Source organism: Cololabis saira, chromosome 12, assembly GCF_033807715.1.
Source record: "Cololabis saira isolate AMF1-May2022 chromosome 12, fColSai1.1, whole genome shotgun sequence".
Classification (NCBI taxonomy): domain Eukaryota; kingdom Metazoa; phylum Chordata; class Actinopteri; order Beloniformes; family Belonidae; genus Cololabis; species Cololabis saira.
Window position 1 is genome coordinate 28,567,108 of NC_084598.1, and position 144,179 is coordinate 28,711,286.

The window sequence follows — 144,179 nt, forward strand, 5'->3', positions numbered from 1 at the left end:
CCATATACTGAAATGAGTAACATAAAATGATTTTTGAGAAAATGTAACAGATACTACAAACTCAGAAGGAAGAAACAACAGCTGCATTTCATCTGACAGGGACCCACAACATTTCAAGAGGATTTCGAGTCACGTGCCGAGTTGCCTGGCAATTACAAATGCAATGTTTGACAAGGAAAGCGGCTGTAAGTCCAGTCATGTACAGGTTTATGGAGGCTATAAAAAGCAAAACATATCTAGATGCTTTAACTATAGTAGGCTGAGCATGTAATGTATGCTTATTAAATTGATAGATGGGCATCATTTATCTAATGCTTTTGCAGTGTTGTTGACCATTCAGAGTACTTTTGGAGTTACAAATGCCCATTCACGCAGACCCTTTTACTCTCTGCAATGATTTTGTAGACAACGCACTTTCAATTGGATTTAATTGGAATATTATTGGGTCCTAATTGGTCTGAATTGTTTGATTTCTTTGTAAAGTGGGTTGAAATGACTTTTGTCTATTGCAGGGGTCAGCAACCCAAAATGTTGAAAGAGCCGTATTGGACCAAAAACACAAAAAACAAATATGTCTGGAGCCGCAAAAAATGAAAAGTCTTGTATGTATAAGCCTTAGAATGAAGGAAAATGGCGAAAGGCGAAATCAAAATGTTGAGAAAAAAGTCGAAATGTTGAGGAAATACTCAGAATTTCGTGAAAATTCCTCGAATTGTCGAGAAAAAAGTCAAAATGTCGAGAAATAAGTCAAAATTTCGAGAGAAAAGTCGAAATGTCGAGATTAATGTTGAAGTACAATCTTGAGAAAAAAGTCGAAATGTTGAGCAAAAAGTCGAAATGTCGAGAAAAAAGTCAAAATTTTGAGAAAAAAGTGGAAATGTCGAGATTAAAAAGGAAAGGAAAAAGGAAGAAAAAAAAGAGAAAAAAAGGAAAAAAGAAAAGGGAAAAGGAAAAGAGAAAAAAATTTAAAAAAAATGAAGAAAAAACAGATAAAAAGAGAAATAAAAGAAAAAGAAAAAAAGAAGAAAGGGAAAACATTTTTAAAAAAGAAGAAAAAAAGGAAAAAAAAAGGTCAAACATTTTTGAAAAATTCTCCCGGAGCCACTAGGGCGGCGCTAAAGAGCCGCATGCGGGTCTGGAGCCGCGAGTTGCCGACCCCTGGTCTATTGGCTCTATACAACAAACTTTTTCTTCAACTGTTAAATCTGAGAAAAGCAAAGAATAGAGATTTTTCTGTCCTTTTTTCTTTTTTTTTTTAGAGTGGAAATCCCTGACAGTAACTTACAGGCAAACTGCAGGCTGGCTCTCCTGCTGAGGATCGCTCCTACAGTGTTGTAGGCCATACACTGGTACATCCCTGCGTCTTGGTCGCGGTCCAGACTGCTTATAATGAGGTTGCCCCCAGACAGACGCCGCCGACGATCCAAGCCCAGATTTATGACAGTCCCATTCAGTGACCATCTGTGAGAGCAAAGACACCATCAGTCGCAGGAGAAACATGCGGTCCATTTCTGTCTAGCGACCAAGGTGGTGGGGCAGGAGACAAGCAGCGAACACAACTCACTCTGCTAACTCACGTCGAGGGGGAGTAATATATGGCAGGTACCATGATTTGTGCTGGTGTCAAGAAAGTGACAGAACTGTGCTTTGAAACGCTGAGCAAAATTTGTGATTATGACATTTTACTTTTCCGCAAATGCATCAGCAGATCTATCGTCTTAACTCATGCATAGGGTCATGGACAAGACGATGTGCATAAACGCGAGCACATCAGCAAAAAGTAACTACTTACGAGCGTCTGAATGGCTTCTGCCGTGACATGGTTGACTGGTTTCATGCTGCTGCCTGTCATATCTCACATCTGTTTCAAGACTGGTGCAATTAAATTTGTTTTAATCCCTGCTTTTTATGCTTTTCCTTTTCAGTTTTTGGCAAATGATCTGCATTTCAGAAGAATCTTTCATATCTCTAACCTGATGTACCTCATGGTTTTGTAACACATCTCTCTTGAAATTGAGTGAACTCCAGCCTGAATGTGTAATAGCTCTTTCCACAACCTTTTTAATCTGCTAAAACGCTGTCATTACATCAAGTGCTACAAAAGTGCCTCAAAACAGATACGAAATTCACATCTATTTTATAAGTCTGGTCATTTGTTTGTTGTATTAAAGGCACAGTAAGGAATTTCTGGATGATATGTCTGTTGAAATATGGAACAAAAACATCAACAAAACACATTTTCGTTCCATCTTTCTGGTGCTGCCTGAGAAAACATAACTGCTATAGAACTGCTTACACTATCTTTAATATAACCCTTATAAACTGTGAACATTATGCACATTTATATGAATAGCGCCATTGATGGTGCCAGCTTGCTGCAGTAGTTGTTTCGATTGTTATCAGGGTTTGCAGCAAGATCTTCTATAAATCTGTGGTGGAGAGTGCATTCACATCTGCATTTATTTGTTGGGGGAGCGACATCAGAGCCCCTGACTTAAAGACACTGAACAAACTGATAAAGAAGAGTGTCTCTGTTCTGGAGCCTCTGGACCTGAAAGGAGAGTACTTCATAAAAAGAGGAAGATCGTGAACAACCCTGAGCATCCTCTTCACAGCCCTGTGATTGTGCTTCGTGTCTTGTATTGTGTCTTCAGTCAGAGGCTTCTTCAAATCAGATCTGCTGCAACACAGACCGCGACAGGAAATCCTCCCTGCCAACAGTTATAAACCTCTACAATGAATCTTTGAGGAGACTTAAATCGTGGCTACTGCAACAAACAATTTCCCTTCGGAGATGAATAAAGTATTTTTGACTTGACTTGAATTGAATACGCGCTGACCAGCTGGCTGTTGATTGAAATGACACATGTTTCAAGCAAGCAGGGCATTAGGTTCAATCCACCCAGTCCTATGTTTTTTTTGTTAAAATACCAGTGACATGTGATCTACATATGATTACATACATATTATCACTATACTATACTATACTATTCAAAAAACACAAAAAAATACTTTCTCTCCACTATTCCTTTACATAGAAAAAATGTGTCAAAAAAAATACCAAACTTAACTCATGGCAACTATATTTTCAGCTCATTCTTACATATTCAAATATAACTTGAAATGCATTTTCTCAGCCTTTTTATATTCTTTATTTAGCTCTGACACTACCTGCTGCTGCAGCTATCTCAGTCTCCCCACAGGGATCATTAAATTTTAATCTTACAGTATCATACACAAAGCCATTCCCTGCTATTTAAGGGGTGTAGAAGATAACAGTTTTCAAAGCCATCATCAGTCTAACCTTAATCACCTCTTCTCTGTCACATTGCATTTGCATAATGTGACATTATTCCACCTTTGACTTTTCATTAGGGCCAAACATTAGCACTTAGCAAGAGGTAACAGTGGGGTTGATGTAACAATGGATGCCTTTTAAGCATTTTTTCCACCCTCTATTACATTCTTCCCACACTTTGCAGTCGTGGGAAAAAATAATATTTGCACGGTGACTTTAGATTGCACCATCAAATAAATGAGGCATCTGAAAAGGACTTATAAAACCACAAGGTCAAAGCACTGATTTTACCAACTAAATTGCAACAAAAAAAAAAATGCTTCTGCTTTATTATCTGACACAGGAGCACAATATTTTTATTTTTTCAATGGTATTCAAAAACTGAGCGCTGATATATTCGAAGGACAGACCTCTTTAAAAACGTTCCCTCATTTTCCTCAAAGCATAGAAAAACCAATTTCTTCCCATCAGCCACATTCTTTTATTCTGGTTTCCTTAAGTGGATATGAAAGACGTGGAGGCCATAGTGGCAGACTTTCTGAAAGGTTTCAAGTCTGACCTTAAAACTAATTTCTGGAAAAATATATCCCACCCATTAAATGATGATGAGTGTTTGTGACACATTCACTACACTTAAACTGATTTATGTATAGGCATTAACTCTATTTCTTTCTAAGGCGCTACAATGAACACTTCAAGGGATGGGAGGAATGGTCAGACATGCCTGAGGGTTGCTGTGTCCGTTCACTTGCATTCAGCTCTGTGACCGTCACAATTATAACCTCTACTTGACCTGCCCTCAAATGCTTTGGTTGCTATGAACTTAGATCAGGGCAGGTGACTGACGACAGCTACAAAAATTTGACTGCTTTAATCTCATGAAGACATGTTCTCGAGTCATCTGGCCACAGAGAAACGCGAGTTTAAATAATATATATATATATTCCTGAGGTTCCAAACCACAGGATTCAAATCTCAGGCCAAGTAATCGTTCCACATGTCTCTTTGCATTTGCGGCCGGCTGCAGAGAAAGTGTACTCTTCTTTCGGAGAGCAGGATTTCTTTTCTTTGAGTTATTATGCAGCTACTGTGTGCATAGCATGAAAGTCTTGTATCTTTGTAAGTGACAAAAATGGCAGAAGGAAGAAAAAAAGGGAAAAAGAGAAGACGGGCTGAAGGAGCAGGGTGAGCGCATTTACACTTCAAGAGAGAAGCCAGAGAGGTGCTGAGGGCATGCAGAGCCCTGCACAGCCGGTCTGACAAGACATCATGTTAAGCAGGCTCATCTTACCTTTAATCAGGACATGGAAATACCTGCTTTTAGGATGAGAATGTGAAAAATTGGGAAATAATGAGCATACACACTCCACACCGCTATCATGCACCTCATGTGTCCAAGCTGTGCTCCATCTATTCCCAGGCAGAACGGCAACGACATTTGCAAACCATGCCGGTTTGTGCTAACTGATGTTTAGCAACCTGCGTTTTTTTCCTGGTGTTTTATAAGACAAGATGATCATTAAGATGCAACACACACATCTCTGAGATACTATCTGGTGGTGAGACCAGAGACAGATTGGTGGAGTGGTAGTCAATATGAGTTAGTAAAGCCATAATGACACCACTGCTTGGACTGTCTACAATGCATTTCAATCTAATTAGCAGAAAATAAATGGAAAATAAAGCACCTTCCTTCCTAGAAAACTATAATTCTGCAATTAAAAATTATTTTATTTTCTTTTTTTCCCCCTGGGTGCTCAATGATTGAAATCAGCTTTGCATGAGTGGGTGGCAGACAGCAAATAGAATGATCAGGAACATTTTTTTTTTTTTTAAGATTGAGAGTGTGAGGCTGGCTTTTTTTTAAAAACACACACACACACACACACACAAACACACACATATATATATATATATATATATATATATACATATATATATATATATATATATATATATATATATATACAGTATATATATATATATATATATATATATATATATATATATATATATATATATATATATATATATATATATATATATATATACAGTATATATATATATATATATATATATATATATATATATATATATATATGTATCCTCACAAGTATTTTTTTCAGACTAGCTGAAAGAATACATCTCACATACACATATTGGAGGTTATTTTACGGCATTTTATTCATTTGACCTTTTATTTATACTGCTTTCATATAATACCTGGTTTGCACAACTAAACATAAGTTTACATAAAGACATGTTAAGCTTGAAGCAGCTTATTAAAGCGGGCGTCAGTTGGTAACAATCATGGTAATAATATCTACCAGTGAATGAATTTCTTTTTGACATTGTTAAATTAGATATGTTTGAACACACAATTTCAGGAAAAGCAAACACTAATTATTGTAATGAAAAAGATGAAAGACTGGCAGCCTGTCCAAGAACAGCTGGGATGGGCTCCAGAAGACCCCCATGACCCTGAACTGGAAGAAGCGTTTAAGACCCAATAATGGATGTGCGGTAAACGATGGCCTGGAGACTATTTCAAATTGTACAAAAATAAGAAAACTTGTGCTGCATTTACTTGTAGTGTAATTTCTGAAAATAACTTTCAAGCGGACTGATGCAATCCCCAAGCAACCTGTTGTTACGCTGTCTTCAACGATACCTATACTTTTTTCTCTTTTTGAGAAATCAAAATATCATCTCATACAAAATGGACATCAGGCATGTATCCATTTAGGAGGTGTGCCATTAGCAGGTGGCTCTACACAGTAGATAACTTTAATTAACAGTTGGCCACTGAGTGCAAATACAGCTTTTATGAGGTGAACACAAACAAAAACAGTCTTACCGCGGGCATATAAGAGAACTAAATAAAGTGAGATCCTCACTGACTATTAGTTCTTTCTAAGGGTTGCTCAGACTAAGCACGACTATAGTGACTGTAACAAAGAGAACAGTTTTGAATGAAAGAAGTTCCTTGAAACTGTACAGGAACTGCTGATTATGTGGCTGAAACCCAGTTTTCATACACATAATAAACTACAAAGCGTTTGCAATGCTTTTAACCAAATATGCTACTGTACCTGTACTGAGGGGACGGCATTCCTTTAGAGTCACAGGTAAGAGTGGCTTCTTCTTCTATGGAGTCGACAGGGATGAACAAGTCACCTGGCTCCATCCTCCACCGTGGACCATGGTATGATCCACTGTCCAAACAATCTACCACAGAAACAGGAACAGTCTCAGCGCTAATAAGAAAAAGTCAGTTTGACTCAGAAAGGCCTTAATTATTCCTCTAAAGTCTGAAAATAGCATACAGTATTATACAGAGGCGTTGAAAACACAAGACTGAACAGTGAGAAACATGGGAAATGACTCACTTTTTATATAATTTTGAGGTAATGCAAAAGATTCTTTCAAACAATGTAACTGACTACAATCGGCAGGTGAGATTGCAATTAAATGCAAGAAATACACACACATATATATATATATATGTATTTTTTTTTCCAGATTAAAATAGATGCTGTGTTATTTCTTAATCATTCATTATTTAAAAAAAACTGTTGTAGAGTGATACGGAGAACACAGCGACCTCTTTGGATGAATTCATTTGCTAAAAATATGATATTTGTCAAAGTTATAATAACAGATTACACAATGTGCTTGAGATGAGAACACACAAACAATTATAATTTCCTGTGTCTTCAATGAACAGACATCAAACATTAACAGTGTTGGAGTAAACATACGAGAACCTTTTGAGTTAATAGCCTTTTAGCAGCAATGACTTTAGGAGAACCATTTAGTGACTTTAGATCAGAAATGCTTTAGCGAAGATGCATTTGTACTAGATCTGATGTGAGCGACTTTTTTAGAGATCATTCCACAACATCTGGGTGAGGTTAAGTTCTGGCAGCAAAGCAAGCCCAAATCATGATGCTACCTACACTATCATACTTCGCACCACACATAGTACTCAGTATTCTCCCTGAACAAGGCAGCTTTTCCTTCCAAGAAACTTTTTCCCATTAACCTTTTTTTTCTGTTATGTTCTACCAAGGCCAGTCTGCATGTTCATTGGCTTAAGTATGGTGGACTGAGATGTTTGCCAGCTCCAGTGATGTCTGCAAGCCTTTATCTGTTACTTATGGTTTGTTCTTTACCTTTTTGGGATGTGCCTTTGGTGTCATCTTGTCAGGACTCCCAGTTTTAGGAAGACTAGCAACAGTACTAAACGGTCTCCGTTTCTGAAGTTATGCACGCCTAAACACTGAGAGATTATTTTACAGCCCTTTACAGTCTTATGCAAATCAACTACTCTTGATCATTGTTTTCAGAAACCTCGTTTTGACGATACATAACTTACATCAGCAGATGCATCTGCAGACCAGACTTTAACTATTTGAGTGCCTTTGATCAATTGAAACTATCTCTAAACCCCACACGCAAACTAATTTCATTAATTCAGGTGTGTAATCTTCTGGCTTCGATTGAATTAGATTCCATTTCAGTAATTAGTCTTAGCGTTCACCTATGTCTTATCCCACCAGCACTTTCAACATTTAATGCGATCAATAAAGTCACAAGAAATTATAAATGCTTGTGTGTTATCATCTTAAACACACTGCTTTATCTGTTGAAGCTTAGATGAAGATCAGATATCATTTTAAGGAACATTAATGTGGAAAACCAGTTAATTCCAAGGGATTCCCATTCCAGTTCCTTCCCACTCTATATTGCATGTAAACAAGTATTTTGAGGAGTAATTATCATTTTTTTCTTAGTGAATACAAACATTATGAACATATTTTACATATAAATGTCTTTGATGGAGGGGAAAGCTTTTGCTCTGTGCTTTGTCACTAAGAAGATTAAAGAATATCTTTCCATCAGGTCATAATCACAGTGGAGCATGGAAGAAGATTGAGAGTATTGTGTTTGAGGTGTGAATGGACGTCAATACTGAGGAGTGCTCCTTTAAACCGGGCCTCCTATCATCTCTGACATCTCCTCACCTAGCATCCTACATTTGTGAATGTCCAGACGTGAAAAAAAAATCATTACTCATATAAAAAGGTGCTTTACCTGTCAGACAGTCGATGATTGATAAGAGGAGAAGCTGTTTCCATGGCAGCGTCATCTTTGGCAGCCAGGGGTAAATGAGACTTTCATTCAATAAGCCTTAAAATGGCACTTGCGCTCTCGGAGAGAGAGAGGAGAGTGACCTGTTGAAACGAGAATTTTGCCCTTAAGTACCGAAAATCCCCACAGATTTATATGTTATGCCTTTTAATATCCTTTCAGGGGAAGATCAAGTAAGTGATCTTCTGAAGATGCGGGGTTAGGGAATAGAATTTTGACAAAAACTAAGTCTCGTGCCAGATCTGCAAAACTTTTCAACTCCATTCTCACACTTCCAATCAATGAAATCCCAGTCAATGTCACTTTTGTGCCCTCAGAGATTTCTGAGGCCGATACCAGAGCCATATGGGGGGAGGGGGGGGGCATCCACGCCAAACTATAAGGGAAGCAACCAACACCTAAGCCCATCCTTCACTTGGACGAATTCACTCTCTGGCTGACGAATTCACTCTCTGGCTGCCTGAGGAGACTTGGACCTGGGAATTGGGTGCCATCCAATCAATTAGATTCACCCACAGCAGCATGTGTCTCCCCACATGCTGGTGTGAATCAAGACAGCCTGATGAGGAAGCCATTCCTCTCAGGTCCATAATCAAGGACAGGTTTGTCTGCTTGTAGCATGTGTTACAAATTGCGATGCACTGAGCAAGTAATGACCCAATAATGAAATGTCAAACATACGCACAACGGAGAACTGGCAGTAACGCCGCTTTGAAGCAGAAAGGGCAGCATGTGAGGACGATATGCAGAACTGTGTCCTCTCGTCTGCACCTGCATGAATAAGCTGATCTGCACATGCGGAAAAAGCACACCAAATTTTCTCAAGAGGTGTTTAAGATAAGGCCAGAGACAGATAATAACATCCATCTGCTGAATGTCACACAACCCACACACACCTACACACTAAACTTGCTTTCTAACCATGTATAACACATACAGTATTAGAACCAGCCTACACACACGCACATGTACACACACACACACACACACACACACACACACACACACACACACACACACACACACACACACACTCACTCACTCACTCACTCACTCACTCACTCACTCACTCACTCACTCACTCACTCACTCACTCACTCACTCACTCACTCACTCACTCACTCACTCACTCACTCACTCACTCACTCACTCACTCACTCACTCACTCACATTCTCTATTTAGAAGACATAAGCCGTGATATGCGGCTCATTTGTGGCCTAATCCTGAGGCGAGTCTGGTTCAGAAAACTACTTATGGAGAGCCTAATTGTTTGTCAGCTGCCTGGGTGTCAAATCAAACATGTGGGGTCTCAGCCAGGATTTTCTTCTCTACCTTTCATGTTTGCTCAGTCTTTTTTCTTTCCCCCAAAGTCTGCAAAATTGGATTGGTACGCCTCATCTCTAAAGAGTCCTGCACGCCATACCTCAGTGATAGGCCCACACTGTGTAAACCGCTGGCACCCCAGACCCGAGGACACGGGTGCGGAGGGCGCACTCCTGTTGACTTTAAGTGTCACGGTTTGAATTTGCAGTGGAGTTTGTCAGCCACAGCACGTTGTATCTGATGATGCCAGGTTTTCCTTTGCTTTCCATTTCATCTAATCACCGACTTAAAAAAAAAAATGTCTGTGTTACATCTGTATACAGAATATAAACATATAAGGCGGTGCTTACGGGCAGCAGCCTCAGCACCTGTCTACCCATGTCCTATGTTGTAATTTGTTGTGTCTGTTTCTTGGTTTCTTGGACGGGCTGTACTGGAACAAATTTCGCTGTGTCGGCCGCTGACTCAATGACAATAAAATTAATCTGAATCTGAATAAACATATAGCAATATAGGAGCGAACAAGCACACAGGTGCCCAACCATCCACATGGACACACCCACAGACACACACGCACGCACGCACGCACGCACGCACGCACGCACGCACGCACGCACACACACACACACTCCTGGGTAATAGTAGTGGAAGGTGGAGAGGAAGCTTTGCAGGGTGAATCACTTTCACTTTCAATCAAGGAGGTACCTTCGCGAACCAACACCAGGTTAACTGAAACAACATAATAATGTATAAACACTGTTTCTAGCACCTCCATCACACTCTGCCTGTATCCAAGTAACACGCTGCTTGAACAAATAGCCCAACTGGAAGAGTGGGAGTGCACTTTGATTGAAGGCCTGAGCTGCACTCATCAGGGATATTCAAGCTGACATTGTGGCACACAAGTATGCAATTACCTGAAGAATGTTGCAAGGTAGTGTGTTTGTGTGTGTGTGTGTGTGTGTGTGTGTGTGTGTGTGTGTGTGTATGAGTGTGTCAGCACCTTTACTGGATACTTCTTAATGTTCACTGAGGGTGTTTTATGTCTATAGAGATACGTACATGATAGTTTTCTTCCTCAAACAGAGCTCACAGACATGATGTACCACCTGAGGATGATTCCCCACTAGAATGCATCGGTTATGTCCAGTGGGTTAATGTATTTCACACTGATGTGAAGTCAGGCTGCAGTGTGGCATCACACCAAGTACAGCAGGAGGCATAGGAGCGGTCAGAGGCTAAAAGACCAGCATGTGGCTATAACTGCATCCATTCATTACTTTGACAAAAAAAAGCATGGTTGAGGCAGAAAATACATACTATTTCTTAAAATTTCTTCCTCCTCCAAAAATGACAGAGCTCAGTGTGGAAGAATTGGCTGCGGTTAGTAGGGCACATAACGTTGATCCAGTCTAAAACAAATTATTATTAACTACATGGCCTTTCATTAATGGGCCACTTCTAAACAGCAAGCCACCGGCATGTGAGGCTGTCAAGAAGAGTGGACAAATATTTCACCATTTCAACGTGAGAGTGGAAAACTGCAAAGCGCCCATGCTGAATTGTCAATAATATTGGTTATTTTGTCTTACCTCCTATTCTGAAATATCTTGAGGCCAGTGGGAGTCAAATTCAGCCCTCACAGAGAAAACGACAGACTGATCCTCCATGGAAACCTCGTTAGGAAAATTTCGGTCACAATTGCAAGGTCGTTCATACAGGTGAAATTGATCCGGTGGCCGGTCACGGAGAACGGGGAACGCAGCAGGCACAAACACGCGCGTTTCATATCGCTGCTCTCTCCCCAAATTCACCCCCCACTCCCTACAATATAAAGAAAACACACACACACACACACACGCACAGGCACAGACACACACACAACACCCACGTTGTTTGCGGAGCTGAATCACATATAAAACATCCCCTGTCAGGATGCGCGACTCCTGCCTCTGTTTACGCTTCTCACATCCAACACGAGTCGGTCTGAAACCGGGCTCGGAGAGAGAATCTTGCAGAGAGATGATTTATTATGCGCATCAAGTCTGCTCTCCCTGCGAAGAAGGAGGGGGAGAAGGAGGAGGAGGAGGAGTGGGCTGTAGCAGAGAGAGGCAGCAGCGCTGGGATGGGAAGGTGGGAGGGATGGATGGAGGGAGGAAAGCAGGCGCACCTGGCGGGGAACTGCGCCCCTCTGCGTCAAAGCGCAACACTGCGCCGCGTCTGCTCGGGGAAACACCTGCCATCCCCATCATCCCTGTAAACTGTTCTTACCAAAACATGTCACATAAGATAAAGACAAGAGGGAGGCTGCGCTTTTGTTGGGCTGGTCGTGACCAATGTCCCGTTTATTTTTTATTTTTATTTATTTATTTTTACTCTATTTTTATATTTTCAATCACAACAAGGGGGGTATACTACGACGGAGTATTAGGGCCAAACTAAGACAAAAAAAATTGGAAATTACGAGAATAAAGTCATAATATAATGAGAATAAAGTCGTAAAATTACGAGAATAAAGTCGTAATGTTGCGAGAATAAAGTCGTAATAGAATAAAGTCGTAATATTATGAGAATAAAGTCGTAATATTACGAGAATAAAGTCGTAAAATTACGAGAATAAAGTCGTAACATTACGAGAATAAAGTCGTAATATTATGAGAATATAATTTATGAGAATTCTAACAGGAAGAGCTTCTTCTCCCTGTGTTAAAATGAGGAATATTGAGCATCTTGTGAAGTTATATTTATACATTTATAATATATTACGACTTTATTCTCGTAATATTATGACTTTATTCTCGTAATTTTACGACTTTATTCTCGTAATATTATGACTTTATTCTCGTAATTTTACGACTTTATTCTCGTAATATTATGACTTTATTCTCGTAATTTTACGACTTTATTCTCATTACATTATGACTTTATTCTCGTAATTTCCTTTTTTTGTTTTTTTGTTTGGCCCTAATACTCCGTCGTAGTATACTGTACATACATAGAACACAAAACCCCCACAAAAATTAAGTCAGTCAAAGTCCATATCACCAAGACATATTTCATAGTGCTATAATCATGCCAAATATTCTAACCAAAAATTCTACTCATTGCACTAATTGAAAATACCAGATAGTACTACCATATCAATGACTCTGAAATAATAATTAAATAGTTAAATAGTCTTCCTACCATACTTCATGATGAAGGGGACTTGTCAAAAAAAAAAAGTAGGACACACTTCATGTTATTATTTTCCTATCCTAAGTTGGGGCTGGTCCGTTAAAGAACCAAAATGATCCAATATACTCTCAAAACAAAACGGAAACAAAACCAAAAACCTAACAAAACAAACAGACATAAACGGTGGGAAAACAACAAACAAGACAACAAAACAACACAAACCATTGCACTCAGATCTTATCATTGTCACTATGCCTTACATTGACCTACGAGATTCTTAAATGTCAAATTCTATATGAGATTACCATATTTTTAAAAAGTCTGAGGATCTGCCTTTACTCTTGTAATAAATATCGTCAAGTGTAAGGTAGCTTGAGAGTTCATTCCACCAGTGGACTAATACTGGGGGTTTAGATTCTTTCCAATTTAAAGTTATACATTTCCTGGCTGCCAACATAGCAAGATCTATATATCTGCATTGATATTTGTTCCACTTGTCTGACATACTAGTTCCCAAAAGGCATAAACGAGGTGACAGAGAGACAAATACAAGTAAACATTGAGATATCAACTTGGTAACAGAATTCCAAAAAAAGGAAAGTGCATCACATGACCAAAACATATGAAATGTCCCGTTTATGATTGAGAATGAATTATGCTGGTACTTGAGCAGCTATTAACTCACAAATCACTACTAGAAATGGCAAACTGCAAGCACTTCCCTGATTGGGATGAGATGAATCGTTTACAGCAGGACATACTCTCTGAATATTTGTTTAAAAATAACACGTACTGACCCGTGTGGCAGCATGAAATAAAAGAGGTCAAATAGTCTCAGGTGAAGAATTTCAATCACAGAGCTTAAAGGGCTCTTTTGAAGCTAATGAGATTTAAATGAATCAGTTTAATTCACACTTAGCAACAGCAGCTGAGGCCCAGGTGCATGGCACTTACAAGTTATGGCCAAAACATCATTTCTCTGCTTTCAAGTTCAAACCATAAGTAGTAGTAGGGCATTTTTGAGACATATAAAACCAGTCCATCCGTTCATCTATGCCAGTCCTCTTTAGGGTCACAGGAATATGCTGGAGCCTATCCCAGCTCTCTTTTGGTGAAAGGCAGGGGGTAGACTTACATCCTGGACAGGTTTCCAGTCCATCTCAGGGCACAGCTAAATATCAAAGATATGAATTTAAAGTCCCCAAAAATCCTCACATCTACCACAGCCTCTTACTATTTTCCACTTCTCTTTTTATGCATTTCAAGGGAAAAGAAACAGTGAAAGGTCATGTCTCTTTCTGCCAAGCAATTACCTGGATGGTTGTAGCAACAGCATGTTGCAAGATTCGAAATGGAATCTAGTGATGCTATTTCCCAGCTAAAATTTATATGTGGGCCTCAAATGAGCTGAAAAGGGGGCTGCAAAGTGAGTCCCCAGTGGGTTTGACTGCAGTTTACATGGTGGCTCCACCTGTGTTTGCCCATATGGACCAAGTGGGGCCAAACTGGTCAATGCTACTAACAAGCAATCCATACAATTTCTTCTTTTCTTAGTCCATACCCATCTATTTCAGCTGTATCGCTCATGAGCCAAACATGTTTGGCTTACATCGACTTTCATTCCATTCGGGGCTCATAATACTGAAACCAGGTTGGGACCTATTCCAGTACTGGAGGGACCACCGTAGACATGTTGACGGGCTGCTGTTATTCTGTGTTTAATATTGAATAGTAACATGCATCACAGTTAAAACCTTAGTCAAACTTTAATTAATACTGAAAGAAATGTTTATTTTGAGAAAGGTCAGACCTTGGCTAACTAGACAAAAGTTGCATGGAGCTAACAAGCACTAGATGTAACATTTTTATCTGGAAGTCATTGCTTGTGTCATGAATGGAAGTTAAAAGAAAAGACACATTGGCAAATTGCTTTCTAGCTGAAAGGTTATTAAAGTAATATCTACCACACATCGGCCAGTTAATTATGGACCTACGTACAGGAACTCACTGGAGTCTTGTTGTCACTATAAGCAATGCAGAAACAGCATTTTTACACTTTGCTTTTTGTGCAGATTTAGCACGGGAGATAAGTGTTAATTAGTGAGCTTTGAAGATGTCAGTTCAGTTTTTTTGCTTGACAAAGCTAAAAGGCTGCTGGCGCTATATTCAGACAGATGTGTTTGAAGTTTGGCAAACTTTTTTTTACAATTTTCTTTCTTAGGTTCGAATTTTTAGGAAACAATTTGACCTAAAATGCATCAGGATGTTTGCCATCCATGTCTGTTGTGACACCGTTGCAAAGCACTAACAGCTAAATCTAAACTGAATGGTGAATCAGTCTTTCACATCATCTTCGAGGATTTTTTTTAAAAAGCTTTTCCTCTGAGATGTTAGTGGTTGTCTTCATATAAACTGCCTGCTTTAGGAATGTTAGCATTTCTTCTGGAGCAAGGTGAGGACTTACTAATAATCCGCTTGCTTGTGTTTGTTGTCTTGTTGTTTGGCCCACTTTCTACTGAGGTTCAGCTCACAGATGGATGTCCTGACATTTTGTTTAAGAATTTACTGGTGTAATTCAAAATTCATCCGTCAACCAGCGATAACAAGCCGTCCTAACCCAAATGCACCATGACAGGTGCACACCATGCTTCGCAGATCAGATGAGGTTCTTATGCTTGGATGCAGTTTTTTCCTTGCTCTAAATTGAAAATCTTGTATTTGAATGAAAAAAAACTATTATTTTGGTCTCATCTGTCCACTAAGCATTTTACAACAGACACCTGGCTTGTCTAGGTGGTATTCAAAAAAACTGCAGAAAAATTGGCAAAGATCTTTTTGGAGAACTATGGCTTTGTCCTTCTCCTATCTGACGGTTCATTTAACCTCGCCCCGATGTGAAGGAAACATAGACGTTCTTGGAAGTTACTCTGAATGCCTTTATAAGCTGTTAGACAACACACAACACATTTACACAGTGACATTTGTTGAGTTTTATCTGTGTGGAGAGATAATTGCCTAGATAATCCTTCTTCAGCCTAAACAGTCAGCCCGTTGAGCATGGCCAACTTAAAGACACCCTCAACTTTAATAACAGTTGTTTTTTTAAAGTTGTCTCACTGGCAGCAGCCAACTCGAAAATACCTTTCAGCTTCAATTCAGTTAGCACTAACCACAGAGGTTTATATCAGTTATGTAATATTGGATCATTTCCCAGAATAAACAGATAAACAACGACGATATTGTGTTTAATTTGTTTAACTGCGTGTCCTCTAATGACTTCTATTAAACTCAAATGACGTCTGAGATCATGATTGTTTAGATAAACTCAAAATTAGCTTAAACGGCTCATAAATGTCCAAGTAACGCAGTAAAAGGAACATAAAAAAAGCTGCCAGTGTTCTCACTTAAAAAAAGAAATGTCACCACCGGGTAGCTGAGAGTTTTTTCTGAATTGTACTGACCATAAAATGCAGCCATTTTCACTGATATTTTGCCATATTAGATCAGGAAGAAGGCAGGTGTAGCTAATAAGAAATGGCTGAATTGCTTATTTTGCGTGACAGCTCACTGGAGTGATTTATTACACAAACATCCGTTAATGTTATTAGTTCCACCTGTGCATGTCCTGTTATCTGATTGAATGTGTTAATATAAAGTACAGATTAATGCATCTCAATATAAGTGCCATATACAACCTCAGAGACTCACTGGAAGAGGATTTGTGAATCTGTTTTGCTCCTTTGGTCTGCTGGGTACACTTTGTGTCGTGCGTTGGTCCTTCATGGTGGAGGGCTATCTGCTCTCATTCCTGCCCAGAGATTCTTTTAATTCTTCCTGTGTGGAAGTTTTTCAAATTTATTTCGTTTTTATTTCCATGGAAACCATGGTAGTGTAGTGAAAAAGTTGAATTAAAGCTCTTTGAGCCAAATTTGATATTGGGCTGCTGTAATAAAACTGGGGTGTCTTATTCAGAGCAAACGTAAAATATTTACCACCTGAAATAAGATCTCGGCTTTTCTAGCATCTTTATATTGTTATTTTTATTATTTTGGCTTCATGCTTGACTTTTCTTCACACGTTAAAGCAAACCTAAGAACTTTACTATCATATAATTTTGTTTTCCAAAAACAAACAAAACTCAGGGTTTGCACTTGATTTTTCTATTTTCTTTTTTAACTTTTTTTCTTCAGTTATGGTTTTTTCAATACGTAATTTTACATCGATTTTTATTTCACAGTGAAAGTTCTTCATAAAACAGAGTAATTCTAAGTTTTAAAAAGAATATTTTCTTGGTGTATCCTTTATGATCTGAAGGCTTCTTCAGTTTGAGCTGATTTTGGGGGAAATTCCAGTATAGAAGCTGTTGACGGCCGCTCATTCTCAGGAGTCATTCCTGTCACGTGAGTGAGTCTTTGGGTTTTGTTTTTCTTGGGGGATCTTTGTTTTCCTTTTTGCATGGGAGATGTGTGGTTGTGAATCGGGAAAAAGTCAAGTCTGTATTGCAGGCGCTGGATAGGTGAACCCTAAAGCTTCCGACTGTCCAATTTCAATTTAGACAGAGGAGGAAGAACAAATGGCATCTGTGAGATGCCGTTCAAATCGTCTGTTTCCTCTGTCTAGAATGTGTACATTACTGTCCTCCAAAGAGAGTCCCTCATCCTTGCAGGCAGACTACTGAGGCTGCGCCTGGCTCTTCTGTACTGTGGGATGTGTTTGTAGAATTATTGATCAGTTGTGGCTATACACAGGTCTGTGTGGAGTGCATATAGAGAATGCCATTTAGTTTCTGTCTGGGTGTTTTTTCTTGTGCTTTTGTCTGAGGTATTGTTTTGCTCGAAGAGTATAGGGATGTTGTGTTTGGAGAGGATCCTCTCAAGATCCCGAGGCACTCTTACAACATACAGAATGGAAATGTTGGTTTCTTTTTGTCCTGTTCGTTTCCTGCTCGATGCCATGGTATTTTTTTTACCCCCCAGATTCCTTAGATGACTTGAAAAGGATCGAGTTTGGTTATTGACAGATTTTGAATCCTTTCTTGATGTGTTCTCCATCCTCAAAACCTTATTCAAGTTCACCTTTAAAGACAAATCACTGTTCTTAGAGGCAAAAGCAGCAGCTGTTTTTAACACGCAAGGCCGAAGAGAGCCATTAGCAGCTGAGACGACGTGTACCCAACAAAAAAAAAAGTGTTATCTGTGAAAACACAGAGCTGCAGAGTGGGGGTGTTAAATGACTCAAAAACCTGTGAATGTTGACTCTACCTTGTGTGTAATAAGGAATTTGTGGAGGCAGTGAGGGTACGGCTTCAGAGTTAAATGGAGCAGGTAAACTGTAGGTGGTTTAAAAATGATCAAGAAATGTGTTTTTCACTTGAGTTTATGTCAAGCTGTACTCTGTGCAAACATGAAAAATGCAGATCTCTGGGAATGTTGTGATACTTCCAAAAACTGCTAAGCAGAGCCCAGAGTCACACAAGTTCTTCGCCCCCTAAAAGAGGAAGGAAGTCTGACTAAATTAATACGCAAGTGGCAGAACTCAATTACGCCATTCATTCATGCCTCCTACATTAGGAGACAAATGCAGAGGATGAGTCATTTGGCAGATCAACATCATATTAACTGATCTGCAGCAACACTTTTCCTTTACGTGATTGATTTTGCACAGCTCAACCCAAAGAAACTCTAACCCTGATGCATATATTGCCTGTAAATTTCAGAGCTGAATAGAGCTGCACTGATTTAAGGAGTTTTCATGTTTTTACCTTGTCTAATTGCACTGCGGCACCAGTTAATTCCCATCTTCATCACGTGTCTGACCAAAGCAGCTTGTGAGGTCGTACCTTGGGGTGAGTTCATTACGCTCACCTGTCTGTGTTTCTATGGAAATCAGTGGGGCAGTAATTCTTTCCCTGTCTTCAAATAAAAATGCTCCTGTTTTGCAAAATAAAAAAACAACCAAAAAAAACAAAACATGGTTTTCATAGAGATATTTTCTTTCCTGCTCCACATCTCTGCTGTGTACCAGTGATTACTGCTAATTATCTCTGCTACAGTCTAATCAACAATGAGGTCATTCAAGTAGTACATTTTGATGACAAACATAAAGCCTACAATAATTCATAGTCTGTGATGTTTGCTTTAATTTTCATTAGTACCACATTAGAAAATTATTCAGATCCTCCTTAGCAATCATTGGCAACAATAATTTTCCTTTTCAATCACCAGCCTGTTTAGATGAAAAAAACAAAACAAACAAAAAACAAAAAACCCACCTTATTATGTGTGAAAATAGCATGAAATTGCGCCCAAAGTGGCGTGGTATTTCTAAACATTGCGATAATATCAAATTTCTGACCAATTTGCTCCTAAAGACGTTCCCCTTAATGTTTTTTTGCCCTCAAATCCAAACTGGGGGCTTAAGTATTGAAAGAGGGTGTGTTCAGATGATAAAATCCTCAGAGAAAATAATTTGACTGTAATTCATGACTGCGTTCAGTTGAAAGGAAGTGGGTTGCAATAGGACTTGAGCTGCAGACGCCTGGTGTTTCACAGTTTTTGATAAGCATCCGCTGACAGCTTTGGTTCGTTGTAAAAAGATGTATGTTCCGAGACTGGAGCGAAAACTGCTTTCTCTTCCTGTTCCAATCCTCTTCTCCCCTTTCTAGTCACATTCACCCAGTCTTTCAGATAAACAACCCTTCATTACTTTGTCTCTCCGTTTTCCTGTCTATATCTTTCCCTCAGACTTTTCCCTCAGACATAAACCCTGAACTGCTCTTTAAATCATGTCGCCCTTCCTCTCAAACGCACACACACTAACAGGTCAATATATGTGCTTAGCCTCAATGATGCTTAACTGTATTAGTTGCAATACTCCCTCTGTCTTATAGGAACTACATTAAACCTACATTGATCATCCTCACTTCCAGCCCAGGTTTCTTTAACATGGCCCCGACATCGTTAATAATGTTCCATACAGCAGCCATTTGACATTGCCTTTAATTATGCCTGTAATTTATTCATGCTCTTGATCCTAGGAGCTTGTTGTGAAAAGCTTCCTCAAGGAATACATTATCCTGCTCCTCTTGAGGCCTATGGATTACCCATCTTAATAGCAGAGCCCTAAAGGTATTACTTCCTTCTTTGTGTGCGTCTATGTGTGTGTGTTTGTACGATGGCAACCAGCATTGTACCTTGAATGCACATGTTAAGGAATTGCACCCAAAAGTCATTAGGTCTTATTTCTCTACCGTTCAGAGAGCTTACTGTACGTTCTCTTGTATTACTACAGCCGTGCCTAATTTTGAGGGAGCATAAAGAAAAGAGCAAACGGTTGCAAGAAGTGCGCTTATCACACAATGCAGCGACCCCCATGTTTAACCTAGTTTTGCAGAGGAAAACATCGCCGCTTAATTTGCTCACTCTGCAGGTTGGTTAACCGACAGTGAAACACAGCAATTTCCCAAAACGTGCGGGAGGAAATCTCAAATGTGCACGCTTCTAATGGGATTTAAGATGTTAATTATGATGTTTCTTGAACGCAGAGCATTGCTCAAATCCTGCCTGCACACCTGACAGAAATTCTTCAGGCATGCTTTTGAAGACCGAGAACTGCAGGCTTTTTGTATGAAACAAACACACAGAGGCACAAGCTCAAACACACGCTTGCACGCACAGGAAAAAAAAGGAAGGTGATTTATCATCTGTAAATGAAATATATTTTTTAGATCTGTCAGTTTGTTGAGACCGGGGGAAGCACGATATAACCTTCTTTATTATATCATGAGGAATTTTTAAAGGCATTACTTCAAATATGTGCATCATGTTCACCTCTGGACCTTGTCTTTTTTTGTTTGTTTGTTTTTGTTATGCATTTATATGTAAAAGCTGTTATCTACCTGGTTGGCAATCCAAAGCAACCCGAGTGCTGGCTGCACTTCATTTAAATATATTATACGGGCGCGCATGGGAGTTATTTCTCTTTTCTTCTCTCATATCAGCGTTCACATTTTGTTTCTTCCTCTCTTTTCTGAACATTTCTCTGAGCCCTGATTCATTTGTTGATCAGCTTTGCATTGGAGACTAATGGGCCAACATGCCGTTAATTGCATACTGAAGCTTGATGGCTGTGGAGGATCAAGTATTTATTGTCTACTAGGGGGCCTTGCTTGGGGCTACTGAAGGGAAAGATCCACTTTTAGATCCTCCTTTAGGTCAATAAGAAATCCATTTGTCTATAGTAAAGGGCTGCAACTAAACCAGTGAGGTCTGATCTACAGGGAGTCAGTATAATCAACAGGGCAATCCAACACAACAATCCGCGCATCTGCAGTATGGAAATACTTGCATCCAAGGCTATTTAACAGAGATGGGGATTATAATTTGAGGGGGGGAAACAATTTAAAACATCTTTGTGTCCGCACAACACTCAAAAAATGTACCATTTCCATATGTGGAGTGAAGTTGTGGAACAGTTTGGGTGCGGAGCTCAAGCAATGTCCAGGCATGAGCCAGTTTAAACAGCGGTACAAAAATATGGTTTTCACAGGGTACAGGGAGGATGAAGGGATTCGACAATCACCAGGTGTTGCACAGATCATTTAGTTACTTGTTTACTCACATTATTTATTTTCTGGTTGTAAATGTGTACATATGTAATGTAAATATGTAATATGATACTGAAATCAACTGAGGATAGTAATTTCTGAGAAGGGAGAAGGGGTAGGATTAAATAAGCATATGCTTATTTCTACTTCTTTTTGGACATGGCAACATTGTTTTGTTTATTTATCTATATTTTTTTGTTGTTTTGACTATTTTGACTTATGTGTTGTTTTATGTTTTCCCATGTTCGGAATAAAGCTTTCATTCATTCATTCATTCATTCATTCATTCATTCATTCATTCATTCATTCATTCATTCATTCATTCATTCATTCATTCATTCATTCATATTTACATTATGCATGGGATGGAATTCTTAAATCTGTCTAGGATAATCCAAAATGTTGGATTATGCCAACCATTTTCAACCACCTTTGCTGTATGTTTCTGACACAATTGTTCAATCTGAAGTGAAAAACTTTGAAAAGGCTTGACAAGAACCATTCGGTTACTCTGATTGCCCAACTCAGTCTCCCTTCAGAGTTATCCACACTAATAAAATATTGTAGTGACAAGCAGCACAAGGGAGCTTATTCAATTTTTAGCTCAGTGCGCTGTTATAGGCGTGGATTTTAAGTCACTTACATGACTGAGATTTCCACTTATTTTTTTGCCTCTTACTTGGTCACTCCACCATTTTTTCTTCTGTCGTTACTTACTTGAGTCTCTTAAGCAACTCTGCTATGATGTCCACTGTGGCTCTGTGAACCAATATATTATTTTGAATGTGGGAGCATTCAGCTGATGTGTTGACTAACCGCACAAATTAATTCTTTTGATTTCTATGCCTAACCATTCGAATTTGTTGCCTAACCCTAACCATTTGTTTTTAAAATTCAACCCGGGTTTAAAAATCTATTTTTCAACCTTATTAAAATTTTAAGATGTTTTTTTTATGTGTACCAACAAAATATAACAGCTTGCTTTTGCTTCTTACCTAATTATAATGTCTGATGCAATTACAGCCATGAGTACTTGTGTTGTGTTTTCTCTATATATCTCTATCTCTGTCTCTGTCTCTGTCTCATTTGCAAGTCCTGGTCTTGCGAGACTCTCAATCAACCACAGCAAACAGCCCAACCAGTCATCCTGGACCCCCAACTACCCCTTCTAGCTGCAACCGAGCACAGATGGGTTCTGCTTCTCATCTAAAAAAGACCACATGAGTTTTGCAAATTAGCATCCCCTAACATTGTTAAGCTGTTCGGACTTTACATTATGAGCTGCCGAGATGAGAGCAAGGTTTAGCTAACATTGGCATGTTGTTAGCAGGTGATTTCCATTGACATTTCAGAAATTGCTGAAAGCGATAAAAGCTGAATACATTACCATTCTGATATTTCCACTTGCATGCAACTTTACTTTTTTTTTTTTTTTTTACAATTAGCTCTTCTTGAAAAACACTCTCTGATTCAAATGTGTACGGATGGATAGCCCCAATGTAAGAAGCACTGAGCAGGCAGTGGAGGACAGGGCCGGGCAGTGCCGTAATGCCAGACTTTAAAATCAATTATTTTACAGAAGACTCCCTTTCATTTTTCCTGCAAAAGTCAAACAAAATAAAGATACATTTTGCAAAGCTCACAAAGGTCACCTTTTCTGCAGAATGCAATAAGTGCTGGGTCATCCTGATGGTTATTCAGTGAATATAGTATTTAGCATCTATTCTGTGGAGTGTTTTTAAGTTGGCATTAGTGATGGTCTTCTTGTGACCACTGATGTGCTCTACTGAAGCAGCTCTCCTGTGTGCGGAAAATGTTTATTGAGGAGCGCCATGTACATCGTTATACAATTTTACAGTGTGACTGCATATCACAATAAAAATCCACTTTAATACAGCACTATTATTGCATGCATACAGAATTATTCATCCACTGGGGGTAATTTGGGGTTTATCACCTTGCCTGAAGAAATTTCATGACATGGCGCAAGGACTTGAACAATCAAAAACCTGACTAGGAGGTGGCTGCTGTATACATACATACATACTGTACATACATACACACACACACACACACACACACACACACACACACACACACACACACACACACACACACACACACACACATACAGCACGGTGGACCAATGATACTGTTGCACAGATCTGAAATAATGTTTTTTGCATCGAGTTTCCAAGTCAACATAAGGCAAGGTAATGCTGCCAGAAAATCACTTTAGCATTACATTACCCCTGCAGTAATTTGGGATTTAATGTGTTACTCGAGGGCCTTCTAACTGTGTTTGTGGTGTGTGAAAGCAGAAACTTTGTAATTGGTAGCGTGCAAATTTAACAGCTTAAACTTCTCAACCGGTGCCAGGAACCAACTCAGCCGAGCATCGTATAGTAGTTTGTTGACGGTCGTTATGTCCGCCTCTGAGACGCCCATGGAATTTTTGCACTGACAACATCACGTCTTGATATCTTTACAGCCCTGGCAAAAGGTCCCTAAATCCTAAACTCACAGTGCAGACGGAGCTAGACTGCAGATAGCCCTCTGCTCCTACAGTCAGCAGAGGACACTGAGAAAGGAGCAGGTGGCCACAGAAATTACTGCCCACATCCTCATACCAATATGAGCCGACATTTCCAATACGCTTGATTTGTGTGTAAATCCTGCTAATGGACACACATAAAGAGATCCACGAATCAAAATTGCTGTGATGCTTCCATTTCAGTAAGGATAGTGGAGGTGTTAAAGCGCAGTGAAGGGTGGGAAGTGGTGATTGGTAAATGGAGCTACTTGCCATGCATTATAAATTTTCAGTCGGGATGTCTGTCCCGATCTCATATAGACTTTATTTAGTATCATGGATGACACATACAGATTTAAAGCACGCCTTAAGGCAACGGAACGTTTTCATATCCATTGGGTCTGACGAGCCGTATGCATGGCATGTTTATACTCACATGTATACACGCCAAGTGTTTAAGTTGTGTGGCAGTTCCATTTGTTCAAGCAGCCATAAATATTTAAAACTGAAACTGTTGCAGGAGGATGAGAGTACAAAAGTACTCTCAGCTGAATATTCATTACCTATAAATATTTTAGTTCTCATTTCAGCAGCTCTCCATTGACTCATCTTATGTGTTGCTTCGGTTGGTGGGGTTCAGGTTCAGAGCTCTATGGAGCATCTTTAGACAAATTTAGATCGCCATTGTTGTTGCTATATAGATAACGCTAGATTTAATTGACATTAATTCATAGCTCATGTGTTTTTTTGTAATGATGCTCTGCACTTTATGTTTTGTTTCAGTATTAGGTTCTCTGACGACAACCATCAATAAAGCAACCACATGAGCAGCCTCCCTCACTTGAAACGGCAGGTTTATTTTATTTAATTCAAATCTGCATAAATTGACAGAAGCCGCCAAGATTTCTGGTTTTCGTGGCTTTTTTGTTTCTGGAGAGGTGTAAATAGGAAAATTAGAGTGGTATTATTTATTCAATTATCTGAAAAAATCAAGTTACATGCTCTACTGTGTATTGAAGTTTTCTGTAAAACCTTGATAGGCTCATTGTTCATCAAAAAAAAAGAAGCTATTAGGAGCTGAAACGTTTCTCCAGCATCACTGAGCTTGGTTTGAGCTAAAATGTTGCCCGACTCTCCAGTGTGTCTCCTCAAATGAAATGTTTGCCTTGTTCATGAGAAAACGAGGCAGTTGGGAGTTGTGTTTGCTTTCATTTTGAGAGCATTACAGGCTTATACGTATGTGAACCCCGTGCTGTAATGGAGCTAACAACGGGGATATAACCCAAGTGGATTAACTTCAATACTTTTTTAAAACAAGGCTGATTGTCCTTCAGCCAACATATAATGCCTCCAGCATTTTCTTTTTCCGTCCAGGCATTGTGTTCTCAAATGTTCAATGAAAAGATCTATCGTGGGTGATTAGATTTCAGATATGTGTCGGTCCATGGTGCAGACTGCTGTATGGATTTTCAATAGTTTCCTTCTAATGATTGCTTTTATTTTGTGCCGGTCAATGACAATACCCACCCCTGCATTTAGCATGCATTAAAAGTTACAAGAAAATCATCGTGAGTATACGATTTTTTTTAAATGACCTCAGCTGAGTATAAAAGATATGCTTTAGCTGCAGTTTGACTCAAAAAAAAAGAAGAAAGTTCCTTATGCAAGCTCAAGAAAATGGAAGAACAATTAGCCTCAAACAGCTGGTTAGAGGCGACTACGCTGCAGTTCTCAAGTATTAACTTTCACACTTTCTGGTGACAAATGATCCAGAAATGCAGCAAAAAAAGCAACATTTTAACATTATGGCCTCCATGAACAGCGGCGATCTGCTTGGCTCTCAGATTTTTACAGATGATCATTAGCTGGTTAAGGGTGGACACATCTGTCTTCAGATGTCTTTGCCTAACTTAGCCCCTGGATGTCGGACTCATGAATTATTCAAATAACTTGATTTCCATAAGGAATCAATTAATGTTCTTGCTGGCATGTGAGTGCACAGAAAAGACAATACACTAAAACTTCATCAAGCTCTAACTGGTGCACAGCAAAGTGACTGGGGGTTTGGATTGTGTCATGCTATTATCTTGTGTTACTATCATGCACTGCTTTCATTTCTTGCAGTACAGCTTTTGTAAGTTTCTGTTCATGTTCACATCCATCCATCCATCAATCTGTCCATTACCTGTACCTGCTTCTTCCTATCCAGTGTCATGCAGATCTGCTGGACCCTATCCCTGAAAATCAGGAATACAGTACATTCCACACAGATCATCGCAGGTCCTTTCTTGTATATAAAACACCAACAATTTGCAATTCCTGCGATAAATTAAAGATATTAAACATGCTGACTGACTTTATTTAGATTGTAGAGACAGTTTTTGTCACGTAAGTGTTACAAAAACCTAAACCTCATCCACCCATCCAACACCGAGTCACAATAACTGACAAACACATTGCGCTAAAGGTCATAACACACAACCAACTATTATTCTTCCTGTCTTTGGGAAACGCAACCACTAAAAATTAAGAGTGCTAGGAAAAAGGTGAGTGAGCCTTTGGAGTTAAGAGCTGCTTGAACCTCTTTTTGTAGCAAAGACTTTGTAGCAAAAACAAGCACTTTCAGTACCTTTCCAGTCGATCTGCAAAATGTTGAGGAGAACCTTTCGACCAATGCCTCTTCACAGAACTACTTCAGCTCCAACAATTTTGTTAGATCCTTGAGTGAACCGTTTCATTTGTTGGTTATTCCATGGCATCTCCATAAGGTCAAAGTCTGAACTCTGACTGAGCCGCTCCAAAAGGAGAATTTGTATTAGCTTTGATGCTTGTGGTCATTGTCCTGCTGCATCACCCAACTTCTACAAAGTTTCAGCTGACTGACAGTCACACTGACATTATCCTGTAGTAGGTTATTTTACTGAGTTCATTTCCCCGTAATAACGGCATCCCTTTCATGCCCAAAGCAGATCAGCTACTTTTGAACTTCTTCATAGAGCGCCTTGAACAAAGCACAGTTTTATCAATTTAGATAGCTCTAATCTACACCTCATTAATTGGACTCAAGGTATGCTAACGTCGGACTCCAAATAGCTTTAATTGATGTAATAAGTCCATGAGTTTACTAGCTTTTTTTCTCCGGCCCTGTGAATGTTTAATGGGTGTATTCAGTAAAGATACAATAAATGCATACTACACATTGCATTTGTCTGTTATTGAGACTTTGATGAAGGTCAAATCACATTTTATTGGCAAATTAATGCAGAAAACTAGCTACTTCACACTTTTTTTGCCACTGTATATTTCATGTTAAGTATTTAGAGGAGTAATTTAAGTATATGTTCAGTCTTGCAGCAGTTTTCTTTAGAACCACGCAACACTGAACATATCAGGGGTAACGGCTCTCATAAATTTAGTGTGCTTTTAATTTCCCGGAGACTTATGCTGACCACTACTTGCCCAACCCTGTCCCTTACTAAGGACTTTATCTTCACACTATATTAAGAAGAGTGAGTCACTGCCAAAAAAGGCACAATGTGAGAGTAACAAGCGCAGAACAACATAATAAAGCATAAAAGCAACTCTTCATCCTATGCTCCCAATGTGCACTTGTATTAAAGTCATTTAACATTTTAGTTCCAATTTTTCCCTTGGGCACCAATAGTCTGTAATACTGTTAAGTGGTGATGATGTAACTCTTCATATTCCACTGCAACACTAATATTCCACACATTGTCACAATCATGCATACCCCTGGGTCTTGAGTCAATAACTGAAGGCAGCTGGCGTTGATTGCACTTATCAGTCAACATTCATTCCCAGTCGGCCTCCTTTTAGCACCTATTGCAAGGCTTTTATCTTCTTGAGCTGCAAACACTGCGTTACATAATTTGTCGCTAGTACAACAGAAACTTGAGTGAAGCTTCTTGATGTTCCAAGAGTTTTATGCGCATTAGGAAGCGTTATTAAAGTACGGGTGCAGTGAAAGAACGCTTTACATTCGGTACTTTTGCATGTCTTCTTCATTAACAGCATTTCTCGGCACTCCACGTCTTAGTTGTGGCTGTGATCTGCAGGTCTGACATCTGAGGATTTGGTTGAATCAGACTCTAGCCATGAAAACACCACACCTCTAAAAAAAAAGAAAAAAGGAATTACTTATGTAGAGGATTTTCCATGCACAATAGTTCGTTCTGGGTCACCGATGTTCATGGAAGCACTGCAGTTATAGAGTTATGACAGCTTTGCAAAAGCCAAAAGGTGGAGTTTGAAGAAGACAGGAACACTGAAGGGAACATTTTGGAGGCCTGGGGGAGAAACCTCTACAGACTTCCATTCTGAGATTTTCACTTAATCAAATAATTAAATTGAAATATACATTTGTATTGTCTTTAGTCTTTACTTCACCCAGTATATTGCAGTTAAAAAAAATAACTCTGGACATTGTATATCATGTGACACAACTGATTACACACATGCAACGTGAAAGAGATGTATTTTCAATTAAAAAGCTACCAAAAAGGCTTCTTTGTTTCATTACTAGTCATTTTAAGGCATTTCTGAATTACAGTGCAGAAGAATGCTGTCCAGTGGTTACCCATGCTCCTTTTTTCATCAGCGCTTGATATATTTGATAATGTGATTACGACCTCTCAGCCCCCGGGAACCTTGAGCCTTTAAAGATTTCAAACACTTCTCTCGACTGCTGCTGCAGTTTTCAAGAGCGAGTTGAGGACTTGTTTGGAGGAGCTGCAGAATACTTTCCTTGAGGGGAGAGAGGCTGCAGAGAAAGAAAAAACATATTTTATAACCGACAGATATCGCCAAAGAAAGTTCCCCCATTGATAAATTCTCTTGAGACAATTATTTTCAGTGACATATACACTTCCTTGAAATGTTTAAAATGCAAATGATGTATAATCTATGTAAAGATGCCCAAAAGTGAAAGCCTTTAGTCTGGTGATGGACCTTTCCAGGATCTATCCTGTCTTCCCCCCTGATGAGAGCTGGGAGAGGGTCCAGCAACTCCAGACAAAATTCGTGGTTCATTTTGTTGACATATTAAGTTAGTGATTTTATGAAAGTGGAATTTACATATGCTTTGACATTACCAGAAAAAAACATCAGAAAATGCCAGCAACAGTCAGGAAAATGAGCCACGCTGCTATGAGTGAGAACTGAAAAACAAATAACAAAAAAAGAAAAAGTCCCTCTGATCACGACCTTTAGAACACAGATGGGAGTAAAAGTCTGGTGCTGAAGAATTCAGAATATTAGAAAAACAAGAAAATGGCCTTTAAAAGATCGATACATGACATTTAACCCGTAATAAAGCAGAAATCAACTTCCTGCTGTTTGAAAGTAAAGTCCTGTCATGATGTTTGTACCTCTGGGAATAGTCCCTCAGCCACTGCGTGTCTTCAAAGCTTATTTCTTTCTGTCATGTAATTCGTTTTATATTTAATTCAAGTATACAATATTTTATGACAGAGTGGCTGAAATATGGCATGATAAAGGAAAAGAATCTCAGGAACTAAATCTGTAATATTTGACACCAGTAAATGAAATATAGCCACCACACCAGTATAGAAAGTATAACTTTTCTTCAATAAATTAAACATTTTAGGTATTCAAAAACAAAGGAAACACTACCATGGACTACTCGATGGAGACAAATCAGTAGAGTCCTGTTTGGACATAAATCTGAACTTCCCACTTCAGATACATCAACTTGAATTTTTAAACCTGTCATAAAAAAAAAAAACATCAAGAAACAGTGTTTGCAATTTTTTATCCTAATATATTTGATGGATTTGAAGTTAAAGCCTGGTCACATCATTTCAAATCTCTCTAGGCTTCCTAAAAGTAATGCTGTGAAAAATGCCATCTCCTCATTGTGCTCCTGCCTCCCCGGGGTGCACTGCAATATCAGATATCACTAGGTGGCATTGTTACACCACAGGAGGAAGGACTCCCAATGAACTATACATCTATTGCCATAGCAACAACATTTTCTTCACTTCTTCCACTGCGGAATAGTTTGCATGTTTCCTACGTAGTTCAAAATTCAAGACATAGGTCAGCGTGAACTACCACCAGGACTTTACATATTGATGGGAATGGATTCAACACATGAATAAATAGATTTCTGTTTATGGGAAAAGTTTGTCTTTACAACTGCTTACACTCATACAAGCAGAGGCTCAAACTTGGTGAGGAATGGGCAGATCTCACTTGTGATCAGTGATGTGCTTCGAGCTAGAGAGAAGCGTTACGCCAGGTCAAGATTATAGGTCAGTGCAGCACAATAGGCTCATAATGGAAGAAAATGTGTGAACTTTGTAGGCACCCTGGCGTCTCTCACAATAAAAAGGTTATGTCAGTGTTCAGGAACTCTAATTCACTAGTTGCTGGTGGTAATTGCAATGCATGCTTACTTCCTATCTTCCTATTGCTCTGCAATTATAATTAAACCTTGTGGGAACAAAAAACTTGGCAGTAAAGACTTTTTATAACACACACACACACACACACACACACACACACACACACGCACACACGCACGCACACACGCACACACGCACACACGCACACACGCACACACACACACACGCACACACGCACACACGCACACACGCACACACGCACACACGCACACACACACACACACACACACACACACACACACACACACACACACACACACACACACACACACACACACACACACACACACACACACACACATATATGTATGTATAAATGCCATATACACCTACTCATTCTAAATGGGCCCAAGCATTTGACTGGTAGAGCATACATTGTGTTGTTTATTATTTTTTTAATTCATTGTATCTGCATGTGAGACAGGAAATGAAACATTTTATTAGGGTAAAACGCCAGGAGTGGTTGCCCATATGTGCTGAAAATAAACTAAAATATAAAGTTCCACTAATAGTCAAACTGTTGGGTGCATTTATTTATCTAATTTGCTTTATTTATGATTTTTTTCCATTTTTTTTTTTACCTTTTACCTTTCTTAAAATAATCCAAATTTGACGTGTCTCTGCTGAATCTTTCCCTGGTGATAAAATGAGTTACTGCTGCTTCACGTGTCTCTCTTTTGAGGTAATTTAATGAACGACTATATAAACCATCTGTCCAGCCATTATTCATATCCACTTCAATCCCTTTCAGTGTGGCGGGGGGTCTGCTGGAGCCCATCCTGGCCTTCATTAGGTAAAAGGCAGGGTGTACCCTGGACAGATCACCAGTCCACCGTGGGGCTCGCGCTGGTTCACACATGTGAGTCACATCTGATGGTTTGGCGGTGCTTTCATCATACCATAAAACGATGAATTAAATGTGCATAAGAAAGCTGGTGTTTTGACACAGCATTGACACCACCTTTCTGTGAAAATTGATGGTAATTTGGCTGTGACAGTGGTAGTTATCAGTTCTTTGCGCAGGCAAAACAGTGCTTTAGAATAAATGGAGCAATATTATGAGCCCTGCTCGGATGGGTTGTTTCTGCCATTGAGAAAAGCTAGATGCTAGTTAGAGGGATTTACTTAAAAAACAAACAAACAGTAGCCTAAGCACACCACCTCACAAGCACAATGCACACCGGATTCACCCACTATCTCTGCCACTTCTCTCCAGTCTCTGCTCCTGAATTTTGTGTTATGATATCGCCACAAAGTCTGATGTGAGACAGACTGACTGCACATGGCGGTAACCAGCGCTACGCTCTTTGGCCTGCTAGTTCCCCACCCCTTGCACACTTTGCAGTAGATTAGCACTCTGGCTGCATCGTTCGCTTGACCGATGCTCATGTCGGAGCGTGAATTGTGAAACTTTTCTGGACTTCAGTGCAGCAACACTTGACGTCACCCCATTCCAAGTCAATGAACAGCAAAGCTGTTGATGTCTCAAATGCATACCTGCGAGTCTATGGACGGACAAACAACCCCACACTCTCACACTCATCCCCAAGACACTTTAGAGTCACAACTTAGCTGTACACATTTGCTTTAGGACTGTGAGAAAATCCACACGAGCACAGAGAGAACATGGAAAACCCACCGGAAGATCATTTATCGTTTTATTGTTCATTTATCTATCTATTTGACACATTTTGTCTTATGTGAAGAAGATGCTTTATTTTTTATTATTTATTTTATTATTTTTTAAAAGGGATATTCCACTGAATCTCGTATAACAAACATATAACAAATTCAATATATATGAATCATATTGCAGAAATAGATACTGGAATGCCTACAACTTATGGCCTGTATGTTTAACAGACAAGGTGTGTGTTAAACACACATGTGTTTCTATAAGTCAAAGCAGGATTGACGTCATTACTCACCAACAGCATCTCCCATTCAGCATGTGCAAATCTTTTTGTGTTCATCTCTTGGAAAGTCTGAGACATTATCTGCATTTCGCGTGTTTTCAAAGAGGAGACAAAGGCGGATCAGCTGGCAGGATGTTTTAAGTGTTTTGCAGAAGAGTACACCTCACATTCTTCAGGCTTTGTGCTCATGGGATTCGTGCGTTCGTGCATGGAGCTGCTTTGAGAGAAATGTGGGTGTGGAGTAAGACTGCACAAACAGATGCAGGTGTGTTTTACCTTCACTCAATATCCTTCACAAACTCATAGAAGCGGCTGCACATTTCCAGTGAAATTACAAATTTGAATTTGATGGACGTGATTAAATCGGGATAAAGGGAGTTTGATTGGAGAATGTAGAGGTTTGGGCTGTTTTATCTTCCACACCGCAGGTATATAGTAGCCAGTACTCGAGTTGTAAAAAAAAATCAGGGGGGATGGTGGATTTTATCATATGGGGACAGATAATTTGTGCTGAATACAAATAATATAATATATTACAAATAATAGAACTGACCAAAACACCTGCAGAAACACTGCAGGAATGACATAGCAGCAGTTAAATGCAGCCTTCTGTAAGCTTTAAATATCCACTGGGCTTACATGAAATACATCAAAACACAACAATAAAGAACAGTTTTCTGAATTTATCAATATGACTCTGTCCTTCACAGGATAAGTAAAATGGATCACTGCAAAAACTCAAAATCTTAACAAGAATATTTGTCTTATTTCTAGTTAATATGTCTCATTTAAGTAAAAAAAATCTCATTACACTTAAAACAAGACTCATCACTGGAAAAAACAACAATTTTCTACCTGTTTCAAGTAGATTTTCACTTGAAATAAGTAGAAAAATCTGTCAGTGGAAGATTTTTTTGCTTGTAATGAGAAGATAAATCTTGTCCCACTGGCAGATTTTTCTACTTATTTCAAGTGAAAATGTACTTGAAACAGGTGAAAATTGTCAAATAAGTTATTTTTCTGGTGTTATTTTTCTGGTGATGACTCTAAATGTTGAAATAGCAGTAAAACCACATTCATTGTTGAAATGACATAAGGGATGGAAAGGAGGGATGGCAGTTTTACAGGGGGGATGATTTGGACCGTTTTTATTTCAGGGGGGATGCCATCCCCCCTCATCCCCCCCCAACTCCAGTACTGATAGTAGCTATACAAGGGAAGCGCACGCATGAGGGCACCAGAAAAGCTTTGCGTACCTGCATATTTTACGCAAATCCTACACATGCCGAGCGTAGTATGTTACAGCCGTCATTCGTCCTTTGACCTCAGCTCTCCAAAATAGAGGGACGACCTTGTGGAGACTTGAGTCACAGTTGCAGTTGTTGACAGCGCACTTTTGGCTGTCGCTCAGAAGTTTAATGACGCTGCGCGACCGAGGTTAAAAGAACGCACTTAACTTGTGGCAAGATTTTTATCGTCTCGATACATTTGGCGTGCCATCCTCTTGGGGTGTAAAAGCTCTCATCATGTTCGACATATGAACAAGCCGACCCTCCCCTTAGAAAACCTGACTAAAAACAATCCGTCGGACTGGCTCCTGTCACCTCTCCAGCTGCTCGGCTTGTGGGTGAGTTGCGCAGCACCAGTACTGTTGTTTAAAGCCTTAATTATGGTTCTGCGTTGAATCGACGCAGAACCTACGCCGTAGGGTACGGCGTACTTGCGCGTCGCGCGTACCTTACGCTGTAGGCTCTGCGTTGGTGTAACGCGGAACCATAAATCAGCCTTAACTTTCAGACTTCAGACCAGTGGCGTCAATTCAGTGGAAGCTAAGGTGTGGCAAGGTTACGAGTCACAGAACTTAACTAGAGTATCAATCAACACGTCCAGCAAATACTCATCACAGAAGTCTGCTATGTAGCTTATCCGTGTGGTCAAGAACATTGGAACTTTTTTAAATGTTTTAAATTAAAAAAGTCTCGCTCACTGCAAAAACTCAAAATCTTACCAGGAATATTTGTCTTATTTCTAGTTAAAATGTCTCATCTTTAGTCAGAAAATCTCATTACACTTAGAACAAGATTCATTACCAGAAAATAACTTGTTATTTGACCATTTTCACCTGTTTCAAGTACATTTTCACTTGAAATAAGTAGAAAAATCTGCCTGTGGGACAAGATTTATCTTCTCATTACAAGCAAAAGAATCTTGTTCCACTGGCAGATTTTTCCACTTATTTTACAGTAAGTGAAAATCTACTTGAAACAGGTGAAAATGGTTGTTTTTGAGTCTTGTCTTAAATGTAATGAGATTTTTTTTTTTACTAAAAATTAGACATTTTAACTAGAAATAAGACAAATATTCTTGTTAAGATTTTGAGTTTTTGCAGTGTATAATAACTAGTGAAATCGATCATGTTGTTCTGAATTGCATTTGTAGTTATTCTATATGTACCGGTATTAAGTAATAGAATAATCAATACAAATAGACACAGAGTAATTCCATAAATGTATTAAAAAAACAAACATTTACATTTTCCCTTGAAGCCGAGGTGTGGCGGCTGCCATACCTTGCCATACCCAATTGACGCCCCTGCTTCAGACATAAAGGGAACACTATGCTTTGTCATTAATGCATAATGAAGCAAGTCTTATGCAAGGATCAAATCAAAACGTTCAGCTAAAGACTTTTACCTGTCAGGTGTAGCCAGAAAAGCCAAAATGCAAAGGTTTTGTGTCTCCAGCAGAAAAAAAAAGTATCAATAAACCCATGTAATTAGAGTTCTTGGTTGAATGTGTGTGGTTACATCTGTTAAAACCTCAGACTTGTGGTTGATTCAGTGCAGTCATAATGGACCCACAGTTCCTGATGAAACTGTGTGGCTGCTCTGAGAGTGAAGGCCATCACGGTGGTTGACAGACCGCAGTGCTTTTAGTAAAAGCCTGTGAGGCTGGGCTCTTCAGGAGTCTGTTGCTTTGGCTCAAGTGTCTTTCTTCATGTGATCCAGTTTAGGTCAAAGGGGATCATTAGTGGATTCTGGGATTTGCTCCATGTGTGGAGTTGTTTGGATCGAGCCTGCAGTAAATTCATTTAAAGAGAAGCTGGCTGTCACGTTAGAGCAGGATCAGCTTTTGTACACATCCCGTTTGCAGTGAGATCTCTTTCAGATTCTCATTATTTGGAGTCTCCGGGGTCATTACGTGTTATGTTACATAGGCATTCAGTATTGTGAAAATGTGAGCGAACCAGTGGTGGGTGTTTGGTAATACAGAGTAGGAACACTGTCAGTTTCAGAAAATGGTGTGTTTACGGACATAAACATAATTTTCACTTGATATATTTGAGTCAATTGGGAATTACTGTGGAGTGTTTTGACTGTAGAGCAAAACATGTTAATTTGCTGCTTTTCTTTTCAAGAGATGTTATAATGCAGAGATTTGGGTTTTTAGTTAGCCATACAAAGCAGTTTGATTTGATTACTTAAAGCTCTGAGGCTGTTTTCTGCATTTTTGAATGTCAAACAAACAAAGTTAAACAATTATAAGCCGATTAAGGAGCATACTTTTGAGGTGCATATTGATTTTTAATACCTGCGCTCCGTTTCCATCTGTTACAGCAGTACAATACTTATTTTGTATCACTACAAATATGATGTAATGTTGTAATTGTTTGTTTTTGCAGTGCTGATTCTTTAGGTAAAGTCTCTAAATGATACTAAAACATAACACTTTAACTGTGGGACTAAATTTTGAAAAGTATGAGAATTAAATTCAGAAGACTTTTTTTATGTGTCGCAGTTCAGAAAACAGATTACACTCCCACTCACCACAAAAATGTTGTCATTTAAAAGTTGAAATCTGACATTTATCGTATTAATCTCTCTGAAAGTGTAGGATAACCCAGAATAAGAGTGGCAGTGATGGACCTGTGGAAACTTCCTGAGAGGGATCTGTCGTGAACTGTGCTCTCCCTTTAACTTTCCGCACTACACTGGAATGTTGCCTTAGCTGCAGTTATTGGAATGCTGACGAATCCGCGTCTTCTTTGTGATCTGCTATGTTGTTGTGGGTTGATTGAATTCCTCTGTCGCAAGTCACCTTGGATAAAAGCGTCTGCTACATGTAATGTAATGTAATTTACACCTACAAATGCTGCTAACGGTCTACTTCATGGTAAATAGAGAGATCTAACGGGGAAAACAACAAAACAAATACCTTCCATTTAAATTCAAACAAGAAAAGTGCAAGAAATCCAAAATGTGTTTGATGACGCACTCACACTAGACAAGCTGTTTTTTTTAACGACTGATCCTGCCCCCGATTCCCGTGCTGGTCTGCCCTCACAATACTCTGGTCTTATACTTTTGTCAAACAGTCGACAGAAACCACTAATTTAGTGTCAAGATGGTCCATCTGAATGTGTCTAACATAATAAAACTCATAAAGCTTATGACTCACTAGCCCAATAGGATGACTAGTTGTAATACTTTAGACCATGTTGGGTCTGAACCACAGCCATGTTTAGCGTGTTGTTATCACATGGTGCGTTAAGTAAATAGTAAAAGTTGCTGTGCAACATATCAAACGCAAAATAATCCCCAAAATTCATCACAGCACTCATTCAGGGATGTAACACGTTGGGAAAAAGAGGAAACTGAAATGACACCAAAATCAAGGGGCCATCGGCCGAGCGTGCTGCACGCAATCATCTACCATAAAATTGTTGAAACCCTCCATGAACGAGGCATCTACAGAAGCAAACTGTGATTCATTAATACATTGAAATCTCCAGAAAAATCAGTGATTAGCCAGTGAACGGTGCTGACTGTTGGTTCCACAGGGGAAAATTCTGTCTCAGCCGCTCCTGATTCACGAGTGGGATAGCAGTGGGCGGCAGAGCTGGACATGTTTTTAATTTACAGTTTCATATCAGTGAGGATTGGCCTACTGGCTCCTCATCCACACAGCTCACAGTCTTGCAGCCCTGGGAGCAGTTTGGATGGAGAAATGCAGATGAAAAGAGGGGTGACGGGAGCATCTCGCCAGCTCCACAATGAACAAGAGTTTAGATGTTTTTAAATATCCCATTCAGCACAAAGGAGTCTGAATGTTGGCTATAGCGTGGTCACATCTTCTTCCTTCTGCTGTGTTGCAAAAGTCTTAAATAAATGGGTTTTGTGTGCATGATGGCAGCTTGTAACGATGTCTCAAGCCACGTTTGTTTACTCGAAGGCTGCAAGGTCTCAGAGAATCAGCATAGTGGAGAGCGGCACAGAACATATGATGGGAACACTACTGACTTTGTGGCTTTTTAAACATTTACTTGTGAGATACAGCCCTCTCACAGTCTTTCTTATGCCACTATGTTGTTAAATGAATGTCACAAGGAACTTTCATATTGCCAAATCATGCATATGATGCGCACACAACCTCATCCATGAACATGTACAACCATATCATGCCCAAGCACACTTCTTCTAACTGTGCCAGAGGCCAGAAATAGTTTGAGCATCGAACAGAGCACTTTTCCTGGCCAAATGAGTCAGACTGTAGGGGTCATTCATGCTTTGGCATGAATGTACGTGAAGGATTGTCTACTGTGAGTGCACTCTGATTTGTAACCTCTGGGGTGTTGTGGTACCACGGGGGAGGTAAATTGTAGAGAGATGAAGATGACGGCCTGCAGCATGTTTGAATATAAACTGCTCATTCGTAAGTAATGAAAATGAATTATGGGACCTGGCTCGAATGAAAACATACTTTTGAATATTACTTTGCTTTCATGTGAATAGATCACCTTAAATGTTACACACGGGATCTTTAAGAGACGGTACCATCAGTTAGTCTGTCAGCTGGCTTAATACTTTGCTCCAGAATAAATTATTGGTGTATTGACCCACATGTATATGTCAGGATAACAATTATGAAGCCAAAAGGACTCCTGCAGTTTTCTGAATCGTGGTGGTATTGGTATTCCTTTGAATTTGGCATTTCTGATTCTGCCTTGTGAAAAGTAAAACCTCTTTTATTCCCCTTTTTCTCAAAAAACCCTCTGTTGTGCAGGTGGCTTTAAACAAACAATCATAAGCTAAACAGAGCCTTCCTCATCCACCATTCACCAGCATTTTTCATTAGAAGCACATAAAAGATGAAAAAAATAAAATAATTAAATGTCAGACGGTGAGTGCGCGTCTGAGTGGAGCTCTTATGAAACAAGAGACTGAACACAAACTCACTATGGATTCACTCAGGAAATGTCATACTACAATAAAAAGGTTATCAGTGACAGTTTTAAAATCCAGCCTGAAGGATTTTTATATCATTTAGTTTTTATTGGTGAAAGGTTAAATTATACAAGGTAAAATCTCAGAAATTATAGTCATCATTCATCAAGTCATAATAAAAAAAAGGATAATTTTATAGATTACAATTTAGGTTTACAATTATCAGATAGAGGACAGAGTAAGTTTAAGGGTTCATCAAAATAACTATACCGGATATAATATGGAAAATAATGTAATATATAGTATTTCATTTGAGCAATTCTTTTTCTTTAACTACTAAATTGTATTCCTAATCCGGGTACCATATTACCTTACCTTGATTCACATTTAAAGCCTGACCCTAACTAGGTTGTGTTTTGCAGAGCAGATTGATAAATAGTAATCCAATTTCTTTAAGATTCAGGATTTCTCTATCACGGTCTGTAAATATACACTTCAATAACAAAGAGTTTCCAAAATACCGCGTTTGACTCGTGATGGACTGTCAGAAAAGTGAACAGTGCTCCAGCAGCAATAGTGACAGATGAGTAGCAGGGTCCCAGTGAATCCCCTGTAGCCTCACAGTCAGGTACAGCCAGAATATGTTGTAACATGCTAGGCATGCTGTCTCCACCTTGCTTTCCCAAACGGCCCGACAAAAAGCTAATTGCCCCCTCAGCTACCACTGTAATTGCTTAACTGGAGGCTCCTGCAGTACTAACTTAACTCCAGAGTTGACGAACTAACAAAGACACCTCTGCAATTGTGTAACTTTCCACAGTGATGCAGGATTTTGTAAGTTGCACTTTTATCGAACATTCTGCTTTGTCTAATGCATAGCTGGATTTAAAGTGCTGCCAAATGTGTTGTGACAGGCCGGAGTATATTTAGCTGCTGTCAGCATCTGAGCGACTCATTGTTATCCATTTGGGGGCAGCTAGTGCAGTGTAAGAGTCTTAGCAGGCAGGGGGTGAGTCTCTCAGCCACTTAATCAGTGGAGCGCTGGGTAGAGCAAAACCCCATGGCAATCGCTTATAGTCAACAAAATTATGGTATCAACATGAGGCCACTGCATGAAGGAACATAACATAACCTAATAATCTAATTTGGTGGTTGAAATAACCTGATCGCAAATAACTTTTCTCCTCTGTCGCCCCCCTGAGAGATTTCAGGGGGCGTAATGCCTGGATTTGTTCTCTTCTCTCTGAACAGATTTCTGTGTTGAAAGTTTGGTGATGAGGCAAACACAGCTGGAGATTCCCTTAATTAGATAAGGTAGGAAAGACGCAGTCGTTAGATGCCGTGATTAGATAAAAGTTCACTGCATGAAAGTTGCATGTAAACACGTCTTGGATGCAGCACTATATCACATTTAAAACACTCAAACTGATGCTGGACCAACAACCAACCACAAGCACACACACACGTAACAAAAAGAAAAGAAAAAAGAAAGAAAAAGCAAAATATTTCTCACTCCGCCAGAGAAGGAATATGAAAAACTGTAGCACAACAATTACATCAGTTACATATCAGTAGTGTCAGAGAAAGCAATCATATGGATTAGTTGTTTAAATGCTGTTAAATCTGATAATCTGACAGTTCTGCAGATGCGTGAATAAATTAAGCAGTCTGTGCTCTCCTGAGTCTTCTCTGGGGAAGGAAGGCAACAGCTGTCAGGAGCACATCACCACAACGGATATTTTGTGCAAACTGGATTAAAACTTATCCTTAATTTGTTAAGTTTGAACAAACGGAAATAAAGAGAGAATTGTTAAGTTTGATGAAGAATAGCAGGTGGCTCTGCTGTCTGGTCGTTCCTGTGTGGGCTGTTAATTTGGATTATGACTCTTCTTTTGCGCCATAAAAGGCCATGCAGCATTTCCCCCCCAAACATCTCACTCAGTAATCTAAAGATGGTTGCTTTAATCACAGGATGACCATGAAAGAGACGCGTATGTGTGTATTTGCTGGGAGAATTTATTGCTGTGCACTGAGGACAACCAGTCCACATTTGGAATGCTTGTGAAATATTTACTGGAGTCACTGACACACAGGAACTCACAAGCACTCGGCACCGGCGTTTAAAATAGAGTTGCCGCTGCAACAAATTGATTGCCTCTCTATCTTGTCCTGTCTGTCTTTTTTAAACACTTGCTGACAGGTTACTTAGCATCAAACTTTCACCCAACAGGGGATTCAACTTTTACTCGGTGGAAAAATAAATTCCCAGCAAACCCTTTCAGCCTAAACACTGGGCCTTTTGGTTACCATGGAGTCTGGCTTTCTGCCTCTCAGCACCAGCAGCTCCTAACTACCGAGAGCAAAGGTCGTGACCGCTCCAGCAGGCGGATGTCGGGTAAAATCAGCAGCTCACCCAGGGGGCACAAATAACTTTGAACCCCGTCTGAATTGGACGACCCCGTTTGAGGGCGGTCACGTATGCTGCCCTCAGCCTCAAAATCCACTCCCCACTCCCCGTGCTGCACTTTACGGACCTTTTGAATGAGTTTGATGGACAATAGGCTGCATTCCTCCTTGCGAGAGAGGAACATGGTTTGTTGGCACATGAAATGCTCGCCAAAGCATTCATAAGGACTCTCGCTTTTGAACAGCGCCCTCAACATTAAGCACTTCCATCTAAGACAAACGCTTTGAGACAGAACGATGGAAATAAGTTGCTGCAGTGCATCACCTCGTTGTCTGTGATAGCATTTCCCAGTTGCCAGGAAACGGGGTAAGCATCATTATGTGTGGGCACCCCTGAAGATTCATCAGTGATTCATTATTTTGTCCTGTCATGTCTCACAATCAAAAACACTTGTCTAAGGAAATGTTGGGATGTTCCCAACAATGGGTACTTAGCCATGAATATTGCTTAGAGACAACTGGTGTTATACAAAAAGTAAACTAAATCCATGTTCATACATGTCCCACGGCTCTGAAGCTGGTAGCATTGCAGCGGGAACCACAACAGATTCCCACCATTGATAAGAGCACGCTCTCCACTTGTAGAGCTTAAGCTCTTCCTCCTTTTTTCTCCATTTCTCATGTCTCTGCCCCTTTTCAACATGGCTCATTTTACTGTATGAGCATGAGGAATAAATTTGGACACAAACATGTGTTCAAATCTCTGAAATAACTAAAAATACTATATTAGATACAAAGTAAATGTAAAAGAACCTGAGTAATCATTTTACCGAAACAAAGGTTCTGGAGCTTAAATTAAATATGTTATCCGTAAAAATGCAATAAACACACAAACGAACAACAGCTTGAACCAGTTATGGTTAAAAAGAATCATGCCAGTTAAAGTGGCGCAAAATACATTTACCGTAGCAATTTTTCGCTCAGAGGATCTTCCTGTAGGTGTATTTTCATGCTACTATGTAAAATTGACTTGGGCTTTGTCTCTTGCTTGTTTATGCTCCAGTTGCCCGTTCAGAAAGAAGGCAAAACCCACTCATGAAGCAGCACGGTGCTCTGTCTGAATGTGTCCAAATCTCTGAAGCAGGCATGACTACAACCTGCCAGTCCCTCCAGTATGATTAGCAGTACTCCTCCAAATCAAGTTACCCCTTGATGTGGTAACTTAAAGACATAATAAATGTTGCTCTGCGAGATATCACACAAGTATCCGCCCTCATTCAACAGAGCATTCAATCACGAATTTGACGAAGGTCAAAAAAAGATGAAAAGAATCTGGAATGATAACAAAATGAAGCAACGGCTGGTTACCTGTGCCAAAGCAAACATGTTTACGCAGATAGGTGATGCAGATGCAGACATCTATTATGAAATTGTTCACTCCATGAAAGAGGCGTCTACTGAAGCAAATTACAAGCAATTTTTACACTGAAATCACTTTCATACATTTCATACATTTTGATACATTGAAATCCTGGTGATACACGATCACCACAACAGTGATGGACGTTGCTTAAGCAGCAGTGGACAAATGAGCTCCATATGGGACAACAGCCTGGTTTCTCAGTGGGAAGAGCTGCTGACTTGTGGGATCAGCACCGCAGGAGTGGGTCAATCAGTTTGTGTTGCTGAGTCTTACAAGTGTTTCCATGGTTACATTTCATCCCTCCTGCTGTGTTGCAAAAGTGTTAAATGAACAGATTTTTTATCTGAAAGTGGTTAAATTTTCTCCTCCTTCATTGCTTTCTTGAGTCGTATCATCTAAGCCAGTGATATTAGTGAGGCGATCCCTGAATATGCCCCAGAAACCTTCTGTGTTGAGACAACAAGATGAATGGGGGTGCAGGTGTGTCCTGAGTGATCAGATCTGAATCTGTACCAGAATGTGTTCAGATAGTGTTGGTCACTTGTGATCAAATTGCCTCTCGGAGGCATTTTGACAGGCTGTTCTATGATGACCACTGTATAGCTCTGTGAGCTAGTTTCATTGTTGATGTATGAAAAAGTGCCAGAAAACAATATGCAGCTGTTGCTCGAGATGACAAAGATGGTAGTTCAACGTTATTTTGGACAGTTTTATGGTAGTAAGGGATGGAGACCGTGGGAGCTATATGTCTGTGCCCTTATTGATTGGGTGTTGGAAATCTTGTTAAAAGGGAATGTCTTAAAAACAAGCTTTTGATTTTTTTTTTGCTAAATAAATTAGAAATTGAACCTCTGAGCCATGTCTTTAGCATCCTGGTCTCTAACATCATTATCTATGCAGGATTCTGAGTGGGCGGGGCTATGATAATGAGGCACTGTAGATTGGCTGCCTGAATGACGCGATACACCGCTACGAAAAAATGGCGGAAGCTCCGGCCGGCGGAGTTAGTTGTGAGCGTGGTTTCACGCATCGGAGGCCAACCTATGTAAATTGCATTTTCGTTACGTAACGACGGGAGCAGAATCTGAACGGCTCGTAGAAGCCACATTACACCGGTAGGCTCATCCGGTTGGCTGTACAGACACTGCAGAGTTTGGTTGCTTTCCTCCTTCTCTGAGTTGGCAGGCTGAGGGGAGACCACTTTATATATGTTAAAGCAAGAGAAAATGTGTTTTTCATAAAAGGTCCCCGTCCCCTTTAAATGAGAGTTAAAAAGTAAAATGTTTTTATAAGGTTTGATTGAAGGCATCAAGATGATACTTGTTCTTTTTATTAACTTACCCAAAGTTCCTAAAATCCCTGTTTCTGCACTCTACATCATTAATTTTGCTCATGTACCATCGACATTTTGAACAACAGGCTCTGAACTCGGCCTCACTTTTCCTGCTGATGGAATTTTTATTCATATGCTAATGAGCTTGATTCCCATGGATTTCTCTCTCCTGTGCCACGGATATCTCCCCTTAAAATCTCTGCCCCTCCCCCTCTCCGACTTTCTGTCTCCATTTGTTTCTCTCAAGTCCACCTCAGTTTTCGTTGGGGTAACAACCTGACTCACTGTAATCTCACTGTAATCTCTAATATTTTTTTGTGGGAAAATCCGGCGCTACCTTTAGAGCAGAGGCTGATAAGCATCTGTGCTGATATCGTGGCATGTAAACCACCTGGCAAATCAGCTGGAATCTCTCCTCAAGTCTGAAATGCTTATTTCAAAAGAATAAATAAAGATATTGTTCTTTGAAAAAATATTTCAGATAAAAATTGTTTGGTAAGTTGATGTTGGCTTTGTTGTGGAGATAGTTTAGATGTTTAAAATGTTAAATAGCTTACTTTTTGTACCCTGTGAAGAATCTTTAATGACTAAAACTAAATAGCTTAATGGTAGTGAAGTGTATCCAAAAAATATTCCTTTCTTTTTGACAGAGTAGCAGAATGAAAAAGAGGTGTAACCGTGAAACACAGAGGTGGGAGTGGTATGATATGGGGCTGCATGAGTGCAAAAATCATGAAAAGATGATGACATACAGTAACTGCATCCAGATATACTGTAGCAAAATACTGACTGAGAAGAATTGGAAGAGAAATATTCGAACAAGATGATTTTTTGATGGAAGAATTTTTAAAGATGGAAACAATGGAGCCAGACCTTGCTAACTATGTTCCTTGACTTGAATCCAGAAGAAAACCTTTTAAAATACTTAAAGAAGTATAAAAGCACATCCTGTCGAACATAAACACGTTAGCACTGTCAGCAAATGTCAGACTTATTTATAATAATGCAATGAGCTCTAGTTATTTGGCTGTTCTGCTAGATGTAATTACTCTGTTTTATTATTTTATACATAAAGGCTAATTCTATTGAGGTTACCTGGAATTAACCTATTGAGAAATTGTGAAATTCTCAAATATTTGGCATCTAAAAAGTGGTGTCCTCATTTCTGTTGTGTTGTATGGGTTTTGTTGTACAAGTGCTGCAAAACACTAATAGACTCAATGTTTTTTTTGTTTTTATTTTGAGGTTTCATTTCTTATTCTTAAGTTTTTTACCAGTTCTTCAGTTCTTTCTCTTGCTTAAAAAGTGAAAAATCATTTGTGAAAATCACATTTGACAAAGATAATTACCTTTTGTTATACACTTCCATGGAACATGATCTGGACGGCTGAGAACCTGTTTAGGGGTTTTTAGTAGAGTCTTGTAATAACTGTATGTTTCATTTATGCTTACAGCGGCAGTAGCTTTGTGTGAGAAACTGGCATATTAACAAAACATTAGTCAGCAGAGTTGCCACAGGGCATACTATACCCTAGATTTATTGCTAATAGGTTTTACTCAATACTTGCTTGCTTTGAATGTGAGACCAGCCACAGTGTTTAGTCACAGCCTGCAAACTTGTTTGATATCAACCTCTTGCGATTATAGTTCATGTGTCATGAGCTGTGCCTGTTATGATATGGAAAACTGTCAAGCGGTGACTCATCTGCATAGGGGTTGATTTGGGCCATCTTGTCCCTCAGAACATTTTTTTTTCCTCTACTCTGGTACTTCCCTTTATACACCAACTTCCAACCCAGCACAGCAGAGCCCCAAACACATTCTTTAATAGAGCCTTTCAATTAAAAGCACAAACCAGAACAAATACTTTCATTCACGGTGATCCAAAAATGCAAATGAAGCAAGGCCCTAACACTTCCACAATGGTACCCCTGTCATAGGTCTGTATCCAACAGCAGTGATGATACTGCTCACACAGGGTGATGCAACTTACAGCTTCAGTGGTTGTTGTCCCAAGAATAATTTAGACCTACCCAGGCAGGGAATCTCTTCAAGTACCCCTGGCTCTGAGCCCTAGTGTTGATGTAACAGAAAACACGAGTGAAACCTGATGAAAAGCAGGAAGTGAAAATTACTTCTTTAAAACTGGACATGAAATCCCTCAGCCATTGGTGCTGTCACCATGTTTCATGTTTCATGTATTTTGTTAATGCAGAATTGTTTGTTTCATGTTTCACTTTCATTGTCTGGCATGCATGTTGCAATCATTAAAAACAAAATGAAGCTGTTACTTGCAGTTGTGTTAGTGCTCCAGTGTCTGTGCTGATAATGTTAGATGAGAAATACTTGTCTGAGGATAATGAATATTGTTGGATCAAAACTTTGTACGTCATGGGCTTTATGGGATTACCGAAGTAGCACTTGTACAACAAATTATCAGATAAAGCCAAATAGATTTCCGAAGCACCATTTTAGTTTAGCCTCGATGCAAATATGAGTCACTGGTCCGTTGTGTTCATCGCACACTGTTGGGAGTGGGAGCCTTGTTCCGTTTCTTGTTTCAAATGTCTGTATTTATCTGACTCATTTGTTTTTCAAAGCTTGCTGCAGATATAATTATGTTTGAGAAAAAGCTTTGGGGTGGACTTTAAGGTAACTTGTGAGCATTATTCTCTCAACATGTTGCAACAAATGCTTGAAATCTCATTTAATGCCAGCTCAACATCGGTGGGCACAGAAGAGATGTATTTAATCCATTGGATGAATTTTGTAAATATGCAGCAGGGACAACCCAAATTACCTTTACTGATTTTTCGCTTCTTTATTTGATGTACATGAATCCTGCAGATTATGCCTGACACCTCTAAATCTTGTACACAAGCACAGAACTTAAGACTCGTTTCATCTAGACAAATAGGAGTTAAAGTGGAAAGATTACTCTTCATCCGCTGTTTGTCTTGACTTTGAAAACTGCGGGTGCAAACAGAAACATTGCTGTTTTGAACATCCATAACCGGTGTTTTCTGGCATTTAAGAGGCAGTGAATGAGGACATATCGTGAGAGAGTGATTACAAAATTTGTACATGACACAAGACCAGGCAAGTTTTCAACCACATGTATGATGCCCTTTCTATGCTCTGAAGTTGTTGATGGTTTTAATATGTTCAAAGGATTTTTTCTACTCATGCACTTTAGAGTCATGAAGTAAATAGATAAGAATCTAAAAAAGGTAAATAAATATATACATGCATTTTTAAAGGCCTGGCTCGAAGAAAGGGTTTGATCTCCATGGCTAGATTTCACATCCATGACAACTGGAGGAGGTAGGAGGTGAATTTTTACATACCACATCAAGTCAAATTATATAAAGCCATGAATATGCATAATTAGGGGAATAGTGTGTTTTAATAGCTTCATCGTTTTTAAATTAAAGCTTATATGGATCCTAATGCTGTTAACTGCATTAGGTTTACTAAGTTTACCAAGGATAAACATAAGGAAAATGTTTATTAGTCATTCATTGGGAAAATTTTACTTAGCAAAGCAGCCTGAAGCAGCTATCTTCACTCCTGTTTGACTGCTAGCGGAAGCAAACTAAAAGATAACAACTGGACTGTCTCGAGCTCATTGGGTTGAACAACTTTCACCTTGGAACATTTCAGGACCCTTCCATCTGGACAATGTATCAGTGCAAACTGGCACAAACCAGCGCAGCCCCGCCAGGTCTGATTCTGCTATGGCAGCACTCGTTTCTGAAGTTGACATCTGAAATGAGGATTTTTGAACAGATTTGATCAGAATAAATGTAAGAAAACATGAATTGGTATCGTAGCTTAAAGCTAGGCAAGCTAAAATCGCTAACTTAAAAGGTTGTTGTGTTGTAGCTAATTTCTTCTGCTTGTTCTTCCTATTTGACACTTTTTGGATTAACTTGGGTCAGGTATTTACTACCAAGATGGCACCGTGCAGACATCATTTAAGGTGAAAAAGAGGCTTTAAAAACACTGTTCAGAAATCCAGTGGGTGGTGTATAGAAAGTCTTCCCAGTTATTTTTATCAAGCATCTGAAGGACATGGTGTTGTTAGTATTTCAATATCACCCTCAAGAATGATTTCAAGTTCGATTGCATTTTCCTGAAATAATAATGTTAAAGCTTTTGCAGACTTGTTTAAAATAGGACCGCACTGCTACAAGTTGGTTCAAAACACCAATCCTACAATCTGTTTGTGACTTTATCAATCCACATGAATCCCTCTTTAGACCTTAAAGATGATCACATAATCAAATTACCAGCTTAGTTTTAGACCATAAAGCGTATTGTTGCTCCCTTGTTTCCCTGTATACAGCAGTCATGAACAATATGTCACCCTTAACGAGAGTGTGTAGACCTTCTCATGGCTGCGGTGTCAGAGGAGAGGAAGTGGAACTGTTTGTTTCTAAACTTGGTCAATGATGCCAGCTGCAAGTGCTTAACCTCCTGAATGCCACCTTTTGTCACTCCACAACTACGACAGACATGCTTCTATAGTGATTCATATTCTTAAAACCAGCGTTAATCAGAGGACAGTTGACTCCACATTTTCTGTGAAGGATTTGCTGGAAAAGAGAAAAAGTAAGAAAAAAGTGGAGGACAACTGTTTACAGGAAACACTAAACCTGCATATTAGGAATTCGCAGTTGTCGTCACATGCTCTGTGTTTGCGTGCAGGGCAGGCTCCTGTTTAAAAAGCTCCTCTATGTCATTCCACTAATCACAGTGTTCCAGCGAAGGAAACATTTAAACTCCTGCTGAGTGAGCCTTGATGAGTAACTTTTACAAACCTCCACACCCCTCTTGCCCTCTGCAAATAACATTCACCTGAAAACATGGAGGAATTAAACTACTTTTCTGACATTAAAACAAATGAAAATGCATTAATTAGTTAAAAACATATTCGTTATTCCACATTTTAATTACCAGTAGAGAACGGTGAGGCTCAGAATACAAACTCCATGTGCATGAGTGAAATAATGTGTAACATTAGCGTGGTAGAAGAATAAAAATGCCCCAAGTGTTTCTTCAGTGCTGCTGACAGCATGTTGTGCAAGCTTCAGTTATTTTCTGCAGGAGTGTGCCTTTGTTGTGAAATAAAAGTTACTACACGCTTATGGTTTGAACCTGTTCTGCCTGTAAACAAAGTAAGAGTGTAGCAACTCCGTTTCTGCAGAATACTGGAAACACAGGTTTGCTGCTAATGGAGAGTCGCTTGGGGGCTTTTGAGGCATGCATGATTAGAAACTTTGTTTGGAGGACCGACAGACAAATAAGTGGCACGTCAAGGCACTGACATTTAATTATAAGTTCAGGGGAAGAGTATTGTTTAAGGGAAGACATCCTTTTTAAGCAGTTTATCCCACATGACACTCTACTAATGCCTGTATTGCAACATTGTGAAGATGTTTTTTTCTTCTTCTAATCAAAACTTCTATTTAGGTAAGAGTAAAATCCCATCAGAGATACACAGTATAATCATCAGTCAGCATCTGGCAAAACCCAAAGATCAGTCAAGACTGGATGCTCAACAAGTCACTAATAGTAAATCTTAAGAAAGCATACAATCTGGTAAGGACTATTCCTCGTATTAAAGAAAATTACGATAAAAACCTTTTTGGGGATTACACTTGTTACTCATTATACAGCTCTCATATGTGGTTATGTTTTCTAGTCTCTGTTTATCCAAAACCATAATCCTTTCAACAATCAAGCTTTAAGGACTATACCTAATCAAACATTCATCAAAAATGGGACTAAGTCTAAAAAGCCATTTAAAAATAAGGAAAAAAAAGGTCTAGAAATAATAATAATATGAGAAGACCTAATGGTAACAGACTCTTGGTCCTCAGTGTTTGACTTAAGCAATTCAAAATTAATGACTTTTTGATTAGCTTTAGCTATGTTATAATAATACTTTTTTCTTGCATAATCAGAGTAAAAAGCCCTCACACACGCATGCTGACTTTTCTGAGAAAGCTAAAAAAAATGTGCAACCTATTAAAGGGAAAGTTATTTGCATTTGTTTATGAGTAGACTTTCTCCTTGCCTTGGTTGATTGTCTTTGCTTACAACAAAGCATTTGTGAGTCATTGGTCATTAATTGTGCCAACAGTCTTCGCTGCGTTTGTGGTTTAAAGCCCATATTGTAACCATGTTTCCTGTTTGCTGTGTCTTTCTATGCACACACACATTGTTGTATAATTCTCTTTCATTGGCTAGACAATGTTACAACATGGTATACTTAGAAATACAAATATTTGAGGGATAGTCCTTGCCTGTTTTGTTTTGTAATTATTTGAGGATACCACAGGCCAGGACTGCTGGGGAGGAAGAGCAACATTATAAACGTGTGGGGGTAAAGAAACCTTATTATATGATGGGAATTCACAAATGATCTGTACTTCTAATCTATTTTTAAAGAATATTAAATAAATACTTTATTAGTCATTAGCATTTGACAACATATGTATGTTGGCTGAACTATTTAGATTATATCAAAATACAGTATATCTATTAATCAATGCATGTAAACACCTAAGTCTAACTGAAATAGAACAAGACTGATCTTATCATACTAAAACTCACCCAGGTAGTCTGGTTGAAGTCGAGTTGATGCCTGCACGTGAACATTAAGTGGGACTGGAATTGGCCTATGGGTTTTTCACATGCACTGCAGTTCCCACCCTGAGCTTTGACCTGAAAAGCATTCAGAGATGTACGGAGCTGAAGTCTGTCAAATCCACTGATGGCTATGTTTCTAATTTGCTGCACCCACCTAAACCAAAGACTTACCTGTTGCTTTGCTGTTTGGCACAATAGGTCAACTAGAGGAGCCAAATACTAACCATCCTAAACTAGGCACTGAGACCACCTGTCAGGGTGGTCTGTAGCTTACCACTCCCACTCACGTGTTTGGACAAAGAAAGGCATCACTGAGCTATAGGCATAATTTGGTTAAACTGTAAATTTAAGTGTTTCTGAATGCCATCACCCCAATCAGTATTCAAGTCCCCATGCAGAACAACAGACTCCTTTCGCGGCTAACCTTCTAGCCCCTGTGGATAGACTCTTAAGAGGGTCAGAAAGAGCCAGCGCCTCTTCCTTGACCCAGAAATGCAGGAAAATCCCCCCCTTGTACACGCAAGAAAACTGCTCAGTGCTTCTCACACAGGGTGATTATAGTGGAATCAGGTGTAGCCCATCTCAAAGAGACTTGGTTGAGAATCCATGTTGTATGTTGAAGTAAGCCCACCTACAATCTAGTCGGTTTATCTAACTCCAGCAAGAGCTCAGGCTCCCTCCCCACCTACGAAGTGACATTCAATTCCATTCCTCCTGGAGGAAGATCACTCAAATCGCTGCCCATCCACATGCATCCACAGGGGAATGGTTCATCTGGTGCTTTGACCTGAATAAAAGGCCTCTCCCCCGGGGTTTATATTCATAATCAGCGTCAAGTATGAGGGTACCTAGCTGAAATCAGCATGAAGGTTTTCAATCACAATTTGTACTGGCACTGCACCTAGGACCATTTAACCCTAAGCATCTTCCCCATGGTTAGCTGGTGAATTATGAAAAAGAGGAAATGCATTGAATCAGAAATGTTCATATTTTAACATACGCCTCATCACCTAACATAAATTAACAGCAAATGTTTGGTCATCATGACCAATGAAAAATGAGCAAGGATTGTACAAATTAAAATGAATACACAACCAGCACTCTGAATACAGGCACCAAAATTAAAAAATTGATGCAACAAAGATTTTCTCCCAACAGCGTGATCACTCACAAGTCGTCAGGGGAGAAAAAACTGGGACGACCGAAACAATTTATTCTGTGAGCAAAAGAACAAAAGACACAGGACAGGAGTCATTTAACAAGCATTTGAATTACTGTATGTTGCAGTTGCAGCAGGATTCAAGAGGTTTTAAACGAGCCTTTCACCACTCATACAAAACCCCTTTTGGCTGTTTTCCTGATGCCTCAGATAGAATGCTTGTACAAATTACCTTTTGGAGAAACGCAAGGGCAAGTGCCTTGGATTTTGCCTGTGCGAAGGACATTGCATGTTACAACCTTTGCCATAAAGTATGAAAGGACACTTGATGAAATTCAAAAGCACATTCTTCTTCAAATTCACACAGGACTTTTGAAGAATAGACAAAACCCGAAAAGTATGTGCTGGCCAAGTTTATTGTCTGACTCAAATCTCTCCACAAATGTGTTCAACTGCCCCATGGTCAGAAAAGATTGAGACACTCACCAAAAAAACTCAAAGTGTTGAAAATAAATTAAAGGTGTGAATACCTGAAATAATAGTCCTGCTAAAGGGTTACAGGAACTCCTTACATACCGTATTAAATTAGACAAGACAATGCATGTTTCACAAGGCTAAAGCATTCAAAATTAATTCATTTTAGTATTTTATGCATGACATCGTAGCATGCAAAGCTTTGGATGAATGTGCAAATCCGTTAGAGGTTATGTTTCTAAGGTCTTTGCCTGTGTTTACAGGAACAATGCTCATTTAAACAGACTGGGTCCATTTGTAGTGATGACAGCGCTCATAAATGAAGTGCGAAATTATATCCAGCCTTTCTTCCAGCCACCAACAGTGAGTTCACTCTGAATTGAAGGCAGCTCTGAATATGCCACTGATCTGGTAAGCACTGCCAAAGTGAGGCTTTTTAGCTTTTACTTAATAAATAAATGAGTCGTCATGAAAGCACCTATATTCCTGTTTTGTCTGTAATTACACATTCAAATGTTCCTGCAAGCAAACAGCCTGCGCTGCTTTGTGAGAAATTGTTTGTGGGTAATGTTGCCACCGAACAAGTCAGCTCAGCTCAATTCAGGTTGAATCACATTTTGTCACTTAATTTGGCATCATAGTATTGAATGCATGTGTCAGTTTAGGAGCACTAAAAGCTTTTTCCCAGTTAATCTAAGTTTTTAAAAAAACGATGTAGGTCCTAGTTGGTGAATATGAACTTTTTCCCTGCTTGGATAATACTTGGGAATCGTGTGAGCATTATTTACCTTTGAGATGTGGTCATTAGCCCATGTGTACATTAGACCTAACTATTTTATTTATTTTTTTTTTTTTTGTACATGCAGTCTTGAATGCTCCTTTAACAGTGCAGTTTTTCACATAACCCATTTTTTTCAAATCGTTTGTGGACAATACAATTGAAGCCTTTTGATAAAACAAACATTGAATAAAAACCATCCAAAATCTTAGCAGAGAGCAGAATATCTAAACTGCTTAAAAGACTGGCAGAGAAATAGACTGAAGTGAGTCATTTCTGCAGACAAGAAGCTATATTGCTTTACAAACAACTTCCAGGGAAAAGAAAAACCAGATCTTGTCTTTTATCAACATCATCCTGCCTATTTCAGACATGTTTTCTCAAGCCTCCATCAATCAATACCCCGGAGCACTGCATGGGGATAAAAGCACATAAAAGATGTGCAGTTATGAGAGAGGATGACTCAACTCTCTTTTCAATGAAATAAAGACTCATTGCATAAAAATCACTGAGATGACGCTGGATGTTAAAGGGCATATATAGTTTTTGGAGTGCAGGATGTAAGGATCCAGGAAAAAAGGGCGAGAGAAAGTGAGACTGAGTGAAAAGGAGCGACATGCCTGTACTTCCTTTCCACCCGTTCCTTAATGCTCCCCGAGCAGCCCCGCAGTGCAGTCTTTGTCCCAGTCATTGTCACTGGCTTTCAGAGCCTCTTTGCCAAGTGAGGAGCTTTGGCGACATATGTCAGTTCAGTGAGTCTCCTGTCGCTTCTTTTAGCAGCTTGAGTGGAGGGGTGGGGAGGGAGGCGTGTCTGTGCGGCGGGGGAGAAGCAAAATGAGGTGGAGGAGGAAGGGCATATCAGAGATGTTGGTTCAAAGAGTGAAAGAGTTGCTGGAATGATCCCCTGATGGTTCTTTACTTTTATATGGACTTGTAGTGCTCCTGCCTTGGGCCTCTGCTAGAGGTAGAGGATGTAAAATGGTTCAAAATAACTGTAAGTACTGGTCACTTTAAGGAAAACTCTGACTTTAACTCTCCCTAGAAAATGCTTCCTCTCTGTAATTACTGTACATGTGTTTGAGTAGAATAAGACACAAGATGAGTCTTGTCTCACTGTGACGTCTGTTCTTTGCCAAGCTGCTGCTGTATACTAGTGAGTTTGTAGCTTGTACTTTCAAAAGAAGGGCAATGTGGAAGGGGGGGTTTGAAAGGTATGGGGGTGTCGTGTACAGCGTGCAGTGCAGTGCTTCTGGGCCAGGATTAGTGGTGTAGTAGTCACACTCTTCATGGCCCGGTCAACTAATGGATTAGGTAACAATCCCTGTGGATTTGTGTCTATGATCTGCCATGTGTTCAGGTAATAGATCCCTTAGCTACAAAAACAAACGCTTTGTTATCTGTTTGCATAGGAACTCAACCACAGTTTATTCTCCGGGGATTTATTGCTTGAAAGTGGACTCTGTCACTTTTGTTTGAGTTGTCTTTGAAGAGGTGGATTTGCACAGCTCCACACGTTCACGGAATTGTATGATTGCTTAGCCTCCAATGTTGTTTGGGCATGCAGCAGGTCGTGGACTTCCTGCATATGAATGAAACTGTATGGTTGTTGCTGTGAACAAACACCAATCTTGATAAAAGTCCACTCCTCTCATGCCACTGGATGTGGATTTCCCACCTTACAAGCGCGGAAACTGAACTTTGCCACTAACTTTTTACTTATCATGCAATAGTGTTTCTAATGCAATGATTAATCAATGTAGGCGTGTGCACACATGTGTCTTTTTCTGGGTTTGGAATACAATGGAGAGAAATTGAGTTACAGCATTATCGAAACATGTAAATGTATGCATACTCCACTGGAACAAACTCAAAACCATTTTTTTGTTTACAAATCCAACCATTGGAAGTCCTTAATTCAAATCATGTGTATCTTAATTTGTTTAATTCATTTTAAATTCAAGCTGCTTAGTTGTGAATCTAGCCTCTAACAATTATTGCATTAACCTCCCTTGTATCCTTAGAAGAACTTAGAGTAGTATTCAGTCATCGTTAAGCAGCACACTGTATGACTGCTTTGGCCCCCCTGCCTTCATTCTCCTGATAGAAGGATTAGATGGGGGTGAACCCATTTGGCATAGCCAGCGCTGCCGCCACGGTCATAGCACTGTGAGAACTAAGCCGTGAAACACTGACAGGCTTAGTCCAATTTATAGACTGCCATCTTGGATCTCATTATCGTAACAGACAACAGCTTAGCCTTTGTGCCATTCAGGTTTAATGTAAGCATGTCATGCGATGCCACCAGCCAAGCTTTACAGTTCAAATGGTAATCTCCAGACTACTTCTCTGCTGTCTTGTGCTCCAACCTCAAAACAATGAGGGAAACTGAAGCTAAAAAGCAATTCTCTTCAACAGAATGTCTTGCATCATTAAGGCACAGATTGTTTAAAGGAGTCCTATTACAGAACTTTTTCTGTTTTGTTTTTTTTGTTTTTTTTTCTCTTCATATTTTTATCCTGATTTTTTCCCCATTATATCACCCAGTGCTCCTACCTAAGTGACAGTCCTGGGCATTGCCATCCTCTACCAACCCTGGGAGGGCCCTGCACTGAGCTCTTTTTTACTGTTTTTAAAGCTTCTTATTTTTAAAAGGGAAACATGTTTCAGATGTATCATGATAATGAATGTAAAAATAAGATCTTAAATTAAAAAAAAATTAAGGAAGAAAAAACATACAAAGTACTAATTTTAACAAATATTTACAGAATACAGTCATTTACAGAATACAAAGTTAAACCTCCCTCTTTTAAGTTTTAATCATAATAGTAATAACAATTAAAGCTGCAAGCAGCGATGAACGGGCCCTCGCACCCATGACCACCGCCCCCCATAAGCATATCAGAAATGACACCACCCACGACTTTCTATGTCAAACCAATCAAAAGTTATGGCAGAAAATAGGGACTATGAAATATCGACCAATCAGAAGAAGGGGCGGGGCTAATTTGCACCAATTATGGCCAAGGACTCAAAACCATGTCCGAATAATAATCATGACAACAATCAATAATCGTGATGATGCTGATGCTGATGATGATGATGATGATGATGATGATGACGATGATGATGATGATGATGGGTAATACTTTTTCCTTAGTAGTGAAATAGTTTCTCCTTAGTATCTCCATAGGGTTGAAGAGGGTATTGCAGCTATGTGCTCATCAGTCTTTAATGAAGTGATTATCAGTAGTTGAAAAAGAAGAAAATAAAAATGTTTGCTGGTCTGGAGCCTTCTGATGTATGATCATGTTGCTTTGGGTTACCGTTATGCAACTAAGTATATATAGACATCACAACACAAGTTGAATCACCTTGTTGTTGAATTGTGCTAAAGAATTAAACTTGTTTTGCCTTGCCTAGAGGGAAACGTGATGCCATTTATATGATGGCTGAAGCTTGGTTGAAATCCGGTGGCACATGAAGACAATGATGTGAAGCAACCAAACAAAAGTACATCCGAATAGTTGACAAACAAAAGAATGGACAGGTTATGGCAGGATGCTCTAAAACAGAAGCTCTAAAAACCAAAATGCAGTGAATAGTGTAAAGAAGAATAGGCCAAAATTCCTCCACGATGCAAGCGTCAGCAGACAGATCTACAGTAGAAGCTGGTGAATCATAGGGAGCTAAGATTTGCAACAAGAAAGATTTAATAAATAATGACACTGTGATATAATGATGCTGTCTGAGGCTGTATTTGCCTAAGACTAAGATCCACTATGATCAGAGGATTTTTATTTAGTTTTTAAACAAAATAACTCAGGATTAAAAGAGGCTGTGCTGACTTTTGCACATGACTGTATTACAGGATTATTTTCAATCAACAAAAAGCAAGACAACTGTCCCTAGCAGACGTTCATTTTTAATGTTGACTCTACAATTATTTTTAATGTTGACTCTACAATTATCCCTTGAAAGGTAAAGGTCTCTAAATCCGGCACACTAATTTGAGATGTCTCCTGATTTATCAAGTTTCATATCATAAATGAGGGTAGAAAGTTTATTGAACTGTATGAGCAGTTATAAATTACAACAAATAAAGCACTATTGGATTAACTACATCCATTTAACCATGAAAACACATTCTCTCATACTGTATTGGATTTTATTTAAAAAAAAAAAAAGGTTTCCACAAGCAATATTTTTTGTAAACAGTTTTCATCAAACGAGCACCAAGGAGTTTTAGGAGTTTAAGGAGTTTACAGATACACTTTTAGCAGAATCAGTTGACATGATGTATGCATCATTACTGCTTTCATCTCTGTTTTGTTTTGAAGTTGAATTATTGATCTTAAGACTTCTGCTTCCAAACTCTTGCAGGTCCTCTGTGCCTTACAAATTCTAGATAACGGAGGTCGATCATTGCATTCCTCTGATCTCAGTTGTCTCCATTAACCAGCGGAGGGTGATGAGGTTGATGGGCAGCCTGCTGTTGGTTCTGCTCTGGGCTTTCACCTCCAGGGCCACAGGCCTCAGCATTCCTCTGGAAGGTAGGAGGGACACAAAGCTGCCTGTGAAAATAATAAGCAATAATTGCTTTTCAATTTGAAATGTCTATTTTTGAAGTTTAATTGATGGTAAAGACCTCTAATGTGTCATCTCTTCTTTATCTTTGATGTAACACGCTTTCTTCACATTGTGTCATACCTCTTCATAGTGCTGGGGAAAAAGTTTTAAAGTTCTGACAACAGAAAAGTTCAAAGTAAATTGTTTATGTGGCAGATGCTGCAGGTTTGTTAAAGAGTAAGGAAGCTTTACACCCAGGCTCTTATGTGCTATTTTAGGTCAGTTTACAAAACTTTGTCATGGTGCTATTCTCCCAACATCACATTGAACACCTGGAATAAACAATGAAAAAAAGGAAAAATACTTTAAAATGATACTTTCCTCCACCTAAATTATAGGTTTAGGTTTAAATAAGTAACTTTCCTGCATGTGTCCTCACATTATAGTGGAGCAGCCTCCAACCATAATAAGTCACACAACAAGTCCTGTTATTGCGCTTCCTTTCGACAACACCATTACTATCAGATGTGAAGCAACTGGGAACCCACCACCAATGTAAGTTACATTGTTAAGTTAAAATAATCTAAAGAAATTTACAGTAGATACATTGTGACGAACATCAGATCTCCAATTACTCCAAAGGTCATGATATGCAGATAAAGTCATGTATTTCACTCCAACAGATACAGATGGACAAAGGATGGCCAAGACTTAATCTTGCCGAACATCACAACAATCAGAGCAGACCACACAGATGGAACTTTGATGTTTCACAACAAGCACTTCCTCCAGTTCCAGGGTATATACAGATGCTTAGCTTCCAACAAGTTAGGAACTGCCATGACGGGGGATATCAAGATCATAGTTTCAAGTAAGTAACTTTACGCAACGACTTTAACTTGCAGCAGATTCTGTTCAAAGTCACCATATGAATCTATTCTCTTTGATCATTATTTTTGGATAGCTCCTCCAAAGTTTCCAAAGGAAGCACTTGATCCAGTTGTTGTTGAGCAGGGGGAACCAATCATCCTGGAGTGTAACCCTCCACAAGGTGTCCCCCCTCGTCAGATCTACTGGATGAGCATTGGTAAGGCATCGAATACAATGGTTTATGCCTGTTTAATATACATACTTGTTGGGTGGTCAAAAAAAGAAAATGAGAGTTTGTATATTGATCAAATCTGCCTAAATCATTCATGTACACTGTGGGATGAAGATCAGGCTTATATGTATTAACTTTGTGAAAATTCTGTGTTGTGAAATGGATCTGGTTCCCTTCCCAATCACTGATATTTTCACTTGTTCAGGACGTACTAAACCAGTTGCAATGAGCCAGGGACTGGTTTATGCGATAACTCAAAGAGGAGCATCCAAAAGCCACCAGTCAAAACACCTAACATAGAAGCAGGACTTCTAAAAACATCTTAGATTAACATATTCACACCATATTGGATGTCTTCTGTTAACTCCAGGCATGTCACTCTGCTTACAACAGAAGCTACTTAATGCGCTTGATTCACGCCTACCAAATGCCCTGCATCCATTGATACTACCCCCAGTAAATCAAATTCAGAAACAAAATCTGAATTCAGAGGGACCAGACTTATTCTTTGTGTTAAAGGGGGAAACAAATTAGGATGGATGGTTGGTCAAGCTAGGACTAAAATTCTATGAGCTCAATCATGAAATGTCAGCAGCTCAACTGTGCTGTGTATTGACAAACCCTCCTGAAATAGCAGATCTGAAAGCCCCAATCTTCTCTCTGTAAGTTGTGGCCCAGTTTGACACTGTATTGTAGTGTATAGGGCAGAGTCACCCTCTTGATCAAAGTGACAAGCAGCAAAGTTTTACAATAGAAGAGCGAAAGCCAGGACTCTTGCGCCTTTGTTGTGTCTTGACATTCTGTTCGGATGGTATGGAGGCGAGGCGCAGCATTTGCATGAACTGTATATCCCTTTCAAACCAGAGGCAAAGTTTTGAGGGCTCCTAGCTTTCTAACTTGAATAAAGAGTTTGCAGATGGCTTATGGCTGAATGCAATATTTTGGTGTGGGGGTTCACACTGCATTCCTAGTTCATATCACCACATCCCCTTGCTTCCTCATACAGTTAAAAAACAAACAAACATGCAATTTAGTTTGATTGGTGAATCTTAATTGACCGTGAACGTGCATGGTTGTGTGGACCAATCAACCTTGGTGCCAAGCTGATAACGATCCATTCTGTTGAATTGGACACCCCTGCAGTGGTTTTCAAGTTTCAGAAAAACAAAGACCAAAAAAGGTGTTTTCAATAAATGCTGAGCTGTGGCGTTTTTGTGGCAACCCTTCACAGCAAAAGTTAAGAGAAGTTGCTGAGGCATTAAGGTATTAACGTCGACATCAAAATCTGCTGTCTGAGTATAAACATAGAGGAGCCGGTTCGGTAGATGTGGGTCTTCTTACTTTATCTTGTCTGGAGGAGATTACCTTGTGTGGAGCACGGTCAGAAATGTACAGTTAGTTTATATTGCTCTGAGCGTGCAGAGAAATCAGGAACCTCTCTGCTCTGTTGTGCTCTGCACTCCTGGGTTTACGGGTGTGCAGAAGGCATTTTATTTTCACTTTTTTTCCTACACTTGACTGATCTCTGTATGAGATACCTTGAAAAAGTTATTGACATTTACCAGGATATACAAAACTTATGAAAACAGTCTTAGAAACTTTGACAAGTTGCCTATTTTATTTATCAGACACATGGATGCACTGTTAGAAGTGATGGGGGGATTCATTTCCCTGGACTTGTACTCGGGACCGTTTTAAGACTTCAGATAGGATAACTGCTTCACACCTTCTGGGCGATCGTGATGGATGAAATGCAACGCAGTTGTGGGTGATATTTTATGTCCTTGAGGGGACAGCGGCCGTCCTAACAGTCTTTTTGCATTGACAATAAACCTAAACACTGGAGAGGCACACATTCACCACACATCAGCGCTGCCCGGGGGAAAGAAAACAACAGATTTTCTGCGCAGAAGGTCATTTCTATTATGTCTGAAGTGCCTTATCAGGGCAGACTGTTTTCTGTCCAGCCCCTTGAAGGTCCTTCACTGCCTCCAATAAGCCTGTGTGCCTGGATGTCAGAAAGAACAACATTGAGAATGATCTTTTAGCTGCTTATGACAGAGCCACTGGCAGAATGAACTAAAGCATGTTTGGTGCACATTTTGATTTAAATTCAATTTGAGCTGAGTGCCAAAAAATATGAGTTCCCTGAACATGATGAAAGAAAATATAATCTTCTTTTTAAAGGCAAATGCTTTTCTTTACAAAAAAAAAGAAGCAACAACATGTTTCTGATGTGCATTTGATGACTTGCATCTTCACCTTTAGCACATTACGTTCTTGATGGTAAAAAATAAATATATTTTTCACTTTCACTATGTTGGTACCTGTAAACCCCTTTATTCAAATGTATTATGTCCTCAAATCTCATGCTTTTTTCTTTTTTTACTTTGACCCTCACATGAAACAAATTTGTTTTCATCAACATTATGACCCAATCATGTCTGTACAAGGAAACTCTTCAGGGCATTTCCATTATCATCGACCACATGTGCTCGTCTTTGTTATCGTGGGCCCCAAGTCTCATTGTAATTATTGAAGTGATTTCACCAATGAAATATTTACTGCTTTTGTCCACCTGGTGCTCCCCTCTGTAAATCTATTTCTGTATATTAAGGAAATGTGGTCTATTTTATTCAATTTTCTTCTTGTATACCAGCCAACATGAAATGTATCAGCAGGTACATTTGATATTTCGTCGCCCTCTTAAAATAATGGCCTAAGTCATAGTTTTTTTTATGTTCTTCAAAAAAAACAGAACAAAGTAGTTTTGGGGTCTTGGGCCATTATTTTAAGAGTGACGATTTATAACAAATAAATGATACAAATATTTCGTCTTCCAGGTCTCCGGCACATCGAGCAGGATGAGAGAGTTTCCATGGGAACCAATGGCAACCTGTACTTCTCCTATGCCTTACACAAAGACAGTCGTGAAGACTACTGTTGCTTTGCTGCCTTCCACAAAATTCGCACCATTGTCCAGAAAAGCGCCATGGCTGTCGTGGTTAAGAGCTGTAAGTTCTCAACATAGTCTGTATGGCTTTAAACAAGCAGAGAGGCTGCAGTTCACTTTTTATTTTTTCTTTGGCATGCGATCAATGAGATACAACAAAAAAAGCATGATACAAAAACAGCGCTGGCCATTTTTTACTGAATAAAAGACCTTTCTCATGCAAGCAGCAGGGCTTGCTTTGTTAAGTTTGAGCTTAAGCTAAACCCTGTCAAGATGGTGGATTGCACAAAAAGTGTTGTTAAAAAACAAATGATTGCTGCCATTATTAATGTCTTTGTATTATGATTTTGTTTCAGACAATGATTCCTCTGAAAGCGGCGAAGCGAGTGAGTGTGAGTCACACACATTCAATCAATCACAGTGTACATCAAAAAGAGTTGCTGACTGTCTATAAGCTGCTGTGTGGTAACTTTAGATGATCCCTGATTATACACTTGACTGAGGACACTGATTCTTCCTGCTTATTGAATGCAGCCGGAGGCCCCCCAGTGAGAGCACCTAGCCTGCTGCTGCCCTCTGGTGTCCAGTCAGCAAAGGTTTTGTTGAAAGGAGAAGATCTGCAGCTCGAGTGCATACCAGGAGGATTGTATGTGTACCCTCTGTTACAGTTTTATCACTGTGCTTTATTCTCAATGTTCTAATGCGCCACCGTTTCACGTTGTAGTCCCACTCCCAGCGTGACGTGGATGAAAATGGGCGACAGTCTGTCTGATCGGGTGAAACTGAGCAATTTCCAAAAGCTGCTTTCCATACCTTCTGTAGACGAGAAGGATCAGGGAAAATACATGTGCACAGCTGAAAACTCTGCTGGAAAGGCCGTCCACTACTTTGACGTAATAGTGCGAGGTCAGTCAGCTCCAGGAGGCGGTCACGCTTGTGTTTGTGATTGCATATTTGTAGCAGAGACCAACATGGCTCTTCTTGGCATCTTCCAGAGCCGCCGACGTGGCTGGCGGAGCCTCCGCCGACCCAGCTGACTGTGATCACCTCCGACGTTCACATAAAGTGCTCGGTTAGAGGAAGACCACCGCCAGACATAACGTGGAGGAGGAATGGAGAACTATTTAGAGGTGGATGTGGTTTGAGTCATGTTTTGCCATTTGTCTGGAGGACATTAGAAAGTGCAGGCTCCTTATTGCTCATGAGATGGAATTTATTTGTTATTCGGGATTGAAATTAAAGTACAAAATATACTGAACTGAAATCTACACTAAAACCATTAAATGTAAGAGAAAAACAAATGACAAAGCTCAGATTATTGACGTCAGGTTATACAATGAACAACTTTCAAAGCAAAATATTTCAAAACATGAGTGTATATTTTCTGAGACATTCATGTTGTCCTGATCGTGTGTGTTGTGTTGCTGCCAGACGACCCAGAGACCAACAGGCGAGTGCTTGATGATACTTTGGTGATTCATAATGCCAGACCAGAGGACAGCGGCGTCTACCAGTGCGAGGCCTCCAACAGTCATGGCAGCATTCTGGCCAACGTCAACGTCATGGTCATGAGTGAGTACAGCTGCAAAACTTCAGATCTTCATCCAGCCAGTTCCCATGGAACAACAGAAAAAACAGCTTTTTTTTGTTGTTTCTGTCTGGTTATGGAAACTGTTGATATTCACTCAGTTTACACATCACTGTCTCGTTTGAAGTTTTCTTGGAGCTGTTATCATCCTGCAAGCATTTCCTGAATTAACTCGCCACCATTAAAGGAAAAAGCAGAGAAGGCAGGGGCTAACCTGGCCAGCCATACCCACTTACTGCATTCTCTCTCGTAACACGGGTCTGGTACCCCTCGTATTCACAGACATGGCTACAGAACGTACTGAACCACACACACACACACAGTGGTGGGCATTATGCGATGACCGACCTATACTGGGGAGTCCAATAACCACTCTTTGAAATAACCAAACCGGCTCACATCACCTTTGATGAAACTGACAATAGTCACTTATCTGTGTCTCTCCTCGGCTACTGTATAGGGGTGGGCAAAAATATCGATATGGCAATATATCGCGATACTTTTCCAGCCGATTCAATATCGATATTCAAAATTTGAATATCGATTTATTTTTATTTTTTTTTAATTTAATTATTTTTTATCCCCGATTTTTTTCCCATTATATCACCCAGTGCTCCTACCTAAGTGACAGTCCTTGGCATTGCCACTCTCTACCAACCCTGGGAGGGCCCTGCACTAAGCTCAGGTTTTATTTCATTTTATCATTTATTTTTTATATAAACACAATTGCCTGTCCTTAAAAAATGAAAAATAATGGACAGAGGTTTATTTATTTATGGATTTATATCTATACTGACTGATCACTGTGCCTGTCCCTGGTTTTAGTACCCATCTTTCTTGTGTTTATTATCATTTGCCACATAATTAAAGCAACCTCATACTAAATTTAATGTTAATTTCATATGATGTAAATAATATGAAAAACATATACAAATATGTTGTAACTTTAGCTTGTATAGTTATAATAAAACATTGTTTTGACTCAGTTTGTCCCATGAATTGTCACTATAATCTGATGAACGTGCAACTCTGATTTTAAGATCCATCACTATCATCTGATGTAAATATATACAACTTGGATTTTAAGATGTGTAATGCATTTTTACATTTTTCGGTGAACTATGTAGAATATAATAATCGGGATATCGCATAATCGGGATATCGCAATGCGTATCTTATTGTGGCTCAAGTATCGTGATGCGTATCGTATCGTGAGGTCCTTCCCAATACCCACCCCTACTACTGTACATGTAATTTTGCATGTCTGCTTGCTGCTTTGCCTACGTCACATTCCCTGATTTGTTGTATCCCTCTCCAATGAGATCCAGAGGTAGCTTCTTCCTCTGCATCTCTTGGTACTGCCCCTGGCGGCAATCAAAGTTGACTCCATAGGAACCAGGTTTATTCTTTGCATCATGAAGAGGAAATAATTAGGATGGCTGGCCAAGCCAGTCAAAGGCTCATAGACAGAAAGAACTTGTCTTTCATATGCTGAATTTGAGTTTGATGCCAGCAATTCATTTAAAAAGTTTGGGCAGTAGCAGCGTAAGGTGTAAATTACCCCAGAAAATGTATTTATTCACCCTCACTTTTGATCTCGCCTCCACTTCAGACTTGGCTCCTTTCATACTGACGAAGGACTTCCAAGAGTACGCTGTGATCCTGGGAGGGGACGTCGTCATGAACTGCAGCGTTTTCAGCTCTCCACCATCCAGCATCTCTTGGTAGGAACCGTGCAGAGTTTCCAGCACATATTGAATATTGCTTCTTTCATTTCAAAAACAAGAAAAAAAGTCATTTTATTGCATTGATTTGGAAGATATTAAACGGAATAAATCAAAGTAAGTACAGTATCAGAGCAGTGAGTCATGCTATTAATCCCACACTGCTTCAAGTGTCTGCATATTACAGTCAGATGTTGTCTGTCTAATGAGATAATCCTCTTCCTGTCCTTGAAATTGATCTAATTAAATCCTATTAACTACCACTACAGCTCCGCTACAGTTCCATAAAAGAGCAAAAGGGTCTCAAAAGGCTCTCAGCATTGCACAAACACTCAGAGTATATTGTCTAATTCTCTAAAATGAGGTTTCGCTTAAATCTAATCAGCAGCCTTAACCATGTTTTGCCTCGTTCAAAACTCAAACGCTCACTTGCCCCAAATCTCAACTTAATTTTGCTTTCAAGAAGGACGTAGCTTAAAGTGAATTACAATTATTTAAAATAATTTTTCTTCTTAAATGACACAAAATCGTTTCATAAGTGTAATATGATTTTCTTGGCCTGTGAAGTTATTGAGAGAATTAACTTGGCACAAATCGGATGGACTCCCAGTACTTTCTAAAATGATTCATAAGATTTTGACTTTGATTTGTGTTAAGATGATGAATCAGACGTTTGAAGACTCTCTCTTCTAGGAACAAAAATGGGACAGACATCGAAGGGGGACGGGTTGTTGGCCTGGAAAACAGACAATCATTGAAAATAATCAGCACAGAAAAGGATGACAGTGGGAGATATGTTTGCGTGGCCAAAAACACCGAGGGCACGTCATCCGTCACTGCTGTCCTGGATGTGAAAGGTATCTCACGCACATAACTGATGCTTTTGATTGGCAGCGATACTCTGTGATCTGAACTCAACTGCTTGAAATGCCTCATCTTTAAGCTTATCTTTTTATTAAAAAAAGCAAAAAAACAAACTTCTTTTTATGTAAACTTTGTAAAAGTGTAGCTTCTTATAGCCATTAAGTCAAGAACTGTTAGGTTAGTGTTGAAGATTAAGAAAGTCTGACTTTTGTAGGTCATTTCACATGTGATTTTACATAAAAAACCTGCAAGTTTCAGATCTAAAAGTTTTCTTGTTCTGTTAATCACGTTTTGCTACGATTAAAGCAATAATTAAAACTGTGTTATGTCTTTTTGCAATAAATCTTTGCATCTCAACTTGAACTTAAAAATACAGGATGAATAATGCCAGGATGGGATACAATCGTTTTTTATGCCCATTTTACTAACAGATTAAAATCTGATTACTCATTTCAGTCATCAAAGAGGCATATACTGCAGGAACGATTCATTTTGGATAAATAAATCCTTCTGTTTAAAGGTTTGTCCCTGAATATGTGTTTTCTCTTTAGATCCCACAAAAATAGTAAGCCCCCCTCAGGATGTGCAGATCGTCAGTGGCACCTCGACTCAGTTGATGTGCGTGGCGGAGTATGATAAGAGTCTGCAGGACACTTTTGAGGTGGTGTGGAGGAAGAATGGGGAAGAGATATCACTCACCCCTGAGGAAAATTCCAGGTAGCTAAATGTGCTTTTGTTATTTTATTTTGTTTATTTATTCATTCGTTTTTATGCTTGTGTTAACCGTGTCATTGTTCATTGTTCTCATCTGTACGGTATTACCTAGTACAAAGAAAAGTGGTGAAAGCTTATTCTTAAGTATCTTCATTGCTTTTAGCAGATTTACATTCTTGTGCAAACGATCGTGTGGCTTCAAATCATGAAGAGTGCTGATGCGAGGGTTTAGTTCTGATGCGCCAAAATGACTTGGATTAAACAAACAGAGGTGCAAACAGCAGTCTATAAGGAGGAGCGGCAAGTTGCAAACAAGAATATCTGCTAATCAGACCCGCGTGCCAAGCCTGTGAATCACTAGTGGTGCTGGCACAACTTGTTTCTTGTAGCAACACATTCCTTGCGAAAAAATCTGAACCTGAACCTGTTTTATTAAAATTTAAAATGCACAATTTGGCACAGATTAAAGGAGCTGTCTGCAGGGCTAAAGTAGGAGCATGGTGTAAGTCCATCACAGGGCCATACAAGAGTCTCAGTTTAAAACTGGCTCCTTTCTTCTGCTTCACTGTGCACAGTGAGCTACAAGTCCCCTATGTATCTTACAAATAAACACCAATATAACATAAATCAAAGTTTCTACCTGCTTCCTCCCATGGGGGACCCACCGAAGCGCTGACTTCCATTTTTTTCAACTGTTTGTTGGGTGTTTGGGCTGCTACTCCAGCTGAGACTGAGCTCAGACTGATTGTGTCCACCGCGAGGAGATTGCAGCCATCGTCACACCCCCACTACACTCATCCTAAGTGTCAATTCGCACAACACTCATTTCACCACCGTTACACCTATGTTACTACCTCCTGAGGCAAAACAGAAGCATAACCGCTAGGGATCGAAATCATACGCCATTCCATCTTCGTGTGCTACAGAGACGGAATGAGTTTGAGACTAGGGCTGAAGTAAGAAATGTGATACCTCTCCTATAATAATCATGTTTCTAGCTTTAGTCTAACTGTTCTTTATTATGCCACTGCACTGTAACCCATATATTGTTTTTTCTCTTTCCATATTTTCATAATGTAAATCACCTTGAATTGCCTTGTTTCGGGAATCTACTATACAAATAAACTTGCCTTGCTTTGCCTATGTCTCTCCCATGATTGAGGTGTCAACCAAGTGTAAGTTTGCAGATTTGCCCCTGCATGCATGTGGAGAATCAAACCAGTCCTAACTACTGATATATCTGTTACAGAAAATGTGATGGCAGGCAAAGCAAGTATAAGCAAACAGGGCTCTTTTTTTTTTTTTCCTTTTTCCAGAAAATTGTGGTACCAATGAACATGCTTATTGCCGTTTTTCCTCTGCCTGGTTCTTAGCACACTCCTGCATAAATATAGAGAGGGAGCTAATTAGTAATTTGGAACAGCTGTGATAAGCTGTTGTTCCTGGCACTTTTCCCTGATCCACTGCCCTGCATCTCCCTCTAGCTGAGCCCAAGCCACACACCACAACACGTGTATTTTCGGCAGTAAATACAATTTCAATCCCCAGTTAATTGTGTTGTTGTAATAAATTGGTTTCCATTGATTGAATGTAAATAATCGCCTCCCCCGAATCTTGCATTCTGAAAGAGAGACTCCCATTAATACAATCGCAACTGCAACGTTCCTGCTAAGCTGTAGATCATGCTCTCATTTGTTCAGATACATAATGGAAGGCGACATGCTGCAGATCATGAACGTGAACCTGGATGACCAGGGAATGTATACATGCGTTGCTAAAACAAGTCTAGATGAGGACAATGCTTCTGCGCTAATAACAGTGCTGGGTAAGATTCTGCCATTTGTTCATTATCATTGTAAAATTACTTACACATTTTGGTTATTAAATTGACATTTGTCTTTTGTTTGTGTAATCATTTTGTGTCACAGATGTTCCTGATGCTCCAACGAGATTAAAGATATCTGAAGTTAAGAATCCAAGAAACATTACACTGTCTTGGGAACCAGGGAGTGATCACAACAGCTCTGTAACAGGTAAGAGTTTAAACAGAGTAAATGGACGGAAGATAGTGAGGAACAACACTAATTCAAGCTTTGAGAGCATTTCCATTAGGGATGGTCGGTATGGACTAAAAAATGTATCACGATAATTTCTGGCATTTATCCCGATAACGATAAAAAAAAAATACCAATTCAACTCCACCTTTTTAACTATAAATCTATCACCACAGTCAGTCTTTGGAGCCCCCAAATCACTGCTCTAAAAGATACTAAATGCTACTAAACGTCATCAATGGGAATTTATCTTTCTTTCAGGCTCCTTTCTTTCTTTCTTTCCTTCCTTCCTTCCTTCCTTCCTTCCTTCCTTCCTTCCTTCCTTCCTTCCTTCCTTCCTTCCTTCCTTCCTTCCCGTACGTTGTGCGTGGATTTAATGCAGAACCATAAATCAGTTTTACACAAAAACGTCATCAATGGGAATTTATCATTTTTACCGCGAGATGACAAATTCTTGTCGTGAGGAATTTTTTTGACGGTATATCGTGAACGGTAAAATATCGCCCATTCCTAATTTCCATTATTCTCCTCTCTCCACGTCCTCCTCCTCCTTATTTTTACCTTCATGAGATGGAGTAAACTCTTCCATGGAAAAAAGAATATCCCTCCTGTCCGTCTGACCTTTTTCAACAGAGACAATACAACGATTATGAAAATATGAAAACATCAAATATATGAAAATATGTAAAGCAGCGAAACAATTCGGACAATTCAATACAGTATTTCCTTCTACCTCGACAGAAGACTTCAGTAATGTGGGCAGCCCTTCAGTTTGGCCCAGGGTGCATTGTGTGCGCTCCACTGAAAGAACGTGGCCACATGTGGCCCAGACACCACCTGTGAAAGTGGTCTGGGCCACATCTGTGTCAGTGATCGGATATCAACCCTTCCTCAAATGCATCCTGGGTGTGTGTAGACATCTACTCAAAGCCTATCCACTTGTGATCGGGTCACAAAAGACAGATTTTATGAGGGGGTTTAAATAGAGCCCAGGAGTGCCAGCGAACTGGAAAATATTTGTTCGTGAAAGTTAACGATTAAAGATTTGCATGTGTTTTCTGTTAAAAGAAGGTTTTTCTGGTGCTGTTCCTTTGATTACTAATGAGTGCTAAAATATGTGATTCCACATGAAAAGTGCAAGAAGCTGTAAAAGTGCTAACAATTAACAATAAAATTAATGGGCTGAGCTTTTATATGCAATATCAATGCTACATTAAATTTGAAAAAGGAAACTGCACTTACGCTTGAAATACTTCAATTGTGTGATACAAAAAGGGAACCAAGTTCTGTCAAGACAATTTTCCATCCATCAGGCTCTTTATAAGTCACTCTAACATTCAGGCATTGTATGCATCCGTGAGATTTCATAGAAATAATGAATACACTCCAAAACACAAGAACAAAACACGCTTCACCAAAATAAAAACATGCTACAAAAAAAGAATCTGCCTTTTGCGCCTCATCTCGCATCTGATTCCTTAGTATCAACAAGCCAGTTTTATTCAGGCTCAGTGTGATTCAGTGTGAAGAAGTAAGGTGAACGATAACATAAAGAGTGGTCTTCTTATCAGCATTACAGCACAACTCCTCTGTTAAAGGGAATCGTGTTTTACATTTAAGATCCAATAAAACTGTAACTTAGTAGCTGTGGTGAAAAGAGATGAGGTGATGTTAATCAGATCAAATTCAGCAAACTAAATAAAAAAGAAATCCCCAAACCAGAGAGAACTGCCCCTTTTTCCATCTTCAAACTTACAGGGATGTGAAAGGCCTGTTAAGAGCAGAAACCTAGCGTTTATTTTCAGCTATTCATTCATAAGGGCTTGTCGCTGTTTGGAAAAAAAAAAAAAAAAGGCATCCTTAGACGTGATTGTCTGTTGTGTGATGATGACAAAATATGTTGCTCTCCTCTCTATCATGAATGCAGAATTTGTAGTGGAGTATGAGGAGACTCAATGGGAGCCCGGCAGGTGGAAGGAGCTCCAGAAAGTTCCTGGTAACCAGGCAACAGCTGAGCCGGCGCTCCACGGACACCTTAACTATCAGTTTAGAGTTTACGCCGTTAACGCCGTCGGACCTGGACCCCCCAGTGAGCCAACTGAGAGATACAAAACACCTTCTGCTGGTGAGACTCTTTTGTGTTTAAGCATATTTCTGCTGAGGTTATCTGTAGCTCCTGAAAGTATCCAACTTTGAAGATCTCTTTTGAAATGTGCCTGTCTCAAAGTCAGCCTTCGGACATAGGACTTTGTAGTGGTCGGGGGTGTGAATAATAATTTATGATCTTAGAAGCCCCTAAATATTATCTGCAATGTTGCTGCTTTTTTTCTCTCCTTTTTGAACATATGCACTGTGGAATATGAATACTTGCATTATAACTTTCAAAGTTATGCTGCAGAGAACGAGACCAAAGAAGTGTTTCAACACATGATTTTTTTCTTATATATATATATATTGTATTTTTTCCAAAGCACCTGACAGAAACCCAGAAAACATCAAAATTGAAGGACATCTTCCTCATCAGATGGATGTAAGCTGGGAGGTAAAAGATTTCTTTCATTTTTTTCTGTCTGTCTGTTTTGATCAAAGTATGTATGTGCACTTATAACTTTTATAAATATCAGAATAACAGTTTCTAAGTTGTTTTCCAGCCACTGCGGTCCATTGAATGCAACGGACCGGGCCTTGAATACAAGTTGAGCTACCGCAAACTGGGGGTGGAAGACATGTGGGAGGAGCAGCTTGTGAGAAGACCCTCGTTTGTTGTGAGGAACACAAGCACTTTTGTCCCCTACGAGATCAGAGTTCAGAGCAGGAACAGCCTCGGGTGGGGTCCAGAACCTAAAACTGTTACAGGTTACTCTGGTGAAGATGGTGAGTGGTGTGCAGTTATGTTAATATTCCTGTTTCATACCGCAAAGCCTAACTAGCATGTCTGGCTCTTTTTCCTCCTTTTTAACTCACTTTGAACTTGCTGTGCGATCATCTGCATCCTCAGTTGTCTTTTGGCACTGTCTGCGGGAAAATGTGTCAGGTTAAGTTCTTCTCTTTTCTTTTAACCCTTGTTCAAGTGTGAAGTGGTGACTTTTCCTCCCCTCTGATAAAGAATAGAAGAAATGCACCACTGCTAAATGTAGCGGGTGGCAGATAACCTTTGTATAAGACAGAGATGTCCAATTTCCCACCAGTGTGTGAGAAGCCGCTGGAGATTTGACAGATCGCAACACACTGTGCATTGTGGCCTTAATAGACAAAATGACCCCTCTTCTGATGTCTGCTGTGCTTCTTTTCCTGCTTCCAAAACAATAGAAGAAAAACAACAACTTCACCATGTTAATTACAAGCTTGGTTGTGTGTTTCCCTGCTTTGAATAGCTAAACAGCTTCAGTCTATTTGTCTTTGCTCTTATGTGCCACGTTTATGTTCGTATTTCCAACCCACAGATCACTTCTACACAGTGTGAACCAAAACCAAATCTTTCACCTTTAAATGATCTTTTGCTTTAGTAATATCCATGTGCAACCTTTCTTTTTTTGTATGTCTTGCATGTTTTGTGGTTGAGCTTTAAAGTGTTCTGTTGTTTTCAGTATGTCTGTATTTCTGAACGCTCCTCTTCTTTATTAAGTTCCCACTGCGGCACCGCGGGACATAGGAGTGGAGGTGGTCAACACCACAGTTCTGAGAGTTAGCTGGACCCCGGTTCCTCCTGCCACTGTGCGAGGTCATCTCGGTGGCTATAATGTAGGTGCTCTTGATCTGAAAACATCTTTTTTTCCCCTAAAAAAAGGCTTGTATATCTGTGAACCTTTAACAGAAACTGAAATCAAATGTAAAAGTATAGATGTGGATCCCGTGCCAGTGTTTTAAGTTCAAATCCTACTGGCTGGTTAAACTGATATGTGATTGATATTAGCTGCAAAATTATTGCCTGCATTATTTCTACTATGTGATGTTAAAATCAATAATGGGACTTTGCACATAAAGGGAATTCAGTCGTTTTAATTGGTGTATGAGCTGTAGGTGAACTAAACTGCGCTAATATTGTAGTAATTCATTTTGATGTTATGAAAATATGGTGGTGTCAGTTCTCCAAGTGTGGTTATGTTTTAGGTTTTGATTTTTACAAGAATTGGATTCAGATTCTATGTGTTATTTTGGAGTTTTTAAAAACATTTAATCAAAAAGTGTGTTCACAGAATTCCATTTTTTGGTTCTTTGGTATGTTCAGGCTTTTTTATGAATTCTACTTTTATGTCTATATGTTGTCTGGTTAGTGCCATCACAATGAATATTTTCCTTGTTCCATCTTCCAGGTTCACTGGGTAAAAAGGAAAAGTCTTCTGAATCCAGGGAAGACTTTTAATGTCCACAATTACATGTCTTTTCCCGGAAAAAGGAGTCACGCTATTGTGCCAGGGCTTGAACCTTTCTCAGAGTACAAACTCACCGTCAACGTGTTTAACAAGAAAGGAAATGGGCCCAGGAGCGATCCTGTCACCTTCAGCACCCCAGAGGGAGGTGAGGAGACACCAGCACAACCTATAGCAGGACACTGATTCCTAAGAGCATCTCTCAACAACGCTCACATCCATTAGCTCAAATACGACTCTTATGAGCATTTCCACATCACAGCAGTAGGTCTTTACATGCAGTTCCTTCAGCCATGTGACAAAACCAAGACATGGCTCTTCAAAACCAGGATTTGGCAACTATTCTTACACATCTTGGGATACATTCATGCTACGATATGAGAAAGTTTGCCACTTACTGCCCAGGTTTAGTCAACCTTACTTGATTAGGTAACCCTGCCCTCTGCTGGCTTCTTGAAAGAAAAATGTAAACACCTGCAAAACATGTGTGGCTTGACAGTAATCTGAGTTTTGACCAGCACATCACAACTGCTGCTAACAGTTATTTTCTTAATCAGCTAAGAAATATTCAAAAAAATGTATCTACTCCATCTTTGAAAGACCACGCTTTCATCTTCTCAGACCATGACTATGCAACACCTTTGATACTTGCCTCCTCGGCTCTTACGCGGCCAGACGTCTCTGGCTTCTTTCAAAGCCCTTTCTAAAACTCTAAATGGAAGCTTTGTAAATTTTTGATAAGTTTCTGTTTTTTTATATATATAATTACAATTTTCATGCATATTCATTATGTTTCCACTTTTACTCATGTGTTTAACCTTTTTCTAATTTGCACTTTATATTTATATTGTTGTTAGATATTTGGTCTTATTATTTTTGATTGTTTTTATTTCCTGTCAAATAAATCAAGTTGTTGCTTATTATTATGATACCTGTGCAGGAAATGCATTAAAGTCGGCATCTTTTATCCAGTTCCAGGGTTAGTGCCTATCCTAACCGCCTCCAACAGTCATGCTGACTCCGTTCTTCTGGTATGGGGACCACCGCTGGAGGCAAATGGCGTCCTGTCCGGTTATCTCCTGCGGTACCACCTCCGTATGTACTTATAGCATCTTTCATACCTACCTGCCTTTTGATGTAGATGCCGTGGACCCCTGAACTCGTGGGACTATTCTCAATAACAGATTTTTTTTCCTTGCTGTAGTTCAGCACTTTGTCTTTCACATGAGGTGCCGTGGGCGAAGTAAAAGCTGCAGTGTAGAGTGAGTTGAGGGGAAATAAGTCAAGAAAAGGCCAGAGGGGAAAAGCTGCAGAGGGGGTGGCACTGCAGTTTATCTTTACACCCACGGAAGGTTTGATTGCCACTTTGAAAATCTATAAACCTGCCCAAAAACTCTTCCAGCTTCCCCTTCTCCCCACTTGTGTTATCATGTGGGACAGATGGTGGCACTGTTTAACACCAAACACTCCACCACAGTCTACAACAGCCTAGTTGTCTGCTTTCGATTTTGGGATTTAGCAGCTCCCTTTTTGTTTCTTCTTAATTTCTTTGGCCGGACTGAAAGTTTTCTTTGCAAAAGAAACACAGAAGCAGACGCTGGTTTTGCCTCTCATGTTAATTTCATTGATCATTTAGCATTCATCACTGAAAAGCGTTTCCTCATGCAAGAAAAGCGCCTTTGTGCTTGAGTACAGTTGGGGTGAACAAGTGAGTGAGGGGGTTTTATTACGACCGCTCTCTTTTTTCAAAGCCCACGCTCTCTTTGGCTGACATTTCTGAAGTCTTTTGTGCAAAATGTAAAGGCAGAGACAGCCCTGCACCGCCTCCACCTGCACCCACGGAGCCTGGCCAGCTCTTCATTACACGCTGTCCCTTTCTCCTCTCTGCTTTTTTTTTTTTTTTTTCATATCAGATGTCAGACTTGCACAACTATTCTCAGACAGCGGGTGTGGGTGCTATTTCATATTCTGTTTACTGCATATTCTCTTAAAGAAATACAACAACTGTACCAAATGTGCGGTCTGCACATCCATGGAACCCTTTTGGAATTAGTAAATGAGTAATTTGTCATCACAAAACATTTAAAATATGCAGTGTGTTTCTTTCAGTGCGACCAAATCAGTTAATAAACAGTGTTGGAAAAAACAAAAACTTGGCACATTAGCCCTCAGCTCCGTTTCCAACATTCACGCTTTAGCGACATCACTGAGGGGGCTTTCAGGAGATTCAGGATAAGTGTGTTGCTTTCAACCGTCTGCACACATTCTGTACTTTGATGTTTAATGCATTATTGCTGATATGGTACACTACAGTACTTATTTGCGACTGTTCTTTATTCCTTTCAACTACCTCCTTATGTTTTGTTTAAGCTTTTTTCTTTCATCTTTCTACCTTATTTTAGTTATATTATATGTTTTACCAATTCAATTAATTTAAACTGAACTGAATTCATTTGAGTTTTTCTTCATAATGTCTCATAATATTCAACATTTCCTGCTTATCTTTTTTCTTTCACATCTCCCCCTCCTTGTCTTATTATCCGTTGCCACTTGTTTACACTCCCATCTTCCCGAGCTCTCTGTTCCCCCCCTTTCATCTTCTTGCTCTTCTTCATAATGTATTCCTCCTCAGCGTACCTGTCACGACTTGTATTTCCCGTATTCACTTTCCGCATGAACTAGCTTGACATCTCCTCGCCTTCCTTCTCCCTCAACCGCTGACCCCCCCCACACCCCCCATAGCCGTGTTCCATTAATATAAAACATGAACCAACAGTGATGACTTTTTTGGCGTTGGGTCGCCGTAAACCCGTTCTGAACTAAACTGACCTGACGTTTTTCTTCCTTGTCTATAGTAAATGAGACTTCACTTGAGGTGATTGATTCCCGGGAGATGAACATCACGGAGGCTGACATCACCCAGTGGCACCTTAGGGGACTGGAGGGAGACAGTCTCTACCGCTTTCACCTCAGTGCCTGCACTCGAGCGGGTTGTGGACCTCCAATGGCCCAGGAGAGCAGGACTGTAGCGGCAGCAGGTGAGTAAATGAAATCACAGCGGGCAGTGGGGGCTACTGTTGCCATTTGAAACCTTCATATGTGTTTTTGAAGCCCAGTATTTGGCTATGGATACGGATATGTGGGGGGGAAAAAAGCAAATATAAGTTTGGAAACAGTTGAGTTTGTCAACACATCTGAACAAAAAACAGACGGTGTCCTGCACTGTCCAGTCGAGAGCACATGTGGCCCGGGCCGTAGCCGTGGGTCGCTGCAGTGTCCCGTGGGTTGCACTTTACAGCCAGCTGGATAAGTTCTGTCCATTTTGGTCAAGCTTTAGAAAAGTCTGGCCTACCATACATTTACTTACATACTTTTGTTTTATCTATTCCTTTATGGTCTATTCACATAATTATGGTCCTTTGAGACACTTTTATATTAACTCCAGCTTTAAAACATATGATACAGGATCAAAAACATAAAATTGCCTGACTTCAGTGATAATAAAGTCGCATAAGTCTTCCACAATCATGCCTCACAGTTGGAAAGGAAGTTTTTAATCTGCATCAAACATCAATTCCTCCAAGGCACAAATACTTATATCATTGCCAAGTTGATGTCAACTATTTATATGCACCATAAATATATGTATATTATGTCTCCTTGCATCAACACAGCTGACTCGAATTAATAGTCGTCATCATCAGTTTGTCATCAAGGTCTGCACAAGTCTGTTGGTGACACAGCCATTTGTATCAAGGCGTGTTGAAGCAAGGAAAAGTCTAAAACATGCAGGACAGCGGTCTTAGACGACTGGGCTTGGGAAACACTGTTCCAGGTGGCCCACTCCGGTGCTTTGAATAAAATGCGGGCCAAGCATATTGAATTCAATTCAATTTCAATTAAATTTTATTTATATAGCGTCTAATACAACAGATGTTGTCTCTAGACTCTTTCCAGAGATCCAGAACATAAACATAAACATAAACATAAACCCCCGAGCAATTATTACATAAACAATGGCAGGTAAAAACGTCAGCAGCACACAGCAGACATCCATGTAGGCAGGCGGAAGCAGCAACGGGATGACCGAGGATGGGGGGGGGGGGCGGGACCGCAGGCCAGAACGCAGCTCCCGAGGCTCTGGCCTGCAAACATGCACAAAAGAGAAAAAAGGGGGGCCAGCACAAGAAACTACAGGAGCGATGGACAAAAACGATAGCTATGAGATATTTAAAATGGAAATGGAGAGGAGAGGAAGGGAAAAGTAGAGGAGAAGAAGAATACTGGTCGATTTATGTATGACATGTTAAATTTTACAACTTCATGTTTGATGACTGGTAGGGAATTAATATATCCAACTGATTCTGATATAGTTTTTAAATTATCTGTGCCTCAGATCTTTAGCTCAAATATTGTAACAAGACTAAAGACTTGGACTGGGCTCAGACAGACCGATGATTCAAAGGCTTTTTCAATGATGAATTCAAATGACAGTAACAACAGGGTGCATTTAAGCAGGCATGGCACATGAAGGCGGTAGTAATGTTTATGCTTGGATTTTGTTGATGAGGATTCATAATACAACAAGGTACTGACCTCATACACAATTCAAAACCTTTCAAGAGCTACTTGAAGATCAAAGAAACCAGAAAAGCTGCCACGTAATATTCGGAGGACATGGATTATCAGACCATGGTGTTGCTGTTACTGTTGCATGTTGTTATTTAAGGGGGAAAAAAGGTCCAAACACATACTAAAATATTCATGGATGTTCTAGCGTAGTATTGAGCTGTAATTATCGTCTATGTAAAAAAAACTGTTATTTATTCGACCAAAAGAAGAATACAAACCACTTCACTTGCTATTTCAAGGTTCATGCATATCTGATAAATGAATAAAACTTATTGAAATAGCGTTCTTATTTGTGACACCGCTGCGTTTAACAGCACAGTGAAGTCGGCTCCTTTGTATCCTTGTGAACGTGTATCACAGTTGACAACGGTTGACTATCCATAAAATCAGCAGTGGAGGGTGGAAGTGAACCTACACAGACATTAACAGCAGGATTTTTCATTTAATTATGTATTTGGGGATTAGGAAAAATATGTTGTTTGTCTAAAATTGGATTGGTGGATTTGAATTTCTTTTGAGGCGAAGGATCAGACTTGTGCGTATTTCAGAATCAACTTTTTTTGGCAGGTTTTTTTTTCAAACAAACAAGGAATTTGATTCAGCAAACATTGTCTCTCGAGGTACAGTAAAGAATCAAATAAAATGAATGAAATAATAGCTAGCGTTTCAGACAGGTATGTACACTATTTAAAAAAACAGAACCAATATTCACGGACCTGAAGGTTTTTCACGAATGTTCCTCTGACACTTTAGCAGAGTGACGGCCTGGGGGAACAAACCGTCTCCGTGACGTGTTGGTCCACAAACCTCCGTGGCAACTTCCAGGTGGGAGAAGTTTGAAAAGTTTGCGTGCAGATATTTTGCCCTTTACATTCTCTCTTGAAATTAAACTTGTGTATAAATGGCAGTAGTAACTTTGATGTATAAAAGGAAAACAATGATTAGCCATAAAATTATGGTCACATGTAATATAGAGGAGGCCATGAGAGTGGGACAGTTGTAGTGGACAAAGAAAAATATGGCTATGTTGCATCTGGGATGAGGAGGATTTTTGAGCCCCTTGTGATGTTGGGTGGGGTCTTTGTGGTCTGGATTTTCACAGATGCAATCAGATGCTGTCAGATTGATATCTGGGGAGTTTGGAGGATTGATAAACACTTCATAAGGGGCTCAATGGACTCCTGCTGGGAGAGGCTGCCAGGGAGCACAGTTTCCATATCTGAAGTGATGTGTTTTTATCTACAAAGATGTATGGCTAGATGGAAAATGTCAAAACAATATCCACGTGAATGCAGAAAAGGACGTTTTCCCAGCAGATCATTTGCAGTGTAACAAAACAGGCAGTGTTTCTCAGTCTAATCTATCCGCGGTTTTAAGGCAGTTATTTTTTCTATTCTATTCTATTTTATTTCATTGTATTGTTTTATTTTTTATTTCGATTTCTCTTTTTAATTGACTTGTTACTGTTTAATTGTTTTGCTGCTTTTAATGTTGATGTAAAGCACTTTGAATGACCTTGAATTGTGCTATTCAAATAAACTTGCCTTGCCTTTTCTAGCCTGAAATAACACCAAATTTCCAACATAATGCTAACGCTAAAACGTAACCTCTATCCAACTAATTGCATGCCACGGCTTCTCCACCTGCAGTCTAAAAACAGTTGCGAGGTAACTACTGAGTAACTTGTTAACCTGATTTTAGAGGGACAAGGATTAAAATTAAAATCACATTGTTTCAGAAGGACGTAGACGTAAATACTCACGGATACCAACACCCTTATCTTCAGCAGTATCGGTGGAATATCTGCAGGCATTTGTATTAGTGTATTAGTAAGAACCTACGGGAGAGCCATGATTTTTGTATCATTTGTCTCCTCAGACACAAAGTTAAACAGTTCAGGATATGAACTTGGCCATCTGGGGCCTTTGCAATGTTCTATGATTAATAGATCTGAGGAGTTAGTTGTTACTACAACTGCAAAGTGGTACATTTTAGAAAACTTTTAAGACTCCCATGAGCCTTTGGACGGTAGTAAAGCTCAAGTTTTTTTTTTGTCTCACTATTCTCTCTTCAAACCAAAGTAGACATTACTTCTGGTTAGATTTTTAAGATAAGGCAGTTACAAAGTTTCAGTTGATCAGGTTGATAACCAAAAATTCACGCCTGACGTGAACGATTCTTCGCTCTGGACCAGCACTAGTTTTCCTGGCCGGGAGCCAGCTCATCGGCAATCAGAACAGAAATAACAGGCTTTAACAACTTTATTCCTTCACACCAAAGCTGCCAATTACCATCAAATAATGTACTATTTCAGAAGATTCCTCCTAATCACAATACATTACAATTTTGAGCAATTTGTATAGTATCAATTGTAGGGGGTAGATTGGAATTTCACAACATAAAGTCATTTAATTAATTGTCTTTGCAACAGGTGTCTGAAACAGTACACTACTGAACATTATTCTGTTGCTACCAGTCCACCAACCGCCACTGTGGAGTCAGTTGGCAATTAACCACCTGTGGCTCTCCGTCTGTCCTGTTTGAAAGCCACAGAGATTAAGTCATCACCATCAGTAATGTCCTTGCTAATACTGGGACTGCAGTGATTTAAATAAATGATAAAATGTAAATCTAACTAAAATTTTGACTCGGGAATGAGCATGATTATGGTAATTGGTGGCTGATCACAGCGTTGTAATTATGTAGTGGCATACTGGATATCAACAACATTATAATCTTGTGAACCCCTAGTTTATCTGCAGTTACATGGAAAAAGCGCATGAGTAAGCACCTTCATCACCAATCAGTCAAATGAGTAGGACAAGACTGACATTCTGGATATGAACATAAATGTTATTTTTACATTTAAGGGTATAGTCTTGGAAAATAAATAATTTTAACCAGTGAACAATAGCAGCATGCTATTTAAGCAATGTAACATACATCTGAGCTATCAAAGCAACAACAACGGTTCACACTCATTTTTAGATATTAAAGCCACTATATGTAGCAATACCACGTCTGACCACATGAGGGCAGCATACCACACAACAGTGATATGAATGAACTGCACCTCTACTGGGACAAAATGGTACTGGAAGACTGCCTACAAGACGTACACTGACACAGCATCTCTATATGCCCCCGTGTGGCCAGAAGTCATATTGCAATGAGTGGCTTTAACAAGTGTTTTGTTAATATACATGCACACACTTGAGTCATTGACTCAGGGGAACACCCGGGAGGAGAGAAGAGGGCATAAAGTATAATGTACGGATCAAGAAGATATTTATCTTTGCAAAGGTTTTCACAAAGTTGTTAGATGAGTTAAAGCAAAAACTGTAATGGATAAAGTTGTATAAAGTCCAGCAGCAAAGAAAATACTCTTTTGGCCATTTCTGAATGTAAAAAAAAAACAACAAAAAAACAACCTGAGAGCCATTAGATGCATTGTTTGTAAATGTAGCTTAGCAGAGGCACGATGGGGAGATAAAATAGCTCTGTTTTAAAAGAGCTGCCCTCAGGGCATGTTAGTCACAATGCAGCAGCGAGATTTATGGTTGCCAGTAGCATAGAGCAGGCCCTTCATGAATCCAGGGACATAATGGAGGGGGATGGAGTGAGACAGAAAAAAAAGAATGCATATAAATTAGTGAGACCTGCCTTCATGGTTTTCCAATTAGAAGTGAGCTTTGTGACTAAATGAGCTTTTAATTGTAAGATGGCTTGGGTGAACACCTGCTTGTCTGAAAATCATGTGTACAAATTAGACACTGACGTACCTGAGCAAAAGAAACTATGCACATCTCGGCAGATGTTTATGTGCTTCGTTTGTGCTTTGTTTGAAAATCTGTATCTGTGGTACAAAGAGAGAAACTAAAAACGAGAGATGTGGAAAAAAAAACAGAAACATTGGTCAAAACAAGAGTACAAAAAAGCTGAGAGAGGAGTGCTTGAAGCAAACGCAGAACATAGGAAAATATCTCTTTTTTCTGAACATCATAAGATAACAGAACAGCAGAGGCTGAACAGGCTGGAAACTCAGCAAAAAGAGGAACACACTGGATTCCTTAAAAGTAACAAAATAAAATAGCCAGCTTCTAAAGATTCCTTTTTAAATTTTGTTGAAGGGCTGAATTTAATTTAAAGCCTGAAGCACCACAAAATGATTTTTTTTTCTTATCAGTTTGAAGGAATATTTTATGACTTTTAGGAAGCGTCATCAAGTTATTGGGAAAAACCAACGAAGGCAACTTTTGACTCCCGTCCCTTTTGTCTCTTGAACTAGCTGTGTATTCCTTTACACTATTATGTCACATGTCAACAACAATGGAAGTAGCTCACAGAAAAATAGGGGACATCATGGCAGAGGGAATTAAGATCTCTTTAAGATTATGCATTAAAATGCCACCTAGACATTCCAACTGGCCAATGATAATGCTGAACAGTCCAGAGAGAACACTTTCTGTCCACATTTTCCTTGTAGCTTGAACAAGTTAGCGTTCTAGGACAAATTCAGGAACCCCCCCTAGTCAAACTATCTTGACCTCAATGACTCATTTAATTTTGCGTGTGAAAATTAAATAAAGTCTTTGTCATTTGATTTCTTCCTTATGTTTATTGGAGCTCTTCCATTGTGCTGTATATTGCCTATTGTGCTGCACCCCAATTTGCGATGCAGGCCTGCATGTCATTTGCTGAATAGGCTAGGCAAGGCAAGTTTATTTGTATAGCACAATTCAACACAAGGTTATTCAAAGTGCTTCACATCAACATTAAAAGTGGCAAGACACAATTAAACAGTAAATAACAAATAAAATGAAATAAAATGATAAGAAAAGAGGTAAAATAATAAAAAGCACAAGTTGTTAAAAAGTAAGGGCAGTAGAGTACAGCAGGTACTTATCTCATTCTTAAAATGGCAAGAATTACGTTTCTATACGGTCAAAACATACAAAGACCGGGTCAAATACAGTATTACAAAAGTAATCTGTAATAATTTGTACGGTGAATTAAACCAAGTTGACAATTCTATGCCACACAATGCCTGTATTCAGGGCTTATCCATAACTTTGTACGGTTTTCAAAAAGTATTTAGGAGTACGCTTCAGTAAACAGCAATGTTTTTAGCCCTGATTTAAAGGAGCTGACAGTTGGAGCAGACCTCAGGTCTACAGGAAGTTTGTTCCACCGGGGAAGAGCAGAATAACTGAACGCTGCCTCACCTTGCCTGGTTCTTGTTCTTGGGACACACAACAAAGTACTACTATACTTTTTAGTATATACTGTTTAGTATGGCATTTCGGACGCACCGCATGAACAGTTTTTGTGGAGGCATAACACTAACAACTGTAATTATACATTCGTGGGTTTGTATAACTACAAAATGTACCCCCCCATTTAGTTATCATGGATTTGAAATTTAGCCATGGAGACCAAAGCTGTTTTTGAACTAGGCTGTAAATATGTTTATTTCTGCTGCAAAGTTGAACATTTTAACATGGAAGTCAATGGTGACTGACTTGATTTTGGAACATGGTCTGAATGGAGGTTAAGGGAATCAAGAACGAAACAACGGACAAGAAATCAAGAGAAGCCAAGCAGTGAATCATAAGCCCCTTTCACACAGCCAGTTCGAGGCGGGAACGTTGCGCCTTTAAGCCGCCTCGCTGTTCTGTGTGAAAGTCACGGAGGCGGAATGGGGGGGCCAAGTGGCCCCACCAATAAGCCGGCAGCGGAGGTAGTCACAGAGCCGTCACAGAGACGAAACGGGGTCTGTGTGAATGACACAGCCGGCATGCCGCTGACATGACGGTCGGACTGACGCTGTCGTCACGCCTCTGATTGCGGAACGCCGGCATGCTGTGTGAATTTACAGACGGGAGCGGCGTTATGCCGGCGTTGTATGGTTCTGTGTGAACCAACAAAGGCGGCGTATTGGCAGGACTTCTTTACACCAATATTGCGGAATCTCTGTGTGAAAGGGGCTATAGTGTCATGAAAGAGAGTGAAAATTAAAAAGGTCTCTTTGTACTTACTCAATGCATTCAGTGCCACATTGATTTATCAGACCAGAACAATAAAATAACACTTCGTTGTTCCGGTATTTGATCAAGCTGGGCACACAAAATATTTAGTTTGAGAGACATCCAAAGCATGTAAAGGTTTAAAACAGGTAACCAGGATGCAAATTCAGTAAATGAATTAAATAAAAGAAAGAAAAAAGTTATTTAAGACATTCTCATTTATCTTCTTTTGCAGAAAAAAAAGTCCAATAATTAATATTCACTGAATAAATTAATGACCACTTGTGCTTCTGTCTTTGTGTAAATCTGGCTGGTATACAAACCTTTCCACATATCTGTAATCTTTTGGCTTTTCACATACAGTATTTGTAATCTTTTGTTGTATTTAATTTTATTTCCTTCCCTCTGAAGATTAGAGCCTGTCTCCAGCTGCGGCTCCTGTTCAAAACAGTGAATATCACTGCCTGCAGCTGATAGCTAGTCAGCCTAGACGTGGTGGTAGAGATAGACATGGGTGTGGGCGTGTTGCTGCAGCGTCTAGCTGGTCATAGCCTCAGCAAAAGTTTGTCTTTTCTGATGTATAAATATAATCTGGATGATTATATTTTACATTTTGAGACCTGTAATCTGGGTGAGTTTTTTCTTCCAATAGCAGTTCCCTTAAAATGTATTTTTGGGAGTATACAGTAACAGTTGTGGTTTAAATTTGTAATCCCTATGTATTATTCAGTCCCTACTTCAGTTGTAGGGTGTCTCCTACACAATAAATTGTACATGTGCAGTTTTCTGCCCAGAACAGTTTTCCCGCTTGTTCTAACATTTCTTCCTTTATGTCTCTTGTTGCACTCTATGGAGTATTAGACCTGACAGCATTGTAGCAGAAATCTAACATCTGAGGCTTTTCTTTCATTCCAGACCTCAACAGCTTTCTATCTGTTCCCAGCTCTATCCCGAGCAATTCTACTCATCCTCCTTTAGGTATATGGCTCACACTCACACATGCGTGTGATCTCATTCTGATATATGTGAACTTTTCAAGTCACAATAGGATTCGAGACGTCTCATACCTGCTCTTGGTGGGTGGGTTGTCAGGAAATGCCAACTTTTGTTAATAACGACTGAAAACTAGATGTCAATCCCGCCTACGATCCATATATCTGCCCTTTTATGAGCCCAAATCTAGCTCCACTCAATTAAGTCTGGGGCCCCGGAATTGCTTTTTGAACTGTCGCGTTGAAGGGTTTCTGCAAGATTCGCTGTTCTCAAGCTGCGGGGGATCCTATTTGCCTCTGCTAATCCTCTTCTCCTGCCTTCTCTCCCGCTTTCTCTGTGCCTGTCTGCTTTCCTTCCCTCCTTATTTTCCTTCCTTCTATTTCTTCTTTCTTTATCAGTTCCAGCCCTGTTGAACATAAGCTCCTATGTGAGTGACACCTATGCCAAAATCAGCTGGACTGCCGCAGAGGAGCATGGGGACTCGCAGCTTTATGTGGCTTATATGAATAACCGTAAGCTACTTTTCCTGTCACCGCCTTGCTAAACATTGATAGGAGTTTTGGTGGCATCATGTTTAGGTGCACTTAACTAAAAATATATTGTAAGTCCCACGGCTGCATCCATCATTTCTGTGATTACTTCTCATAGTGCAGTTGCGAAGAAAAAAGAAATATTCGAAACTTTTGTAATTAACTGGCTTTCTGCATTAATTCGCCATTGAATGTGATCTGATATTCATCTAAGTCACGATAATATAGAAAGTAAAGTTATAATTGTAATTAAAGCTGCAAGCAGCGATGAACGGGCCCTCGTGCATGCAATTTTCACCAATAAAAGTCAAGGACTCAAAACTAAGTCCGATGACACCACCCATGACTCTCTATATCAAACCAATCAAAAGTTATGGCAGAAAATAGGAACTATCAAATATCGACCAATCAGAAGAAGGGGCGGGGCTAATTTGCACCAATTATGTTCAAGGACTCAAAACTGAGTCCAATGACACCACCCACGACTCTTTATGTCAAACCATTCAAAAGTTATGGCAGAAAGTAGGAACTATCAAATATGGACCAATCAGATGAAGGGGGTGCGTGCTTTTTGGCGTCTATCGTCGCCACGGTAACGCTTTTGACTGAGAAAAGTAATGCCCATCGTCGCAGGATCGAGACGCACATTTTGATGTATAACACACCTGGATGCACGTTGCGGTTCGGGCGAAGAAACGGCCGAAGAAATGGCATAAATTGCGCCAAAATTACACGATTAATTCAAAATGGCTGACTACCTGTTGGGTTTCGGCCATGGCGCCAAGAGACTTTTCTTTAAATTGCGAGATGATACAGGTGTATACCGATTTTTGTGCATGTACGTCAAACCGTATTGTGGGGCTTGAGGCACGAAGTTTTCTAGGGGGCGCTGTTGAGCCATTAGGCGACGCCCATTAATGCAAACCATTAAATATCTAATTTTCCGCCAGGCCTGGCTTGCGTGCAAAATTTGGTGACTTTTGGGGCACGTTTAGGGGGGCAAAAAGCCCCTCATTTCGTCGGAAAAATAAAAACGTGAAAAAAAATTCCTACAGATACAATAGGGTCTGCGCGCTGTCAGTGCTCGGGCCTTAATTAGTCATGTTTTTTTTAAGGGAACACACCCAGGTTGGGGGGCGGGGGATCCTTTGGCAGTAATGTCTTCAAGCAAGCAATTTCAGATCAGTTCTGCACAGCATTCAGGAGAATTTTGGATTATTCCTCTTTATAGATCCTCTTCAGCTCATTCATAGGATGTCCCGCTGTGAGCATCTCTCTGGAGATCACTCAACAGTATCTCCATCAGGATAGGGAATGGGTTCTGGCTGGGTCACTCCAAAAGACATATTTCCTTTTTCTGCCATTTTGTGGTCATTTTAGTTTGATTCTCTGGGTCTTGCCACTCTACTAAGCTTCAGGTGGCATACAGCCACTCTGGGATAATTAAGTAGGATAATCTGGGAAACCTGTGATTTAATTTACTCCTTAATGATGGCAAGGGCTCCTGGCCTTGACGCAGAAAAGCAAACCTAAATCATGATGCTACCTCCGCCGTACTTCACCATTGGGAGGATTATTCATTTATTTACTTGTTTTTGTTTTATTAAATGTTGTTAAGGTGTGCAATTTGTGCGCTACGCATAGTGTTGAGGACTCTTCCTGATTAGTACTGTAAGAACGGCAAATTTAAAATGTTTGTCTTTTATCAAAATCACTCTAACCCGACACCTTCAAAATCACTGGATTAACTAAACTCCAGATCTGCAAACTACTGGCTCCAATTTTGTTGAAGTAATCAATACGTTGGTTCATTTATCATCTTCAGCACTGTGAACAGTGATGGAGAACTGTGTTCAATAACGGCAGAGCAACAATTGTTACCGTTTCCATGCTTTCAGCTTGAGTACATTGCATCTGTCATTGCGACTTAGATGGGAAACATCAGATTTTATGGCAAAATAATAACAAAATATATATATAAAAAAAAATACAAGTTATATATTTTAGCTTTTTAGAGGTGGACTTGTGACTTCTTCTTATGAATAATTCGTGTTTTGCCTACAGTAGGTGTTGCTAAACAAGCAGCTACACAGAAAGGGGGGCATACAGGAGTGAATTTTAAAACAACACAACACCACCAAAAAGAGTTGAAACCTTGTAAATTATATATTGGTTGTTTTCTGTATTAGATCCTATATATTTACACTGCAATACTTTGGACTTTAACTTGGTCAATTCAGATACTGCATCTGACACAATCTGTGTCGCAAAGAAATATAATGGTGTCAAACCCCACAATATAGCATTTGAAATGTTTGAGAAAGGGGCAATTTGAAAATGTGATTCTCCAAATTGTGAGCAAGGTGAACACTGTCGGCAGCAGATGAGACTTACTAATCATAAGTACTTCACACTACCCCACCTCAAAAATACTAAAATATCCCTACAAAATCTTTGAATTGCTTGGAAATATGTCCCTCTGATGTTCCCTGACAGCATACCCGCTAATGCAGACGTGCTCCGTGTGCACTCCTTGTGCTTGGTTGTGCAGGTGATGGTATCTGGTACTTCTCAGAGGCTGTAAACACCTCTCAGAGTTTCCACGTAATTGATGGGCTCAAACCCGGGACGCTGTACACCGTACGCCTCATGGCCAAGAAACTACTTGATAATGCTAGCATATTTGAGGACGTTATCGAGACACGAGTCAAAGGTGAGGGGAGCGAAAGCTGTCGATGTCAGTAGAGTTTAGTAATTATAGATTTAGTAAAAGTAGTCGTTGCTCAGCTGACTCAGTGGTTTATTGACTGTGGTGAATGTGCGTCTTAACTTTTTCTTTGATCTGTGCTTTTAAATGGGTGTTTAATTTGTTTTGCTTTCATGTTTTATTGTCTAATGTAGTGTCTGTGGCTCATGTTAAAGTGTTCATTATCAGTGTCATCAGCAGTTTTACACATGTAAAACTGCTTGTCACCAGCTGATCTCCAACTTGAAAGCGCCTGGCCATCTATGTTTTTCCCTGCAAAACAATGTTAACAATGTCCTCTTATTTGGCATGAATGCACTCGATCTGTCGACGCTGGTCGTTTTTCACTTGGAAGAAAGTTGAATCCCAGCCCTGCCGTGTGTCAAAGTGCCCTTAGAAAGAACCAATATTGCTCCCAATGTGCTCATTGGTGTGTGATTCTACAGGAACAGTGTTTGACACTGCATAGAGTGCCTTGTAAAAAGTGTGTGTGTGTGTGTGTGTGTGTGTGTGTGTGTGTGTGTGTGTGTGTGTGTGTGTGTGTGTGTGTGTGTGTGAGAATAAGAAACACCGTGTTAAGAGCTCTATAGAACCTGAAAAAAAGGTTAAAAGGTTCTATTATGAATGTAGAAAAATTTAATATTCTCTCAGCAGAAACACACTTTTATAGTTCAAGGGAATGTGAGTTGAATACAGTCTTATGTACACCATTCAGCCATAAGAATGTTTTCTGAATCACGCTTTTCCTGCTTTCAATTACAGATAAATGTCTAGTAGGGGTGCTCAGAGGGGACTGTCATACCCAAACAGACTGCTGTGTAAAGTCAATTGACCTTTGTGCCTCCTTTCTGTCTTTGTTCTTAGGTGTGGCAAATCCATCAAGAGACTTTTCAACTGAGCGCTGGTTCATTGGGACCATGTGTGCTGTGGCACTGCTCACCCTTGTTGCACTCGTGGCCTGCTTTCTACGGAAAAACAAAGGTGGCAAATATGCAGGTACGCTGCCACCCCAGCAACTAGACATGTTCTCCATGGAAAAAGGTCAGTTAGACTAGACTAAGAATGTGTGCTAATGCCAGTTTATTCAGGGATGTACTGTACAGTAAACTGAAAATTCAACTCAAAGCATTTAGTCAATGGGAAATACACACGTCAGAGTAAGGACTGTGGTTATTTCTTACCTGTTCACTTCACTTCATCAGCTTGTGAACTAAACCCAGCCCTCACCCCTGTTTGTATAGTAATGTTATGCATGTAGGACACTTGCTTGTGCATCCCATCTGTCCCAAGTTAGTATCATTCATGTTGTGTTTACATCTTCAGTAGTTGAACTCAAGCGGCGCGGTTCTGTGCCAGTGGAGCATCCTTGCTCAACTGCCATGGGAATACTAGACAGCTCCTTATATGGATATCATGGAGATGTGTGGTTACAGGTCACACCTTCCAGCTTCACAGAATGCCTTTTTATTGTCTTTTTATGTGTTGTCTAGTCAAAGTTATAATTTATTTTACTTTATTTATTAATTTACAGAAAATACAAAAATAAAACCAGAAGTAGCAGTAATTAAGCAGAACTCACAAAATAAACTATTTTCTATTATTTTTGTTCATAGAAATTACATAAGTGAACTTTGAATTGTGACACATTTTATTTTATTTTATAAAAGGGAGTTAAATTAAAAATAAATCCAATTTTGAAAATTCAAATTACTTTTTGCTCAGGTGTGTTTTTATAGTTAATAAAGGATATAAGGTGCTCTATATTACACATTCTTATAGCCTCCTTTTCCTAAATACTCTAAGTTCTAGGGTTTAATTTGCGTGGCTCTCTTAGTTCTGCTGGGCACGACCTGTTGCCTTCCTTATCCTCTCTCTTGCACCTTTCGCGCTGTCCTGTATCAATGCCAGTTCCAGTGCCATTTGCAAAGTGTTTCTTTAAGCTGTTTCTGTCCTCTCAATTTGTGTTCCCATGTTTTCTCCACCATAGCTACTCCACTTGTTTGCCTGCAGTAGCTTTAGACGTGAAACACTAAATATTTCATCAATTTCTGTGGATTCCCCCTCTGCTCATCCAGCTCTTTTCATGAAACCTCTCTTTTGCCTCCCTCAAGAGCAACTGTTTTTTGTGTCTCTTTTTAAATCACATTTCATATATAAAGATGCTCTGCGATGTTTATGTGGTCTGATTTGGCTGTTAACAAATTCTTTTTGATTACCGGTATATGTGAATTTAAAATCTGATACATTCAGCCATTACATTATAACAACTGACTTTATATTAAGGTCCTCCTTGTCAGGCTCTGGGTAGAGAACATCTGAGGCTGTAAGGAATAGATCTTTCAGGCCCTGTGGGATGTGGGCTGGGGTCTCTTTGGATTAGATGCCATCAGGTTCCATCAGATTGGTATCAGGGGAGTTTGGAGACCAAATGAACACCTCAGACTTTTTTTGTTGTGTTCTTGGGGCCCTTCCTAAACAATCTGTTGAAGAGCCCACTACTGAACCCTCTCCTGGGGGCATGTTTGGGTTTGTAAGTGCCAAAATAGCATCCATAAAAATCCAAGGATGAAGGCTTTCCCAGCAGAACAATACACGGTAACAAGATGAGCAGTGTTTGCTGATGTCATCTGTCAGTGGTCGTGATGTTGAGGCTGATGGGATTATACTCAAGTTGTAAAACTGGAAACATTTATAGCCACACGTGTTTTAGACGTGAATATTTTATTTTGACACATAACATCTTAAAGGTGGTATTTGTAGTAGTTTGAATTCAAAGCTCTATATATGTGTAAAATAGTAATATTAAACTGCTCTAAGTATGAAAGTGCTGCTCTTTAACAGTGATTCAGAACCTCTGAACCATCTGTCCTTGTTTCAGTGAAAGAGAAGGAGGATGTCAACCCTGACACCGAGTCACAAGAAATGAATGACGACGCCTTCTATGAATACAGGTGAGCTGCACGCTTGTGCTGCAGTTGACAGCTGCAGAAAAAATGTGTACTAAATTTAGATTTTTTTTTTCTTTAATACCCTCAGCAATGTTAACATTACAACCACATGCAAAGTGCTATATTTTCTGGAAGAGGAACATATTTTTGTCACATATCGCAGTAATGTTGTTCCTTCCCACCCTTAAAGCAAGCCACGCATTCAGGAGCTTTACCAGGATCAGCCTGGAAGCCAGTGTTCTCATCATTTAATGGGATAGGTAATTATACAGCATAGTTTGTAGTAGTGTGCCCCACTCAGTTTAAGCTGTGTTCCCTTTTAGTTTGAATTAAGTGCTTTATTTTTGTGGTGAGATTCTGATGGCCTGTAAGTTCCCACTCTGGAACATGTGTGAGTCACTTTATGCCTGTGGACCGCAGTGAGCTTTTTGTGTGTATGTGTGTGTAGGTTAGCGTGTGTGAACGTCCATGTATTTGTCCACTGCTAGCGTGTGCAACGTACATTGTTTTTGTAGTTTTGTCTACTGACTCGCAGTACTTTGGCAGCGTATGAGAGCACTGCATTTGTATTTAATCAAATAGTTAAGTGATCCACCACTTTTGACTGTGGTTTTTACTGAGTGGGCTGGAGCTCCAGCTGGGCTTTAAAAAGATGTTTGCGTGGGATTTAACTCCCCAAAAAATATATATTTGGAGACAGGTGCTGCTGTGATGAGATAAAAACAAGATAACAGCTGTACGTTTCAGTCATGCTCTACAATTATTGTTTGCTTATTTAACATTTTTATTACACGATTTCTGTGGCACGCTGCTGAGCAGAGAATTGCTCCTCAGCTCCGGGCCGCAGAGGGGCATTGCGTCACCAAACGCTTGTTACTAGATAGTGAGTATAACTGTATTTATATGCTAATTAGCATGTGTCGGTGAATTCATTCTGAATGCAAAGAATGCATGAATATTACCACTGTATGATAATGATATTTCCACTACATGTAATTATTCTTTTCATGTTATTCCTGCAATCTTTCAAGGCTGATCCTGATTTTCACATTTTTTTTTTTTTTGCAACTTCACAAAAAGCATAGACCTGGTGCATAGATTTTGCTTTCAACAGTCGCAGGCTTTACATCAAAAGTAGTTTATTTGAACACAATTCTAAATGTGGACACAGTTATTAAAACAAGACCATTAAATCCAGTAATTTTACTGTCACAGTTTACTTACAGAATTGGGGTTACATCCAGTAACAACCGCTACCTTGCAGGGTAAATCCTCGTGAGCTACAACAGCACAATGACAATTCACTATACAATCTGTTTTAGTTCACAATTTCTGATCAGCACTACTTACTGAGATGAACAGGCTTGCTTATTGTTTTGGATTAGATCTGGGTTGTTAGTCAACACAGAGTAATTAAGAATGAGAACAATCAATCAGTCAAAAACCTCCTTTTTTAGGTGATTACTGCTGGTTTTAAACACTCCATGTGAGACCCCACGTCAGTGAGCCTCTCCTTTGTTGTGCTCAGTTTTGCAGCCCCAAGTGGACCACTCTCAGCGGACTTGTGGTCCAGTCTCCAACACAATCACTTAGCATATGAAAACTTTCTATTTGCCCTCAAAAAGCAGATACTAATGGATATAATGCTTGTCTTAGTTTTTGTTTTTCAATCATGTGTTAGTTTACGTACAGTATGCGATAGCCTTCCACCTAGTGTGGTACTCTTCTTCAGGACATTGATGTCAGAATCCCCGCTGTGCATCAAGTTGTGCCCCCCTCTATACATGATGTTCCATTCTCTTATACCAAGCTGGTGATTGGACTGCTAAATCCTCAATCTTTGAACGCCGGGCCTCTTCACCGGACCATCTAGAAAAGGTGGTGATTCACAGAGGGATTCACTTAAATGTTGATGGGAAATACATCACATGCAATGAGGCAGGCACAGAATAAGCTTGTAAATTGGGAGAAATACAAGGCATTTGAGTTTTAAGTAAAAAAAGCTTTTGTAATCTACAAAGGCTGTTGAATTTACCTTGTTTCATTGTCTTGCTACCACACGGAATGCAATGGGAAATCAAATGACTTTTCTTTTCTCTTTTTGACAAAACTGCAGCAACTGTGTCATAATGACATTTGTTGGGGCAGAAAACGTCTCAAATAGCCTCTTCTGTGTGTTTTCTCTCAGCTTGGTATAATGTTAACATGGTTATTCACGTGGCTGCTGCCACTTGTATCCACTTCACAACCACTTCGGCTCCTTCCAAGATTATGATTTTGTTGACGTGCCTGCTTTTTGATTGGTTGAATTCCTGGAGTCTTCCCGATGGGCAGAGCTAAAGCCTGTTACTGATTAGGAACGTACATTTTCAACATATCAACATGTTATCAATGCTGTGTTCCTGTAAAATCTCAGCACCTCAAACCTTTCCATACATTTCAGAAACAGATTCATAAAGATGAAAATTAACAGCAAGACAATCCACGATGCCTGACATCACAGCTGGACGTCTCTGTTCAGATAAATCTATTCTCATTAACCGCTGTTGTGTAACTTTATGGGTTATGTTGACTTTTAGTCATTAATTATCCATAGAGATTTTTGTGAGTTGTTGATTAATTTATTCTGTGATTTCCTAATAAGACGCCTTTCAACAAACCTTAAGTGTTCTCTCCAAAGTTGAATGCATAGGAAATGGCACTGAAATGCTTTTAAAGTCAGCCTTGATGGTTTTGATTTACATGTGTGATGAAAGAACAAGATCGGATGATACGAAAAAGGAATAAAACAGACACTGTGATACTGCATTTAACGCTGACAAGAACCAAGGACGGTAAAGAGCTCACCGAGGAGAAGTATCAGTTTGTGAGCCAGTGCAGATTCTTTACTCTATCTGTTTAGAATGCCTGTCATGGTTGGTTTCATGAGGCTGTTCGCTCTACTGTCCCCCCAGAGTGCCCTTAGCCATGCTATGATGTTGTTTTGCCGGCTTCAGAGCTGGATTCAGGGCTCTCTCGTGCCCTTTGAATCTCTGAAGGCAACAGACCACCCACTGGTATGCCATGTGTCTGGGGAGCTGAGAAGTGATAATTATGCCGTAGATGATTTCTCTTTCGAGACAGGGATCTACAGCTTTGCCCCTCTGTCCACTGCAAGAGCAGTGGCCATCATAACTGTAACAGGTCGTTACCCAACAGTGTGAACCTTTTTTCTTGCCTGCTTTATATTCTGCTTTCGTTGTCTTATCATTTCATATATATTTATATATACACACACACACACATTCTTGCCTCTGTGTTCCACATCTTAACCCTCATCTTCGTATATCTATGTGTGATTTGAAAGACAGCAGCAGATGTGGGAAATTGTTCTTCCTGAGACTGTTAAACAAGAACAAACAAAAAAGAAATGTCTCAGTACAAAGAGGGAAGAAAAAAAAACAGCATGCACCCGCCATTCCTGTCCTGACCCCGTAACCAAATCAGCGTGGGTCAGTTGCAAGTCAAATATAATTACTTTCTGTCCGGTGATGTGCCTCCTTCACCAGCCCTCACCTGTCTCTGAAAATGAAGGGAAGGCTTTTCACAAAAATAGCAGAGACTGAGCCGGATCTCCACCAAGGTCTTGAGTGAGCCGGGGCTCAACAGCTCTCAGCTGCATTTTATCACTGTATTCAAAGTCACTGTGGGCAAGCTGAAGCGGCTGTGGCATTCCACTGTTCTTAGATAACAGCCACTTATCTTCAGCGCTCTAAAGTCGTCAAAGAAAAGAGGTTTGATAAGGGCTGAAATGCAGACCCTGTGTGGCTTGCATCGTAAACGGCCTCATGAAATAGGATAGATAAGATTGGTTATTAAAAATCCCTGTGAAGGAGACTCAATTTGTAATCTTAGTTTGCTCCGTGGCTCTTTGTTAAAATCCTGTTAGGAAAAAATTGTGCTTGTTTTTGACAGAGGTGTCAACTACAATACGTCTCAAATGGCACTATCATGTGTGAGCTACCTGTGTGGGCCGATGCTCTCAAACGCCTGCGAGTTACTGAGCGTAGACACTTTGTGTTATGAATACAAAATGAAAGAGGAAAGAGGTACCAAAATGGATAGTTTTGAGATCAGACATAAAGGACAAAAAGGAACAATATCATCATCTTGAGGTGACCCTGTCTCTTATAGTGAGACACCTGCGAGTTGGCCAGATGCCCAGCGTAAAATTGGCATCTAATCTCCCGTCTACGTGTAAGCCCCTGGGAGCAGGGAGATAGACAGGCTGTTTGTCTGGGATTGCATATTCCCCACCTCTTCTCCTGTCTTCCTTTTCCCAATCTCAGCTTTCTCCTAGACTCTTCCTGACATAACAAACACACACAAATACACACACGTACCCACTCCTCTCACTTGACATCTTTCTCACTACACACCGGCAATTTCAGCTGCTAGCTCTAAAGAGATTTGAGATTGCTTTTTGTCCTGGAGCCTTAACAATTAGCAATTAGTGAAGGTATTGTAGAAAACCCTCCTCGCCTCCCTTGCGTTTCTTTTCCTGCTGTGCGGCCACTGCATTCGTTCCTGCCTGCTGTTTGTGGTAATGTATTGGACCCATATGAAGTTATTTGTGCCGTGCATAGAGGCTTGTGTGTTTATTAGTGTAGAGAAGCATTTAATAGTTCATATGCACTGAACATTTTCTATATCTGGCATTTCTGTGTTTAGCTTTTTCTGCTTGATATAAAATGCATTTTTTATGCTCTGCACCACTGACCTCAGTCATCCTACTCTGTTGTTGATGGCAGTGACAGCGATAAAAAGCCACTGAGGGGCAGCAGCTCGTGTTCAGGAGATGACGCCGTCGGGGACAGCGTCAGCAGAGACAGTCTGGTTGACTATGCAGACGAAGGAGGAGACTTCAATGAGGACGGGTCATTTATCGGAGAATATTCTGAATTTAAGCACAGGGGCTCGGTTAGTGAATCCAGTGGACCTGGCCGCATCACTGCATGAAGCCAAGCTCGGATTGGAAAAGCAACCCCGAACCCTTTAAATATACGTTTTTAAGATCCTGCTCAAAATTACTCGGATACGAAGAAGGTTTTGAGATCGGGCAGAAGTTGTTCTCATGTCCAGCAAAAGTACACATCACTCATACAAACATGATGAACGCAAGTCTTTGTACACACTGTAAAATAATGGACTATACTGAGATTCATAATGTTATTAAAAAAAAGTGTTTTTATACCCATCTGCTGAGATCACCGGCACTGTACACCGCATTTATAATGTAACAAAAAACTACAGATCAAAAATGTATTGCCATAAGGTAAAAACATATCATTTTTTTTTACTTTTTTTTAACACAGTACAATATATGTTCTCAAGATGCTGCATTTATTTAAAGGCATGTTAAGTGATTTTTAACACGGAACACTTTTTTGTCACATTCAGTGAATAACTCCTCACCATCCGCTCGGTGCCATCCTGTGAATATAAAGTATAATGTCCTATACTGTTGATATGCAAATGTATTTGTAATACTTTTAATCAAACTGATGTTTTTATATCAAACATGCCTTGTGTTTACCTTGATTTTTTTAAATTAAAAATAAATAAATAAAAACACAGGACAGCGATGCAAATGTAAGAATATGAACTCAAACATGAAAACACTTCTATATAAATTTAAATCTTCCAGTCACGGCTCTGATTTTATTCCGATTTTATTCCTATTTCATTCGTCGAGTGAAATTATTGCAGGAATTCATTGGTTTTTACAAGATGTGAAAAAAATACTATAATAATCATGTTCCTGGAATTATGTTTTGAGTTCAACCACAGATTTGTTGATTCACGGAACCTGTCAAAAGTTACTGGCGAATAAAGCTTCCACTGTTGGGTCACACCAGCTCTGGTCTAAAAGTTTAAGTACTTCACATACTCATACTTAAATGCTTTTGGATTTATTTATTTATTTCTGTACAAGTATGTGCGTTTATTGTGCACAATACTACAGAATGAGTCATTCAGTATCTCTATAATTTCCAGGCTTTTGTGTGCTCTGTTATCTTCAAATTCTAACTGTCACATTTTTTTCTTTACTCGGTGCAAAAATCAAGAGTTTCCATTTGCTGCTTGTTCGCTGCAATTTTAAGAGCTATCTTCTTTGAGTATGCACTTTACAGTTAAGATGTCCTTCAACTGAAGATGGAATCTTGAGAGAAAATTCTTGACTTTTTTTTTTCAGAAGCACAGCGCTCTTTAATTACACACCAATCACAAAGTAACTCTTAAACGGAGCAAACTGGTTGAATCAAATGCGGCGTTCTCAAAAGGTCACACACATTGCAAATCCAAAGAAAATATTTTTCCTGTTATCTGCATTACGAGAAGTGAATCTTCACATGCATAGTTAATGTTGCTAAAATATTCATCAAGGATATGAATCAAATAAAGTTGAGATTCAGACCATTCAGCAAGCTTTTTTTTTTTACAGATGAAATAAAACAGGAGACCAGTGGTTCCAGCTATAATATTGGCAATTTTAAAAAAAATTTCATGTTTATGATTCACCAGTGAGCTTGTTTCAAAAAAATGAAGACAACTCTCGTGAAAATGGCAGCATATTGTATCTAATACTTCGAAAGAGAGAACGAGGCATTTAGAAATGCATGCTGAGGTATTTTCACAGTAAGGAGTCTTAACTAACTCACATGGACGGAACATTACCGATAAAATAAGTTAACTTTTTTGAAGCAGACCCCACGGTTCAATTTGTCTGAACCAAAGTGGTGCTAATTCTTGGCCCGTCATGTTCTGGGATGAGAAGAAATTCTGCACCTTTGATGAGCAGATATACATTAATTAATGAAGGGGAGATGATCAAGTCATCCATCATTTGGCCGGAGACTCATTAAAGTTCACCTAGGTGGCAGATGGAGCTAAAAGCTCATGTTTCATTTTGCTGTTGGAGAAAACATCTGTACCTTGTTGAAGCAGATTTCCACTACTCTTTACCTTGGCTCCGCCAGTAAAAACTGTTTATTTATTCTGTTTTTGGGTCCTCAGTATTACTAAAACCAGATGCCATAGGGTTTCTACTGCTTCAAATCGTTATTGTTAATTAGTTTTAAAAATAAGTATTTAACCAAACAAGACACAGGTGAGTGCAATGAAATGATTGTAAGGGCTGAAAACAGAACAAAGCGCATATAATGCAACACACACAGAAGGAAATGATAATCATTATTGCGGTGAGCCACAATAATTATTGCGGTGAGTCTGTATGTGATGGTGCATGCCCGTGCATGTGATGGTGCATGCCCGTGCATGTGATGGTGCATGCCCGTGCATGTGATGGTGCATGCCCGTGCATGTGATGGTGCATGCCCGTGCATGTGATGGTGCATGCCCGTGCATGTGACGGGGGCCGGGCTGCTCCGTGGCAGCAGGTGAGCGCAATTTTCCAATCAGCAGCATGGACAGGGAAATAACAAACTTTCAGTTCACTTGATGTGCAACTTCACTGCAGACAGCAGTAGAAACAAAAACATACTTAAAGAAAACTGAAATGCATGGGAAAAGGATTTAAAGCAAATAGACAGCTGTTTTTTTACCTATTCATACTTCTCGACCCTGTTTATGTCAAATAAACTTGGAGAACAAGTGAAGTCCAGAGTCTGTCAAGTCCTTCCTTTTCAAGTATGGAATCCAGACATTTGTGAATACACTTGACAATAATGATAAAACACGTTTGGTGTAATGTCAAAATTATTTTTTGGGTACAAGCGTTTCCCAATATTGTTTTAAATCTTTAAAAAATGTTTAAATCTGCTATCAATAACAGATCCTTTCTGGTGGTTATAAATAGATCTTCTAGTCGTAATCAAACCAGACTTTGGGTGGAGGAGTTGAGAAGCACTCAATGGCTCTTGGCAAGATGAAGGTCATTTAAAGAGATAATCCCCATTTTGTCAGGGATTATGCCCTCATCCGTTTTAAAATTGCTTTCTCTGTGCAACATTAAAACCTCTAAACAACAACAAAAGATTACTCAACTCAAAGCTGCCCCGAGGTCACATAAGCAGCTTTTTTTTCTTTTCTTTTTTTCCCCCCTCTCATCTAAATCTATTTTGAGGACAAGCAGGTGACCCCTTTCAGATGTCATTAAGTATCGTGTGTTGAACAACTCCCACATCAGGATCCATGTCAAATGGAGATACCCTGCCTGTTGCCTTGCATGTGCTCCTGTCATCACAGGGATGGTGCTTCCCAACATATGACTTAAATCTGAGCTCAAAGGAGATCAATCTGTTTTAGTCCATTTGATCGGAGCTGATATATAGGCCAAGTGCTCTGGAAATTGCCTGGTGGGAGTAAATCGATAGCATGCTCACACATGCTGTGAGTCCAAGTCAGTGTTGTATCATTTCTTAAAGCAGCTGAATTGCAACACGGAACACACACAGAAACCACGAGGAGGGGTTTTCACAGTCCTTTTTCTCCTGGGTTTATGCGACAACTACCAAGAGAGGAGGATGGTAACATGATGGCCACAAAGATCTCATCAATATTGAGCAACCATGGGTTCACTGTGAGGGTAATCATGACAGGTGTGTCTGGAAATGCTCTGAAGGAAGAGGGTTTCATCTTTGCCATCTTTGAAGTAAAGCAGTTTAACCACAAGTTTGCGGCAGAATCAATAAAACTTAAACCAAAGTCACGATGGTAGCATTTTCAGGCTTTTTAAAGCACAATTGAAACGCTCTCTTGGTAAGTCTGTGAACACCTACCAGAGGAAGGGGTTAAGGGTAGGTCAGAAACGAGGGGGGAGAGTATTCAAGATTATTTGATGGCATGGTTTTCACTTTAACACGTTTCAGCAGCTCAGAAAGACTTTCAGCCAGAATAACTCATTTTCCATCATCTTCCACTACTCATAGGAATAATACCAAATTCCTGTCATATTCAGAGGCAAATTGACAAGGAAAACATTATCTAGCTACTGTATATCTTACATATAAGTTTTAATGATGTCCATATTCATTTTCTTGCTGCTATAGAAAGAAACAGAGAACACAGGACCTAGGCTCTCTTAAAACTAACGTTAATAAAATCCTAATTAATGTCCTGCCAAGTCCAGAACAGAATTTAAAGTTCTTTTCCTTAATATTAAAATATCTAAAAGGCCCTGGACCAATAAAGACCTCATAGTTCCAGTTTTTACACCCCTCACTTGTGGAACATGCTCCCAGTTTATGTTTGGGATGCAATCACTCTCTTTGTCTTTAATATTAGGTCTGAATGTTTTATTTTTTTATGAACTGAACTGCTCGGGGACCTACCATGATCCACTACACTCTTTCTTCACTTTGTTCTCCACCTCTGCACTGTGTATACGTCATTATTTTAAAGAAAAAACATTGTTCACGTTTGTATCTCATAGACGGACATCCCTGAACTAGCCTTGCTGTTCGTTGGTCTGGTTCTGCTGGGTTTCATTTATTTTTCCCTGTTATTTAGTTATTGTTGCCTCATCCCCAACCCCAGGGTTGGGGTTTGCACTGAGGTGAAAATTCAGCATTGTCTGCAGGGTTCCTGTGGGATGTTGAATTTGCATTATATGAATTTTGAATCTGCACTGACCTGGAAGGACTCGGATTATAACCAAATTATTAAAAAAAATACCTTATATTCAATAAGAATATAATTAGAAAGGATTGGATTGTACTTATCATTATTAAAAATTGCCAACCAAAAATCAGTCCATCTCTTATTGCATCGTTGAATTTTCTGTTTGTAATCTAATAAAAACACACTAAAATAAATATAGATGGTCATTTACATGTTGATAAAGCCACAAGTATATGGGTGCCTGGGACTTTTGCGCAGTCCTTTATAAAGAAATAAAAAATAAAAAAATGAGCAAAAGATGTCACAATCAGTGGCACCTGGAAGAACTGTCACCTCATTTGTGTGTTTTTCCCCCGTTCTGCTCATTGCTTTGTCATCTCAACATGGTGCTAAACTCTGTCTCTGCTGAAATAGAAATCCTCTCACCAGAGTTCAAATGGAAGCGGATGATTTTGCATCCAGAGAACCCTTTCAGAGGGCTATTATTTCCCCAGTAAACTGCTTTAGATGCAAACCCAGACACCTCTCAAATGCCAGCCAGCAATTGAGTGAATGTACGTGCGTGCGTGTGTGTGTGTGTGTGTGTGTGTGTGTGTGTGTGTGTGTGTGTGTGTGTGTGTGTGTGTGTGTGTGTGTATCTGAGCAGGAGTAAGCGGGGACATTCAGCCGTGGCAGAAACTAATGAGACATGCATTTGTAATATGATTACCAAGTTGGCATGGCTATGTCACTGAGCAGAGGTGCGCATTAGTAGAGACGTATTCACAGGACAAAGTGAAACTGAGATGTTCAGCTCTGCCGCTACAGCTGGAAATGCACGTTTTGAAAACAAAGCTCACAGTCTGTCTTGTGGGTAATGACAACACTCAGGTGTGTGTTTCATTAAAGATTGCCATCTGGACTCCTTTAAGGTCAAGACATCCTGAGTTTGATCCAGTAAAGGAGTCCATTTGGTGGATTAGATAAAAAGACATGTTAGTGCTGCGTGGGTAGAGAATAATTCTCACCTTCCTTCCTTAGCTCAGGGCTGTCAAAGCGACATCTTTGCACAGATCACAATCCGTGCCCAACATGGATTCAAGCTCCTAGAGAGACTCCTGAAAAATAAAACTATTTACTTGCATACTTAAATCTAAAACTGCTTGTTTTTTGTTTTATTTGCTGATCTTTGAGAACCACATTTCCTCACCTGCTGTGATGTTAGTGTTATTTTTAGTGAATACGAATGCTTTTTTTTGTGTTGTGCTGCTTTCCATGCAGACTGTAATCAGACTGTAGTGCAAACACAAGCCACCTAAAAAGACAAATAGTGCTTGAAAGCGTACCTTGGAGTTGGAAAAGCTGGTGCAAAAATAAGAGAAATTGCCTGGACACAATAAGTGCACCTCCTGTATTTTACAAGGTAATTAAACCTGTTATTTCAGTTTGCTGATGTTTCTTAATTAGGAATTGATGAGGAGTTCTGAATATCAAAGAGAAAAGACAGACACTTTAAGATCAGTTTTTTCCAAAGTAATTCTTTTTTCTAAGAAATCAGTTCCTGCGGTGTGTCTGCAGTGGAACATCACTCCTGAATTATGCATGAAACCTTCATTAAAACACCTCCATTTGCATAACACACGGGGACCGCGTAGGATACATTAGGGCTTTTGATCCTGGTGTACATGTCAAATAATTTAACACAGAAATGGACCACCGAAGAGCCCAGCTACATGGAAGGCTCGAAACCTATTTAGAAAATACTGATAATAAACCTTACTCAGCCTTAAGTTTCCGAAGGAACATTTTAGCATGCAGAGATGTAAGTGGGTCAGCGTGGACCCCTTCGGTGCATTAAGTAGATAAAGTACCATAAAGAACTTGAAATTCATGAAGACATTAGCACTCTTCAAATGGAGAAGCAAATGTGTTTGATTTATCATAATAATCCTTTTGATGGAGGTAGTGACAGTTTGTCAAACGCGCTCTCCCTGATGTACCTATAATGCAGGAGCAAATTATGTTACTTTTCCATTTCCTGTCACATCAGTTTTTGGTCCCACACAGATCTACAGGAATCTCTCCCACTTATATTTTAAATACTTCACTGAGTTTCCCTCCATGGTTGCAGCAATCAGACTAATGAGGAGATGCTGAATTTGAAAAGCAGGTGTAGCCACATCTGAGTCCAACACACAGTTGGACAAACTGAACTACAATCAGGAAAATGACAAAAACATGTTCACTTGCCACATTGTGCACATGGGTAACGTCTAAGTTATGCACAGTAGCATGATGTTGTGGATCATGACAACTTGCTCTCAGTGGGAAAATACTGCTGGTACAGGTGTCATAGATTGAAAATGCTGATTTGGTGATATGGTGACCTTAAAGAGTGCTTTGAAACACAATCCTGAAAACAGTAACCTTTTTATTTATATGACTGACAAGTGATCTTTCCATATAACTGATTTGTTGCCTACATATATCAGCTATATGTATGCTAAATGCTTTTACGCTGACATAATACAAGAAAGAAATGTACAACCTATAAAAGCATGGTTTCCTGCCTCTAACCCTCAGGCTGGCTCATACAAAGGATGTGCTCTCTTGAAGATTGGAAACCAATCAAAATGCTAAATCGGCCAAAGCAGCAATATATTATAAATCACTTTCAAACAGTGCATTTAGTACAACTAAAGCTGACTATTTCAGTCTGCGCTTTCTTTAGATTAAGTACATGTTCAAAACGAACTTACTCATCCTTTAAAAACTCAACTGTATTTTTCAAAGATGTACATTTGTCTTTCTTTGTTTTAAAGAGAAATACACACTCAATTAACAAAATAACCAAAACATGATATTACAGAAACAATGTCAACAAAACCAACAAAATAGCAACATTTCCTGCAAGTCTGACTGGCCACTTGATGCCAATGGGTCATGTGACTTAATGCTTCTTCCATTGTTTTATACATTCTATGATTTCAACATGGTGAAAGCTTGTTTTACGCAGTAGGCTATATGGGTGAAAGGAGTGCTGGAGACTTGCTTATATGAGACATGCCTACATTTAAGTAATGCGGCATAGAAAATCAGTTTATAGCACACAATATCATTAGGCACTTGGATTGACATAAAATACAGCACTCACATGATACGTAACAAGTATAAAATACAAATAAAACAAGCTTAAAAGGAAAACATTAGAAAAATAAAAAATAATGACACAAATAAAACTAAAAATGATTCAAACAGACTAAAAAGCAACACCTTAGATGGTGCCTCATTCTTGGCACAACTGCAAAGGTGGTCAGCTCACTTTTCTGAGAGAGTGGGCGGACATTCAAAGATGTGCCAGCTCAGAGTAGTAAAGTAGTAAAGCAAATAAAATAATTTAAAAATGCAGGGTGAGCTAATGTAATGAAGCTAAAATGGTGAAAATGTGCTCTGCTTGTGTGTGCTGGTCAAAAGACGCGCTGCAGCATTACAAACCATTTAGTGATGGCCGATGGAGGACACTCCTAGACATAGTGACCCTAATACACAATGCATTATTTGGATCCAGCCAAATGATTACAAAGGCATGGAATGCCATCATGAAGCGGTGCCTCAAAACAACAGACTTTAACCTGGCGTCCTGTGTCAGCTGGAAGAAGCTTGACTTCACCGCTGCCCTGATCTGCTACACTTTAGGGTCCTTTAGAGTCCATTTTAACACAAACATTTGTAGTGGTTGCTTTCACATGCTGGCCCAAGTAACCCATATATACAGGAGGGATCCCAGTGGTGTCCTCAAAAAACATCTATTCAGTCTTTTTTCTCCTGTAATGGCTGTCAATATTTTGTGGATCCCCATCTTGGTCATGGTGAATCTGTGAAAGAACATTTACTCGCTGCTGTCACTCAGCTCAAGTCTCACAAACATTAACATAAGAAAGCAGCAGCTCGATGTTGGTTTGCAGTAACTTACATGTAGTTCCGTTCAGACATTAATGCTGTGTCTGATTTTGAGAGTATTTGTCTATGCGCAGTAAAACGGGTGGGGGGCAAGTGTTCAACGAGACTGTGTGAGAAGTGGCTCCGCAACAATTGGTATTCTAATTTCTGTTTTGTTTTCTAAAACTGTGTCATATCCTCTGCTTCCTTTTAATGAGGTCTAACAGATTAAGAGTTTTCAGGAGCCAAGGAAAAGTCAATTTCCTGCAGTAATGGGTTTTTGGTTAAATGTATAACTATATGGATGCATTTCTAAATTTCATTCTGTTTGGTTTTGTTGACTTTTGCACCTCAAGGCCACTGTAAAGACTAAATAAATAAAAGTCAATTGTCTGTTTCAACACTGGTTGTGTTGTCTTTCTAATGCCTTTGATCCTTGTTGAAATCATTTTTAAGCGATTACAGTTTGACCTCAGACTGCATCAGGTGCTTCAAAGCTGTGATTTAATGGAACACATGCATTGCATAAGTGGTACTCTGGTAGAAGTTAATAAAAGCCTGATATTTTTTCCGCTATATTAAAATTTTTGTCACTCAGTTACAGTATTTGGTTTTCTCAGTCGTCTCGAAAAAGACTCTCAGTGAGTCTGCCATGTGTGCTTTCAGGGCAGCAAGTCACTGACCAACAGTGGTCCAAAGCACACAGTAGTGGGATATCCTGAGATGTGTTATTTTATTTTCAATAAATTTTTTAGCCCTGATTTTCCCCCCATTTTATCACCCAGTGCTCCTACCTAAATCAGTCCTGGGCATTGCTCACCCTCTACCGACCCCGGGAGGGCCCTGCACTGATCTCAGGTCCTCCTTAACTTGAGGAGTGAGCAGGCCGCTTCTTTTCACCAGACAGGGTGGGGTTTCTCTGGCCGGACGTAGCGCGTGGAAGGATCACGTTATTCCGGCCAGATCCTCCCCACCCCATCTGGCGCCCCGGCTGGCCAGAAGGGGCAGTGTGTAGCCCAGGACTGTTGCATGTTTTTGTGAGGGTAGCTCACATTAGCTACCCAGGGGAACACGGGGAGAACATGCAAACTCCACACAGAAAGGCCCTTTCACCAACCCCACCCAGGGTGTGGGTGCTGAAGTCATGGGGAAACTTAACACGCTCTCAGCACCCACAGCGTCCCTGACAGGAGTCAAACCCAGGACCTTTTAGTGAAACGGCTGCACTACCTGCTGCGCCACCGTGCCTCATTTATTATTTTTAGAGCACTTGTTCACTTGTGCACTTGAAGCACTTATTACCTCCAATTCCTTACTAGTTACATTGTTAACATATGTACATATATATATATATACACAGTGGGGAGAACAAGTATTTGATACACTGCCGATTTTGCAGGTTTTCCCACTTGCAAAGCATGTAGAAGTCTGTAATTTTTATCATAGGTACTCTTCAACTGTGAGTGACAGAATCTAAAAAAAAAATCCAGAAAATCACATTGTATGATTTTTAAGTAATTAATTTGCATTTTATTGCATGACATAAGTATTTGATACATCAGAAAAACAGAACTTAATATTTGGTACAGAAACCTTTGTTTGCAATTACAGAGATCAGACGTTTCCTGTAGTTCTTGACCAGGTTTGCACACACTGCAGCAGGGATTTTGGGCCACTCCTCCATACAGATCTTCTCCAGATCCTTCAGGTTTCGGGGCTGTCGCTGGGCAATACGGACTTTCAGCTCCCTCCAAAGATTTTCTATTGGGTTCAGGTCTGGAGACTGGCTAGGCCACTCCAGGACCTTGAAATGCTTCTTACGGAGCCACTCCTTAGTTGCCCTGGTTGTGTGTTTCGGGTCGTTGTCATGCTGGAAGACCCAGCCACGACCCATCTTCAATGCTCTTACTGAGGGAAGGAGGTTGTTGGCCAAGATCTCGCGCGATACATGGCCCCATCCATCCATCCATCCATCCATCCATCCATCCATCCATCCATCCATCCATCCATCCATCCATCCTCCCCTCAATACGGTGCAGTCGTCCTGTCCCCTTTGCAGAAAAGCATCCCCAAAGAATGATGTTTCCACCTCCATGCTTCACGGTTGGGATGGTGTTCTTGGGGTTGTACTCATCCTTCTTCTTCCTCCAAACACAGCGAATGGAGTTTAGACCAAAAAGCTCTATTTTAGTCTCATCAGACCACATGACCTTCTCCCATTCCTCCTCTGGATCATCCAGATGGTCATTGGCAAACTTCAGACGGGCCTTGACATGCACCGGCTTGAGCAGGGGGACCTTGCGTGCGCTGCAGGATTTTAATCCATGACGGCGTAGTGTGTTACTAATGGTTTTCTTTGAGACTGTGGTCCCAGCTCTCTTCAGGTCATTGACCAGGTCCTGCCATGTAGTTCTGGGCTGATCCCTCACCTTCCTCATGATCATTGATGCCCCACCAGGTGAGATTTTGCATGGAGCCCCAGACCGAGGGAGATTGACCGTCATCTTGAACTTCTTCCATTTTCTAATAATTGCGCCAACAGTTGTTGCCTTCTCACCAAGCTGCTTGCCTATTGTCCTGTAGCCCATCCCAGCCTTGTGCAGGTCTACAATTTTATCCCTGATGTCCTTACACAGCTCTCTGGTCTTGGCCATTGTGGAGAGGTTGGAGTTTGTTTGATTGAGTGTGTGGACAGGTGTCTTTCATACAGGTAACGAGTTCAAACAGGTGCAGTTAATACAGGTAATGAGTGGAGAACATGAGGGCTTCTTAAAGAAGAACTAACAGGTCTGTGAGAGCTGGAAGTCTTGCTGGTTGACAGGTGATCAAATACTTATGTCATGCAATAAAATGCAAATTAATTACTTAAAAAAATTTAGATTCTGTCACTCACAGTTGAAGAGTACCTATGATAAGAATTACAGACTTCTACATGCTTTGCAAGTGGGAAAACCTGCAAAATCGGCAGTGTATCAAATACTTGTTCTCCCCACTGTATATATATATATATATATATATATATATATATATATATATATATATATATATACAGAGCCGCCGCAAGGGGTGTGCGAACCGTGCGACCGCACGGGGCCTCGCGCCCCAAGGGGCCTCGCGCTATGGGCCGTTTTTGAAAAAAAAAAAAATAAATTTTTTTTTTTTTTTTCCCTCCGTTTTTTCCCTTATAAATATCAACAGTCACTTTCCATTACAGACCTACATTTGTACTAGTCTGTGCATATCAATAAAATATATGTGCAATGACGCGCGTGTCTGTTGTTCAATACAACTGATCAGACCAAGCGCACAAGCTGCTCTGATCCAGACGGTGGAGTTGGAACAAACTGTCACACAATGTCGAGAGAACGAGACAGATTCAGGAAAAAGAAAAAGAAAGAAAAAGAAAAAAACTAAAGAAAATGGAAGAGTTTAATGCCTCTCTGAAAGGCTCGTTTGATAAATTTGTTAGAAAAATCACCGATCCGACCGGGTCTCAAGCAGCCGTGGGGCCCCGCGTCGAGGCAAGAGATGATGATGAGGCAGGGGAAGGTATCCAGTATTTTGCTAATTGGAGAGTTAAAATTGCGCATATAGACACCCGATCCGACCCAAAAAACCCAACCCGAGGGCCCCCCCTAGCCATTTCGCACAGGGCCTCGCAAATCTCCCAGACAGCTCTGTATATATATATATATATATATATATATATATATATATATATATATATATATATATATATATATATATATATATATATATATATACACAAACATAAAGTACAATGTAAAGTACAATGTAATGACATTTTAAGGAGGTGAGGTGAGGATGATACAGGTCCAGATGTCCTCTTGTAATAATGATATGGTTTTGATTCTGGTTTAAGTTTCTCAAAAAAGTTACAATTCCAGCGCTTTGTTGTCCATCTTCAAAAAACATGGCATTTGTATAGAAAGAAGAAGATCTCAATTTCTTTGTAGTTTTAATGCCTCCACTTCAAAAAAACGTATATCTTGTGCAGGCAAAATAAATATGACTGACCTCAAGAGGAAATGTTTGATCTGAATTTTGCACATTCATCTGCAGAGTGACTTTCGCTACATTTCCTTATCTGTATTTGATACATATCATTGTCCTTTACACATCATTTTTCTCTGTCATGTCCACTTATAACTTGTTGAAAAGCAATATTCTCCTGTCATAGCTGGTATTTTTGTATTTACACCCCCAAACCTACTCCCCGCCTCCAAAACTCTGCAATTTAGCTATGTTTTCATAATTTGCTGTGACAAGGTGAAACAATAATGAATGTTGAATACAACTGATACAAGAAAGAGAAAGTGAGGAAAAAACAAAAAAGAAAGAAATGCAAAAAAATAAAAAAAGGATAATTTGGCCGCACACTCACGCCTTTGCATCCTCGTGGACTATACTGTACCAGTGTGAAAGTCACTCAACACAAACTAATTACTGTCATGGCTTTGTCCTGCACCACACCATAAAAAGTGTATCCTTTTGTATTCTGTGTACTATTATTACTGCTGACTGTTCAAACACCCACACACACACACACACACACACACACACACACACACACACACACACACACACACATACACACTACAGTAATGAGAACAGATGGGTTTTTATTTAGTGGTTTTCGCTGTCTTTCATTACTGTGGCATTTATTTCAGTGACGCGATTCCCCTTCAGGGTTTAAGTTCAAACACTCATCTGATATAAGTGCAGGCTGATGATGACAGCACACACTCTTGTGTTATACTGTGTTTTGTGGCACCCAAGTAAGGGTAATTACTCAGAAAAACCTGTGCCTTTAATGGATTCTGTTCTTCCTCCTGCTGCTCCAATGCTGCAACTTATGGATCATTTGCAGGGTTTGGGAACTAATATTGCTCAGACTAATTAGCAGCACAGGGCCACAGTTGTCTTGGGGTCAGAGTAAAGACACCATCTGATGTCTCCAGTTATTTATATAGAATAAAAAAAGATACTTTTTAATCTGGAAAAATACCTATTCATTCTGAAAATGAATAGGACCCCCTATTAAATAAAAAAATATATATAAATTAAAAATTTAAAAATAAAACAAGCAAGAGATTTAAAACTGTTTGGTTGAACATCAGGTTGTTGTCCTTTCTGGGGTACTTCTACCTGAAAAACTGTTTTTAATTAGAAAGATAGGAAGGAGGAATATAACAAGCAATTAAAATTTCTGTAAGTGAGATGATAAAATAAAATGCATTTGTTGGATGTTTTCATTCCTTTTCTGACCAAAGATACAATTTTTACACGCCCCAATAAAAACCCAGTAAATGGCCCAATAAGAGGAAGCTGTTTGGTGTACGTATAAGAAAATGACATAGGCTAATCACTAAATACTAGAAATCTGAATACTGGATGCACTTGTGCTGATTGCTTGGTTTACAGCAAAGCTACGTTTTCAAGGTAGAAACCGTCGCCAGTGACAAATGTAACTGAATGGTGCTACCAGTCACTGTCCATGGAGCCAAACGGTGTTCAGCCTTATTCTGTATGTTTGAGTCTATTTCTTTTTTTTTGTCTGCATATATATTAATTAATTATATATGCCCCAGACCCAGGCATTAATTAATTGATATAAAATATATATGATATATTTTAAAATATATCACATAAATTTATTTTATTAATATATACATATATATATATATATATATATATATATATATATATATATATATATATATATATATATATATATATATATATATATATATATATACATATATATATATATATATATATATATATATATATATATATATACATGCATACCCATGTTTATTTTTTTCTTTGGGGGGGGACATCCGCTGCTAGTCCATGAGGCGAAAAACACATGGAAACGCACAACGAGCACACGAGCCCTGGAAATTTGCAAGAGAAAAAACAGGCAGAGACACAAGCAGCAACTATCCCAGATCCCCGGGACCCAATCAAAGCTAGGCTACCAGGCCACCAGCAACCCCACAGAGGGCGAGAAGAGGGCGGGAGGAAACCCACCCCCAGCGAGGCCCCCCCTCCCAGCGGCGGCCGAGGGGGCCCGCGGGAGGGGCCCCCACGACTACAGTAAGAGGCAGCCAGGGATCCCACGGCGGCGGACCGGGACCCCGGCCACCCGGCCACCCGGTCCGGGCCGGACACGTGGCCAGGAGGCCCTCACCCCCCAGGCCCCCGACCCCCACCCGGCGAGAGGCCAGCTCGCCCAGAGAGACGGGGGCCGCCCCGGCCGCCGACGCGGGCAGGTCAGGTAAGGTCAGGTAAGTGTATCTCTATTAATTGTTGAGTGTGAGGTGTACCGGGGCACGTGAGTGTCAGCCACTGAATTTCTTAAAACTGTCCAAGGTTGGAGAAACAGTCTGATGTGAAAAAGTCAATGACGGACTCAAGTAAAATGTATCCTTGTAGAAATCGTAGAGAGGCGCTGAATTCACCAAACTCCTGTAACCATCACAGAGCTCCAAATCAAACTGCGATACAAAAAACTTTTGGAAATTACTTGCATTTTAAAATGACATATGGAAATCCAGCTGTGCATGTTAGTGACAGAGTCAGATCTGGCCGTAATAAAGTTGTCAACAGGAGGAACCGCAACAACAAGATTACAAGCTGACATCTGTGTTTGGCACAGTAGTAAAAGCTAAAGTTGGAAAATGTTTCAGCCCTCACAACAAAATACACTTTTCTCCAAAAATATTATGAGAAATAAAACAAGAACATTTCTGTGAAGCAGAAGCTGATTAGGCCTTGGTTTCTTGTTGAAGATGTTAGCTATTAAAATGAATGTGTCCATATGCTTATATCTTGAGACTAGATCAGATATAACGTTGTTTCCAATTTTTTGATTTGGCTGGGTAGGTGAAGTTATAACAAATAGTTGGAAGCTTTCATTCTCAGTTAGATGCAAGGCAACGCTCCAACTTGAACCATAAAAGAGGTGTAAGACATATTAAAAATGCAAAGTAATCACAGTGTCATGGTTTGGGTTTGTTTTGTTCCTGTTTCATTACTGCAGCCTTGTGGTTAGTTTTAAGTTTGACTCCCCTAGTTCATCCGCCCTGAGTGTTTGCACCTGTGTCTCGTCAGCCCCTTGTGTCTTTACCTGTGTTTCTGTCCTGCTGGTCCCCACTGTTTTATTCCATTTGTGTATGCTGTTGTGTTTCCTAGGGTCTCTGTGTTTGTTCCTGTTGTTGTGGGTTTCCAGGTTTTTGTTTTGTCCTGAGATCTGTTTTGAGTTCAGTTTATTTTGGTTTATTCCTTTGGTCTTCCTGTGTTGCAAGGCCTTTTGTTCTAATAAATTATTTTTTTCAACTTTACCTGATGCCTCCTCTCCCACGTTTGGGACCTGCTGCAATCACCAAGTCGGGACACACAGTGCATCAAAGTCTTGTGACCTATAACGCTACGCAAGACTTTCTCCTTAGTTATCTCCAAGCACTTCATGACAGGGGTGAATCTAAAGGGACACAAGGGGGGCCGACTGCCATGCCCCCCCCCCCCCCCCCCCCAATGCATTGAAATAAGGCATGACATTTTTTTTTAACCATAAAAGATCATCTTTGGCCTCTTAAATACTTTAGTTATGCCCCTGCGCCTGCTGTGAGTGCGTGACGGACCTCCTGCCAACGCTTCGTGGATGAGATGACGTGGGCGACAAACTTTGGCTAAATACACAGCCCACAGGTGATATTTTCACTTATTTTTAAGTTCAAGTCAAATTTCAACCTGGAACCACGCGCCAAAAGCGATTTGTTTGGTACATCTGTTAATCGCTAGCAAAAACGGATTCACATGTCTGAATTGTTGGTGTATCGCAGGGCTCTTTAGTCTCACGCATTTAGCGTGAGACATACGCATTTCAACAAGTTCACATGCTCACATGCCACACATGGCATTTCTCATGCTGAGAAATTATTAACTTCACCGCACAGAAATTCCAACAGCCTTTCAAGGGAGTCAAAAGCAAAGACTACCTACTGTGCGCTGACCGCTTATGCAGCTCAGAGGAGCTGTCTTGTCTTGCGGCCAATCAGAAAATAGAATTTCTCAGCCAATCAGAAAATAGAATTGTTTTGTTGCCGGATGAAGTCTGAGTTTCAGCATCAAGCACTTTATCCCCTGTACGATAAACCACCTGAGTTTAAGGATTTATAAAGATGTAACTAAAATGATGGCGAGGCAAACCTCAGTTTAGTACAGTGAGCCATCATGGTCATCAGTGTCAGTAATCAGGCACAAGAATGACTTTTTTTAACCAAAAAATCTCCACTGCACTGTTGAATAAATAAAAGTTTATCTTATCTTGTTAATTTGCACATTTTAAATTAAAATGCTTCTTAGCTGTCAAACTGGGTAAATAAGTAAAAATAGGTAGTCTTGTGGTTGAGGGCAGGTGATTTATGTTTTCTAGTTTCATATGTTGGAGTACTTGGGATCCTACGGTTAAATATTATGCTAGGAGTTTAAGCTTTTTACATCTTATCACTTTCAGGCTAAAAAAAAAAGAATATTTGAAAAGAGAAATATTGCAAGTTATTTTAGCAAAATAGGGAGGAGCGACCAAGAGAAGCAAGCAGAAGAAAGGGATAGAAATCAAGAAGACAGAATGGAGCAGAGTTCGGGAGATTCAGATGTGGGGAGAGCCACTGAGGGACGAACAGAGCAGCTACAAAGTGAAGAAGAAGATGAACAAGAAGACAGGGATGTGAGGGATGAAGACAGGAGGGTATCAGGTTCAAAAGAGACAGATACTGATGAGGTAAGCGATGAAGATGAGGAGGAAAAAGATGTCGGGGAGTCAGAGGAACAACCCTCAATTTTAGCTGAACCAAATGGTATGTTTTTCTTATCCATTCAAAATTCTAGTGTATCTGATTCTATAAGATGATACTCAATAAAATAACATGCTTTAAGAAAATTCCTCTGTTTTAGGGTTAGATGTGTAAAGCTTTACAATTGATCTTTTTATGTCTAATTGCAATTAACCCCACCCTGTGGTAGAGAAACAGTGTTAGCTGCGTTTGGTAGTTTTTATTTGTCACTGGGTTGTTTTTTTTTCATACTTTTTTTTTCATACTGTACATATCCAAATGCAAAGGGGATGCACCAGTGCGACCTCATTTGAAGACATCCCCCAAAACCCTCCAAGGAGTAGCAAAAAGAAGTTTACACAGACATTGGAATACTGCGCTGATGTTGTCCCACGGACCTCCTTTTACTTTGCCCCCCCCCCCATGTAAAATATTCTAGATCCGCCACTGCTTGAAGAGAAAACTCCCTTTTTCCAAGCAAGCAGTTGGAAACAGTAGGAATAAAAACAATAACAAGCATCTTTGCTTTTGGTAATCTGTTTGGGCCAATAGCCACAGATGAGAAATATGCCGCTCCAAAGCCAAAGATACCTGCAGAAGGAAACGTGGAAAAAGGCCCAAATTAAAAAGAGAAAGCTGTGCTTTTGCACCTTCTCCTACTGCAAGGATTTAAGGTTAATTTGCTTTGTTTGAATGTCAGTCAACAAGTTTACATGCACACTTTAGTTGCACTGTAGATTTAGCTTGACTATGCTGTTTAACTGTACTCCTTTCTTTTGTCTGAGTATACTATATGTGAAGAAAATCAGTTTCCCAATCAAAGCATGGCACACTCCATCAAAATAACAAGCTTCTCCTAGTACTTCTGGGTCAAAGCCCAGAGGCAGAAACTATGGAGCATTCACAGAGCGTAGAGGCCGTTTCCAGTCTCCTTGTTTACATGCAAGGATTAGCTTGCTACATCAACTGGTTGTGTTGGACTGGTTTGATTTTCAGTTGGGTGAATTTAAGATGTATTTTAAAATAGCAAATAATGCAATGATTTGCTCTTTTCTTTCTTTCTATGAAACATCTCACGGAGTAAAGTCCCTCTCACATACACGGTAATTGCATATTAACGAGAGAGGAGAGTGGGAGAGATTATCATCACATCACAGGTTAACATCACTTGAGCCACCTTCCAAGATTTAGTTCACTGAATAAATTACATTTTCTGCCTGAAAACCACTTAATAAAGAGAGGGAAAGGTTCACAGTCTAGAACGGCCTGGCTTTCCTGAGGTGGATGGAGATGGAATATGGTTAGTCATACAGGTTAGCCTTTTAATTTAGGTCCCTTTTTAAAAAAAAGAGAAATTGGGTCAATGTTCGAAATACTAGAGTTGTACTTTTGTACTTCCTGTTAGTTTTTTTTTCTAACACCCAACACTCAGCAATAGAACCCCTCTCCATCTGGTCGCCACTCATCAACTTTCTACACACCTGATTTGTCATGTGTCTTCATTTTTTATTTATTTATTTCGAATATCCATTTCTGTTTTGCCTGAGAACCAATTGCCCTATTATTTTTTATAATAATAATAAATGAATAAGAGGGAAAAAAATCTTGGTTAGCTCTGTAACCAAGTACTAACGCTAAAACTTAAGGGGTACAAATAAACTGTGCTTTGCACTGATATCACTGAACATTTTGATATTTGAAAAGGTTTTGGAAGTAAGACGATAAATTGTGACATGATGTATTGATTAATTTGGAGAAGTTTGCTGAATTCTCTCAACAGCCACCCATTGGCTCATCTACCCCTCAACCACAATGCCCATCACCTTTTTAAGTTGTTTTCATTTTTTCATTTTTTTTATGCACTGACTGTTTTTAATCTGTGGGTCAGGAACATTTTTAACATACTTGACTTTGCCATACTCTGCCAACACACATACTCAATGGTGTATTCACAGCTGACCCTTCAGTGTTCAAATCGCATTAACAGCGTTGTTCCGGCTTCCTTGTCAAACTTTACCTTCAGTGTTGGATTAGACATCTCAACTTCTGATGATAGGAGGTTAGGGACATAGAGTTTGGCTTGTCTGTGCTCATAATACACAAGTTCTTTTCACACTCCAGTGCTTGCAACTTCCCTTAAGGAGCTGTGTCCTCTGCATCTCTCAGTCTAAAGCACCTCATCTCATTTGCCTGCATCATATCTCATTATGCCTTACATTTCCCACATAACTCCAAGAAACCGGAATTGCTGTTTTCTGCGGCACACAGCGAGACACAACAGGCGCACCTCTTCATCAATTAGCGGTCAGTCATCCTCCTCGGGAATCCATCAAGCTCTGCCCACCTCGTTGATTCGCTCTTCCCTCTTCTCAACTCCACATTTTCTGCCTGAGAGAAATTCCTCCTGACATGCACGATTACAAGAAAGCCTCTTGCTGTCCTTTCCCATCATACTTACTCAGCTGTGATGGAGCCTAATTTAGCTCAATAGAAGGTGGAGTGTGAAATTCCATCTTATCTGGATGTCTGTTGCTTTGTCAGTCAGTCAGTCAGATGTTATAGAGAACGTCAAATGGACATTTATGGATGAAGGCAACGCGTTCACAACATCAATGAAATCATCAACACAGTCATGTATGAAGAAAGTGACATTGCTGTATCCTACACTTTTTTTTAAACATTGCATTAAACTAATGCTGCTTTCTCTCCTCAGAGGCCAATTTTCTCCTGTCAGCTTCTTCCCACAATGGAATAGAAAAAGATCCACCATGGTGACAGTGTCATCCAGCACCATGCAGAGATGAGATGAGAAAAATAAGCTATGTTTGTAAAGTAGTGCAAGTGTACCATGGGAAGCTTGCGTTTTTATTCTGTCCTGTAAGCACACGCTACATAAGGTGGGTTTTATTATGGAAGAGCATCTTTTCCAGAGGGCTCCTGAGAGATTTTGCTTGGAAATTTCCCCTCATAAAGGCTACCTTTTTATAACTTTGAAAAACCGAATAGCTGTAACTAGGAAGCACATCTGCTGTGGAGCATCCTATTAAATGTAATGAATTACCAGATGCCTTGGATAACCAGGATTTGGAACCTTGTGGGTTGGCCTCTCCCCAGAATCTTGAAGATAGTAATGAATAAGATGAATGAAGATGGTAAATCTTATTGTCACTTCTATTATCTTTTATTGAAGAAGCATGTGTTTCCCTCTCCCCAGACAGTTGGGAGCTCAGCAGCAGTTTTTGGAGAGCATCCATGACAGAGTGGAGTATAATTAGAAAACAATAAAGTGTATTGTAAAACCACAATTTCTTTTGTTTGTACTGTTGTGTTCCCATCTGTCCCACATAATGACAGGGAGTTTTTTTTTTTTTTTTTGAGCCTTTAACACAATTACAAATCGTGATTGCTATTTTGGTCAAAGTCCACACCAGCTGGGACTTGCTCCAGGATGGATGGATGGATGGATTTTGGTCTGAAGGCTGTGACAACGTGTTGTGAAAAACATGTCGGTGGCTAAATTTTTTATCACAGTAAAAATCACATTAGAGGAAAGAGGAGTTAAACGTTCTAATATCTGCAGAGAGTGTTTTTATAATTGGATTTAATGGTTGAATGGCTAAAAGTAAAAGCTTTTTCTCAAGCATTTGTTTCTTCTTTCGTCAGTCAAATGACAACCATTAAGCCACATTCCTACATCAGAAAGTAAAAAGGTCTACAAGGTATAAATATTAAAGTGTTGCTCAAAGTTAATGTTTTAATCCCTAAAGTGCTACTGCAGTAGTTACTTGGCAACACAGTTGCCATTTACAACAGCAGCAAATCAAAGTCCTTATAAAATACCTGTTTACGACATTTTTAGAGGGATACATTAAGAGGCACTACCGTTTGGACTATATTAAAAAGTTATCCCAAAAAATGAAAAAATTGAAAGCATCTGTTTTATTTTTCTGAAGCTATTTCAGGGTAGTTCAACTCCACTCCTCAAGGGGGGCGCTCTCCTGCATGTTTTAAATGTTTCCCTGCTTCAACACACCTTTTATTCTAATGAATTTGTCATTAACAGACTTGTGCAGGCCTTAATGACAAGCTGCTGATGAACCGTAATGCCTTACCCACCCAACAGTTTTCTTCAAATGCAGACAAATCCAGAACGTACTGTAGCCATGTGGGCTGGTAAGTGAACAGTTACCCCTTCCCCAAAATATAAAAGTTTTTTTAGCTTCCATCAGCTTGCAGTGGTTCATGTTTGTGACGTGGTAGAAACTGCTTGATTTGTTGTGGAAGTAAATAGACTGAAAATATTGCGTTTGAATTTTGAAAGGTTGAATTTTTTTTTATATTCCAAATTTTTTAACACTGAAAAGCTAAACTGAAAAACAACTATTGAAAATAGGATTACTTTGAAATGACAATGTGAATTTTAGCTTGAAGTGAAAATAACAAATGAAATTTCAATCATATAGAAATAATGACAATCTATTCTGGTTAAAATGTATTCTGAATATATTTTGAATGAATTAATTGAATTCATTTGAATTTATATCAGACAATTGCCACAAAAGTGATTGGTAAACAGTACTTACAAAAGAACAATCCTACATACATTCACCAGTATTAGCTCATCATCGCAATATATATATATATATATATATAAACATGTAAGTATTTATACCTTCAGATATGACAGTGTTTGATGCAAATTGTCTGAAAAATGAAGAAGCAAAACTTAGTTATTCATACCCCTTCTCCCTCTAATTGCCCTTATAGTAACCTTCCTGTTCTAACATTGAAAAAGCCAATACAAACATACAACATAAGATTTTCAGTGGCATTTTTAATTCAAATCCTAGTGTATCATATTTACTTCCATACCAGTATGTGCTGTCCAAACCGCTATTACTGTAGCTATAACGTTTAGGCTACAGTCTGTGGTAACTACCGTAAAGATATCTGTACTACAGAGTTGGGGGCAGCCCTGGGGGCCCAAGTCATCAGACAATGCAGGCCCTCCCCTGCAAAAGTGCCCCTGGTGCCGCCATCGGGTCTAGCCCACCTCCGCTGCAGACGGGGGGCCTCATTTATAAAAGAGTGCATAGGATTTATACTAAAAGTGTATGTGCACTCAAAAGCCGAAAATGGCGTGCGCACAAAAAAATCCTGATTTACAGTATAAAACCTTGTGCACGCACACTGGCACGCAATGTTCTCTTTATAATTCACAGTCCACCTGGAAGGTTGCGCACGTAAATTTGCCTCATATCCCGCCCTCTACACGCCCACTTTCTACCAAGAATGGTCAATGCAAACTACTTCATGACTGTATTTGCATATGAATGAGCATGCTGAGCATGCGCAGCGCCTGCCTGTAGCCTGTTTCTGCTGTGCGTCAGGATGAATGAGACATGTGTCCAGCCAGGCCACCGTGCCACTAAACCGAGATCGAGATGTTGTGGATGAGGTGGAGCCAGGAAAACAACATTATTTGGTGGTCACAGTAGTGGCATCACTAACAAAAATAAAGCGAGTGAGTGGCAGCTCGTCGTTGCTGCGCTAAACACAGTGAGTGCCACGGACAGATCTGTGGCAGAAATAAAAAAGAAGTGGTGCAATTTAAAGGTGGAGGCCAAGAGGAGAGTGGCCCGGCACTTATTTGTTACAGTATGTCACTCTACAGTTGGAAGCGGTGGGTGACGAGGAGGTTCCCGGCACGGCGTGTCCTGCACCGCGGCTGTAGCACCAGCAGCACTAGAGCGTCCCAAGCGCATGGTGCAGCTGGAAGTGGCCGTGTCCTGACTGGCGCTGTGCTTCAAACACAGAGGGACACGATCAGCGCTATTATATTATAAGTCTGATATGTGATGACATTAAAAGTATGACATGAATCTGGCTTCATTTCACCACCTCACCGTCTGCGTCGCCAGTTCCCCATATCTTCAAAATGTTTGTGCGCTAGGATCAAAGTTTACGTAGAGATACGCACATTTTCCCGTTTTTTTTTTTAAATCCCAACCTTTGCGTAGAAGATGGCGTGCGCATCTTTCAAGCCCTGTTTTGTGCGCACGCAAGCTTTATAATTGAGGCCCCTGGTATGCAAGGGAACCCCGAGGAGGGAACCGGGGGGGACAGAACGCTGGACTGCTGCTGGCCAGACCTGCTCTGGGCAGCAAAAAAATAAAAAGCACCTACAACTGAAATAGAATTAAACAAAGTTCATGTTGTGTTTTTCTGCATTTTGCTTTGTTAAGGTTAGTTGCCTTCTTCTTCTTCTCTTTTTTTTTATGGCCCCAAACAGTGAAGCAGCAAGAGCCCTTTTATTTTGGTGGTGGGAGACTCTGCTCTCAAAACAAAAAGAATGTGTCCAAGACATGTGTTTGTTATCTTAATCGAAAAAGTATCAGTGAGTCATGTATACAAAATTGAAGCTTGTGCTCTTTGAAAGAAAAAAAATCAGTTTCCTGCAATTTTAGAAAACAACAAAAATCCCTTCTCTGCATGACAACCTGACTGTAACAAATGTCTGAACTTCAGAGGCTTTTATGGAAAGGATCATATTACTGCATCTCAAAAAGTGATTTGTTATGTTCATTGTTGTTTCAGTGCAAAGCCCAGATAAATGAGAGGGGGTGTATTAGGAAGGGCTTCAGACAGTGGCATAACGTCATGATAAGCCCCGGTGCAAATTTTTCTTTTGTGCCCCCACCCCTACCCTAAACACAATCGCACACCGCATGCACACACACGTGCACACACACGTACATACACATTAATTTATGGAAGTAGCTGGCAAGCTATCCTCCGGCAGGGTGCTGGCTTTTTCCTCGGTTGCAGTAAAAAGTTTATCTAATTTTGCAATTTTTGTCTAAACATTTAACATTAAAAATGTTTCTGTTTTCTCTTTTGTGCGCCGCTTTTTTGTTTGGGCTTGCTTAACATACTTTTTTTTCTTGCTGAAAACGCGTTATCATGCACTAAACATGACTGACAGGTAGCCTATTAGGGTGATTGGTCTATTCCTGGGGTAGGCAACCCTGGTCCTCGAGTGCCACTGTCCTGCATGTCTTAGATGCTACTCTGCTTCAGCACACCGTGATAAAAGTGTGTCATCAACAGAATTGTGCAGCCCTGGATGACAAGCTGATGATGATGATTAATTAGAATCAGGTGTGTTAAAGCAGGGTAGCATCTAAGACATGCAGGACAGTGGCACTCGAGGACCAGGGTTGCCTACCCTCACAAAAATGTTTTTTTTTTTTGTTTTTTTTTCCCTCTTTGGCTCCTGACAGCTTCTGAGCCCGGTGCAGCTGTACCGGTTGCACCGCCGATATTTACGCCTGTGGCTTCAGACATAAAACATGATGAGCATGCAGAATGCAATAATCTAAAGCGAACAGCCAAACAGAGTTGCTTTAATTATTAAATTACTTCCTGTAACGTGACATCAAATTGGTATTTATGTCCATTCTCTTTTAAAGTAAGAACTGTATATGCACCTGTGAAAGTAAAATTAATATGCATAAAGTACTTTTCTAATCTTATTGACCACTCGGTGCACTTCTACACCACATTCACTAAGGCCTGGGCGATAAACCAAAAATTCACCGTTACCGACATTCACTGCGATGACTGACGTCAATTTTCCCATGTCAGTAAATTGGGTGTTTTGATTTTTAAAAAAAGAAAGAAAAGAAATGTATTTTTGTCTGTTTTGACTGTATGTGTGGACAGGTTATTTTCATCTCCCTTTAAGATGGTGTACATCACACTTTCAGACAGCAGTCTAGAGGTTTAGACATATTGAGTCAACTCTGTGCCTTATTTCATCATACGTAATCACCATGAACGCATTTGGGGACAACGTGGGATTCAGAGAAACATCACCCGTTAGTGCAGAGAAAAGGTTTATGGTTAGTAACCCAGAGACTGGCAACTGTACAGACACAGTCCTGAAAAGAGTCTTGGCATCTGCCCATGATATACACTTGACAGTCAAGTTCCTGTCATCTTTCTTCCCAGTAAATCAAAGCAAGAGGCATATTTTCCACATGTTTGCGCACTGCTCTCATGCAGCTGTGCATTTTGTAGCACATCTTGTAGCAAAGGCTTATTTTAGAACCTTCATAACAAAATGAAACCAAAAGTTTTTTTCTTCCTGAATAATGGCAAATTTATTATGGAAACTCTGTTAGTAATTATTGACACTTTTTTTTTGTTTTACTGGAAGAAGTCATATTACCCTAATGTGGATTTAGTACTTTTAGTACAGTACATTAATGCTGCACACAAGAGGCTGTTAGGACATGAGAAAAGACATACCAAGGACAGAGATTAGGTTTGACGCTGGGACAGGGACAGTAATAGGAACTGACAGCAGGGCAGATGACAAAGGAATTCAAACTGGGTCAGGGCCAGAAGCTAGACTTGGGTCAGTGACTGGGTACAAAGTCTGGGGCTGAACGGAGAGGGAGGTATGGGTTTGGGTCAGGAATGGAAACTCCAAAGAGGTCTAAGTCATGGGCTTGAGTCAGGTCTTGGTTTAGAGTTCCTGCTTTGCTCCTGCTTCCTTACAGTGCAGACGCTTCCTCTGCTTGCTTTGCTTATTTTATTGATTTTATGTTGATTTTTCCCTTTTTAAATAGAGCTAAAGAGAGTGGAAAGTTGCTTACCATTGGGCTAACTAGCAGCAAGATGCCTCCCTTCTCCCCAGATGACTACTACAGCCTCCTGCAGAAGATTGCAGTACTGGAGAAGAAAATTCATTACTTAGAAGTGAATGCAGAGGTAAAGGGACTGCGTGGAAATTGAAAAACCTTGCCATCGATTCAGAACAATGGATGTGAGCATGCTAACACACAGCTGAGGAGCACAGATAACATGATTAAAAAAAGGGGACATTATAACAAATTATCGAACGATAATCCTCCCAAGAACTGTCTTGGTGCAAAACCAAAAAATAAGTCATGTCTCCTGGAAGTGGAAGGAAGTATCACAGCCAGGGCACAGTGGGCTGAAATCTGTGAAACCAACTGGCGTTCACTTCCTGACAGAGTAGCTCTTCTACCCCTGTACATGAGAGGAAACAGGACTGGACCACTGTGAATGGGAGGACTAATAACAATGAAACTGCAGAACAGATTTATTCCACTATCTAAGAACTCTGGATCTCTATCAGATGACCATCCATCCCAAAGTAAAAAGGTAAGGACTGAAAAGCTGTCAAAAGGTAAAAGGCAACAAGGAAAGCTAAAGGAAAGCTAAAGGCTGGGTCTGAGGCTGATTGTGAGTGACTCTGCTGTAAATTATGTACAAAGGATGTCCAGTAAGAACACGAAAGTCCTCTGCTTTCCTAGGGATATGGTCAATGTTCTGAAGGAGAGAATTGTTAAAATTGCTGATGAATATCCAACTGTGACAAACGTCTTTCTGCATACAGGGTCAAACGATGTGTCTGAGCAACAATCTGAGGTTCTGAAACGGGACTTCATCGGAATATTAAACACGGTGAGCTCTCTGAATGCAGCCGTATTCATCAGTGGACCTGTACCACCCGTCAGAGGAGGAGAGCAAAGATTCAGCAGGTTGCTGGCACTGAATAAATGTCTTTTATCGACATGTGCTGACCACTCAGTGCATTTTATTAATAATTTAAAAATTTTTCGGGAACGCAGGCAACTTTTTAAGGCAAATGGATTTAATTTTGACAAGCCAGGGGTGAAACTGTTCACCTCCAACATATTCTATTTCGTACATCATTCATCTTAGCTTGGTGACAAGGCTGAGATAAACAACGCCCAGCAGAAACCTTGAGGAGGAACTCCATCTGTCCCCACCGGGAGAGAACTTCAGAAAGGAGAGGCAAGAAGAGGGGTCCTTATTTGCCCCCAACCCTTTCAACAGCACCAATGACCAGGTCCATGGACCAAGAGCTTCCCCAGCTCCTCAAACCCCTGACGGGTCATCGTGCTCCTCCCTCTTCCCCTCAACTGAAATGTACTAACAAGATGGTGGAGCGGGTGAATTGTGGGCTCAGATCTACCCCCAATCCCAATCCCTTTTTGTCCCCCATAAAGCCCACACCAGACCGGCAAAAGGTTTGCCACCAAGCCGGAGCAGCGGAAGCTACGGCAACCAGCCTGTCCCTCCATGATGTATCATATTTGGAGGGTTCGGGCTGCGAGGATAACGACAGCCGTGACTTTTCCCACGACAAGCTGGGACCCTGTTTATGCGAAGGTTTTAAAATTTCTGTACTTTTAAGTGACAGAAGGAGAAATGTAAGCATACCTTGCAGTGTTTCCCCTACCATTATATAGGCCTGGCGGGGCCGCCAGGCGAACGAGACCCCCGGCCAGGCCTAAAAAAAAAAAAAATCAATGATCATTTACGTTTAGGAGCCTCTGCGCAGCGCTGTTCTGCAACGGGAGTCAACCTGCTTCGTTGCCTAGTAACGCTGCTGAGAGCGCGGGCATATTATTATATATTATGGGATGTATAGAGTTTGTAGCTAGCCAAAAAAAAAAGAAAAAATATCGCGGGCGACAGACAACATGATATAAAGAAATGTTTCTGCAGGTCCGTGTGTTTGTGTTTGCATGAGACGCTGCAGGGAAGCGTGAAGGAAAACACCGCCCGACGACACACCAGGCGTCCGCGGGGTCCTAGCGCCAGCCACGTATGAGCGTCTAGGCTGATTTATGGTTCTGCGGTACACCAACGGCGTAGGGTACGCGGCGACACGCACCGTACATGCGCGTCGCCGCGTACCCTACGCCGTAGGCTCTGCGTTGGTGTACCGCGGACCATAAATCAGCCTTTACCGTCGCTGACACCGGTCTGACTGGTGACCCAGTAAAAAACAACGCATTTAAACATCTGGCTGGGATCCCAAATGGCTTAATAACCATAAATACAGCCCTTGGTTGTACCACACTCCCCATGGTAAATTTCCAATTAGTTGTTTAGCTCACATTTTTGTTCTGATTGAGTTTCTTTTTTTGGTAAGCAATAATGATGAAAATAAAACAGACAATAGATTGTCTTTCCACTAGAACCACTAAAGGTTCATTTTTTCCCGTCAAATGCATGTAACTCTGTTATAACCAAACGGGGAAAAAAAATCTTCTACAATGTTTAAATTATTTATAACTGATATAATCTCAATTGTGAATAGGGATGTTTTGTGGCCTATGCCGTCAGCACAAGCAGCCGTTAAAAGAGGACCATCCCAGAGGGTTTTCATAGAGATCCCTCTGAAATATATAGAAAAGATGCTCAATGCTCATATGGGGTCAGACCTTTCTGGCCCATGACACTTTGGTTAAAGGTTAGATTAAATCTTATTATTTCATTGAAGTGATATCATTCAGCAATATAGGCCTACAATGATTTTTAATGTAAAACTTTGTTATATTGCTGCATGTCCAATATGCCGTCCCACGCGCCTCGTCTGTTTAGAATTTTTTCGGTGGGTACCACCGGGCCTGAAAAAAATTCTAGGGGAAACACTGCCTTGTGTGCCACAGACTGCTCCCAAACATGAGGGGGCAAATAAGAATACCTCTAAAAAGATTGAGTTGGCTTTATTAAATGTTAAGTCTTTAGCTGGGAAAACATTTTTAATTAATGATTTTATCACTGTGCACACCAAGGACTTGATGTTTTTAACTGAAACTTGGTTAGACCAAAATAACAATTCATTGAGTCGACCCCTGGTGGTTATAGTTTTATTAGTAAGGCCAGAGTGAGCACCAGAGGAGGAGGGGTCACAGTCTTATTTAATGAATCATTTCAATGTAAACAGTTAACTCCTGTGTTCAGTCTCTTGAATAAGTGGCTGTAAAGCTAAAGGCCTCATCCAGAATCCTGTTTCTGAAGGCCCCCCCAAATACTGTGCAGTTTTCTACCCATGACTGTGCTATTTACAAAAACAAATAAATCCCCTTGTAGGGCAATTCCTCCTCAACCTGCTTCTGAGTCAACTGCCTATTTTTCCTCGCCTGCCTTCCTAAATTTCTGGCTAGGTTGTCCTGTCAGTATAGGGTTGCTAATGAGGAGACAAAAATATCAGGAGTTTCAGAGGCAGGAGTTGTACCCAGAACAAAGTGTTAACATAAAGCACTGCAAAGCATTCATTTTCTATACGCGTTTTATTCTTTGCAGGGTCACGGGGATCTGCTGGAAACTATCCTGGCTTATTACAGGCGAGAGGCAGGGGTCCACCCTGGACAGGTCGCTAGTGTATCGCATGACTACATATATACAGTATTTTCCGCACTATAAGGCGCACCTAAAAGCCTTTAATTTTCTCAAAAACCGGCAGTGCGCCTTGTAATGCATTGCGCCTTATATATGATCATTACGGTAATTTCTGTTACTGTAGTCAGGGGGATTGTGGTTATGATTGTGGTTATGTAGTTGGTGCTAAAAGCGCCAGGAATTCAAGAATCGTCACAGACGTTCAGGACAACAGCAGCGACACCGACTCGCATAATGGCGACTTTGACGAGACGGTGCAAAGCTGGTTTTTATTTTGTTAATAAAGTTTGACGTACGGTACTTCTTGTTTTTTTTTTTTTTTGCATTTGCTGTAGGATTTTGTAGCATTACCTGTAGCGCAGCTCCATCAGGTAGATACGTAACTCAACCCCAGCCACTATAGTACGGTATTTTACCATATATTTATGCGCCTTATAATGGAAAATAAGGTAGACAGAAAACAATGTACACTCACACTTATGGGCAATTTAAAATCATCAATTAACCTAGTATGCATATTTTGGACTGTGGGAGGAAGCCTGAGTACCCAGAATGAACCACACAAGCATGAGAGAACATGCAAACTCCACACAGAAAGATTCCTGCCAGGCCCGGGAGTTGAACCATGAACCTTCTTGCCGTGAGGCAACAGTGCTAACCACTAAGCCGCCCTGCAAAACAGAAGAGTACACACAAACAGGAGGAAGACTGGGGAAAGAAACTGACTATAATGAGGGAAAAAGGAAAGACAGGACAATATATATTCACGGGGCAGGTGGCACAATAAGGGAAGACAACAAGACACAGGTGACAATAATTAAGACAGACAACATAAGGAGCAGGCAGACAGGGAGTGGAGTAATTAACCACACAGCAGAGGCCTAACAAAGACAAGAAATCCAAAACTCCTTGCAAAAAACAGAATAAATAAACATTGCCCATGAAATTGCAACTGTAAAATAACAAAAATGAGGATAAGAAATCCCAGACGGTGACAGCAACCACAGATGGATGGACTTTTGTCAGTGCAGAATGTCTTGTCAAAGTCATGTCTGGAGAACTTACCAGCTCTAATCACTACAAAAGAGAAAGAATGGATCCATATCGACCGCGGCAGCTATCGCAAAGACTAATTTAGAGTGAATAATTGCAAGGATGCAAATGTATGAGATGATTTGTGGTTTGAGAAACACATGCAGGGCATGTGTTTAAGCACACAAGGTAAGATCTTAGCATTTAAAAAAATTTAAACCGAAATTTTAAAATTTAAACCCACATAAATTTCATGCTCAATATAATCTAAATATAGTAAATATCAACAAGGTGGCAGATGGGATCTTCGGTGTCATGTTTTATATTGTCTCATCTAATGTTTATTTCAAGAGGCCAGTAGTCATTCATGTTGTGGTGCATATGCGTGAGGGCTATTTTTTGCTGCAGTGTCTGTATGTCTGAGATTTTACATTCATTATGGTAATTATGCATGGCAGCCAGCAATGACTCCTGCATGCTGTGAGTCCCCTGAGTTGGCGTCAAAGGAGGGGCATAGCCCACTCACTGTGGCCTGCCTTATTGTACCCTGTGCTGTCCTCATGTGAGCATCTTTGAGGCTAAATGTCCCTGCTCTACAAATAAAAATCCAGTTTTATGTTTTTGTCTTTTCACAGCTTCCCCTTGCTCTCTTTATCCTGTTTGCCCCTCTCCGTACGGGGTTGTGGAATTGTGATGCCGGGGCTGAGTTAGCTGTAAGCGTCAACATCTCTCTATCGCCACATGGAAAAAAACAGGGACAAACCGTGCCGCTCAATCTTCGAATATAAATAACCTCCGACAACCCCTTCATTGACATTCAGGAGTTGAAATAGCAGCTTTGAAAAGAACGTTTGCTTTGTTTGCGGTCTTTTGCATCTCATTTGTTAAATCAAACATCACTGCATCATACTCAGAACATCCTTGTCACTCTCCTTGTTCTGTGCCCTATGATGATGGGGACACATGGGACAATAGATATCAACAGTCATAAAATATAGTTAACAGATTATTGTTTTTTATTGTAAATATATTGTATTTATGTATGTGTACGCATATGTATGTGTATATATATGTATATATATTAAATATAGTAATAATGCACATGTGTATGCTTTTGGTTTCTACCGTCATGGTATCAATCATTAATATGTGTGCAGACAAGGGAAAAAAAAAAAAAAAAAAAAAAAAAGTAAATATATTGTATATTTTATTGTAAAGAAAGATTATAACTACACAGTTTTATCTTGGGGTTCTACCTAAGCAGGTATACCTGCTTTCAAGCTAATACACTATGGTCAAACATACAGATTTGTAAGGTTCACATTAAATTTACAACCATTGAGAAAAAAACCTAAATAAGTAAAAGAAGATGTGAACTTGACAGAGAAATGCTCCAGCTGGGATTTGAACCTGAACATTTCATGCGCCAAGGTGACAGCACTAACCACCACACCACTATGCTGCCCAAGTAAATATTATTTTTGATAAAACATTGCAGCACTCCATCTTCTTTTAGTTAAAGCAGCCCTAAAACCATCATAGGAAATCTCTTTTTGTTTGAAACGGATGTGCTCTGATATATTTCTGCTGACATTTTTTTATGAAAACATTTTGATCAAACATTACCCAGATCTTAAACATATCCATTTTAGTTGGAAAAAAACCCCCCAGAAAGCTGTAAACATTTAAGTGGATAAACACTGGCCCGTCCTTGATCTAAAATCTGAAGGAGAGCTAAAACAAGTGAGTCCCTTTCTGGATTCAAAGGAATTAAAAGCAACAAAATAATTACACACCAGTGCTTAAAAGCAACAGATAGCAGAATTATTTTTTGTGAAAAGATTGAAAATTGATAAAAGAAATAGTGAAACTCTTCAAGGCTGAGGTTATGATGTGACACCCAGTACATGGAGAGATATTGCAACTTGTTGCTTCAGGATTTGAGAAGACCATGCAGAGATGAATGATCCTCATCAAGGTTACAAAAGGGTTGTGTAGAATTAGGAAGCACATTACTGCAGGGTGTGATTATGATCTTTAAAGTCTGAGTTTGTCATTAAAGTAACAGGAGAATGGATACAACGATGGAACTCAGGTCAGTGTTGTAATTCTCGGCTCTACAGTGAAGCAGCGCCCTGAGAATCAAAAAAATAAAACCAAGACTCTTCCGATTTAAAATATCAAAAAGTTCAGATTTAAACATTAGTATGAACATTTTTTTAAAAGAGAACACCTTCCTTCATCACAAAATATTTACTTTACAGTGCTGACAGAGTGTGATATAGCATCAAGTTGTAATTTCAGTTAAAAAAAAGAAAAAAAACTACTTCTGTGATTGCTGAAAAATACGAAGCAATCAGATTTCTCAACTTCCGAAACAATGAGTCACTCAATCAAAACACAATATAAGCACAGGCTAAGAGGCATGCTGCCGTGATGCTGCCATCTCGGATTGAAGAGGAGGTTAAACTTTGAAAAAAAAAGTTAGTTTGAAACCTCCTTCCAACTTTGACAGATTTAATATGTAAAATTTAACAATCCCTGCTATTGACTGAAGCTATATAGTTTACTTTATCTGACAAAAGAACACAAAAACACATACACACAGTACAAAGCAAAGATGTGTTGCTATGGCAACTGTGAATATGAAGTGTGATATTCACAGCATTCAGAAGGGTTTAACGCTATATCTCTCCATCATCCCACTCCTCCCTTGTTAAAGACCTGTTCCACTTTTGTGCCAAATGATCTCCCTTCTTCTTTGATTCTCTTCCAATGTCTACTGCTTGACATTTCTTATTAGCCAGAATTGCTTTTTTGACAAACTCTTTTCAGAACGCAGGGAAAACAAAATTAACTAACTGTTCACGTTGTTGTTTTGTTTTTCTAGATGCCATTTCTGGTTTGCTAGGGTTGACGGATGGTACTATACATGATTCTTGCCTTCTTTTTGAGTACTTTTTACTTATTTAGTCTTGCACTCAGTCACGGTAGTTACAGATATGAATCTCAGCTAGGGCCACATCTTCATTTGATGCTCTTTGTGGTGGATATTTTAGCTTGTCCATCTATTGTAGATAAGTAACCAACCAAAGAGCTTTTACCGCTATAGGAAAAATGTGTTGCCAATTTCAGACTATTAGGACAGTCCCCTGTGATGTCTAAAAGTCTTGATATACTACTGGAACCTTTGCAGTCATTACAAACTTCAAACATATCTTAACTGTGAAACCTTTGCTTGATAGCTTCGTCAGAGAGGGAAAAAAAAGAAAAATCATTAAGTGGTCTAATATGCTACCAGATCTTTGACATTCATAAGCTTTTTGTTCAATAGCACACAGTCACAGAAAAGTCATTGGTTCTTTGCAAAGGGAGCTGAGACAGCTGCATCTTGGAGCAGAGCTGGCAGGATTGTATTGAACGCAGAGCTGAAGTCCACATGCAGGATCTTGGCGTAGGTTTCCTGGGGAGTCCAGATGCTGCAGGATGGAGTGAAGGGCCAGATTGATAGCATCATCTACAGACCTGTCTGCTCTGTGGGGGAAGTTCAGTGGGTCCAGGAGGGTGGCGGTGAAGGTATACGCCACCCTCAACCAAATCAGTGCTGTTATTAGCCCTTTCAGACAGACCGTAGAACAGTCACCACTATTCATCAGGACATCCATTCAGGAATGTGATACATTTGGAATAGAAATGAAAGTAAACATAATTGATGTAAAAATCAAGGAACTGTTTGCTTTATGTGTTGAGGAAGAAACTTCTTAGCACATTTTCTTTGGAAAACTGATGCAGGCAATCTATTATGAAATGGTTGAAATGCTCCATGGAGGAGGCTACACAGGCACATTGCAATTGATAAAAGTAAAAGTACTTAGAGAAAAAAGAAAGAATCATGACTTACAAATGAGTTCCATATGAGACAACCAGCGTTGGGATGTTCCGATGCAGAAGAGCTGTCAAACCGCCAGCAGGGATGGACAGCATTCTACTGGTTATCATCAAAGCAAAAGGATTCTCTTTCAGCCTCTAGATTCAGGGGTGAGAAAGCAGTGGATGAGACACTGGACATATTCAATCGGCATTCGCTTATAGGCTCCAATCCAAATGGCTCCCAGGGCCGCAGGACTGTATTTAGAGTTAGAAAGGAAGAGACAGGTGACAGGAGCAGCCAGTCAACTACAGAATGAAGAGAGACACTCTTAAATATCCCATTTAGCACAGATGAGTCTAAATTCTGTCTAGCATTAATTTAATGGTATTTAAAGGTCTGTCAGAATGGTCACATTTTCTCCCTCCTGCTTTGCTAGCATGTTTAAATAAACAGGTTTCATAATCAAAGGTTTCCTGGCAATTTCTGTTGAAAATTTAGTTTGAAAAGCTGGGAAACTCTCTGTGTATCCTTAAAGGCAAAAATCAAAGAGGGGAGTTCAGTGCTGAGGTAGCAACCAACTCTGGAATATATAAAACCCACCATCTATGTAATGATGAATGCTAATAATTGATCGTTCTTATCTATGTTTTTATTTATTTATTTGTTTTGCATGAATGTTTCACTTTCACGTTCAGGAGTTTGCAGAAAAAAGTACCTCTTTGGTGTTATTCTTTAACAAAAATAGCATTATGTCATGAATATGACAAAAAAAGTGCAGTGGATTCATTACCAGTGCCCCACTTTCTCTACAGATTTGAAGTATATAAAACAAAAGTGTGTTCCTGAGCTCTGGAGCTGACAAAGCTTGAATGAAGATGTGAACAACAGGCTTTTGCTCTGGCTTCTTTGAATCCAAGTCACTTTGGTAATTTGATCTTCTGAGAACCAAGGTCAGGACTGCTGCCAGAGATTTCCGTCTCTCGTCTATTCTGCGTTTGTATTTTTGTCAGGTCTTTGAGAGCGGATGACTAATGACAAAGAAGGATCACCAAGCTGCAGCCTCAAGCTATGAGAACGATATGATTTATCCCTGTTATTAACCTGTGCCATTTCATTCAACACTTATTTAAATTCATGGCTAAAGCTACCTCCACACCTCCCCAACCCCTGTATCTGTGCATTCTTGCATTTTCTATGTTTTGATCTATATTCCAGGATAAAGATTTGCTGTTTATACAAAGGAACAATTGAGACTGCAGCAAAGGAAAGGAATGGATATGAAACTATGTCTGACATTACATTAGATCAAAGGCACCATGAAGCTTGTGCAGAAGAAACACATGTGCAAGGAAATGCATCTACAGTAGATGTGCGTACAGAGCATTCTTGTCCAGTTGGCTGACTAATTGCAAAGAACCTGCCAGCTACACAACAGACACATTTATTTATTTCCTGCTCCAAAATAGTGCTCATAAAGCAATGAATCTCTGCAAACGTATATGCCAATGGATGCAAAAGGGGTGCTGTTTTGACAGTTAGACACCGGGTCAGGATTTATTGTTTCTTTTCCAGGTAGGAATGTCAGTATCTCTCTGTGTCACTCCCACAACTATTTTTCACAACGTATTTTGCCTTAATCTTACAGATAAAATCTTGGTAAGGCAAAGCATGTAAATTTTGTGGAGAATCTTTCAAACACAGAGGCAATTTAAAGGACTACACAGGGAGAGGAAAGTTTGCAGAGCACACATTGAAAACTCAATAAAAAGCATATTTTATACCAGAGCAAGATGTGACAAAAACAAGATGAAATACAAGTTAAGGTGGCATGAAATGTAGGGAATCAATAGCCCAGATGCCCTGTGATATCAAAGTTATATGGTGCTTGGTATTTCTAAGAAAATGCCAGCTGTATTGAATATACAAACAACAATTTCCAGGAAAATTGGAAAGTTTTCTGACAGGTAAACTTTGCAGTTGAACCTTCATTCAATAGGCAGACACGGATGATATTTTCAGTGCTGCCCTTGATTTCCCTAATTGTCGTGAGAACACATAAGCAAATCTAACATTTGATGGCTAGAATCAGAGAGGAGCATAGCTACCACCACATTTACCACCACATGTTATGTCACTTTCCCTTTTAATTGTGTTCTATTTTTTATTTTATTTTGGGTGAATGGGTTGGTGGGGATGAGGACACTAATTGTCACTATTTTCTAAGATGTCTTTTATGGCTGCTCAACAGTTCATGATCCGCCTTGTCTAATCCTCCTCTTCACATTTTCAATAGGAGACGGATTTGGACTGCAGTCAGGCCAGTCAAGCACAAACACTCTGTGTCTATAAGGCCATGTTTTTGTAAGTTGTGCTGAATGTGATGTGGCATTGTCCTGCTGAAATAACCTGACCGCCCTGGGAGAGATGTCACCATCGATGTCTCTTCACAATCCTGTTACACGCATCTTCATCAGTATTGCATAGACATGCATTAGCCATGCTATGGGTACTGATTCACCCACATACTGTTATACAAGTTGGCTTTTGCATCTTTGGCTGACAGAAACCTCAATGGTCTGAGCACATGTACTGTATACCGATGTCTGAGGAAACTGAAACTCAGAGTCATTTGACCACAGAACACTGCCTGCCGCCTTTCTAACAATCTGAGATGAGCTAGTGGTCAGACAACTCTGACGTTTTTGCTCACAGTAGATATATGGCTTCCTCCTTGTGTAATACAGTGTCGGTTTACATTTCTGGATGCAGCTGCAGACTGATGGTTTTTCAAGGTACTCCCAAGCTCATGTGGCTTTATTGATCACAGTTTCTCATGCAGTGACACCTGAGGGCCCGAAGGTCATGCACAACCAACAATAGTTGTTATGCCTGGCCTTCAATCATTAAGATTCACCCAGACTCCATTATTATGCCCTGTTCATGTTGAAAGTCCTATGGTCTTGGGAATTTTGTGGTAAGAATTTAATATTTTCTAAAATATTCTGTTCTTCTTTACTTTTTATTTTATTCCATATTTGTTTCAATTTTCTTAAATTTGATACACTGGAAATATTTGGACGTGTTTGTACTTGGGTCTGGCCCTTTCCATGAATGAAATAGTTGACATAAATTGTGTTTGATTATGTGCTGAAGTTGGCATTTATTCATGCAAACAAATCACAGCTTTATCCGGTCAAGCCTGTGAAAGTGTCATATTCAACGTGGGACTATTTGTCATTTGTTCGACAGGTTCTATTTGAATCTGTGTTTATCTAAAGCCCCTTTCTTATACCCCTTCAGATTAATTTCCTGTCAGCTGAACTTGTTGCTGTCATGTTCAAATGAGCCTACTGGTTCTTGTAAAGATTTTGTTAGCATGGTGACAACGTCAAAGCTACAAAAATACCCATTTAATTTTTTTTAAAGCAGGAAGTCTGAACTTCTGCTGTTACATTAACAGACGGAAGCACGGCAGATTTACTTGGAAATTGATTGACTCTGCAGGAGAATCCGACAAGAAAGCATCTGGGTTCAAGCTGTCTGATCTTTGATGTCAATATTTCCATCTGCTAACATCCACCATGGTTTTGTTTAACACAAGGCAGTGTGCTTGATAACTTGATATGAAATTTAATGGCAAAACTATAACTGTGACACGTCATCTCGCAGAGTGACAAAGCCGAGAAGTGCTCAGGTCAAGTGAAACATCATGTTTTTCTGGAGTTAATGACAACTACACTGATACTGTTGTACTAGTCATTGCTCGAGATACTGATATGATTTTAAAACAGACCAAAAAAATCCACTGTTCAATAAACTTAAATAAGAAAGAGGGGGAATTCAGTTGCTTTCGTTCACTGCTGCCGTGTTTTGTTCAGCTACTGCGTGCTCAATATGTTAATTAATTGCGATGACAAAACAACTCGATGTGACAGAAGTGTGACTCTATGAGAACTTTGTCATTTTACTTCAGCTGATTTACTGTGTCGTCTTGCCCTAATAGCACATATTGAGCGCACTGTTGCTCTCTCCATCACTTTCAAATTCACAGGAACTGGAACAATGTCTGAGTAAATGACTGAAAGTCTGAATGAGTGTCAATTTAATAGATTGATGTGGCCAGTAATGTCACATATTTCATATCGGAAAGGCTTTAATGGTGGAAACAAATGAACACATTTTGATGCAATTCTTTGTTGAACTTGGGAAACTTTCAAACTTTTATGATATGGGGTTTGTAAAAAATACATATACAGGCTTTTGCATACCAGATGCACATTTTTTCTTGAGATGCATTTGCATGTTCATCTTTTTCAAACCTGTATCAAGTCAAGACTTGAAGCAACAATGTAGTTTCACTGGGCAATAAAGCTGTTTTAATTTTTTTAAACTGAGGTTTGATTTTTTTTTTAATTATTATTGGATGTTTCACATCCAAGCAAACATATCTGATCATTTTGATCGAGGCAACAATAAATGATTGAACTAAACGAACTAAACTAGCGCTTTGAGTGTCCAAGAAAAGCGCAATATAAATGTAATCCATTATTATTATTATTATTATTATTATTATTATTATTATTATCATTAAACAGCCACTGCACACAGCTTGGATCGGCTTAAGCCACAATGGATCTATTTTGGGATAATGTAAGTCTGCTGGTGTCCACAAGCAGCAGGTTAAGCAATGGAAGGTGTCCTGGCGGAGCTGTGCTAGTCCTTGTTTGAGCTCTGGCAGGGTTTGTTTTGGATGTTGTTTCAAATAGTGGCACTTGAGGGTGAGATTTGATCAGCGTGTATGTAAAGTAATTTTAATATCATCATAAACTAGCATAGTCTAAGTCAGCCAGGCTAAAATGGATAACTGATGAGCATAATTGTTCCACTCATTCACATCATGGCAGCCAGCAGTACGAGGAAAAAGCATCTTCAAAGCCACTGTTATGAAAACCTATGGGTCACATAGGGTCTGTCCGTTAATTGTACAGTCTATGCCTTAACCACTCCAGAGTGGCATTCATGTGATTCTGGTCTGGTGTGGAGCTCCACTTACTCTCTGGTCTGCAGCCACTTCACCTTGACTGAAGTATGACTTGACCAGAGACTGTATAAGAATAACTGGACAAACTTCCCGTTAATGGAGGACCTTTATCAACCTCCATTTCATTGCACGCAAGCTGCATAATAATAATGATAATAATAATAACTAATAATAATAATAATAGATTAGACTTATATTGCGCTTTTTTTGACACTCAAAGTGCTCACAATGGTTCCGTTATTCATTCACTCCTCATTCATACTTGGTAGTGGTAAACTACATGTGTAGCCACAGCTGCCCTGGGGCAGACAGCTTAAGATGCAGAACTAAGCAATAAGGGATTTTGAACACATTTGTTATACAGGATTGTAAACTACTTTATTTAGCTTAGTGTCAGTGTCAGTCTCAGAAACAAAACTTCACTTTATCTAAATCCTCAAATCATGCTGTGTTGGAGTTTTGGTCCTGTTTCTGTTCAGTACACATCCTGATCAGGAGGACTGTCATTTGAATCAAATTGAGTTGAGACTGCCTTTTTTGGGTGGTCTCTGATTGTTTTGGTCCTCACCCAAGAATGATTTATGCGGCAACGGGTTAACATCTGATATAAAATGTTGTTAATTTAGGAAAAAAAACAGAACTTGCTTTATTTTTGGCTTCTGTATTAACCTAAGTGTGTTACTGTCTGTTTTTGTCTGTTTATTTCTCAGCTAAACACGTATTTATAATCGTAAACCTGTTATGAGCTTTGCTACATGTTGCGTCCTAATTGGATTGGACAGTGATAAAAATGTCTGAATATATTAGGCATTGCAAAAGGTTTCAGAAAAGGATTGATAAATGTTGAAAAGAGGAACCTGAAGACAGCGAGAGATTTGGTATGTTTGAGTAAAGTGGAAAGGGGGTTTCAGAAAATGGGGTCTCTAATGGAAAAGGTATGAACTCTTTTAGACACAGTCTGACCTGGGAATAGTTGGGCAGCTTTTTGTAGGTCTTTGTGGTCAGGAGGGAAGGTGAAGCAAAATCCATACAAAGAGGATATGTTTTTGTACGCTTTAGTCCTTTATTGAGTCTCCATGCAGCATTTTTGAACTAATGGGAAAAAGTGAAAGGATCTTTGGCTGACACATCCACATAACACATTAAATTGGTCAAGGTGAGTATAAAAGAAGAGGGCAAGGTGTTTTCTTTTTGATCAGCAGTTGAAAGAAATAACCAGATTTTTATATATAACTACATTCCAGATAGACATATTTGGGCCTAAACTGGGCTACTTTTGGCACCCAGATATTCAGATACAGCATTGAAAAATGCTATGTGGACCAAACGTGTCCCAATGTCATGAACTGAGCCAAACTTGGGGTTTGGAATGTACAGTTATGGGCCAAAGGTGGTCCAAATTTGATATGGCAAGTGTTATGGGAAGTGTTGTGTTTAGCCAGGGCCAATAACCCTTAACCTCATCTTATAGGATCCCTGGTGGGACAGAGAGAAGAGGAAGCACACTGCACTACACAAAGAGAGCAGCACAATAGTATGGACCTGGCCTTGTATAGAGGCAAGCTATTGAAAACCAAAGAGAAGAGCTGCAAACATCCACTACCAGCAGCAAAATCTCAAAGGGCGCATGTCAACATATTGAAAAGCCAATTTAAAAAAAAGAGAATAAATCAAACCATAGCTGATACAGAAATGGACTCCCTTCCCAAAGCTGTTAAATGCATAAAGGAGGAAAGTCCCAATTCCATATATAACTGTCTAGCAGCTCATAATCAGTGCTCTAAAACAATGGTGTCCTCTGTGAGAAAAAAAACACCAACTAATAAAATCACTGTTGCAACAGAAGGACATGTTAGGACATAGCACCAAACAAAAGGTTCCCAACTGCACTGTCACCTTTATCATTTCCTGGCTGGTGGTCAAGTGACTCTCACACTGCAAATAGTGTGACTCCTTGAGATCTTTGTTCTCTCTCTAGACCAGTAGAGAACAGATTGGGGTCTGGAACTGATCCATGCGGTGCACCGTATTTTCCTCCTCCACTGTCAGCTTTTGGTAACTTCTAAATGTATCGAAAAGGCAAAACACCTCATCTGAAGAAAAATGTTTGACACATTTATACACACACACACACACACACACACACACACACACACACACACACACACACACACACACACACACCCTTGAAAATTGATATACTGTTGTACCGTACCATATTTCAGATAAAATGGCCGCATATAGTGCTAATAAACGCATATTAAATATAAATACATTATTAGTAGAGTATTGTATGAGCCATATTATTTTTTGTATTATTTCATGTAATTTTGATCTATACCACTAGGGTATGGAGGATTTTTTGTGCCAAAATTAAATAAATAAATACATCATTAATTAATTAAAATGGGAATTAAATATATCATTAATTAATTAAATGTGTCATTAATTAATTAAAATTAGAATGAAATATGTCATTAATTAATTAAAATACAATTCATTTTAAGTAAAAATATATATTTATTATTTCAGCATTTAATTCATTAATGACACATTTAATTAATGATTTCGTGTTACGTGTGAATCATGAAATGTAAAACTGCATTTAATTAATTAGTGACACATTTAATTAATGATTTCGTGTTGCTGAATCATGAAACGTATAGTAATGCTGCGTTCCATTTACCTGAAGTCTGAACTTGGAACTGGGAATGACGTCACAGCCGAGTTATCAGCGTTCCAGTTACAAAGTAGGTAAACAAGTTTGTAGTTCGGATATACCACATGAAAAATGTAAATTACACTATAGCAGCATATATATGCCAAACAATACATGTATACGATTGATTTAGTGTGACCAAAACTAGAATGAAGTGCTACGAATTTTTACAGAGCTTACAACCGGGGCAGCCATCTTAGAATGGTAACTCGGGGGTGGTGAAGACTCTCCCACTTTCCCAGTGGGAAATCCCACTTCGAGGGGCGTTCCAGTTGAAAAATCAAACTGGGAACTGGGAAATCCCCACTTCCGAGGACAAATGGAACGCGGCATAAATGTAAAACTGTCAGTTTCACTCGTCAAACTCAGTGGGCGGGGCTAACGCGAATCCAGCAGAAGAAGCAGAGGAACTTCCTCTGCTTTACATGCTACATGCTCGGGGTTAGCAGGTCCTGCTTCCACATACTCTGCAAGGTCGAAGATATCGCTCACCAACTCTCTACAAAGTTCACGAAAATCCTCCGAACTCACAGCTGCCATGTTTAGAACGAACGGCTCCTCTTCCACCTCAGTGGATTCCACTAGATTTGCGTTAGCCCCGCCCACTGAGTTTGACGAGTGAAACTGACAGTTTTACATTTACATTTCATGATTCAGCAACACGAAATCATTAATTAAATGTGTCATTAATTAATTAAATGCAGTTTTACATTTCATGATTCACACGTAACACGAAATCATTAATTAAATGTGTCATTAATTAATTAAATGCTGAGATAATAAATATATATTTTTACTTAAAATGAATTGTATTTTAATTAATTAATGACATATTTCATTCTAATTTTAATTAATTAATGACACATTAAATTAATTAATGATATATTTCATTCCCATTTTAATTAATTAATGATGTATTTATTTATTTAATTTTGGCACAAAAAATCCTCCATACTAGGGGCTGTGTGATTCCAGGTCAGCTGGGTTATGCCGTTTAACCAGGGGAAACCCAATTCGTTAAGTATTATGAGTTAAAGTTAAGAAAAACAAAGCTGCGATGCAACTGAATCAAATACAACTTTTCGTTTACCGTGCATCAAGAGGAAGCGGATCTTCTACATGGTGAAATGACATGTTTGTTTGGAAACCACGGATCTGAGGTGCGCACATGTTTGGAGTTGCGAGTGCAAATTGGAGCTGTACCGGAGCGAGCTACAGGACCGGCCGAAACCGGCATCATCACACCGGGACACCGTTCATCTAAGCCGGCCAACGCTCGACTACTGGGGTATGTGTGGATCGGCGCGGATATGAGTGGCCATGATCATTTGTTGTAACACATTTGCGTAAACCCAATGCATTGATAGCAGACTGCCGACAGTTTAAAAATAACTTTTCTAGGCAAGGTAAGGCAAGTTTATTTATATAGCACAATTCAACACAAATTCAAGGTGCTTTACATCGACATTAAAAGTAGCGAAACACAATTACAGTAAATAACAAATAAAATGAGAAAAGAAGGTAAAATGATAAAAAGCACAAGTTGCTGTAAACTAAAGGCAGTAAAGTATACCGCAGGTACACATCTCATTCGCGGTTTTCAGAGAGTATTTAATTTAAGAGTATGCTTAAATACCAAATAAATAAAGTGATAAGAAAAGAGGTAAAATAATAAAAAGCACAAGTTGTTAAAAAGTAAGGGCAGTAAAGTACAGCAGGTAAGTATTTAATGTAAGAGTACGCTTCAGTAAACAGTAATGTTTTTAGGCCTGATTTAAAGGATCTACAGTTGGAGCAGACCTCAGGTCTACAGGAAGTTTGTTCCACCGGTGAGGAGCAGAATAACTGAACGCTGCCTCACCTTGCTTGGTTCTGGTTCTTGGGACACACAACAAACCAGATCCAGATGAACCTCAGGGGTCTGGGAGCTTCATAGGAACTAACAGATCCAGCATGTATTTTGGTCCAAGACCATTCAGTGCTTTGTAGACCAGCAGTAAGATTTTAAACTCTATTCTTTGACTCACTGGAAGCCAGTGTAGTGATTTAATGACCGGTGTAATGTGGTCCAGCTTCCTGGTGTTTGTAAGGACTCTGGTAGCAGCGTTCTGGATCAGCTGCAGCTGCCTGATAGATTTCTTGTTAAGGCCTGTAAAGATGCCATTACAATAATCCAACCTACTGAAAATGAATGCATGAATACGTTTTTCCATGTCTTGTTTAGACAGAATCCCCTTAATTCTACCAATGTTTTTTAGGTACAACTTTCCCTGCTTTCTCACACCTGATTCAAATTACTCGTCATCATTAGCTTGTCATAAAGGTCTGGACAGTTCTGCTGTTGAAACAGCTACTTTTCTCACGGTGTGCTGAAGCAGGGAAATATGTAAAACATGCTGGATAGGGGCTCTCGAGGACCAGGATTGGGCACCCCTGGTCTAGATGTTACCCTGCTTCAACACCATGGTACAAGTACCTGTGTCATCAACAGAATTGTGGAGACCTTGATGACAAGCTAATTAGGACCATTAATTAGAATCAGGTGTGCTGAAGCATCTAAAACATGCCGGAGTGTGGCTCTTGAGGACCAGGGTTGGCCACCCCTGGTCTAGAGACTGAACTTGGTGTGGGTGTAGAGGTAACTAAGGTATAACATGTTACTGAAAAACGTGTGGTTAAATTAACATCCAAAGCTTGGTTGGAAAAAATAAACATTTTAGAAAAAGAGTGAATTGTTTTAAGTAAATCAACATATTGTTAAATTGATGGGTGATAAAGGGCATGTAAATGAGGTTGAAAATGAATTTAACAAGTACAATGTGTTGTGACAAAATACGACTGATGCATATATCTTTATTTATTTATTTATATATATGCTTCATATATCTTTAACAAACAGGAAATATGGTTACAAGCTAACATGTTGAATATCAATGAGTTTATTGTGGGTAAAAAGCAATGGTTGCCTGACACTAAAGCTTGTCCACCTATCAAAGTGGGTGATGATGATGGTGATTTTCCGGGTCAAACTGTGCAATCTCAAACTCAAACTGTCCAAAGTGAAAATGGATAAAGGACCAACAGAAAAACACGTTTGTTGACAACACTTTAAAGGAACATGAAATGGATGATTCTCAAACTGTTGATGTCAATGTAAATAGGGCTATAGTTGTAAAAGAAAAGGAAAGGAAAAGGAAGAAGTCAGAAAGATGTCCAGGAGGAAGAGATTCATAGGAAAGAATATAAGAGTTGAGCAAGAAACGTGGATCATGGATGCTAGGAAGAGTCCTGGAAGCCTTCCATGACTTCCCACTTCCATTGCTATGCGTGGTTCGTTTGAAGACCAAGACAAACATAATTGAATGACCCATAACCAAAATATGCTTGCTTAATGAAGCTAAAGAGTAATTGGTTCCCATTTAAAATGTTATATAAGTAAAAAGGAACACTTCAGGTACCGTGTAGTGAGTTAAAAAAACTGAGGTTTTTGGCGAAAACAAGATATTTTCATTAAGTTAGTTGATAGCTCAGTGAAAGGGTTGCACTGCGAGTCTGGCCGTCCACATAGCTTTATCCAAAGCAGACGTTTTTCGTAATTTACTGTTGGTTTTGGGATTAAATCTATTCATGGTATTCTCTTTGGGTACCGAGTGTCACTTTTACCAGTGCCCCGAGTACACCACTTAACCATTTTAAGATAAATAAATGAAACGCCTTTGCGATTGTAGCCTGCTGCGGAGCCAACTTTGTTTTGGAAGTGCGGGTCGGATTTCTGCCAGTTTGGGAATAAAAATACCCTGCACCATCGCTACATTGTGTGCAGTGTGTTCCCAAGTGCTCCTTTTATTAATAGAAAGTTAAAAAAAAATAATCCAGTGATTTCAATTTCGGCAAGGCAAGTAAAAACTAAATGATTTCCATTGATGTGAACGAGAGAGACGGCTGTTTTGTCCAACCGGATATTCTGCCCGGAAGTAGCAACGGAGAATAATTTTTCTGATTGGTAAGTCAGGGAGCAAACAGAAGGCTAACAAAGGGTCAATTAGGGGCTGGAGTGTATGAGCCTTATTCATTTTTGTATTATTTCATTCAATTTTGTACCATACCACTAGGGGGCTGTATTGGCTGTGTGGCTCAGGTGATTCCAGGTCAACTGGGTTATCCCGTTTAACCTGGGGAAACCCAAACACAGGTGTTGCTGATTGAAGAAGCAGTTTTCGACTGTGCCTAGTTATGTGGCTAGTTTTTGCTTATGTGTTTTTGGATGTGAGCAATTTGGTTTGTTTTTCATTAAGTATTGAGTTAAAGTTAAGAAAAATAAACCTGCGAAGCAACTGAATCAAATAAAACCTTTCGTCTGATTTTATTTCGTCTGATAAATTATTAATAACTGATCAGATATAATGAGCATCCCTGTTACAGAGCATAGCCTATGCTTTTCTGTCTGCACCTATACCAAACTTTAAAGGGTGTTGTAGAGTAAAATATGTTTTTACAAAGTCTGTACTTCAGGCAGAAATACATTCTGGAAAGACATTTTAAAAGAATCATAAATCCAGTCATGAAAAAGTTGTAATATGAATAGTTGTTTTATGATTTTCTAAGTCCAACAACTCCATTTCTCATGCCCTCCGTGGCAGTTGCAGCATGCTCTTAGCAATTTAACAGCCAGAAAAATATATTGCAAGCATGATCTGAACCCTCAAGTAGCCATTCAGTGCTCGAAAAGAACTGGAAGAAACTTTACTTGACTATATAATCGATTTATTAGAGATTCGCTTCTCAGGTTGGGTTTATTTTTCATCCTTTTTGCTTTGGATTTTTGTTTTTTGTTTCACCACAGGTGTCCCACACAGGCTGTTTAGATGTTTTAACTGACCACTAATTAGCCCCAACATCTCTGAGTCTAGAGGGTACAAATGCATTGCATGAAAGTCACCTCATGATTTTGACTTGTTCACATAATCCAGGTGGTGTTTGTTAAAATGGATGGAAAAAAACTCAAAAATGAAAGTAAATCACTAAAGAAACATGACCTCAACAGACTTAGAGAATAAACATGAGGAATCTTCTTATAGGAAACCTTTTCCTTGTTTTTGAGCTCCCACTTTACAGTACATGCAGCATAAATCATAGAAAGAGAACAAAAGCTATACTTTTATCAGCATCAGAGAATTTGGGTAATTGCCTTGCACCCTTTGCAGTGTGAGTGCAATTACACAGTTGGACATTTGAGATACATTTTTTTGACATTCAGTTTGCTGCATGATCAGCAGTTCACAGAAGGATTTTATTGCAAATCTTTGTTCTCATCATACGATGCGACTTGTTGGCTTCATATGTTGTGACCTTCAAACTCTACATGAAGCCGATGCAGTATGCCTCACCTCATGTTCTGTTTGGCATGTTGTCATGCCAGAGTAGTGAGGAAGATCTAAGAGCATTGTTAACCAAACTATGACCTGCATATCAGTTGTGGGTAGAAATGCTAATAAAAGTACTTTATTTTGTTTGCCCTGCAAAAACAAAAAGTTGAAACGGCTTACCTTAATTTGATTTCTAAATGATCTGGACAAAAAGGATTTAATTGCAACCGTAAGTACAACAAAGTAGAACTCTTTTTATTTTTAACTTTCTTGCTAAAAATTGGTTTCAATTCATATCCTTTGTTGGCAAAATCCAAAAAATGTTCCGTAACAGTTGTTGAGGCCAGATCAACTTCATTGGACATCCTGATTTTTGAGTGCTTGGGTTACACAACTGAGAGCGACTCTGGAGTACATTTTCAATACCATTTCTATTTCTAGCCCTGCTGTGTATGAACAGGCTACTGTCTTGCCAGGTTTTGTTCACTTGCTTTCAAGGTAACCTGAACATGCAGGTAACATGAGGGTAGTTTACAGATTTATTCTGTTTACTGTGACTTGAGTTTGATACTCCCATGACTAAAATAAACATGGTATTTCCGGAGTTTAGGTTTTCTACCCAGCTTCTTCCCGCAGTCCAGTGACGTGTATGAGAAGTAACTCTGCACTGCTGGTCCTAAAATGTGTGGCCTTCCAGTATCCCCCATGACCCTGAAGTGGTTATTGAAATGATAACAAGATATAAATGAAATTAAAGTTACAAGCAGCGATGAACGGGC

General features: G+C 39.7%; 2 protein-coding genes and 1 long non-coding RNA gene across 17 annotated transcripts in view; 1 reads left to right on the plus strand and 2 right to left on the minus strand.

Moving 5' to 3' along the window:
* Positions 1 to 8,450, minus strand: part of LOC133456514 (contactin-3-like) — a 41,171-nt gene extending 32,721 nt beyond the window's left edge. Inside the window, exons 1-3 of the mRNA XM_061735001.1 lie at positions 8,396 to 8,450; positions 6,391 to 6,526; positions 1,286 to 1,461 (exon numbers count right to left, since the gene is read on the minus strand). Coding sequence (XP_061590985.1) covers positions 1,286 to 1,461; positions 6,391 to 6,526; positions 8,396 to 8,450 — 367 coding nt within the window. The remainder of the gene's footprint in view (positions 1 to 1,285; positions 1,462 to 6,390; positions 6,527 to 8,395) is intronic.
* A 19,663-nt stretch (positions 8,451 to 28,113) lies between these two features.
* LOC133457304 (uncharacterized) lies at positions 28,114 to 34,060 on the minus strand. Its single transcript, XR_009783855.1, has 3 exons — positions 33,710 to 34,060; positions 28,689 to 28,871; positions 28,114 to 28,223 (listed from the first exon to the last, which is right to left on the minus strand). It is a non-coding gene; the product is annotated as an uncharacterized LOC133457304 (long non-coding RNA).
* On the plus strand, positions 33,850 to 96,405 carry LOC133457303 (neural cell adhesion molecule L1-like protein). Of its 15 annotated transcripts, none has more exons than XM_061736420.1 (31): positions 33,850 to 34,080; positions 57,287 to 57,456; positions 57,919 to 58,027; positions 58,156 to 58,343; positions 58,437 to 58,559; positions 61,418 to 61,588; positions 61,884 to 61,919; positions 62,062 to 62,173; positions 62,252 to 62,433; positions 62,523 to 62,657; positions 62,959 to 63,099; positions 64,728 to 64,839; positions 65,533 to 65,696; positions 66,255 to 66,420; positions 68,118 to 68,242; positions 68,346 to 68,450; positions 70,399 to 70,596; positions 70,943 to 71,013; positions 71,123 to 71,345; positions 71,470 to 71,505; positions 72,097 to 72,212; positions 72,785 to 72,989; positions 73,814 to 73,936; positions 75,697 to 75,879; positions 84,415 to 84,477; positions 84,891 to 85,004; positions 87,574 to 87,735; positions 88,633 to 88,809; positions 90,647 to 90,719; positions 90,907 to 90,976; positions 95,507 to 95,645. In XM_061736420.1, exons 2-30 carry the CDS (start codon positions 57,375 to 57,377, stop codon positions 90,974 to 90,976), a joined length of 3,765 nt encoding a protein of 1,254 aa, XP_061592404.1. In that variant the 5' UTR covers positions 33,850 to 34,080; positions 57,287 to 57,374; the 3' UTR covers positions 95,507 to 95,645. The 15 variants fall into 15 exon arrangements, with proteins under 15 accessions (XP_061592404.1, XP_061592407.1, XP_061592398.1 ...); XM_061736423.1 differs by having other exon boundaries at positions 33,851 to 34,080; positions 88,633 to 88,764; XM_061736414.1 differs by lacking the exon at positions 90,907 to 90,976 and having other exon boundaries at positions 33,853 to 34,080; positions 95,507 to 96,405.
* The last annotated feature ends 47,774 nt before the right edge of the window (positions 96,406 to 144,179 follow it).

Excerpts from the sequence above, each read along its gene's own strand:
- LOC133457303 (XM_061736414.1), top strand. The coding sequence starts at position 57,375 with ATGAGGTTGATGGGCAGCCTGCTGTTGGTTCTGCTCTGGGCTTTCACC. Across the intron at positions 68,451-70,398 it reads TCACAACAGCTCTGTAACAG|AATTTGTAGTGGAGTATGAG; the intron begins GTAAGAGTTTAA and ends TCATGAATGCAG. Across the intron at positions 84,478-84,890 it reads TTCTACTCATCCTCCTTTAG|TTCCAGCCCTGTTGAACATA; the intron begins GTATATGGCTCA and ends TTTCTTTATCAG.